General features: G+C 40.2%; 1 protein-coding gene across 1 annotated transcript; it reads left to right on the top strand.

Annotated features, from left to right (window-relative positions):
* The first annotated feature begins 76,334 nt into the window (after nucleotides 1-76,334).
* Nucleotides 76,335-142,822, top strand: FLRT2 (fibronectin leucine rich transmembrane protein 2). Its single transcript, XM_067532277.1, has 2 exons — nucleotides 76,335-76,942; nucleotides 135,090-142,822. The coding sequence occupies exon 2, from the start codon at nucleotides 135,514-135,516 to the stop codon at nucleotides 137,497-137,499; it is 1,986 nt and encodes a 661-aa protein (XP_067388378.1). The 5' UTR covers nucleotides 76,335-76,942; nucleotides 135,090-135,513; the 3' UTR covers nucleotides 137,500-142,822.
* Nucleotides 142,823-144,179: the final 1,357 nt, after the last annotated feature.

Here is a 144,179-nt window from a genome sequence, read left to right as displayed (position 1 = left end):
GGACTATGTGGAAACTGAGTTAAAGAAAGTAAAAGACGAATTCCCTTCAGCCCTGGTAGGACTAAATAGACTTTGGACCTGATCTATTGCCCTTATAAGTTAATAAAATGATCTTCTTTACCTTCAAAGGGTATTGAATCAGGCCCTCCATGCAAGTGGAAGAAGCATGAAAATAGGCAAGTGTTGTGGAGACACAAAGCCTGATAATCATTTATGCTAAGTCCCTTTTACATTGTCAGAGAAGTGCAAACCTGAATCTTATTTTCACTAAAGCCCTTTTCAGCTCTGTGGCTGTACAGCTTTAGTGTAAATGAGAATCAAGTACACATTTGTTAAAACAACTGATTCCAATGAGTTGTGATATACAATCAGTGAAGTGTGGGCCACAGAATGTTCAGAGGTTTGCTCTGGATAGGCACCTACAATATTGGATTCTTTTCTGAGACAATCAAAAAATCTTGGATTTTAAAAAAACAAAAACAAAACGACAACCCACCAACCAAACAAGCCTGCTAGGCTAGAAATCTCACAAAAATGGATTTCTTACAAGGTGTCTAGTAATTCCTGCTTCTAACCAGGCCAAAAGTGCCATTCTAGCAGTAACTTAGCATTGGTGCTTCTCTGGCTACAACCAGGGAATTCAGAGGTAGTTGCAAATGAAAAGTAATATTTTACAGATAAAGTTATACTCATTTTTTGCAATCATCAGTAAAAGTTTGAGATGTTATTCCAAATTATTTACCAGATAATTTCCATGAATAATTTTCCATCTGTAGATTGTTTGTGAGAATGTTATTGAGAGTATTCAGTTTAAAAAAAAAAAAAGTTGTAGATATGACATTCTCTTCTTTGATTGGATGTTGTAACCATTAAAATAATATTTTTGTGTAATATTCTCATAAGTGATTTTTTTAATTTGCTTTCCTTTGATTATCCAATATTAATTTCAAATTCATTATTTCTATATACAGTCTTGTTTTGTATATACAAACTTGTTTTCTAGAATATTTGCAGCAAGTAAACACAAAAGCTATATGTACTTTAACTGGAAGAGCAAAGAGATAAAATAAGTGTCAAAATAAGGTAACACATACACCAAAGAACTGCCTGAATTCAGAGACAATCTTCCAACAGTGTCTCTCTCCTGCTGACAAAGGGCTGTCCACACTGAGGCTTAGGTTGGTCTAACTTACATTGCTCAAAGGGGTGGCTTATTCACACCTTAGTGTGACATCAATTATAAGTGGTAATGTAGACTTTGCCTTAATGCTTGGTCTCTCTGCTGCAACCATCAACCACCATGCCAAGTAGTGCCAGTTTTGATGGTGATTTTAAATAACCTGGTTACTAGGAATGGAATTCAGACCACCAGCTAATTTCACAGAGGTCACAGAGGAGTCATCAGCTAGTGATAACTTGCATTGACAAAATATGATATACTCAAATCAATGACCTAGAAATGAAAACTTCTGCAAATTACTATTCCTCTAAGCCACCTAGTCAATCCTCCATTGAATCTTCTATAACATCTTGCAGATTGAGATAACTTTGTTAGCAGTTCTGAGCAACTTCTCACCTACCACTTACTCATCCCTGTTCTGTGCTGGATGCAAAATTGATGTGTGACATTCTTTGGTAGTTTCTGCCCCCACTCAGCCTACAGAACTTCTGTTTGAAGTGCAGAGGCTTGAGGAACTACAAAAATATCCAACTAGTTCTTGGCGAAGAAACTTTATTAGATGAGCAGGACCTAAACAGGTACATCCCGAACTCTTCCCTGCTTTGGACTGTATACAAATATACAGTCTGGTTGTAAAATGCAAACAGAACAGAATGGTGATATTTCACAAGTATAAATGGTTATGTGAGGTGCAAGGCAGTGATGAATCAGGTTCATGCAGGGCAGGCTTTCAATACTTACGGGGGCCAATTTTCTTTCCAAAATGAGAGGTAATTTATGAGATCTAAACTTAGGCTTTTGTTTTGGAAAATCTTGGACATACATCAAAGGAGGAAGTAATGAGTCCTTCATCCCATTTACTACAATGGCACAACATACGTTGAACTGATAACATCAGTGCTACTAATTTTTTAGTTGAAGATGACTCCATTTACATTTTAATAGTAATCTTAAAGGGGTAAAAAATCCCTTAGGAAAGAGTTGGGGGGAGGGGAGAGATAGTATTTGCTTTATTGTTCTAGGCAGACATGATGGAGGCTCTAAGCAATTACAGTTCTAAGACACTGCTATCATCAACCAAGAAAGGTTCATTGGAGCCTTAAGTATTGTATTACTTCAAGACCATCATCTATAAACATAAAATTTAGGATAAAAAAAGAAAATTCATAGTTGGAAACATGTATCATGAGTATAGAGCCGTCTACATAAATATATACCCCCATTAAATAATCACATCCGTTTTCATTCCAGGTGTACAAGATTGTTGTGATACTGGCATAGCTTTAAAAAGCAAAACCATGGATGAGATTGTGAATGAAGTCCCCTTCCCAGTCAGACTGCTTGTGTGAGTAAATGCTCCCCAAGGCGAGTAAGGAGTTCACAGTCTGGCTCTCCAAGATGTTCCTAGTCATCTGTGTTTTTCATTCATGGGGGTTACCATCACAAACAAGGTTTTCATCATTTCAAAATCAATCCACAGTGACTTTTAAAAGCTTCCCTTTATTTGTTTCACTATCTTTTATAATTCTGAGTGAATGCAACTCTAGAGGAAAGCACAGTTTGATGTCCAATTGCTGTAATTCTCTGTTTGCTTATGGAATGAGTCTAGCAAGGGCTGATTGAAGAAAAAGAAAAGGTTTTGTGGAGAAAAGTATTTTTTATACAGGAAATTTCAAAATAAAAAATGAATAGGAAAAGTATTTTGTTTACATTTAAATAAAACATTGTCAGTTTACTTCAATTCAGGTTTCTGAAAACTTAAATGAAACATTTTTATTCCACTTTAAGCAAAACAAAAAATGTTTGATTCATTTTTTCTTCATATGTGTCACTTCAAAATCCCAAAGAAAAACTAAAAAAAGATGTAAAGAAAAGTTTTCCAACCAGCTCAGGCAGCAACAACATATATATATATATATATATATATATATATATATATATATATATATATATATATTTACTAGTTCCTACTAATGTGCCTCTACCCTGCCTCAGGGTGAAAACAAAATACATTCTCATGACCCACTCAGTTCTTAGCTTCAATCATAGGATTGCCAAAAAAGGCTCTACTTCATGCCAATTCTCCTGTAGGCTAGGAATATCTAACAAGGTATGCAAAACTGACATGCACAGGTGTGGTCACAACTGATGTTCAGTTGTGGTTAAATTTATTGTTTCTGACCCAAAATACAGTAAGAAAAAAAAGTTTCCAACCCTCAGAAATTTCTACTGACCAGTTGTGACAATGACACCTACCCACTCACTAGGAACTGAATTTAAAGCCACACATTAATTTCACACACATTGGGCCACCAAATATCCACCAGATGGTAATGATGTTCAGTCACTGCTGATACGGGCTGGATTTCATCTCATAATTTACAGGCAGAGCATTCTGCAACTCATCACAAATCCCCAGAGCTGTTTTGTAGCCCAGTATTAATTTCCTGTTGCCTTTGACCAACTCCTCAAGCCCTTCAAGGACTGTACATAATTTAAGTGAAATGACTCATCACTTATCACTGCATTTTCTTGAATTAATGTTGTCTGTCTTTTTTTTAAGTTATTCCCGCTTTTGACGTTAAATTTATTTGAATTATTTGTAATATTGGATCAGTGGTTCACACTGACTATTTTGCTGAAAATCTTCTGCCTATCCCTAATTTCTATTGACCTATGGCATATATAAAAATGACTTCTGTTGCACAATTGGCACAGCTTTGGGGATTTATGTGTGCTTTCTGACTTGCTCTTTAATCCGATCAGGCATGTGCAAACTGGTACTGTGATGGTCTTAAAACTCTTATAGTATTAGATATTATTTGAATTTTACTGAGAACCAAAGCTTGTTCACATCATGCTGGCTGTAGGTCTCTGTTGGATTGCCTTTTCTATTTAACGTTATCTAAAATTTGTTTTTCTTTTTTTTTTCCTTTATCCGCACTGTTTGATTCTTTACTTTAGTTCAGTGGTTCTCAACCCAGGGGTACGCGTATCCCTGGGGGTACACAGACATCTTCCAGAGGGTACATCAAATACTCATTTAGATATTTGCCTGGTTTTACAACAGGACATATAAAAAGCAGTAGTGAAGTCAGTACAAACTAAAATTTCATATAGACAATGACTCGTTTATACTGCTTTATATACTATACACTGAAATTTAAGTATTCTATATATATATTCCAATTGATTTATTTTAGAATTACATGGTAAAAATGAGAAAGTAAGCAATTTTCTTACTTATATATTATAGTAATATATTCTATGACATTTGTATTTTTATGTCTGATTTTGTAAGCAAGTGGAGTAAAACTTGGGGGTAGGCAAGACAAATCAGTCTCTTGAAAGGGGTACAGTAGTCTGGAAAGGTTGAGAGCCACTGCTTTGGCTCATTCACCAGGCATGGTGTTAAATTTCTCATTTACACTAACAAAGTAACACATCCTTTGAATTCATGAAAATGAAATTCAGGAATGTACACTGGGGTGGAATGATGCTCTTGTGGTTAAGATACAAGACTAGGAGTCTTAAATTCTATCCCTGGCTATCACACAGACTTTCTCCATGATCTTAAACAATTCATTTATGACACATTCTGAAAAGTGTCAAGCTCTTCCAATGACATACCAGCCACTCTTAACTCCCATTAAAGTCCACATGAGTTCAGTGCAGTCATGATGTCAAAGTATTAGACCTAACATCCCTTTTGTGCTGTTGTTTCCCCACATCTGCAAAATGGAGATGGTAATTTCAGTCTCTCAACGGTGACGTGAAATTCAACATCTAATTCATTAATGAGTGTAAACCACTTTGAACGAGTTGTATGGAAGGTTCGATATACATCCAAAATATCATTGTTATAGCATTGTCAGAGTCCTCTAATTGTGGTTGGAACTAGGCCACTTCCTATCCCACCAAGATCCTTAGAATTTGGAGTTCCATAGTGCTACCTGGTACCTCCAACTGACTACTAAAGACTGAGTGACCAGCCAGCATTCCCATTTTGGAGGTGATAAGGATCCAGGAGTAAATGGAAGAGGGCATCAATGGAAAGTGTTGGGGGGAGGCATCAAAGGAAAGTGTGTGAAAATAGGGAGAAGGCATCTGAGAGGGCAGGTGGATGGCCGGTGAAGGTTATATTGGGAACAGCTGTGGTCCTGTGGACTGAGTACCAGGCCAGGACATAGGAAAGGTATGTTCTATTCCTCATTCTCCTATTGGCTTGTCGGATGACCTTGGACAGTGTCTCAGTTTTAGTTATACAGTTTGTAAAATGGGACGAATAATGTTTCCTCACCTTTATAAAATTACCTTTAGGTATGTCACAATTCCCTAGCATGAAATATCCACCCTCGTTTATGGAACAGACACACCATGCTAGTGATGGACACAGATTCAGTGTTAATAATCACCAAAGAACTCCCTTCATTTGTCCCATGGTCTACAGATGAAAAGTTCTATAAATGTAAAATATCTTTTTAAAATCAAAATTTGTAGAGAAGACTTGGATTCCAATCCCTGTGAAACATGTTGTAAATGAATCCAGCCCTGCAGAGGATTGCAGAGCCCTAATGAAAATAGTCAGAGGAACAATAGTCTAACGCTATATTATTCTTATGTGTGGGATTTAGTGTGACTAAGCTACATCTACTGGTTAGTAAGCCTCTTCTCTTTTAATCTCTTTGAAAGATACAGACAGAGACATGAGTCACTAACACTTGTGCATTGCTTAAATGTCTGCTGAAATGCTTGTAAGCTCCAGGCAATTCTGTCAAATAGTTTGTGCTTATCAATCACTTAATGATAAAGAACAAAATGGCAATGCTTAAATTTCCATCTATGTAAAAAAAATTAATAAGCAAAAGATCTGAGGAAAATGGGTCATAATTTCAATACTTAATGTTAAATTTTAGCTGGGAACATAAAAGCAAAACATTGACATTCACTGAAATCGATTTCTCTGGCTTTGTCTAATATGTTATAAAATTAATTACAAAGGGGAAGGCTCTAGAAATGGGAGGGTACCAAAGAAGGAATTTGAGGCTGTTGTTGCAAAACTGAAAAAGACTGAGAATAACTTGAGCCCTAGTCAATATTATTTGTATTAGAGTAGCAGCCAGCCAAATTCAGGACCCCATGGTGCTAAACACTGTTCAAATGCAAGATTGGATACAGTTCCTGCACTGACGGGCTTATATTTTAAGATAGGACAACTAGATGGGACGTAGAAAAAACTGATAATATTTAGAGCAGGGAAGGTCAGAGACAGAGATTAAAACATCAAAAGTCACACAGGAAGTCTGTACCAGAGCTGGGAATTGAGTGAGAATTGGAAAGTAGTGATTCTAAAGAGGATTTAGGTGTCATACCGGACAAGCAATTCAACAGGAGTTCATGTGTGCTTCTGTGGCAAAAACAACTAATGCAATGTATAGGAGGTAGAGAGGTGATTTTGCCTCTGTATACAACATTTGTGAGACAAGTACTGGAATACTGTATCCATTTCTGTATCCACATTTTAAAAAGGATTTTCAAAAATTGGAGAGGATGCAGAAAAGAGCCTCAAAAACCACTTGAGGCCTTGAGAAAATGCCTTAAAGTGAGAGACATAAAAAGCTTAATGACTTTAGTTAATCCAAAATGATTTAGAGGTGGTTTTATTACAGTGTCTGAGTATCTTCACAGAGAGAAAATACCAGGTAGTAACAAACTCTTCGTCTAGGGGAGACAGGCATAAAGAAACAATGGAAGTTAAAGAGAGAAATTCAAGGAAGGCACGATTTTTTAACAATGAGGGTGAGTAACCACTAGAACATGCTTCCAAAGGAAGTGGTGGATTATCCATCTCTTGTTATTTTCAAATAAAGACTGGATACCTTTCTGGAAGATATCATTTTGTGAAACACAAGTTATTGGGTCCAATACAAAAGTAACTGGAAGAAATTATATGGCATGAGGAGGTCTGAGAGGAAGATTTAATGGTCACTTCTGGCCTTAAAAATCTATTAATTCCCCATATACCAGTGCAAGGCATTAACCACAAGACCAGTCCTACAAAACAACAACAGTTGGGAGATCACAGTAAATGATGCATACTATTCAACCCTCACTCAACCATCTCACATAGAGAGGTCTATGCTCTCTCAATCCTTTCCTTAGCTTGCTTCTAACTTTCCTTCCTTCTCCAGCTGTGTTAGGAGACCTTATTATGCTGGAGGATGTATGGGAACTAAGGCAGTCTTCCTTTCAATGATATTCCCATAAATCTGACAGAATTCTAGAAAGAGAAAATGATCATGAACAAAGATGACATTAGGAATGTCTTACTTGGAAAATATGTGCAGGAATAAGGTCACATGGTTTGGCCTGTAGTTCATCCATACTGACGTCTCCAAAACTGAAAACCATCCAGTTCATCATCCAGTATGCAGGGAGACAGGGACTAGAATATAAGACAAGGAACTAGTTGAGGGGCCTTCCTGTAATCTTTGTCCAGGCTCCCAAAACCTCCATTTCCTTTTTTTTCCAGTTCAAGACCCTTAAGGAATAGAACATGGACTAACTGAGAGACAAAGAGGTTTAATCTGATGCTGTTGTTGTCTCTTATTGTTTAAGGTGTCTTACTACTTATTTTCTGGCCTTGAAATGCACCACAAAATGTGCTTGTTTGGCAGAATACCATTAACATGTTAATTTAATTCATGAAAACTATGTTATAATAGAGTCTTAATCAAAGGCAATATATAATTAACACTATGTATAATTAACCTGTGGAACTCACCGTCACACAATATTACTGAAGCACACTTTCTAGTACATCCTTGAAAAGGATTACATGTTTACTGGTATAGAACAGCTCCCATGGCTACCCTGTTAGTATAAAATTGCAAGGCTTGTCACTAATTGGGCTTCAGAACATGAACTGAGATCAGGAAAAATATCTTGCCATGATGAAGAATTGCATAATTAAGTGCATTATAGAAGCAGGAGTGGGAGGGTGTTAAGCTTATTTTAATGTTTCTAGCACTGTCCCTAGTAGGAAATATGGTGCCATGATTGATTGTTCCACTAAGACAATTCTTACACTCCTAAAAAAAATTATGGAGCTCATTCTGGCAAAGAGATGGATCATGATCACTTGTAACGTGATCTGGAAGAAAATCTGATGTGAAATGAATGATTATAAGGTGTTAATAATAATAATTCACTATTATAGGGCCTTTCAGACTTTCTAGTTTAGTGCTAATTTTACACAGATAATTTATTAATATTACATGAAATATTAATTGACATAATAAACAATGTAATTGTATAGTCATCATAAAAAGGATGTTATAATTCTAAAAATGTGTGTCCCAGAAACCCCTACTCACCACCTGAGCATCAATTTCTGGCTGCACCTGGGAGTTAGCTCTGCCACTTGGAAACTCTCTTCTTGCTCCTCAGGAGCTGCAGCACCTCTTTGTGGCTTACCGCTCTGGTCAAGTCACAATAGTCCTCCCCTTCCTGGGTAATAAAGTCTCTCCGGACCAGCTATCTGGCTGGTGTCTCCAATGCTCTTTTGCCACTTCCCAGTGGCTGGTAGGGAAACCCAGACCCATTTTCTGCTCTGGGTTCCATCCCATGGACCCTATAACAAGCAGCCAAGGACTGCACAGTCCTACAGCTTACTGCTGTTTCCCTGGGTGTCTTCCTACCTAATCCCATCAGGTTTCCTTCCCCTTCCACAACTACTCTGGGGTTGACCCTTCTTGTAGGGCTTGAACTCCAGGGCTTATTCTCCCTCTTGGGCTTCCACCTCCCCTCTTCTCTGTTCCCAGAAAGTGACTGCAACCCCCTTTCTGCTACCAGCTCCCTGATTTTATAGAAGCACCATCTGTTTCTGCACAGATGAGCTTGCCTTACACAGGACTTCTCTCAGCCTAAATATCCCCCAGTTTGCAGCAGAATAGCTTAATTGGCCCATCTGTCCTACATTAACCCCTTCAAGGTGAGTGTGGGAAGCACAGCCCATCGCAATGTGCAACATGCTTTCATGAACAATGGGATATTCTGCATAGTGCTAACTTGGTCAGTGCCATTAACTGACATGATTCTTCAGCTTATGTCCCATAGGTCATCTTTTTGCTCTTTATTTAGAATTGTGGGTAGGAATCACTTTGTTGCTTATGTGGTAATTGCATGTTTCCTAGAGATTTTTTTGCTTGTTTGTTTTTAAAGTTGCTTTTAATTTGTGTGAATATGATGCCCGTTAAATAGAAGGACTATTAGCAATGGCTTGGACCAGGAATAATACAGACAGGTCCTGTACGGACTATCTTCCCCATCTTTGGTTCTGCCAATGCACCTTGGTCCTTCCAATCAACAGAACAACCCTGCAATTTAGATACTATGTCTCTTTCAAACAAAGATTGCCAGACACACAGTGTATTATCTATTTGTTCTTGGTCACTGTTTTCTAGTGACTCCACTGATATTCAAGCAAAGTACACAGACTTAACATATCTATTTAGGAACACAGGATTTCCCATTCCACTAAACTACTGAGTCCCGCACTCTATCTCTGATAGTAATGCAATGTTATATGGGAAACGGGCAAAAAGATTCCATTCTGATATCTGAAATGATCAGCTGATGCTATGAAGCATGAAAATTGATGAGCTTTGTTTTAGACATATAAAACTGCAAATTTTATTATTGATCACAGAATTATCTTGGTACAAGATATCCAATTACAATATAATTTGTATAGTAAACTTAAAAAAAAGACTATGGGATATGCAGCTTTGTTTAGTCAAAACACATCTGTTTCTGCCCTGTTGTTTGAGACACTCCATCTTTTGTATAATTTCTGAAGTTGCCCAATGAGAGAGGCAGGGCTGCCTAAGAGACCTCTTTAATCACAATTACATGAGCAGTTACATATGTTCTTCTAGTATAAGTGTGATATTGATGATAATAATAATTAGCATACTTATAAAGAGTTCTTCACGGTCATTAATTAGTGCTGGTCAAACAATGGAAATCCCATTCTCTTTGGAACAAAAAGGAGAAATCTCAGAATTTTTCTTGAAATGTTCCAAAATATTTTGTTTTGATTTTATCATTTCAACTATAATATATTAATATAATATAAATAAGTAAAAATATTTCAGTTCTTGGACTATAATATAAAAATCTAAATCAAACGTTTTAACTTTATCAGAACAAATTGATTAGGTAATTTCTTGTCAAAAATATTGATGACATCAACGCATTCAAGTGAAACTTTTTTATTTTGTAGATTCAGCATTTTCCAACAGAAAAACTTTTCATCAGCAAATTTTAGACCAGCTCCATAATTAATCCTCAAAACACTCTCCTGCAGTAGACCAATGAGAATTATTAACCTAATGTTTCAGACTGAGAAAATGAATACTGAGGGGGGACCTGATAAAAATCTTTAAATATGTTCAGGGCTGTTATAAAGAGGATAGTGATCAATTGTTTTCCCTGGCCACTTAAGGTAGGACAAAAAGGAATGAGTTTAATCTGCAGCCAGAGAGATTTACGTTAGATATTAGGAAAATGTTTCTAACTATAAGGGTAAATAAGTTCTGGAATAGAACTTCCAAGGTTGGTTGTGGAATCCCCGTCACTGGAGGTTTTTAAAAACAGGTTGGACAAAACACATGTCTTGCATGATCTATGTTTACTATGCCCAGACACACAGTGTAGAGGGCTGGACTTGTCCATTCCAGCCCTACACTTCTGTGTTTCTATGAAGTAGAGCAATGAAATAATTTGCCCAAGGACCCAGAACAAACTAAACTCAGGGTAGAGTTTTAGATTCCCAGTCATGTCCTTAGATGACGAGCCAAATTCTAATCCTAATTACAGCACTGTAAAATCCAGAGTATCTCCACTGACTTTAGTGAAGGCAACCGATTTACACTCATGTAATGGAGAACAATTTGGCTCGCTGCCTCTAATACCACCTCTGGTCTTGCCAAATAAGGAGTGTCTACACTGCAGTGGGGTGTGAGCTTCCCAGCTGGGAAGACACATTCATGTTAGCAGGGATTGAGCATTCTGCTAAAAATAAAAATTGCAACTCAGGCTGTCAAGCGTAGGGGGTACTTGAGAGCCTGTGCTCCAGTCTGAGCCATAATATCCATCTACTGATATTTTTAGCACAATAATTCAAGCCCCGCCAGCGATTCCTGAACCCCCTCCAGCACAAATCTTTCTACTCGGCTGTAAGGCTCTCTCCGAGCTACTGTGTAGAAATATCTATAAATGCCACCCTGGTTTTAGAATCAGGCACCTCTATTAACACAGAACCTCTGAATACCTTGCTGGAGTATTGGTTCTGAAAGATTCTGAACTATTGGCTGACTTATCAACAATATATTCTATAGTACTGTGGGTTTTTGTTTGTTTGTTTGCTTTATTTTAATGTTTCCTCTCTAAAATCAAATACTGACCAAGCCAGGCTCTTAGCTTGGGATTTGAAACCTGACAAGATCACAGGTTAAGAGAGTAGACTTGGTTTAATCACTCATCTGTGGGGAGGAGAACAGTACTCTTTATAACGGCTCAGAGTAACACAATACAGTTTGGGAAAGAAATTAAAGACAAATATAATGTTGAATTAAAGCAAAAGGAAGATCTTAAATAGATAGAATGTAGCACACTGTGGAAGACTTTTCTATTCCTAAAACAAGTTCCATGGGTTCTCTAATCATCAGGCATAGCCAGAGGCTCAGTTTTATGTCTCACTGGAAAGACCATACCTTTATAACAATATTGCTTTCCCTAGCATTAGGCTGGGGCGCTGATTCACTTCTGACTCAGAAGGAAGAGCACTACCTCTTGAATCACTCATGCCACTCCCTGTAGTGCTTTGTTTTTCCCTGGAGATCTCCCACTCAGTTACTAACTAAGTCCAACCCCACTTTGCTGATTCGATAGAATGAGATCATAGCCTGCCAGGATATGGAATAGAGAGGCATGTGCTGGGATGAGCTAGGTGATTTCCAAGCCCAGAGACTCATTCAATCCCTGGCCTCCAATGTGCATACGGTCTAAAAAGACAAAAGGTGGCATAAAAGGATACAATGTGTGCACGCACACACAGAGAGTGATCAGGGTGACAAGAAATACCTCTTTTAGCTGCAGAGATGATTATTGCTGTCAAAGGATTATAATTTTTATGCCAACATATACAGGGCTAGATTTATGAGCTGATTTATGGCCCATTTGTACCATTCAGGTGACATTAAAGGGCCAGAACCCACTTGTAAATGACCAGCAGAGAATTCTCCTGTCAAAGGATAAATTCTTGGTGGCCCATCTGTGGTACGGCTGGAACTTGCATTTCCCTCCCCGCTCTTCTTGTTACCTTAGAGGGCATGTCAGGAGTAGGGAGAATCTCCACCCTAGCAATCCTTAGGGACAATAAACCAATGGCAGAATTTAAAGCTACCTGGTAGCTGATTTAAACTGTGTTGGGATTAGGAATGGCCCAGAGACTCACAGAGTTAGATTTGGCTCTGTGATGATCCCCCACCAGGCCATCCTAAGCAAAATTCAGATCAGGAGAAAATCAGCTGATTAAACTACTCTCCTTCTATTTTCCCATCACTATTCATCCCTCCTCAATCAATCTCCAGCATCAGTTCTACGGTATGCCTGCCCACCCCACTCAACATTTGATCCCTTCACTTCAGGTTAACCAAATTTTCTCCTAAAATAAAGACAAACTAAATAAGCGGATGACTTAGTTCATTTTATGTTGCCCTTAAAGGATGAGTGAGCATTCATGAGGGCATTTGAAACTGCATGAAATAGAACAAAGCTTGTTAGTCAAGAGATAGGTATAAAGAATTGTAAATTAAAACAAAACCTCCAACAGAGAACTTCAAAATAGCCCGACTGGCTGAGGAAAGAATACAATTTGTATTATGTAAGCTGGAAATCACAAACTAAATATTAAAACATCTTTAAATGTTGCATTTCATCTATGAGTCAGCATTATATTTTTTAATGAATAAGCAACCATTGAAAAATGTCTCAAACAATACACAGAAAACAAAGAAGCTCCTTTTAGAAAAGGAAGATTAAATCCTGCCAATGGCTCCCCAGTGCCATCAAACTATCCCTCCAGTTTTGTTTAATAATCAATAACATGGTGAATAATTTACACCACTGCAACCAGACGCTGCCATAACTTTATCTGTAGTCCTTAGTGAGCAGAGTATGATACATGGTCTTTTTTTACTGTTTGCCCTAACTGATTGCCTTTAATTCACATTGATCTTCCTGAACACACTGTGTAAATCTGTCCCTTACAAGCAGAGAGAAAATGAAACAGCTATTAAAGATGACCACAGAGAAAATTAAGCAGTTTAGCTTAATCTATCTAATCCAATGACACTCACACGCTTTCAGTCAAACTGTTTCAGCCCCTGCTGCATTAAATACAAAAAGTCTGGGGATAGTCACCCAAACCACTCTGTAAGAATTAGGCATGACGAAAGACTCTGAACAACCCCTCTGAACATATGGAAATTAAGATCCTATCACTGCAATGGCCTAAAAGAACCTCCAAATCTGAAACTGATTCCCATTCCCACACTCAGAATGTTGAGAAGTGTGCTTCCTGATCTGAATCCAAATGTTCTTATTGTTCATTTATAGTAAAAATCACCCTGTGGGTTTCTATCTTCATGGGTCTCTCTTTCAATGGCTTCTATCTTACATTGGCTCAGTTTACAAGTTAAAAGAAGGACTCTTCTGACAAACTCCATGTGTATTCTGGTCTCTTACATGATCACTAACAGTAAAAATTCCATAATTCCCTTCAATCTAAGGATTTCAAAGCACTTCACAGGCTAATGAATTGAACATCACCCCATCCCAATGAGACAGATAAGCATTATTAAACATATTTTAGAGACAGATAAACAATGGCACAAAGAGGTTAAATGATTTTGCTGCAAACTAGTGTCCTGGATTCCACTCCTCTGTTCTTATTACACTTCTTTGAGCCACAGCTAACCTTTGAGGTCTTTGCATTTCTAATAAAGGAGAGGGCTAATTCAATGCAGAGTCAGGTTAGTTTTCACAGGCCTTCTATTTTGATTCTAGTTCTTATTGCCCCTGCATGGACACATCAGAACATTTCAGAGACTCATGGATATGAGAACTGAAAGGGACCTCATGGGACAGCTAAATGATAGACTCAGAGACTTTAAGGCCAAAAGTGACGATTGTGATAATCTAGTCTGATCTCCTGCACATCACTGGCTGAAAAACCTCACCCACCCACTCCTCTAATAAACCCATAACCTCTGGCTGAGTTACTTAAATCCTCAAGTTACAGAGAATCCACTATTTACTCTAGTTAAAACCAGTAAGTAATCTGTGCCCCATGCTGCAGAGGAAGGTAAACCCCACCCCCACGATCTCTGCCAACCTGACCTGGTGGAATCCACTATTTACTCTAGTTAAAACCAGTAAGTAATCTGTGCCCCATGCTGCAGAGGAAGGTAAACCCCACCCCCACGATCTCTGCCAACCTGACCCAACCCCAAATAGGGTGATTAGTTAGACCCTGTGCATGTTGGCAAGACCCATCAGCCAGACACCAGGGAAAGAATTCTCTGTAGTAACTCAGAACCCTCCCCATATAGTGCCCTGTCTCCAGACTTTGGGGATATTTTTTATTAGCAGTCATACATGGGCCACATGCCACTGTAGGCAATCTCATTATACCATCCCTTCCATAAATTTATCAAATTCTGTCTTGAGTCCATTTAGGCTTTTCGCCCCCCCTGTTCGCCTTCAAAGGCTGTTCCAGAACTGTACAACATACCATAGAGTTAAGGAGAGATCCAGTATCAGGACATCGTGTTAGAAGCTCTGGACTTACACACTAATCATTCTGACAGCTTGCGTGAAGTTATGTGTATGATGTTAAGAAACAAACTCTTGAAAACATGGAATTGCCTGATTAATTAAATTTGTACTTTTAATAATGCAGAGAGAAAAGTTTAATCTGCATCAACTCAAGGAGCATACTGCTTCAGCACAAAGGCCAAGGTAATACTTTGGGTATAAAAATATCTATCATCTGTAACATTGATAACAAGATGAATACTGCCATGGACTGATTTGCATTAATAACACAAACATTTAATACAGCAGCACTACATGTATACAGCTGAGTTTAAGCTCATTATACAGTTTTGTGGTATACAGCATATAAATTCTCTATACACAACTGTAAGAGTAAACCATGTATTCATTTTCCCTGAAACTGGTAGTGTAGTAAAATAGTTCACACTATCTGTGGAATGTAGTGTAATTGCAGACCCTTGGGAAAAGAGGTATGGTTGTTGTACATGTGTTCTGTGTCTGATCTAATGTACTGCACCTATTAAATAGAAAAGACTATTAAAATATATTAAACCATATTAAATTACTAAAAAACTAATTTTCTCGCTAGCTAAATCTTGGCATAGGGGAAGGCTGGATGGTTCAGCAGACTGATAATGGGATATGACGTCTTTCTCCTCTAGAATTCTGTCCAAATTTTATAGTGACCGAAAATCATTACCATAGGATGGATGGTTGGTGTATCTCAGGGACCTTGGGAGTGCACAGAGTTTTACAGGGATCCCCTTTCTTCAGATGTATGCATATTACATTTGCAAAGGGGGGTACTTGAGGTCTGCCAAGAGTCCACTGATCATCATAATCTTTGCAAATGTATGTACAGATGTTAAAGGAATTGAAATGATAATGAAAATTATGTTGTTAAGGTATGTGAATTAAGGCAGGTCACCAGAAGGTAGTAAACATGCTCCTCTCAGGTAAGAGGGAAGATACATTTATCTCTCTCTGGTTGGTCATGTGTGTACTGTGTATTGTCTGCTTCACAGCGGAGGCCCACCCACAGTCCACGCTGAATATTAATCAAGAGACTGTGAAATTGACAAGAGGCACAAAGGGGAAAAAAAACCAAACCAGCAGGTGGCATTGTTTGTGAATAAGACAATGTTTGGGGCAGCGGGGAGGGGGCAGGTATAACTAGGGGAACATGAAGATAACTTGGATCTTTTCCACAGAGGCAGCAAACTGACAACGTGGCTTGGCTCATGAACGGAAGATCACAGCCAAGCCTGGCTGTAATATGCTGGAAGAATTTGGGGTGAGCTTTGTCCTATAAGATATAACAGTAACTCCTTAAGTAAGTCTATGTTCTAGAATGTGTTACATTTTTATTTCATATGTAACCATTTGTTTCCAATATTTCTACTTGCTAGCACTTGAATCTCTATACTTTGTTAAATAAACTTTTACCTGTTTTCACTAAGAGCTATGTGTTACGTGAAACAGTGATTTGAGATAGAAGGGGTAATCTGGGGTGTGTTGTACTTTGGGAGCAGTGAATCTGTGAGTGTCCAGTGGAACAGAGGTTGCAGACTCCAGGGAAACACTCAGAGATTGCAGTGTTCCTATTGCTAATCTGCAGAGAGTCAGCGCAACCTGTGTGAGCTGAGAAGGGAGTGATTGTGTTGCCTGTGGCCAATGTGTTTGGCGACGTGACCGATGGCAGGCACAGACAAGACTCACTCATGCTAAAGGCAAGTGTTAGTCAGTTGCCTCACAACCCTGGTTACCCCTGGGAAGCATCACAGTTGACACCTAAATGAAATGAGATCCTGAGGGGTTGATTCAGTCCCTAAAGAAGAGGGATGAAATCCTCAATCGATGAGAGTTTTGCCATTGACTTCCATAGAGCCAGGATTTCACACCAGGTTTCCAGATCACAGAAAGCACTATTTCAGCAGAGTGAGCAAGGGATGAATGGGCAGGGAGAGTGAATTATCCTTTCATGCCTAAAGCAACTCCTTTGTCTCAGGCAGCATGGAGATGTCTGTGCTGCAGCCTATGCTGGACTGTGTTTGCCCTATACATCAGGAAAGAACTCTGCTGTCAATCTGATTTTTTTTCACCTGCACTGAGAGTATCCTTTAAAAAGGGTTCCTAAGTGTGTGGTGTGGTATTTTCCCCTCAAAATCCATGTCTCTACTAGAGCTGGTCACATTATATTCAAAGAGGGTTTTTTTTTTGTCAGTTGTCACATTCATTAATCACAAATAGTTTCTGACATTATTCAACTGGCTTGGAGTCTCTGCCATCCTGAACAATGACAGAGATGAGAACAGACCGGATTTTTAGATCATCATGATCTACTAATACCACACACATAGCCTCGACATGTTCAAGAATATGAATGTCTTTTCTACAGCTTCTGTGTTATGTTTGGTTTATGCCATTGAATATTTCATGGCATTCATGATTATTGGTTAACAAAGCCAAGAATAACATTGTAAGGCTATTCTAACTGAGAAAAATAGCTTGAAAACATAATCAGAACTGTTGAATTGTTTGGAACAAACAAAAGATGTCATGTAAAGGGGGGTAGGAAAATCAACTGACTAATTGAAAGTTCAATAAATTTGTTCCTGAGGTTTTTTTGTTTTGTTTTTCCCCCTTCTCTGTGTATACTGAAAGTCAACATTTTCAGTATACAAACCAGGCCAGTTATGGAGACTGAAAGTTCTTCAGGCTACCTAATGCCTAAAAGACTCATGACATGCAAGGTGATTCCCAAACAAAGCTCTCCTTTCTCTGATGGATATCATTCACATGAAACAGCCTTATCTGGCACACCTAATTCCATTCCCAGTAGCTTGTAGCCTTCTTAACCTTCTGATGTTTATATGTATGTGCCCCTAAAAGTCAACTCTCTTCTGCTCTCTGAATCTAGTACAAGAAACTGTCAGATACATTTATCTCTGTTGCTCTGATTGCCCCACAATCTACCCTACTCATAAAGAAAAGTCAGCAAGCTTAGTTATACTAGTAGAGCACAGGTCTATCTATTCCCATTCAAACTTACTGAATTTGATGACTTTTTAAAGCCATGCTCTTCTTTATAAAGATTAAGTCATCCAATCAAGAAATAGATACCACATCACATGACCCAATTCTGAGCTCAAATTCAAACAGCTGTCACTGAAACACAATTAGGCCTGACTCCCACTTAGTGGGATAAACATCTAGTGATTGTTATCAAAAGGTTTCTCCACATTCTAGAACAAAACTAGCAAACAAGAATGAACATTTAGCTCACCCACAACTCTTTTCCAGTTCTTCCCTGAATTTGAGTAAACTGCTTTCTCATCATGCTGTGTACACACACTTTGGACTCATGCTACTAGATCTTTAAGGAAGGCTTGGAGGAGAGGCTTCTTCAAGCTTCTGAACTCCTCTGGTATCTGCACACTGTACAAAGTCCCCAGTGATCTGAAACAAATTAGCCTCTGGAATGTTTTTGTTTTCAGAGATGTGCTCAGAAATGACAATATCTGCCACACATCTGGAAAAAGTGTGTGTAGATTAAGGGAAGCGGGTGGGAAAGCCTTGGGAAAATAAAACATGAAAAGGAGCAGATTGGGTGAGAAAAGTAGTTTAACAATTGTGAAAGGTGAAAAGGGGACCACAAGAAAGATAAAACCTGCAAAGATATTTCCAAGAGTAACATTTTCTTCTGGGGTTTGCAGATTCTTGGCTTGACACAGTATCACTCTCCAAGATAGTGGATCAAAAGTCAGACTGATTTGGGGTTTCATAAGAAACTGAAATTGAAGCTGGGTGGGAGGTGAAACAGGTTCCTAGAAATTTTACCAAATATTGTTAAAGAAGTGTGCTTTGCTTTCAATCACTTATAAAATTAAGACACCCAGTGATATTCTGTCCTGTGTCTCTAAAAGCTGCAGCACAGAACTCACAACCCAAGAAGAGTGGGGTGCTAAGATGTTTTATGGCCCTTGCCTCCTGCACTATTATGAGGGCTGGAATGATCACCAGTGTATCTTACACAACTCTGGTAGCTAAGTTATGACAACCTTCCCAGCCTGCTCTATAGGTTTCTGCACTGCCCAGATCCTCCACAGCATTGCCTGCTACAGCCCTGTCTCTCACATGACCCTCTTAGCCTTATGCCCATGCTGGACACACTTCCTACACTTGTGTCTGTCTCTTCAGTACTTGTACTGGGCTAATCCCTCCCTAGCTGGAGTTGATTCTCCAAGAGGCCATTTACTTTGTTCCAGAGCCTTTTTTCACTGTAAAGAAGCCAGATCTGGGTCCGGATCTCACCTGCTGCTCTCACTAAGACCCTGATCCTGCAACTGAGTCTACATGGGCCAGCATCTGTGCCCACATGGAACTGGTTTCACATCTAGGACCTGCATGAATTCGACTATAACTAGAGCTGGGCAAAAGTTTTCAGTCAAATAGTTTATTCACAAAAAAATGCACTTTCACTCGACCTAAAACAATTTGCCAATTTGTTTGGGCTGGGGAAAGGTTTTACAGGCCAGTTTCAGATAACTGTATGTGTTCCTTATAACCTTTAGGCCAGTGGTTTAGATACTTACCTAGGATGTAGGAGATGCGCTTTTGAAGCCCTTCTCTGTAACAGGGACTTGAATTCAGATTTCCTCTCTCTTTGGTAAGCAGTCAAACCACAAGGCTATAGAATATTCTTATCTCAGTCTTTCCTGTTGAAGCTGTTCCACTTCATAAAAATACTTAAAAATTCATTGGGCCGAAGAGAGAGTGAGTGAGACTAACTCTATTGTCACCTAAGAGATAGAAAATATGGATTCAAATGTTATCTCTGCCTGATTCAGAGGAAGGATTGGAATCCATATCTCCAACCTCCCGGATGCCTAAATCATCAGACTACAGAGTGGCTATCACTCTTGCTTCTCCAATGAATATTTATGTATTTATACAACGTGGAACAGCTTCAGCAGACAGTTTGAGAGCAGAATAGCCTGGTGGATATAAAACCTCCACTGGTAGGGGGAGGCTCTGAGTTTAAGTCCCTGCTCTAGTGAACATTGAAATATTTATACAACAGCTTCAACAGGAACAACTGAGAACAACCCTCTCCAGAATACCCTACAGTTTGGATGCATACCAAAGACAAGGGAGGTCTGAATTTAAGTTCCTGGTCCAGACTCAGTATTCAAACATGAGCCTCCCCAAGAAAACGCCTTCACCAATTGGTTAAAAATTTCACGGGAGACCTACCCTTGTAGTTTTCTGAACCTGGCCAGATTTTGCTGACAAATTGAGAACTGAATGTTTTGTTTTCAGTTTGCTGAATGATTTTTTTCAGCTCTACTATATTTTCTATATATCCAAAGAACAGTGAGATAGAGAGAGAGAGTGAGCAGCAAGGCAAGCTTTCCCTACACTGCAGTGGGAAGGAAAAAGTATGCTAACATATAAATACCACAAGACAACAAAAATCTGGTAGGTCAAATTATTAAGACTCATAAAAATCAGGGAATTAGTCCCATTATTTACTAATATATAGATTTTATTCTAATTTAAGTAAACAACCAGATCAATAAAAAACATTGAATGGAAGGCAAAGGTTGAAAAAACCCAGCTTTATTCTATAATAATTATGTCAGACATGTTTTCAATACATGAAAACAATCTAAACCTGGCACTAAGTTTTAGGTATATTCTCAAAAAGAAATCCATCAGTTCTATGGAATAATCAAATCCATGATTAAGAGAACATTTAGATGCAGGGAGCTAACACAATGTGCCTTTTCTCCACTCTCACTGAGGAGATTTAAGGTGGATCAAAACAAGGACAGCAAAATTCTGACCCCATTTAACTCAAAGGCAAAACTCCCATTGATTTCAACCAGAATTTCACCTGCAATTCATAGATCCACAAACTCATAGATATTAAAGTTAGAATGGATGAGTAGATCATTCAGTCTGACCTCTTGCATAACATAGGCCATAGAATTTTACATAGTTACCCCTGCATTGACTCCAATAGCTTGCATTTGACAAAAGCAGATCTTTTAGAAAGGCATCCAGCCATGATTTGAAAACATCAAGAGATGGATAATCCACCACTTCCCTTAATAGTTTGTTCCAATGGTTTAGCACTCTCACTGTTAAAAATGTGCCTTACTTCACTATGAAATTGTATGTCTTTAAATTCCAGCCAATAGTTATTATTATGCTGTTCTCTGCTAGATTAAAGAGCCCTTTAGTGCCCTATATTATCTCCCCAGGAACATATTTATTCATTTGGCTAGAGTGCAAGGAAGACACTGACTCTACACACTAGAATCAGGGCACTTATCTGCAGTGTGGGGGACCCAGCATCAAATCCCTGCCACAATGAGTGTTTAATTATTTATATAAAGTTGAACAACGCCATCAGGATAGACTCACCCCAGAATACTCACTGGTTATAACACTCACTAAGATGTGGGTTCAAGTTGCTGCTCTAACTCAGGCAGAGCAGGGATTTGAACCTACAGGTCTTACATCCCACCTGAATGGTCTAACCTACCAGGCTGTTCTCACTCTGGCAGCTTCTTTGAAAATCAGGGTTTCAGTTGCTCGGGTATGGGCTACCCATGCAGCTGACCTGACTGAGGTGCCTAGCTCCAGGACACAGTTCATAGCTGAAAACCCTGAGCAGAGAGAGGTGCCTACCTCTTGAGCTATTAGTCAGGAACCTGGAGGACCAGATCAATGGGATTGAGGGGCCTAAATGCTTTTGAGGATCTTGGCCTAGGCACCAACCTTTTCCTCTACATTTCACTCCAGGCTCGTGAATGCAGCTCCCTGCTTTTGGAGGATCCATTCCTGTGGCACCTCTCTCCCCATGCATTGTCTGGGGAACCTCGGTACCTAAATCAGGGCTGAGGAGCCTGCTAAGCAGCAAGGGACCTAGGGGCTAGATGCTGCCACAGTGAGCGTAGGAATACCTAAATGACCTATGTGGATCAGAGCCTCGCTTGCTAACTGGACCATGTGGTTTCCCTTAGAAGTTCTTTGTTATAATAATTAATTGTAATGTTCTTGGATAAGCATGTCTTTTTTTCCTTTGGAGGATCTTGTATCTCTTTCTAAGGTTACCACAGGTTACCTCTTACTGTGGATGGCTCATGAACTGCCCATTCAGGGAGGCTAGCCCCTGGCCCCACCCCTTCCACCCAAAGCCACGCCCCTTCCACTCCCTCTCTTGTCAGAGCCCCATCCCGAGCGGCCCAAGCACCAGCCAAGCCAGCCAGGTGGCCCCACTGCTGGAATGCCAGCCCGGTCTGCCCCAGCACTAGTGCAGACCCAACCTAGCCCCGGGCTGGCCAGTCCACCTCAGCCCCCGGAGCATCACCAGCCTCCAGAGAGCCACCGGCCCAAGTACCTCTGCCCCCAGAGTGCTGCTGGCTCTGGAGCTGGAGTGGCTGCAGGCCCATCCTGCCCCAGCGGCATAGCACCAACCCATTCCGTCCCTGTGCTGGCTGGTCTGCCCCAGCTGGGTGGCCAATTGTACCCCAGCTCCGACCGCTTCAGCAGTCTGGCCAAGACTGACACCACCTCCAAACCCATGCGATGCAGCAGATGAGGGCGTAGCATGGGTGGGCCCATGCCTTACTGTCAGGGAAGGCTAAGCCTTCCCTGGCCTTATATACCCGTCATCTATGTCTCTTACCAGTGCTTACCATAACATGTCTTTGGTTGTAATAAGCATTCTTAGTACAAAACCCAGAACATAGAATTTGGAATCAGTAGAATAACTTCCCTGGATTCTTGATCAGAGATAAGTAATTCATAATGAACAACATGCAATTTCACACTTTATTATGATACATTAACAGAAAATATGAGGTATAGATTTCAGATATAACTTCATACTGACTAAGATGCAAAAGACAGGAATGCCTCCAAGCTTGTAGCTTTCAAAATTAATTTTAGTTTAGAGATTTGTGTTGCTGTGGAGAGCAAGAGTGTGTTTGTCATTAAGCAGGTGCAATGGCTGATGGCCCATCTAGTTCTGTCATTAATCAATACACGAGCGTTTGAAAAGCCTCTCTTAAGAAACATGACTTAGAGTATGTGACAGATACTTCCAGACAATTGCTTTGTATTCACCTTGTTAACTCATCAAATCATGTCATTATTCACATAAACATTTGTTGAAGATCAGACAAGAACATACCAGAACTGCAAAATGTCTGGAGGTTGCTCAACTCTTAGATTTGCTTCTTACTTTCATATTCAAGCCATTTTTTTCTTCTAATTATATATCTATTCAGGAAGGCTTCAGGTGAAATTTAAGTTCATTACCATCCTTCATCTAGTAAGTAATCCTTTTGTATTACAGAAACAAACATGGGTTTAATTAACGTTATTTTCTGAGATGAGTCCTTTTGATTTCACTTGAAAACAAGGAATTGCCTTTTAGAGTAGAGAGCAAGAATAATTAAGCATGGTTCAGTTAGCTAGTCAGAGTGATTGTCTCAGAGCAGCGAAAATGCAACTCCGGAGGGGTGGGGGAGAGAGAGCCAGGAAGGAAAGGGGCTTAAAGCTGCTTTTGACTTGTCCAATCCTGGGCCATCCAGGGGCTAAGTGTATTCCATAGAGGAAGTCAGAGCAACCTGAAGGCTGCTGTAGTTTGCACCATATGTTGAAAGCCCCTATGGGCCAAGGTGGCAGCTGGCAAGCAGCATGGCATAGGGATGCTTGACGACACCCCTTTTTCCCCTGGCCACAACCCTTACCCCAGCCACAGGCAGAGAGATCATCATGTAGGATATGCTGTTCAGGCTCAGTTCATCACAATGTTGACCTGCACTACAGTATCCTTCTCCGGCTAGCTACTCCAGTTGTGTGGCAGTATAGCCCAGGTTTTAGGTCAACATATTTACAGGTATATGGTACAAAAGAAAAGACAATTCTTGGTGCTAAGATACTTCCTTAGTGTTTATAGATGGAGAATGAGAGTTTAATATATAATATAATACCATGTTTGCGTAGCTTTATTAAGGTTTGTTGTCCACATTACCCATTGATATGTTTCTACCCTGACCTAGAGTGACCATCATTACAGGTGAGAAAATCATTCATTTAAACCTTGGCCTTTTTGTTGGAACTACCAATAAGAGACCCTACTCGTGCCAAATGGCTATTTGATTTTGTGTGGAGACAATTCATGTAGGATGTGGACTGAGGACTCTAACTCATTGCACATGGACTGCTATGCAGCCATCAGATAAGGACTTTTAGGCATTGCTAACCGAGGCTGAATCTGAGCTGGCAGCCTAGACTTGAAAGTACCTGTATCTTCTAAGGCCTTGTCTACACTAGCACTTATGCGAGCAAAACTTTTGTTGCTCAGGGGTGTGAAAAAAACACCACTTGAGCCACATACGTTTTGCCGGCATAAGCGCTTGGATAGCCACTTTATGTCGACGGGACGGAGTACTAATGTAGACAAGGCCTTAGTCATGTAGTGCTTCCCAAAATCCCATTCCAACCTGAAGGAAATATTCAATCCATTTTATCAGAAAACAAACCATATCTCTTTCTCACAAATTATGTTAATCTTTGTAAAATAATAAAAAAAAGATAACATGAAAATGTCAGTGTTTTAAAAATGTATTGCTTCATAGAGAGATTTCATACGCTACATTCCTCATTGCTATTAGGTGATTAGTAAGAACATCTGCCTGTGATCTTTTAATATTGGCCCAAAGGATTATCATTAAATTCTTGTCTCAAGAGCCTACCTTGTACTTTTATAAACTGTTTTACTTCAAACAAGAGCATCAAGTAAATATTTCTGGTTAATCTCCTTTCTGTTTTGTCTTCCCATTCATTCTACTATAGACAAGTACAAAGGATGATTCATTCCATTCTCTTGCTGAACATGCACTAGCATGGTATATGCCTGTAGCTGATTTCAATTCTCTTTAAACTTTGGTATTAGTTACAGGCACAGCAGCTTTTGGAATGAAGTTGTTAATTTATCCTGTATGTTTGATAATGGGGTCCAGATCCTCAGTCCAACTCCATCCCCTTCCCACTCTTCAAGAGGTGTAGATGGAACAGAGATCTATCATACAGAACCAGCTGAAGATTTCCCTTTATGGAGGAATGCCTAAATGGTATAAGGCTAGTGTAGCCAGATGATCTATGCCATTTTTCTTGCCCTGGTATACTAGGCATGCTGAGAGCATTGGACCAGTGCAATAGCGACATAGGACCATTATAGATACAAATTAGAGCAGCCCTGAGGCTGTTCTAGCTTACTCCAGGGGCTGAATCAGCCTGCAGCTACTCCCAAGTTTAGTGGGTGGTGAGAATGAAAAGGTGGCAATAAACCTTTTATTAAAGCCAGTTGGAGACGAAGAATTCCACTTTACAAAGACTTGAAATTTCAAAATGGATTTTGGTTCTGCTGCAGAATGAAACTGAACCTTTCACTAAATTGAATTGTATCAAATCTTCTATTTTCAAATAAAAAATGTCAGGTTTCCAATTTCTCTCTCTTTCTCACTCACGCCGTCATATAAGAAGTGCTCTGGACCTCACAGAGCCCTGGATTGAAGAAACCTTCTCAGTGAGAAGTTTGTCAGAATTGATACATCTCCACAAAATGTTTCATCTTTGACAAAACAACATATTTTGACAAAAACACACTTCATCAAAAATATTCCAGCTAGTTCTACCATGTAAGTCCCCCATCCATAGATGTGCCAAATGCAGCTCCAGCACATATAAAAATTGTACACTGGGTAACTCCATTGCCTTCAAGCGAGTTTCTTCTAATTTAAATCAATGTCCAGCAGAACAGAATCAGGCTTTCCTGTTTCTAGAATCTTGAAATTCAGAAGTGCTGAATCCCATTGAAATCAACAGAAGTAGCATGTGCTCAGTGCCTTTGAAAATCAGGCTATAACACTTCAGGGTATAAGTGGGATTATTAGTTATCTATGAATAGCAATTCTTGCTCCCGTGCGCAGGACAAAGCTAAGGTCTGGTCTACACTACAGACCTATATTGGTATAACTATGTCGTTCAGAGGTGTGAAAAAACCACATCCCTGAGCGATGTAGTTATACTGCCCTAACCCCATGTATAGACAGCTCTAGGTCAGCAGGAGAGCTTCTCCCGCTGACATAACTACCCCCTCTCATGGAGATGGATTAATTACACCAATCGAAAAGCTCTATCTCACCAGCATAGAGCGTCTTCATTAAAGTGCTACAGTGGAGCAGCTGCATTGCATGTGCCGATGCAGTGTTTTAAGTGTAGACTTGCCCTAATTTCCAAATCAAGGGTCAGAAAGAAATTTTCTGCTGGAGCACAACAGCAGAGATCCTGAAACTTTCACCTTCTTCTAAGCACTGAGTGGACATCAATCATAAGCATTAAAGTGGGCATAAAATGCACTAACTATGCAATCAATGTCCTTTGATTTCAGGATTCACAGGAGGCAATTGAGAAATCCCAGTCCTGTCTATCATCTCCTACAGTTATGTTTCAAGGCCTCTGTATCTTCTCTTTGCTGAGGAAATACAGCCCCTGCCCGTTCATATGAAATTAAAAGCAAAATTCAGACTTCTTCCTTTGAGGAAGAAAGCTCAAGTACAAATGTTCCTGACGATCATCTCCTTAAAGCTAAGTTTATTTGAACAGCTGTGTATCAAAGTTTAAAAGAATTAACAGGGTCTTCTCTTGTGAGCAATGAGCCATTTTAAAGAACAAGTCCCAAAATGTCATAACATTTCATATTTAATCTACACAAGTACAGATGAACTACTGGGCTAAAGGGGGAAAGTGTTTTGTGATGTTTTCAACCTTTCTTGTTAGACTGAACAATTGCACTCACAGTGGCTTTTTCTACCCTATGAATTTTTTTGATAATAAATTCCCACTGGGTGCAGCTTTACTGTAACCCAGGCACATCTGAGCTTTCTCTACAGTTTTCATTGCCACTACCACCAGTAGAACTGCACTCATTTAGAAATAAAGGTCCAAAAACTTCTAATGCAAATTAGGCCACTGGTAATGTTAAGAAACATTTATCTCCCAGTACTGCTACAGGTGATATTGTTTGAGATCACCCCTCAAGATTATAGGTGGGGCTTTGAGAATGTATTTCACATTTACCTTTAAAATTAATGGGACATTCTCACGGGTGTTAAGGTCTAACAGAAGAACAGTTTGGTTGCATTTTGGTTTCAAAATGCTTTGCGCATCCTAATTGTCTGGCCTGCCTACAAGACCAAAACAAACAGTAGTAGTGTAGTACATCACATATCTGCAATCACAGATATAACTACAACGGTAATTTTAAAAACAAAATAGGATGAGGTATATTATTTAAGCTACACTGAATGTTCATAGAGGGGAGCAAGCCCCACTGCTATATTGGATCCCCACACATCTCTATTGTATCTTAACTAAACCTATAACACACTTCATTTGGTTTAGGGTTTCAAGTTCATTTTGAAGGCCCACTTTGCATTGTACTAGTAGAGCTAATCCAATTTTTTTTCCCCATGCAAATGTTCATTTTTGTCTAAATGTCCCACAGACATTGTGAAAACTGAAATATTTTGGCCAAAAATGGGAAGTGTAATGCCTCATCACTTCTCATCGGGTGTTCAACAACCATGACCTCAGAACACACTCTAGACTTTTAGTTTACAAAGCGGTGGTAATCCCAATTCTCCTCTATGGCTGCGAGACATAGGTGACCTATAGAAAACACCTGAAAAACCTGGAACACCAGAACCAGCACTTTCTCTGGAAGATCCTCAACATAAAGTCAGAGGATCACCGCACTAATGTCAGTGTCATCATGGAGACCAACATCTTCAGTGTGGAGGTCCTGATTATCCTGCACCAACTGAGGTGAAGTGGGCACTGTGTGTGCATGCCTGATGCATGCCTACGAAAACACTCTCAAGACAAATATCAAGAGATGTGGCATCACTTTCACACAGTGGGAGACAGTGGCCCAAGACAGGCTAAATGGCAAAGGCTTGTCAGAGAAGGAACGACCACTTTTGAGGAAAATCGCCTTGCCCTGGTCACAGAAAAACACCAGAAAGGAAAGGACACACAACTGTCATGCAGCAATCGTGGCCCAACCCTGCCTCCAACACCACCTGCAACGTCTGCCAAGTCTGTGGCACAAGGATCAGACACCTCAGTCACCAGAGGATCCATATAAAATAAAACTCATGAAAGAGATGATTCTCGACCACCGAGGGATGCCTCATGGGAGTTGAAGTTTGTTCCTTGTGTCCCCATTCTCTTCTATGAGCTAGGATCGCCAACTGCACAACATCTGTCATAATGAATCATAGTTTTTCTTTTTTGGTGAAGGCAAATTGTGCAACAGCCTGTCCCTGATCCTGGTGCCTTATGGGAGATGTAGTCCATCTGGAGTTCCTGGCTCATAGAAAAGAATAAGGATATGAGAAGCAAACTAAAATTCTCAGGATGAATCACAGTTTAAATTTTTGTGGCTGAAATCTTTTAACAAGAAAATAAAATTTTCAATGGAAAGGAGATGGTGTTTATGGGAAAAATAATCATTTTGTTAAAAACCCAGTTTTCCATCAAAACTGATTTTCAATAGAATTTTTTGGATCAGTCCTAGTACCAGCTTTTCTTGCTGTCCATAGATCTTATTAACTTGCAGACTGGAACTGTATCATGTGAAACCATTTTGTTTCTCCCTCAATATGCACATCTCCCAAAAGTTGGACATATACTGCCCTTCATAGGGAGCTCATTCAGTAAGAAGATCCCTTTCAACTTACTTCATTCCATAGAGTTGCTGCCAACAAACCACATGCCTCAGATAAGATGGCAGAGATTCCAGCTGACTGAGTATGTCATCTTTAGTGTCTGGTTAATAACTGTTTGTACTGTTTTGAAGTGCTGAAAGCTTAAATTCATGGACTTCATAGAAACACTGATTCTAGGGCCTTGTCTACACTAGCACTTATGCTGGCAGGGGTGACATAAGTTTTGTCGGTATAAGCACTTGTGTGGACAGTGTTATGTCAGCAGGAGATGCTGTCCTGCCAACATAGCTACCACCGCTTCTTTAGGTGGTTTTATTATGTTGGCGAGAAAGCTCTCACCGTTGACATAACATGGCTACACGAATGCCTAGGTGTGTTTTTTCCACATCCCTCAGTGACAAAAGTTTTGCCTGCATAAGTGCTACTGTAGACAAGACCTTAAGTGTTACAGCTGTTCTCATGTTGAGTGTAGACTGAGGCCAGGTCTATAGTACAAACTTATATCAGTATAACAATGTCACTCAGGGGTATGAAAAATCCACCTCGCTGTGTAACGCAGTTATACCAACCTAACACACAGTGTAGATAGTGCTATGTTGTTGGGAGAGCTTCTCTCATCGACATAGCTACCGCCTCTCAGGGATGTGGATCAACTATGCTGATGGGAGAAGCTCTCCTTCTAGCATAGTAGAGTCTTGACTAAAATACTCCAGCTGTGCCACTGCAGCGCCGTACATGTACACCAACCTATTCACTTTCACCAACAGAAGTTGGTCCAATAAAAGATATTGCCTCACCCACCTTGTTGTGCTAAAAGGGGAGAGAGTAACTTTATGGTAGAAACAAGATAGAAAAAAATTGTTCTTCAGATAAGATTTGAAAAAAAGATGGAGAGTTAATGAGGTAGAGTACTTCAGAGAGGTTTTTCCAGATTATAGAATCACCAGAGGAGGAAGTTATGGTATTAATAATGGCAATATTGCCAACCTCAAAAGTTCAAAAATCATGAGACAGCTCCCCCCTCTAAATCATGAGTGGCTTAAAGAAATAAAAGAGATTTAAATACTAATTACACACACACACACACATATAGTGGTGTCAATAAATGGAAGTCAAATGAAAAGAACTCTATATGTATTGTCTTCTTTTCATAGGACTTCAAGTAATTAAGCCTTTAAAAATACACTGCGGTCCCATTTTCATGCTTTTTTCTCTAACCACAAGGGCTAGAAACATACTTTTTCTCTAAAATTAAAATTGAAATTATCGCATATTCACATGACTCCAGGAAGAGGGGCTTTAAGAACATCAACTATTATCATGAGACTTGTTTTAAATCTTGAGCACCACCACAATGCAGTTTGGTACACAAATAAGTTTGGTATGTGGAGGGAAGTGAGGATAGAGAGAGATGGGGCCTACAAAATAGGCCGGCAGGAAGATATGATTTAAAAACAATGAATGGAATAAAACAAATTACTTGAACCTGAAGTGCATGGAATAGTGAAGAATTAATCTTGTTAAGAACATCTTCACAGCTTTCCTGATCTTACTCACAATGCACTTATGTCAATCGCAAGAGGTGATAAACTTGTTTTATTGTCCTTCAGAGGTGCTATTGTGTCCAATTAGTTTGGTGCTAATATATTCTCTAATTAGCTGTGAAGTGCACATCATAGTTAATTACTCTATACACCACTATAGAGGCTGGAAATAATTAAGATTGTTTTCATTATTCAACTGGCCTAGAAGAAGTGCATGCATTTCAAGACCTAATCCTGAAAAGATTTTTTCGTATGCTTGAAATGAGCTAGATATGAACTTTTGCAAATGCCTCAGTATGTTGTAAGGAATATAGGAGTCCATGAAAAGTATGCCTATTCCTTGACAGAAGAAAGTATATATAGAAAAATGCTGTGTGACTGTATGACTAATAAAATAATCTGATAATAATTAATGACTATGTAGGACTGACAACTGTGTATAGCACTGAAGTCAATGGGAAGTGCAGATGCACAGAACCTTTGAAAATCAAGCCAATAGGGCTTTACGTGTTCAAATTTGCTCAGTAATGAAAATTCAGTAACTGATTTTCATTCATTCATTCAAAAAAAAATACATACAGTGGGATCTGAACATGAGATTGTCCTTATTAGGCAAGAATCCTGTCTTAAGCATTCAACCCAAAGTATCCTCAAACTTGGCCAGAGTCATATTTACACTGATGTCCCTTTATGCCACTCTGGTAGTGTAAATGGGCCTTAAAGGGGCCTGGCATAGTAGTTTAAGTGACCCTTAGTGGAAATGAGAATCTGGAGTTAGAACAAATTCCGCTCCACCTCCCTTAAACAACTGATTATGTTGATCTCAAGTAGATCTCTTGAGTAGATGCTTAAGATGTGTTTCACTACATTTATTTTAAGCATTTATTAAAATATATGACAAAAGTTAAAAACATTCTAAGTGAAAAGTTGTTTCAAAATGAAAAATTAGAATGTTTGTTCTAAAAATGGGATGGTTTTCTTCCAAAACAAAATACCGGTGAAATCAATTCAATTTTGCAAATCATTTTGATTTCAATGGAACCACATGCTCCAATGCTCCATTGAAATTTCTCCGACCAACTCTATTAGTTCTTGCAGGAATTTCTCTCTGCATCTCCACACAGAATTCAGACTGCTTCTGTGCCAGAGCAATTAAAAGACAGAAGGGGAGATGAAAGAGAGAATTAGAAATACACCATTTCTTCATCAGACATTTCAAATTGATTCTTCAGATCTTAACATCTCTGGTGGTTCAAGAAGACATGGGATTTGTTTACACACAGCACTACTAGGAAAATGCTTGCTTCAGCTTACCTGCACAAATAAAACAAAACTAATATCACATTGGATGCTAGTGATTTAGCAAATCTGAAATAATCCTTTCTCCTTTGAAGCTATGTGTGAGAGTATGCAGAACCCTTGGAGTACCACCTGGGAGCTGGGATACCACTGAGCCCTCTGTCTGACCAGCTTAGGCTCACTCTCACTCTCTGATGCTATGACAGGCCACAAACCCCTGGCAGGTATTGCCCTTACACCCATCTTAGTTCAATGAATGCTTTCCAGCCACTTGCATCAGGAACCAGAAATACAGAAACTCCAGCTGGCTCCTCAGCCCAGGACTACACCACCAACCCTGGTCAAAAAAGCCTGACCAGTGGAGATTATTATCCAGTCTGCCCTTCTCTCAGAGTGTAAAGACTATACACCAGCTTTTGTTACTGAGCAATTTGTCTAAACACTTCACTCAAGCATACACTGGTTAAGATAAAACATTAAACAAGTTTTAACTACAGGAAAAAAGATTTTGAGTAATTATAAATGGCAAATATAAAGAGATGAAAAGAACTTATCAAATGAAACAAATATAAGATTGCAGTCTAAAGCCTTGTCCACACTAGAGTACTTTGTTGAAAAAAGCTGACTTTTTAAAACAAAACAGTGATGGTGTACACACCGCTGGTGCACACTGCTGGTGCACACACCCCTCCACTGACAAAACTGTCCTGTTTTTTTGACAAAATAAAATAAAACCACCTTGACAAGATGTGTAAAGCTTTTTTGCCTAACTTCAATCGAAAAAGCATCAGTGTAGACACCACTGTTTGGTTATGTCGCAGTAAACAGGCCTCTGGAAGTGTCCCACAATACCCATCCTGACTGCTCTAGACATGAATTTGAACTCAGTTGCTCTGCAGCCACCTATCCCTCCCCCTTTAAAATGCTGGGAATTTTTGCAATTCCACTTCCTGCTCGGTCAGTGTGGAGAGCCCACATGTCATCTTCCCAGCTGACCACAGCAACTCCACGCACCAAACACTCTCACACTTGAAGCACACTGGAGTTTCTGGACCTGATCAGCATTTGGGGAGAGTCGGCTGTGCAGTCCCAGCTCCACTCCAGCTGAAGGAACTTTGATACCTTCAGCCAGATTTCTCGTGCCATGGTGGAGAAGGGCTATGAGCAGGACATGCTGAAGGGCCAAACAAAAATCAAGGAGTGGCAGCAGAGCTACCAGAAGGTCAAGGAGGCAAACTGTCACTCTGATGCAGAGCCAAAGAGCTGCTGCTTCTATAAAGAGCTAGAAGCAATCCTCCTCAGCAACTCCATATCTACCCCCAAGACACCCATGGATATCTCCACGATCCTGTGACCACCAGAATCAACCTCGATGAAGAAGTCTCTCAACAAGGAGGTGGAGTTGGAGGACGACCCAGAGCCAGGGACAAGTTTGTTTGAAAAGCACTATTTGTTTGAATAGCTGTGTTTCCATGTGCTTTCCCATTCCTTTGCATGGCTAGGCAGTGCAGCTGAGAAGCACATTAGTGCACACCAAAATTTCAGAGGTATCCTCCGGTAAGATCTCTAGGAAACTTTCCTGTAGGTACTCTCCAATTCTCTGTCTCAGACTCCTTGGCAGAGTATCTCTGTTCTGTCCCCCGTTGTAGGACATTTTCCTGTGTCAGTCAGCAATCACTTGTGTGGGGATCAAAGCAGCACACAGGTGGGTAACATAGGGACCTGGTTTGATGCTGTTCGCATGGAGGAGATGCATCCTAGCACCCCTGGTAACTTTCAAGAGTGAGATATCACCTTCTATGGCCCCTGCCTGTGGAGAATGGTAGCACAATTTGAATTTTTTTCCCTATTTACCTGCATTTATGTCCAAAGCAACCAGCCACCCAGAACTTCAATTCAGTTGGAGGATCCATCCCACTACCACTGGCAAAACTCACCGTTACCAAGCTGATCACAGAGATGTGCTCTGCCCAGGATACTGTGAGAAAGAGGTGTGTTTAACAGTCATTCGTTTATAGTGTTAGGGCACCCACAATAATGCATCTGTTCATTCTTTCTTGTGCCTTCACAGATATGACCTTCACCGCTAAAACCCCTACACCAGCAAACCACCTCCGGATGATAACAAAGTGACCCTGGAGAAGGAGATGTTCCAGGAACTCCTCCAGTCCCATGAGGTGGCCAAAAGAGAAAAAAGGGCATGGAGACAGTCGCAATCCAAAAGTCAGAAGATGGAGAGACAGGAAAGGAAGAACAACCAGGAGCAGGTCATGAGCGAATAATTAAGGACATGGAGGAGCCGATGGACCTGCTGAAGACAATAGTGTCATTTCAGACAGAGTTCATGCGTGCTCGCCCCCCTCCTTGCAGCTACTACAGAACTGATTTCCCTGCACTCGCCAAACTCCCCCCTCACATTCCTACCAAACTCCCGGCCCGTCTCACTACCCCTTATGACACTCCACCCCTTCAAACAGCTACTAGAACGACAGCCGGACTTACACCCGTCTTTCATAGTTCACACTGGCTCCCACTGTTTTTCCCCTCCAGCCCTGTGTTTGTTTTGTGTTGTGAACTGTTTTGTGTGTAATAAAGGCAAACTCTGAGAACAATAAGCACTCTTTATTTCTGTGTTGCAAATGGTACTTTCACCTGCCACTGGTACACAGCTCAAGCTGGATAGTGGTTGTAGAATGGCAGAGTGCTGTTCACAAAAACTCCTTAAGGGCTCTTATTCTCAAAATGGGCCCTCAATGCCTCCCTGATCCATATGAACCCCCATTGTATCCCCTTGAATACCCCTAGCATCTGGCTGTTCATATGCAGGTTCAAGACAAACTTTTTGCCCTTAGCTTCATATAAATTATGGACCACACAGCAGGTGGCTATAACCACAGGAATATTGTCCTCATTAAGTACAGCCTGCCATAAAGGCATCTCCAGCATGCCTTTAACCTGACAAATGCAAATTCAACAATCATTCGACACATGCTCAGCCTGTTATTGAAGCACTTCTTGCTGCTATCCAGGTTGCCCGTGTAAGGGTTCATGAGCCATAGCATTAGTGGGTAGGCTGGGTCTCCCAGGATCGCTATGGGCATCTCAACATCCCCTATTGGAATCTTTTGGTCTGGAAAGTCCCCACTTATGGCTTCCTATACAGGCCAGTGTTCCTGAAGACACGAGCGTCATGCACTTTTCCTGACCAATCCACACTGTTGTCAGTGAAATGCACATGGTGATCCAAAGCACGTGCAGTACCATAAAGTACCCCTTTCTACTGACGTACTCCATTGCGAGATGGTCTAGGGCCAAAATTGGGACAGGAGTGCTGTCTATCACCCTGCCACAGTTAGGGAATCCCATCACTACTAAGCCATCCACTATATCACGAACATTGCCCAGGGTCACAGTCCTTCTCAACAGAATGCTATTTAAAGCTCTGCACACTTGAGATAACACAACTTCAACAGTGGACTTCCCGACTCCAAACTGACTAGCGATCCACTGATTAGCAGTCTGGCGTTGCCATTTTCCACACAGCGATTGCCACACACTTCTCCACTGACACTGCAGCTCTCATTCAGGTGTCCTTTCACTGCAGGGCAGAAGCAAGCTCATCACAGAGTTTCATGAATGTGGCTTTACGCATTCGAAAGTTTTGCAGCCACTGCTTGTCATCCCAGACCTGCATAATGATGCAATCCCACTACTCAGTGCTTGTCTCATCCACCTAAAAGCAGTAATTCACCGTGTGCAGATGCTCCATGAATGAAAACAGTAATGCGGTGCTGTTTGCATGTCACAGAACAGGTCAGGGACCTTGGATTCCTGTTCCAATTTGGAGCTCATGATATACTGTGCAACCGGCTGTGACATGTTCAGAGTACTGACAGAAACAGTAGAGAACAATGCAGGGTCCATACTCTCTGATAGAGATGGCAGGCACACAGGAAATGGAGGGCCATTGAAAAATGATGCAAAATGTAGCTGGGAACCCAATGAATGATAGGATGGAAATCAATGCATCTTGGGATGTTGAGCTAGTACCCATGCTGCACTGCATTCCTCTCCTCTTCCCACAATTCCTAGCAGCAAAAGGTGGCAAGTTGCACAATGGGATAGCTGTCCACAGTGCACTGCTCTCACTGTCGATACTAGAGCACCAAGTGTGGATGCACTTTGGCGGCACAATGAGTGCTGTGTGGACTGGTGTGAGCGCTGCAGGGGATTAGCTATGGGTGGACCTGGGTGGGCCCATCCGATGAAAGCAGGCCCATCTGATCTGTTGCTTCTGCTGCCGACGCTCTGCTTAAGCTACCCTGGAGCGTCAGGCAGTTTTCGGTCAGTTGCTACCCATACTTCCTGCTTCTTATCATGTGGCCAGAAGCAGGAAGTTTGGGAAGCGATCAGCGGAGAATCACTAAGCTGCCGAAAGCTCCAATTTCCAAGGTAACTGGAGCGTCCCGCAGCTTAGTTTCTTGGCCCAGTCGCTTCCCGAACTTCCTGCTTCTTGTCACGTGCCCAGAAGCAGGAAGTGGCCCAGGCTTACCCACATCAATCAGAGGCCCTGCCAGAAAACCACTTCTGGCTATGCCCTTGGAGCGCTGTAATTACAGAGCTTTTTGATCACCTATGTAACTACTGTCGACAAACCTTTCTAATACAGAAAAGGCCTAAGTTCTACACACTACCGAAATTTGAATGAACAATGTCTCACCCTTGTTAGCTGGTACAAGCAGTTCCTTAAATGCAGGCTAGACAGCCTTGTTCCCTAGCTGGGACTCCCCTCCCCCCTTTCAAAATCCTTTTGTCTTCCAGACAACTCTTCAGGTGTTCAGTTGAATGGGAATGGAGCCAAGTGATGAAGTCATGCTCCTCCTTTTATAGTCTGTTTCAGCTTGCTAGAACAGTCCATGCATGTGACGAGGTGGCTGCTTCCTATTGGTCAAGCAACCCCATTACGAATGTGCTTTCTACAGTGAAGTCTTCACTGTAAACAATTCCTGTTAATGGAATCTGTTCTTGAACGGGTGAGAGATAGCCATTAATGCTGTCTGGCCACTCCAGTGCTGTGCCTGAAAGGCTGTTTGTGGGAGCTTCCCACCTTGCAACATGTTCTAGCAGCATTTACAACAATATTTTATAACTTCACATACTACAGTAGCACATACAATCCAACAGGATACTAGTATTCAGCAGATCAAGACTTTTAAAATAATACTAAACAAGACATACTTTGTATGGACCATATCGTAATTATATGACACTGGTGAATACGGAGTTTCTGGGGTGTTGTTCTCAGACACAGAGTATCACACTATGACAAATGAGATTTACCTGTCCAGTAAAATATTCTTTCCATTTAAATTCCTATTTTTTGCTTAATCTGACTTTTATTTCATGTTTTGCCAGCAGTATTAAATCAAAAAGAAAGTTAAACCTGAAACAAGCTATGCCTCTCTGCTTGCAGTTTGAACTTCCATCACTAACACAATAAAATGTCATCTACGGAATGTTCATCCTAAAACAATTACAGTGTTAGAGCACACTATCTTTCTATTTTCTATTCATTCTGTTTATTTGATTTTTCTACAGAGGATTATTCCAAATTGTGGAAATTTTCCCAAAAAACTTTAAAAAAAATGTCAGCAGGTTCATTATAAACAGTTTATATCTCTTCAATGTTTATTAAAATTGCACAAAAGGAATGATTAGGCTGTAAAAATGTCCAAAAATTAATTTTGTTTATCTCTATAGTGACCTCTTTTTTATTGTATTGTATTTTATTTTTGTTGGTTTGTTTGTTTTGCTTGTTTCCCCCCCCTAAAAAGCTGATTACACTTCTGCATGCACAATGGTGCTTACACAAACAAGTACAACACACTGTGTATGTATTGTCAGCTGCATACATGGGTGACAATTTACCACTTGCACAGGTTAATTTTTAAAATAGGTGGAAACTTTAATGTACAAACTCACCTAAACATTTTGGGTGTAGCTCTCATGTCTCTAATATATACCACACTCTTTCCATTAGCTACAAAAAAAAGTTTTCTCTTGTAATTTAAACTTTATTTTTTAAATGTGATTCAGTATTGAAAAACAAATGTGCTCCCACTTTAAGGTCCCTTTACACTGCCAGAGCTGTGTAAAATGGCCTTTGTGTAAACCAAATCAAGTCAAATCAAATCCATGTTTGTTCTTCCACACCTAATAATATTAAAAAAAAAAAAAAAAAAAAAAAAAAAAAAAGCTTAATTAGAAGGGAAAAAAGTCTGCAAACTTTAACCAGTTTTGCAAATCCAAAACAATAGGTTCACAGAACTTCACAATTCAAACCTTTGCCTTTCAAGCATCACAAACATTCATGAACTTTCAGTTTCCTCTAAGTTTCTATGATTGTTGCTGCCCATTCAGGAAAGGAAACTGAGTGCAAAGTGATCATCTCAATGGCAAAACAATTTTTTTTACTCAATAGCTCAAGTCACAACCTAAATCAATGGCAATAGCTAATAGATATAAACTTTGGGTAGTAGTTTATTATAACACAGTGCTTAGAATGAAGTGCTGACTTTTTCCCTACCAGAAAATCAAAGAGTTAATTTCCTGTTATAATCTGTGACAACTATGCAAGAGATCAGATAACTAGATTCACTGATCATTCTAACACCCTTTAACCCTCATAAATGGAACATCCAAAGGACTGTCCCATTATCACAGTTGTTGGGGGTAGGGAGAAGGGGAAAAGTTACTTAAAAAACAAACCACAATATTTCTTAATGCTTGTTTCCGTCTGTGAGGCTCAAACAAGTCATCCTGTGACCCTCCATATCCCACAGTCCTTTGTGAGATTTGTGTTGAGAGACAGGCTATGTCATGAATGGCTGGGGATGGCGCTGCTAATTAAAGGGGTTTGTAGCAGATGGGGAACTGAACGGGCTGTGTAGTTGAGGCCTTTAGGGTGTGGGTGAATGCAGATGGGGGAGGGGCATAGAATATTGCAAACACAATTTAGTTCAGTATTTTTATACACATGGATTAAAAATTAATTTAGAAACCAAGAGTCCAAACCTGATCCCATGGAAATCAACATTAAAACACCCACTGAATTTCATGGGAGCAGGATAAGCTCTTAAATTATTGACTACTACTGCTAATGGCATGTGTTTTTAGTCTAGGTGTCTAGTTTCTCCAGGGTTTGTAGAAAGGTTCATACTCTTTCCTTATCTCAAACACTGAGTAAACTCAGATAGACCCAGATGGAATTTGTACTGAACCAGGACCAGTTTGACTAATCATGGCTATACATCATTCCCATGATGCTTTGTGTTATTCTAGCATGCAGCATAGCACAAGATAGCACATGTTTAACCTATGATCTCCCAGCTGCCTGATGCAAGCTGAGTCTGTTTTGACCTTGCTCGGTCATCATTTCCTCTCTATAGCAGTTACAGAAGGATATCTATTCCTAAGCAAATAGCAGTGGCCCTGACCTCTTCTTTAGTCACCCTCCAGTCTGCCCACTTGCAGGATGCATCTCTGTATTTTTACAGCTTGTCACGGTTCCTTGAATTAAATTTGGTGATAGTGACATAAACCAGGCTAATACTAACTGAGAGCATCCTAATATAATAAACTCCAGGATAGTAACACAGCTTCTTATATTATTTTCAGGAGAGAGGAATCCTGGTATGTTATTCACTGTCTTTCTCCTTTTTTCCTTTTTTTTTTTTTTGGTTGAGATCTTGGTTAGATAATTGTCTCCCCAGCTAGTGTAATTCAGGGTAGCTCCATTGCAATGGTGAGAGCAATGCTGACTTACACCATCTGAAGATCAAATAATAAAATTATAACAATAATTTGGTGGCAATTTCATAGGAGCAAAACAAGAGCTGTGGAATTTGTGTCTCTGCTAGAGACTAGGAAAGCAGGAAAAAATATGCATCCAGAAGGTACAGGAGTTATTGTGATTAGAAACAATGCTCTAGCTGGTGATTGTGGGTGGGGAAAGCTGAGTAAGCCACAGCATGGCAAACTTTGGGACTAAAGTAAACAATCACAGATAATAATAATGGGGCACTCAGTGACCTTCAGAAAGCTTATAAAAAAACAAACATTAAGATTCATGAAAATGTGTCCCTTTTCTTTGAGCAGCTTTACCTTTTAGACTGTTTGATTTTATTTTAATTGTCTTATCTACCTATCTCACTAATGTCTGTATTTGTTTAATGCCCATCCTAGAAGTATATTGGTGCCTGTAATGAATGCCTGTAAAGTATAGTGCCTGTAATGAGTGTAGGTTTATACGAATATAGCCTTCAGGGCCTGTGCAGTCTGTGCCTTTCCATCTAAACATGGGGAAGCCCTCAGCTCCCAAAAGATAATGACAAGGTAGAGCAGGACAAATGATACAGGACAGTCCAGGCAGGTGTTCAGTGTCTCCTGTGAAGTTCTGAATGTCTTCAACTCCCCCTATGGTAAAAATTTGCAGGGTAGAGCCCAGAATCAGCTTTAGCTCTTCCTGATTTTGGGGGCATGGGTTGTTGGCAGACAAAATATCAATTTATCTCCCTATTTTAGGGCTTTCTACAGTGTCTAACACTGTTGTAACTGTCTCAAGCTCTGCCCCTCCCCACCTCGTAACTTCCACCAAAATCCCTGGAGCCACTTGATGTTTCACAGAGAGACTTCCACAGATTCAGTAAAAGGACAGCATGATGATGCCACTTTGACTTTTCTCGTCATCTTATATTCTTACTAGTCACTCATGGTTGGTGTTTGTTCTCCTTTCATCCCCTCCACACCTAAAAGCAAGGAGGTTTTGGCCCTCTAATAGCAATGACATGAGATTCATATTTTTGGAGTGATGAGTATTTTTGCTATTTTCCTTTCAAACTCTGCTTCTGAATATTGCTGAGACTCAGTGACTTCAAACAGAGCCTGTTCATGTGAATCATATTTGAAGATAATTATAAATGGCCTTTCCAATTTCATTTGAACCATATATTTGGATGAAGAAAAGTGATTCTTTGATTAAAAAAGAAATTGAAATCCAGTTAGATTACACTTTAATATATATATCAAAGCAAATTCCACAGTACATACATCCCCGTTACTCATTGCTACGGGATATAGTTTAGCAGTGGGGGCAGAAGACTGGCAATCAGGGCACCTGGGTTGTATTTTGAGCTCTGTACTGATACCATCGCTGAACTTGGGAAAGTCACTTAACCTTTCAATGCTCCAGTCACCCCTTTGGACAAAGAGTGTAATAATCCATACATCAAGAGGGGATTATGGAAGCCAGGTTTTGGCTGGCCTTTCCAAGGGCATGCCAGGGAAGTGGAGAATGTAGTGTCTCTTCTCCCCAGCACCATACCCTGTAGAGGTGTCAGGCACAATTGCTTTATTTGTTCTCTCCAGAGCACAGAGGCTGCTTTTAGCTTGTGCCTTTGTAACTGCAAAACACCCCAATGTGGGCAGGAAGGAAGCAGACCATGATCCATCATATGCCACATTAACCCATGGAGCGTGCCAGTTGCAGAAAGGAGTGCTTGCTTGCATCAGCCTGAAGGATACTTCTGTGAGTGTGTTCCTCCTGAACTTTGGGACACCCTGTAAATCCCTGAGCCCTCACTGAGGATGGGAGGCTCTGAACAACCCCCTCAGTGAAGGCCTATGCCTTAATGATATGATCTGGCTCTTAATTAGTCAATAGGACTGATTCTTATTTACACTAAGGCCCACTGCACTGCTTAAATACCCCCACTGCAAGGCCCCTTTACACTGGCAGAGCAAAGACACATTAAGGTACATCTACACTGCAATAAAAGACCTGCAGCACAGTCTGAGCCAGCTGCCTTGGGCTCACGGGGCTTGGGCCACAAGGGCTAAAAACTGCAGAGTAGATGTTCAGGCTTCGGCTGGCATCTGGACTCTGAGACCCTGTGAGGTGGGAGAGCCTCTGAACCCAGGACCAAGCAGTTCCATGGCTATATTTAGCCCCACAGCCCAAGCCCTAGCCAACCGATGAAGACTCTGAGTTTTGGTGCCTCAGCTTTTATTGCAGTGTAGACGTACCTTTAATGTAAATGAGAAGCAGGCCTATTGTTTGCAAAGTGCTTTGAGAGGAGGCTTGCTTTATAAGTGGAAAGTATTAGTATCTTTCAACTCACTGTCAAATGAAAGTCTTTTCAGCACTTAGCCCTTTTGGCTGTGTGGAAATGTTTGGCCAGAATCAATTGACACTTAGGCAGAGTGAGTTGACAAAAGTGTCTGACAATGTTATTCAAATTAATCTCCCTACTGGTCATACGAACCTGCAAGGGAGTGTTGGAATGGACGCTACACTGCCCCAAGGCTCTCTAACTTGTTTTCACGCTACAAGTAGTTGGTGTATAAACTCCAGGTAATGAGAGGCACTGTGCATGGGGATGGGTACAATTAGTGAGGATAAGATTAAGGAAAGGAAAGTTTAGGATAAATATAATAAAATACTTTTTAGTGGCAAAGTTTAACAAGCTGTGGATCAGCCTCCCAAGGGAAGTGGTGGAAGTCCCATCACATTAAACATTTGAACCAACACTGGACAAAGCATTAGAACTTTTACTGCATAGAACAATCTTGCTAAAGATCCAGTCGGTCTTTTGCATCTCAGATTTATATGGCCCAAATCCAAATTCCTTGCTCAGTCATTAATGAAGATCTTAAAGTAGGTGGGAATTTTTCTGAGTAAGGAATTGAGGATTAGTCCTTAGGATTCTATATGATTTGCTTACCCTGAGATTCAGTTGATGTCTCCAAAGTTTGGGTTTGATGACTTAGTACTACTGGTGTGCTGAGACCATTTCCTGGTCAATATTGTCTCATTATTTCTTTCTACTTCCCCATCGTTTTTATCCATTTTGTTGTCTCTTGTCTTAGACTTAGGTTGTAAGCTCCTTAGGCAGGCACTGTCTCTTTGTTCTGTGTTTGTACAGCAGCTAGCACAATGAGATCCTGGCCCAGGAGGAGAGCTCTTAGGCACTATGGTAATAATAACAATAAAAATAATAGTAGTGAAGTATTGCAGAAACATTCAAGTGATTTATCAAAAGCCCTAGTGAAGTTAAGGGTGAGTGAAAACTATCAAAATCTGATTACATAAGACTTCTGCATCTGATTTACCAAAAGTGAGACAGCAACCACCAGTTTTATGTTGCTATCAGTGACCAATTGGTTTGGGAAGTGATAAGTACTTCAGTTACAGTAAAAGCCCCATATGTAGTTCTCCCCTTCCTCCCCTCCCCCCATAGCTAAACTACAACACAGTAGACTGAGGGAATGCTCATGGAAATCAGAAGCACTGAGGTGCTGATTCTCTTCTCACTGACACCAGTGTAAATGAGCATTAACTCCAGTAAAGTCAATGAAGTTACAATAGTATCAAAGCAGCGTGAGAGAAGAGCCAGGCCCAGAATTATAGCTAAGTGTAACATCAGTGTGACACTATTTTTAATCCTCGCCTTAAAGAAAACCTGATATGTATAATTTGGTTTGCTGCAGAAAAAAAGAACTTGGATGTCTGGAAAAGACTGTAAATCTGAAAGTTGAAAACAGGAAGCAAGGTAGCTGAAACACCAGAGTGGAATGTTTCACACATTCCTGTTAACTAAACATATTTTACATTGCTTATAGAAAGATATACAGCACCCGGCAGACTACATGGCTGTAAATTGTTAGAAGAGTTCTCTAGAAAACTCTAAAAGGGTAGCTGGGGTGCCTTATTTTATAGTGTCACCGGGACCCTAAGATTGAACTATCGACAAAAATTCAGCCATGTCATCTCATTAATAATCAATGGGACTTCTTGTTTCAGTTTCATGGGCCCAGTGCACCCAACTGTTAAAACTTCTGTCACCAAAGGCATGACTATTAGGCACATCACATAAATTCTCTCTCCCCCTCTGTTTACCGAGTACGATCAGCATATTTTTTCCAGCATTGCATCAATATTCAAAAGGGTAAAAAGGTCAACATAAAGAAGAATGAGCAAACACTTCCTTGAAGATATAGTAAGAATAAAGATGTTTTCCCTTGAAGAAATATTAAGTGCCTGGTTCTGCTCTTGCATCCTTTGAGTAAAGAGATAGAAACATGCTTCTCTACAGAGAGAGGAGTGTGACTGAGATGTGTAGGTGAAGGTAGATAATCAGTGTGTCCAGTTATTAGAGAAAGCAAGGGAAGAAAGATGTGAAACACAGCAGTGGGGATAAAAGACTGGTTTTTATTTCCTGCCTTCAATCATCTTACATGGGTCAATGTGGCAGAAGATTAATACCATGATCACACAGCAGGTGTCAGTAGCCACTGTCTCCAATCTTCCCTTTCCATCTTTTTTTAAAACAACCAAACAACCAAAATGATATCAGCTAAAGCCAATGCAGTCAACTTAATACCATCAATTAATAGGGATACCATTGGCTGAAGGTCAGGCTACCTGAATCCTCAACAGATGGGAGGAGGGCATTTACTGAACATCAATCAATCAATCAATCAACTATTTTATAATCTCTCAACTTCAGTGGCTTTCTGATCACACAATCACGTCTTGCTCACAAGACGGTTCTTTCTGCAGTGGTGCAGCATCACGTGGTAAAAGGCTTTAGGCCTGATCCTGCTCTCAAGCCAGTTTTACACAAGTTGTAACTCAATCTACTGCCATGGAGTTAATCCTGTTTTACACCTATTTTGAGGTCAGAATCAGGCCTTTGGCAAGTAAAATATGGGCTGGTTCAACAGCAATAAAGAAGCTGAAATCTGCTAAAAGACACACAAGAAAAAACATGAAGAAAATTATTGGAACTTGACCCATCTGTGAATGGCAACGACTTTCAATTACTAATCACCTGGACCAGACTCAAATTATAATACAGTTTAGTAAATTTGATCTTCATGATGCACATACTCCTGGTCTTCACAATACTCCTTTGAAGTAGATCAGAATAATTGCACCCATTTTAGAGACGGGGAAACTGAAGCAGAGGTGAAACGACCTGTGCATGTTATGTCATGCTAGAGTCACAGATGGATTTGAACACTGATGTCCCCCCTGTCCAATCTATGATTAATGTCTCTTACTGATAGGCAGGTAGGAAGTACAAATCTATTTAATGTCTCTATCTGACCTTTATATCAAACCCAGCACTGTCATATCTGAGGACTTCAGAAGAGACACCTTGCAGAATAAGAACAAAATAAGGACAGTCCGTTTCTGTTCTGTCCTTAAGGAAATAGCTAGGGGTATCTGAACAAGTAGGATATTTGATTCCTAACCTGTCTTTGTTTAAATGTGATGTTCAAACTCCATCTGACCACACACACTCTTACCATGAAAGTCTTCCTCTTCCACAGAAGGGATCTCAGAGATTAGTCTCTGTTACTTTCTGAGTTTGGCAACAGTAACACCATCAGCACTTCTACTAGCCCAAGAGTTCAGAGTCATTTTCTAGATACTGTTTTTGCCACAGTGAAATTTCCAGCTGATTTTTTCCTCTTAACACTTACTCTTTATCTTAAGAGCTTTACAAGCAAGTAGGTTCATAAGCTGGAAAGGGAACATTCACAAGAGCTCAGTGTGAGACGAAGAACTTAGTACACTTCCAGTAACACTTGCTCGATGAAATGGTTAAATAATCTCCGGATGTTGGGTAAGAAGGAATTTTTCACCCTGGCCATATTAGCAATGAGTTTGGGCCTCTGAATCATTCAATGGGGTGCATTAGCACAATTAGGAAGATCCAATGGACATGGGTCACATGATCAGTTACCTGTGTGCGCACTGGTGGACTTTGGCCAGGCCTGTCATCTTCTACTTTGATCCTCATATCAGTTATAATAATGCAGAGAGATGTGTATCTTGTAACTCTAACCCCTTAATTAGTCATTGTTCATGAGCTTTCATATGACTTAACTTTATTATTAATTCATTCTTATAAAACCTAGGAGCCCTAGTCATGTCATGGTCCAGGACCCCTGTTTACTTGGTGCTGAACACACACATGTTGGGGAACAGTGAATTTCAGGTTTGTAATCATGATTGGTTTAAATCAAGAAACAACTCTACTTTCACCCTAAAATACAGTGATTTATAAAGGAGGCTAGGACATCTCCAGTCAGGAAATCAAAACAACACCAGACAAACAGGAAAACAGACAAAAAGCTCAAGCCGTGATTACTGAATATTGCATAGCCAACTGAATGCTTCTACAAAGAATTTGTGAACAGCCCCAGGCTCAAATCTGTATGTGAAAACTATTCTTTAACACATTCCAAATAACAGATTTTATAAAACCTGTAGCAGAAACAGGGCATCCTAATTATGGACAAATCTGCAGCTGCTCCCTGCATCAGGCTGCCTATACACAGGCCAGCCTATTTCAGTCTCCTGCTAGGATCCCCCTTTGTCCCTTTGCAAGCAGTGCCAAGGAAGCAAGGAAGGATGCTTAGAAGGCCAACCACTGCACAGAGAATATACAGCACTCCATAAAGAGCACACCAGGGATATACTCTTCTGGAACACTGGCGAGCTATGCAATAGGGCTGCCTGCTGTATTTCCTCTGACTGCTTCTATCAGGATGCAGGATCTGTCTGCTGTGAAAAAAGCCAGTTCTTGGCCCCCAAAATATGTAGATCCCACATGAATCTTGGAGCTCTATGGCCCCATGTGCACAGAAGCTCTGTGCTTAGCCTGTGCTCTGGAGTCTGTGGTTGTTTACCATTATCTGAAAATCCACTAGGTGTAGCTACCCCGACAATTTCCTCTAAGCGCCACCACAGGGCAGAGTTCCAGTGGAAATGTATTATAACTTCCATGTGTTTCCTCTTGCAGCTCCATATACTCCTTCCCAGTCTCACGTACAACCCGCATAGGAATTTCCAGATCTATGGCGTGCCCTTTGTGGGGTCAACTGAAGGATATTGCTGCAGAAGAGGCTGACATACTATTCCAGGAGGGGAAGGAGGTCCACACATTGATTTCAAGGGCACAATTTCAGCTTAGGTTAAGGCTGATCTCTGGGAAATGCTGCTTTAGCTAAAGACTGTTTCCTGATCCTGGGAGAATCATAATCCAGCAGCATACTCTGCTTGTCATTAACCCAGTGTGCTGGATCCTATTAGAAACAAGTGACTGATTTGGGAAGATAAATTGTTGATGCCTCTATTTATGTCTGTGGTCCATTGCCAAGAACACTGCAGTAGGGCCTGATTGGCTTTGGCATTTTGTTTTTAAAGAGGCACAGATGAGGTACTAAGCTATGAAAAATTGCTACTGTACAAAAGATGAGCCTTCCCTAAGGATCTGAACAGGCTCAGTAACGTGTGGCATGTCTCTTTCCTCAGGACCACATTCTGGCTTGTAAGCCCATATAGGCTGTTAGAGAGGGGTGGAGGTGGGTATGCACAGCATGCTGGGAATGCACACAGCAGTGAACTCTGCAGACGTTATTTACAGGATGTCGAGTGGGTTTTCCCTATACTGGCTGACTGTTGCAGAAGGGGCCAGAGTCTTGCTCTTACCACCAGCTTCCCCTTCTGGGTTTCTACCAATTCCCTCAGATGAAGTCACGCTACTAGGGAGTTAAAGACAGGGGAGTGGAGTGCATCAGAGGAGCAAAGCTCTATGGGGACTGCCTCCTTGAGATTCTGATAGCTTTGGGGGTAATCTGGGGCCAGTCCCCTGTTTATATCCTCAGCACCCTACAGATGGAAGAAGCACGGAGGAGTAAGTAGCACCCACAGATACTGATCTCCAGGAGATTTCAGTGTCATTGAGGGCAGACCCTGTGAATCCAATAGAACAATGTGAGGGAATCTCTGTGAAGGGAATCTCATGGAGATTTCCTCCCCTAAACAACTTCCATGGGTTTTCTAATGAGAGAAGACAATCCACTCCCTAGTGATTAGATCTGGGGGCACAGGAAAAATGCACTCAGTTCCTGACTCCACCATTGAATGGCTTTGATCTTGAGCAAGTCACTTATCTCTCTGCTTCAGTTTACCTATTTATAAATGGGAATATTAAATATCCAACTCTCTAGCGTTCCATGAAATTTGTGGATGACAAGTGCCATAAAAGTGCAAAATAGTATTATGCTTGCTGATTATTTATTCACATTTTGTAACATTCAAAGAAGATTTGTTTCCTTGAAAAGTAAAAACACAATCAAATGAATCTGACTCAGAGACCTGTCAGTGACCAATGATCTAAGTAGCATCATAACATTAAGAATAACTGTGCTTAATGCAGTGATTAGGAGGAGATAAGCTATTCATGAATCTGTCAAAGAGGTTGCAGCCTGAGTTGTTCACTGATGTATTCATACACCATTTATATCTGATTTTACTCTGCATTAAATACCTTTATGTGCTATTTTTAATTCTTGTTGGCAGACAGAACCACTCTCTCAAATGTCATATGCTTCCAAAGACAAATATAGACATGGATCCATTTAGATTCTGGACAAATGTATGGTATTAAAATTTAAAGCAATACATACTAGGGACAGATTCTGTTCTCATTTTACACTGCTCCAAATCTGGAGTATTTCCACTGACTTCAGCAGAGATAAATCTAGATTTACAGCTGTGTGAAAGAGTTTGGCTCTGTGGATTTATGCAATATATAGTTTTCCTCACCCCAAACTCATGAATCCTTTCTATAAGAGGACAGACATACACTTTGCTCAGTATTCTGCCAGATAAAGGGGTGAGATTAAATCAATGTATAAACATCTCAGGCCAGATTTTCAAAAATACTTAGGTACCCAAAATTGCAAAAGTGCTTAAAACGTTTAGCTGCTTTTGAAAATCCCACTAAGTGCTTATCTGCATCTTTAGCCACCTTAATACCTTTGAAAACCTGGTCCCAAGTAAAATCTCTACAGGATCCCAAACTATAAGCAAATCATACAGATCTGACATATACAGGCAAATGCATCCATAGTATAGTTTCAGTAAGCTTGCAATGGGGATTTGGTTAATGTTGCACACTTTACATCGTATACTTCCACAAATGAGAAATCTGCATCATTCATTAGTGTATGTGAACTTCTTGGATATGAGGGAAATGGAAGAAACACACGCCTAATTTACCCATGCAAAGGCTTTTAATGCTTCTACAAAGAAGAAAACAAATTAGTACACTCTAAAACTATTTGTCTGTAAATTACATGGTATTGGCAACAATTAAATACAGGTGTACAAGTCTGCCACTCCCACAGATCCACCTCCACACCAATAGCTATACATTTTGGCAAAAATAAAGATGGTAACAGAGGGATACAAGCCTAAGTCTTCATAAGTGATCTCCATTCTTGGTTGCCTCATCTTTGGGATGCTTGGATTTAAACTGCTGGCTGTCCAAAGCTGGACATGCAGAAATGGAAGCACACAATATTAAAAGCCACTCTTGAGAATTTAGCCCACAGTATCCAAAGAAAAGTGAGCAAGTGTGAAAGGGCAGTGACTGAAACAGCAAACTGTGGGCTGAGGAAGCTGTTCCTGGCTCAGGATTCTCATGACAGAGAATACAGGCCAGACCCATTTTCTCTTATATTTTTATTTGGGAAACTGGAGAGATGAATATCTGACTCGAGAGTGTGTATTGAGGAAACCCAGAACCACCCAGAGATATTCTGCAGCTTTTATTATGCTAATTCTAATTCTTAATAAGCTACTGCCCTTAAACATCCTGTAAAAAGAAGAGATGAGAGATATGAAAGGAGGAGAAAGAAGGAAAGGAAAACGAACCTCTGTAGGTATAATCAGCTAAACCTTAGTCTTGCAAGAGGAGGGTCTATATGGGACACATTTTTATATTAGCTTTAACACTGACACCAAGATATCACAGTAACTGTTGTTGCATTAATACATAAATAGATGATGTTTGTATATGAGACAAGGGCCTTGCCTTGGATTTCATTTTTCAATACCAATAAATCTATACTTCTCAACCCAGGGGCAAGGTTCTGTGCCATTGGTTCCTGCATATAGCATGTGTCAGAACTCCGGGTTTGCTGAGTCAGTCTCATTTAAAATAAAGGAACATTCACTCACATGAACTGGGCATCAGCAATTTATCTAATTAGGCTGGAGTTGGTTTTGGGGACGAGGCAGATAGAACATCCCCCAAATGATGTTCTTTCCTTCCATTTTCAAACCGAATGTGACCAGTATGATAAATACCCATTGTCACTTTAGGATCAAGTTTTCCGAGCTCCTCCTCAAACCAATTAACGTCTCAAGTCTCAGCACTGGATTTTCTTTGCTTTCTTTTTAGGAACCACCTTCAAAACAAAAGCATTTCTTGTTTTCCTGCAACCATTTTTAGTAATGGGTGGGGACAGAGGAAAATGGCAATGGTAGCGAGATGGGGTATTTAGTTATTTGGGACTTACAGTATAATAGGATCAATGAGGTGTGAATGGATTAGAATTGTGGCCATCAGTTCGGTGTAATTTGTTGATTTCTGTGCTTTCATTACTGGAAGGGTCACTCAGTACATGGGATGGGCAACCCTAATGTGTTTTTAAAACCAAAATAAATAAATTTAGATACTACTTTTCTTAGGGAAATGCATAAGGCCAAATACGGAAGTGAGTCTGAGGCTTTATCTTAGACTAGGGTTAAAAGTATATTGTTAGATCATGTTAGATTGTGATAGATAAAATTAGCTAATTAATACCTTCTAAAATTCTAGTCAAGACAAAAAAGCCTTCTACACTAGAAGGGGTCTAGCTATACCAACAAACCCTCAGTGTAGATGCAGCTTATACTTGCAAGAGTTATTTTCCCCATATAGTTTATACCATTCCCTCAATGAAATAAGCTTTAACAGCAAAAGTACTGTTTTGCTAGTATAACTGTCTATACGCTGTAAAATAGATAAATAATAATCACACTACTTAGTGACATTACTAAACCACCAAAGTCTCTAGTGTAAACCTAGCCAAAGAAAGTTGTACGTAAGACATACTAAGATGATTGAATTAAAGCCTATGGAGAAGTCTAGCCTTTACTGGACCTTATGCTAAAGTACAACCTGCTTTGTCTTGACTAGAATTTTAGAAAGTGTTAAGAGGATCGAGCTAGATAACATGGTCTAACAACACACTCTTAAATCATTGTCTATATAAAGCCTTTGGCCTTTTTTACGCAGGAAAGTATTTGGGGGGTTTGGTATAACCTGAGGTGTGAATTAAACCAATATAGTTATAAAATATCAAACAAGTTATAAAACATCAAATAAGGAAGAACAATGGACATATTTAAGACATGCTTTTAAGATGCCACCAGCTCTATGTAAAGAGTTAATATGGGTACCTCCTGGAAAAAGAAAAGGAAGGTGACCTACAGAATGTTACACAGAACAGAGAAAGAAGCCATATCATCAACATAACACTCAGAAGCCAGAACAAACCAGCACAAGACTGAAATAAATAGCCGAGACTGGTGGAAAGCCTGAGCACCTGAGAGTGTGGGAGGATAAAGAAAGAAAGACAGTGATATAACTATGTCCATACTGGGGAGGAGGGATCTGGACTGCTATAACTATACCTGTAAAATTAAAGCAGCACAATGTTTGTGTGTAAAGAAGGATGGTCTGGTCGTTAAGGCATTGACCTAGAACATGGGAGACTTGGGTTCAAGTTATAGCTCTGTCATGGACTTCCTGTGTGTGATCTTGGACAAGTCACTTGGCCTCTTTATGCCTCATTTCCTCATCTGTAAAACTGGCCTAGACTTGAGGTGGCTGCAGTCTAGGTACCAAAATTAGCAGAAGTTGACCCTCCCTGACATTGGCATTGAAAACAAGAGATAGTAATGATGAAATGTGTATGTAGAAAAGACCTTATTTAGACTCTCTTAGACTGATCTACTTACTTATTAGATTCACACCCATTCATCAGCATGCAACTTCCAGGTCCCTTCTTACGCATCACTGTGCATTTGGTCCAGTGAATCTAGTTAAGTGTAAGGGAGTCTATAGAGATATAAATTGATGTAACTTATTCTGAGGGCCCAGAAGTATAGCAAGAAAAGCAACTAAATGTTAGGAGGTGGATATTAAAGAAGGCCACCCCCACTTTACCTAATATACTTCTTATGCTTTCTTCCAGCCCCACATCATGTAAATTACACCAATTTACAGTCCTTTTCACTGACTCTGGTGAGTAAATAGGTCTAAGGGCGTCTAACTGAGCATAAAAGAATTTAAATTACACTACTTTACACATCACTTCTGAATTGGGCTCTTAGGTTTTAAACAAAACCAGGGGTATAAAAATGATCTTTGGGGTGGAGGAGAATATTAAGTGTGTGTACCAGCTTGTTATATTCATATTGGTTTTGCATCACCAAGTGCCATTATTTCTGTACTCCATCAAACCAACCAACCAAAACTCTCTTGCTTGTTGATTTGAAATATTGAACTAAAATGGAGATGTACATGTAATTATTTTTGGGGTGGGAGGGGTATGGGGGAGAGCTCAAAAAGCCAGAAAAATAAAATGTGATTGAAAAAAAAATGTGTCTCTATCCTGTCTGTCATCTGAGAATCAAAACTAAGGGATTTAAAAAAATACCCCAAAAAACTTACATTATCTTCTGATGTGGCACACATTGAAACTTTGGCTAATCTACATCTGATTCACTGTCAACTAAATGGGATATGTATTTAAGCAAATTGTTGATTAAGTTAGTAGCAAAGGTACCAGATTATAAATAGCTCCTTAGAGCCAGTAAACAACTATTTAGAAACAATGGAATCTGTTTATTATCAGATGACTTACTCCTAAGGTCAATTATTGTTGCAAACATTTAATTAAATGGGGATGTAAATTTCATGAACCCACTGGAGGAGAGGGGGAAGGGGAAGAAAGCTGCTCCATACAAAGATACGGTGAACAACAGAACTGCTTTACCATCATTCTAGATGAAATTTAATTAGTCCTTTGAAAGTCTTGTTTTTAGAAGATATAAAGTCCCTTGTCCATCTTCCTTCAGAATATCTCCATTAATTTTAAAACATACGAGAAATAGATTTATCAGAGTGGGATAAAATTGAGACATTGTTTTTTAAGCATGGAAAAGTGAGGCCTATATTTTGATTGGCTGTGATATTTGGCACCTTTTTTTTTTTTTTTTTTTTTTTGTGGTTAGGAAGATTGTGGGGTTCTGAGGGAACCAGGTTTTTAATCATATAAATCTGTCATTTAACAGGGATGTGCCCCACAATTTTAGCATCAGATTCTATCCTCTGGAGAAAGGGGATGGGCATCACTCTGTGATTCCATCCCTGTTAATTACTGAATTAGGTGCCAAGTGTTAAATAATGAATCCAAACCATTCAAAGGGACACTTACCAGAACAAATGAGTTTGTCATCTGAATGGACTGTGTTCATGTCTGAAAAACATTGTTTCATGTTTTTAAAAAGGCCTCAAAATAATGACAATCCTTAGCATGTGTAAGGATTACATATTAGAGCCCATGTTCCTTGCAGAGATTTTGTTTCAGTTTTAATGTAATTCATTCTTAGACATTACAATTATGCACCATTTTCACCCTGGCAGCACCATAGTACATGCCTTGGAAAAATCAAAATCCTCGCTTTTATGCTTGTCTTGAAATCCTTTTGCTGAAACCCTGCCTGATATTATGAACTATATACTGGAACAGATCCTCCACTCCTTACTCAGGCAAAACTCCCAGTCAAATAAATTCAATTATATTTCCAATGCAGTCTAAATATGCCCTTAATTCAGACCAGTCCAATAATATTAAAGGGCTCATAGTTAAAAGTAGCTATGGGACGTAGGCTTCAGGGATTTCAGCCCCAAAGAGGTGGAATAAGCTATCCGTATCTTTGAAACATGGGTAGTCCGTACATGTTTGATCTATAAAAGTTACATACTACCTTTGATCCCTGCACAGAAAGAACACTCTCTGACATCAATGGGACTGTGGGGATGATAGTGATATTAACGCCACAGCACATTCACCTGTCTTGTTTAAAATCTATTAATCTATCTGGCCCTATATATATATTAAAGGCCAGAAAGGACCATTAGGATAATCGAGTCTGATCTCCTGCTTAAGAGACCAGAGAATAAAATGTGCAGAGCTCTGCTGCAGGCTCACACAGGAAGTGGGGGAGGGAGCAAACCCCTTTGCTACCTGAACAAAGGCATGGCACAACAAGAGCACTGGCACCTGGAGAAAGACTGCCCTTTCCCAGGATGCAAAGTAACTCCCAGGAGGCTGGGATTGAGGGTGAAGAGGCAGGGTTAGGCTCTTCCACTTGCTCATAGAGCTAGTTAAATAATAATCACATAGGGGAACCCACGTTACGCCATGGAAAGGGATGGTGAAGAATCCTGACTTCTGCTGTGTGCTCCAGAACGGGCGAAGACAAAATCCCCCATAGAGTTTCCTTTCCTACCTCAGCCCAAGCATCAGTTCCTTAAGGTCGTAACCTGAAGTGCAGCCCTCTCGCAGGGAAGATCCCCGGCCCCCCCCCCCCCCCTCCCCAGCTTCACAAAAAGCAGAGAGTCACTTGAAACAGAACCTTGTGCATTGAAATGACTGAAACCTGACAGTCTGCTTCTCCATACAGGGAGTTTTACTCTATCTGAGGGGGTTTCACTTTACAGGATCTCTTACTCCTTGGACTTACTTCATTGTCTTATAAGTGTGAACTGCATTAAGTGCTAGTTTATCTTTAATTAAACAAACAAATTAAATGAAGGTAAAACCTTGTTTATGGTTTTCCAATTCTTCTCTTTCTTCTTGTTAGAAATTAAAGGCGACATTGTTTTAAGAGGTCAAAAAGTAATTGCAGTAATCTATGAAGCTGTATGAGTCTCCCAGGTAAATATGCACAGGAAACTCATTTAAGCAACCTTAGTGATAATTAGCCCATTTTCCCTACTAACACAGCAAGGAGTTGTTTATGCAGTGTAGAAAATTTATCTTATTTACCCAATGGGCCATTACTCTTCATTGTGTAAATATATATCTAGTCACATAGTAACATTAGCCTTTCTACATACTATACCTTTTTTACTCATATATTTTGTAATTCTATATGTTCATCAGATGCAATTCACTATATCTACGACAAATAATGTGTACTATTAATATTACTGCAATCCCCCTGAAAGGTGTATAAACCATTCAGTACTGACACAATTAACAACCTGTGGTTAGGTCGGCTGAGGATATAGTATGTAAACATCAGTGACTTATTCAAAATATAACTTTATGCTTTCCAATGCCAACATCTTTGCCATGTTAAGCTCAGTTTATATGAGGATCTGAAAAATAATGTCACCATCAACCACCAACCATAAAACCCTTTTCTTGGGTGGAAGAGGATACCCCACACCCACTTTCTATATCAGGTATTGCTGGGACTGTGGATGAACTAGATCTTATCATTCATGCAGGTCTGCAGAATTAAAAAAAAAAACACAAAAAAACACACAAAAAAAACCCCACAACTTTGACCAGCTCTGGTAAGAAACCGCAGCTTTATTACACCCATGTAAGCGGGCAATTCCAGCTTTTGAGTGGCTGACATCATTATTTGATAAGAAACTGGCTAATACAATACTATCAGAAACCAAACATCGGGGAAACCCTGAGCTGGTCATTGGAGTGATGTAATTTTATGACCTGATAGCTGAGGCCTTGCCAGGAAACCTGAGGTTTTCGGTGTTTCAATACAGAGAGGCATTTATTGCTAGCCCCGGTGGCTTGTGAGATATCAGATCAATGAGAGTTATTCCTATGCAGCAGGACTAAAAAACTCCATGAATATTTACTTTCAGAGTTTCCAACTAATCATTCACATGTGGGCAGGTCAGGAAGGGAGGGTATTTCTCTCCTGAGGATGACAGGGTTTCTGTCCACTGAATATGTAGATCTCCAGTGATGCACCCTAGGACCAGACTCCTCATGGACTCGGTGCCTATACACCACCATCTCCAGGCTCCTGCTAGCCTCCATGAGAGCACCGGTGCTACGCCACCTTCCAGCACCCCCGAAACTCACTCTCAGAGGTTAGGATAAGGCAGTTTATACAGGAGCAGAGGAATCCCCTTAAGTTAAAACTGCAATGGTAAGTGCTAACATAGACTGAATGGGAGAAATGCTGTTGCAAGTGGATCCCTCCATGGGGCACAATCCCCACTGAGCACTCATGGAGTGCTTTCTGTTGGGCTGGTGTGGGGAAGGGAAGGAACATGCCAGGGAGCCAGCACTCTTTCCTTTTGTGCCCCAACTCTTGTTTGCCCAGATCCAGTGTTCTGGGCATTTCTCCACTCCTCCCTGGGCTATGGAGTGCAGAGGAGCGTCTGACCTTTCATAAACAAGCTCCTGATTCTACAGATCTTGCTCATTCTGGTTGCATTAGAATGGCAGAGGGACTGTATTATTTATATGTGTTGAAGCTGGCAGTGTGTATTAAGATCTCATGAGTGTGTTCAAGGGGCTTGTAAATGCGCATGTCGGTGAGTGTCTGTGCTGGAACGGAAGAAAGAGAAAGATTATTTTCATGAACTCCCGCTTTACAAAAGGAGGTGATAAAACAACCTTGGCTTGCATTTGAACTCTGAAAAGTAATGGGTTTGTCCTCTTGTTTCATGGTTTAGTACAGAGATCCTCAAACTGTGAGGCACACCCCCCAGCGGGGTGCAGACAAATGTGAGGGGAGGCACAGCAGGGCCCAAGCTAGCTCCCATGGAGGGCAGGGAGGGAGCACCACCCCTCCCCACTTTGCTTCGAGCTCTGCTCTGGCCCTGCCCCCCAGATGTGGCTCCAGCTTCAGCTCCTGGCCCTGCCCCTGACCCCCGACAGTGGTTCCTGGCTTGGCCCCTGACCCTGCTCCCAGTCTCAGCCCAGCTCCCGGCTGCGGCCTCAGCTCTGACTGTGGCCCTGCTCCCAGCTCCAGCTGGTGGGGACACGGAAGGGGTGGGGGGCATGGAAGGGGTAAGGGGAGGCACAACCTAAAAATTTGGGGACCGCTGGTTTAATAAGGGCTTCTCAAAGCAAAATAATGAAAGACTACTAATAAAACAATGCACAAGTACAAAATGAACATGACTCAGACTATAAAGTCAGAAGAGACCTTTATGATCCATGAAACAGCTTCCTTTCCTCCTTCTCTCCAACCCCCAATGCATTCTGGTTTTCATACCTTTGAGTTTCCTTTCAAGTTCCCTTTCTTATACTTCCTCTTAAGGATGTGTGAATCATTTTCATTTACTTCTTGCACCTTTTCTTTTCCTTGGGAATATTTACCCTATTAATATTACTTACAGAGCACTTTGAAGGGTGCTTCACAGACTTATGATGGAGGTGGGGTTCAGCCCCTCTATACATCTCTACATCACAAAGGGGCCAGAAAGCCACCAGATTCCTCCTACTGGGTATTTCTTCATCATAGTAGGGAACTTCAGTAGCCATACCCCTTGCAACCTTCAGGGTAGATGGTGTACCAGGGACAGGAAGTGGCATGGCCAGAATGCACTGCACTCCAGCAATTTATTTTGGGCAGATCAAGTCTTGCAGTGAGAACCAGCCAGGCACAGAGATGCTCTGAAATTATGGGGGAGGCTGGATCAGGGAACCACCAATGGCTTTCCGCCCTCTCCTAAATTCAACAGCTACTAGGCACAGCTGATGATTAAGCCTATGGGCCTTATCATCTTATGTTCTATGTTTAGAAACAACAGTGCAGCTGATAATGCACAAAGGGAAATTTTAAAGGGAAGAGAGGACACAGATAAAAGAAGAAAACGTGATTTCTTAGACCAAGGCATGTGTTTAGCCGCTCTTCATTCTGTTGCACCTGGAGGCTATCCTCTGCACCCCAGCAAGGTGAGAACAGCGTGAATACAAAAGCTTATCTGGCATCATTTTATGCTCACTTTGCACAGGTGTCAATGACCACTCAAGGTGGAGAAGAGAAGAGAACTGGGCCTTATTCTCTCCCTTGATTGTTTGCTTTGTAGTCTATATCAACATGGTTTTTAGACATGTAACCCTGTTCTATGACATCAGTTATACGAAGCCAGTTAGTGTACATAGCTGGGTATGGGATTAGGAGTGGAGGAACGGGCAGCAGAAAGGAGAATGGGGAGAAGAGATGAGGATCCAGAAGAGAAAAGAAGGTGGCATGATGAGACACCCAGGGGCAGAATATGATCATTTGGAGCAATGAGTAAATCAAAGGGCAAAGCTAAAACTAATAATAAGGCCGAGAGTTAATCCAACAGCAGAGATGACTCAAATACCAGGCTCAGTTACCCGAGCAGCAGCAATGGAGCAGTTGACCCATTGGCAGCAAGGAGGTGAGAGCTTGTAAGGGGAATCAAATGGAAGCAAAGAAGAGTCAATCAAGGAGCTTGAATGGATGAAAGCACTGACCAAGCAAGTTAAATGGCAGCAACAAGCAGGCAGTGAATGGGCTGGATGAAAAACTGGCAAATTTCAAGCCATGGCAGTATAAATGCTGTGCATGAGGATGGCTGAAGCCAAAGTGCTAGCTGTGGCACAAAGGGCAGGAGGTAATGAAGATCCTCCCAGCTTGTGCGGTTGGAACTGGGGGCTCTTATTCCCTGCCCCGGCAGTACTCAGGGGGCTGGTCCCATTCCCATAGAATGACTTTGTTCCTAGTGGGAAAGTAGGGGACTGATCAATGGATCTAATTCACTCACCCACTCATGCTGAAGTTGAAAGCAGCAGCTCCCTGCTCTTATATACAACATACGACATAACATGGCGCTATCTTCTTATTGGCTTTGTAACTCTGCAGCAAGCTGGGCTGAAATTCTAGGATGAGATCCCTTCAAGTCTGAAGAAGAACGGCACCACATTCTATAGCAGGCAGCCCAGGACTGATGGGAAAAGACTAACATAGAACTTGGCTGGCATTTTCCATCCCCAAAGTGCTGTACACGCATTAACCAAGAAGTCCTCACAACACCCCTGTGAATCACCATGCCTCCAAAAGGCACCTCAAGATAAAAATTGCACATAAAAAAAAAAAAAAGAACAAGGCTGCCAATGCATATTCATTCTCCACCCTCCACTGAGGTGGGAGAAGAAGCAGAGTGTAGGTGGTGGAAGAATCTCCTTGCTCTCCACCTTCTCCCTTATCTGGCATATGGCATAAACAATAGAGGGGGCTGTCGAGGATGCTATAGCTAAGGGGCCATATGGCTAATTCTTCCAATTAGAAAACTGATTTGAACCAATATTAGACTATTTAAGGGTACTTACTTTGTACGCAACTGTGATATACCCTCTGCCACCTGTACAGCCCAGAGCCATTAAACCTGGAACACATCCTGTGAAGCAATATTTCAGCCAGGGCAAAGGATCTCAGGGTGTGTTTTTGAGGCACTAAACCTTTCCCTTACCTAAGGCCTTGTCTGCATTAACACTTCTGCTAGCAAAACTTCTATCATGCCGCTGTGTGAGAAAAACACCTCCCTGAGCAACAAATTTTGCTGGCATAAGTGCTTGTGTAGCCATGTTATCTCGACAGGAAAAAGCTCTCCCACAGACATAAAAACCACCTAAATGAAGGACAGTAACTCTGCTGGTGGGACAGCATGTTCCGCTGACATTGCACTGTCCACACAAATGCTTACGCTAGCCAAATGTATGTTGCTAAGCGGGGTGGTTTTTTTCACACCCCTGAGCAACAAAAGTTTTGTCAGCATAAGTGTAAGTGTAGACGAGGCCTTACTCGCTAAGATATACAGAGGCAGCCTTGGCTTCCTATTGTAGAAACTAGGTGGAGTGGACAGAGTTCAAGTACTTCTTTCCATTTCTAGGATTTTCCAAGTGTCAGCTCCTTCCTGCAGGAAAACCTGGCACCTGACAGACACCCTGTATCCGTGTACTCAGGGCTCTTTCTGCTAGCAGCGTTAGAAATACACAGACAAAATATATGTGTAACAAGGAATAAACGGAGCAAAAGATTCATTTGGGTAACAGAATACTGTACTAACATCTGCAGTTCAAAAGTCATCTCTTGACCATATCCTGTCCTAGGCCAACAAAAATCTGTACATGCATCTTTTCTTGATACTTTGCATGTATCAAACTGAAGTAAGGAGGGTCACAGCTTGTAGCTGGACCAACGGCAAGCAGGCCTAAGGGTCAGAGCCAGGATCAGCCATAAAAAGCAGGGGTGGAACAAGGTAAAAGTAGGGCTGTGAGCTAGGCTGCAGCAAGATTAGGAACAAGACTGGAGTAGGCAGAGAAGCCCAACACCACAATCAAGCGGCACAAAGCTCCAGGCTATCAAACAGCACTGAGCAGATTGAAGTGCTGTTTCTCCTCTGAGGCTTATATACAAAAAAAAAAAAAAAAAAAAAACACCACCACCACCTGGAAACTTTTTGAAAAATGACTTTTGTTTCCCTGGACACTTATCTCCACAACCCTTAGCTCAAATGACTCCATATTTGGGTCACTAATCCCACCCTCCCTGATGCACATTAAAAAAGAGTCACCAGACAGCTCCTGGTTTGTGGATTGACTAGAGCCTCACACATGTGGCTTAATTGGACTCTGGTTCAGTGATGACTCATCACCTTGCAGCAAAGAGGAAAAAATGGCAACACTGATAGCAGGTGTTGCTTTCTGCTTGTTTGGATAGAAAACGAAAACCAGTGGCAGCTGGGGAGTGTGGGTGGGTGAAGTGCTAGTTGAGAGGAAACTGGTGGCCAACAAAATTGGAGAAAGGATAGAAAAGAGAAAAACTAATGTGTGGTGTTTTATTAAATTGATGCTAGGAATAGGTAAAACCTTGAGAGACTTAAAGAATTTAATCTCCATTGCTTTTTGAAGACACGGTTGGAAGGCCACAGTCTATAAGTAGCTATATGGGAAGAAAATACTAGAAGGTTCTTTAGTCTTCCAAAAGATTAAAAAAAAAAAAAAAGAGACATGACAGGTTGAAATGGCTGGAATGTGAAGCTAGACAAATTTGAACTGGAAATAAGGCACATTTTTTAACACTGAGGACAATTAACCAGTGGAACAGTTTACCAAAGGATCAGATGTCTTTCTAAAAGACATTCTGTAGCTCAATTACAGGTTAATGAATTTAGTGCAAGGATTACAGGTTGAAATGTTATCACCCGGGTTATGCTGAAGAGCAAATTATATGATTGATAATAGTCCTTTTGGGCAATAAAATCTAGTAAACTTGTTTGTACTGGTTCTTATTTTATCCAAACATTTGCCCATAATTCAAAATAGACTGAAACCAAAGCTTTTGCAAAGTACGAAAAATATCTAGCTAAGTTGATAAACATTACTTCACTTTTGTAATTGCCTGTGCTTTCCTTGATGCCATGTAGAAGTGCCCCAAATACCATGAGAAAGCTCAATCCCACATAGCAATAGGAGAAGAATAAATAATAATTGAGCATGAAAGAAAACTTGTTCTGGTCAAATTTCTAGCTAAATACTTCAGTCCTAAGGGGTCTGTAACCTTCTAGCTGGAGAGACATCAGAATATTGTGGCGTTCCTCTGAACCCAAACGATGCTCTCCTCCTTTGTAAAACATTCTGAGATCTACTGATGTAAAGTACTAGAGAGGAGCTAAGTATTATTAGAACAAAGTAAAATTCCAAGGATTTTTAAGTCTGCCTGAATGACTTACACCAAATTTGCTTAAGTCTATAAGGCATTTAAGATTATATCCTCAGAGTGTGTAAATGAGCCTAAATCCACTGATTCCAGTTTACACCATCTAAAGGTTCTGGGCCATGCAATTTAGAATGGTTGGCCCCCCTCCATTTTGTGTTCTACCTGATGATCTCAAACTGCCTTGTAATAAGGCTCAGAATACTCCCGTGAAATAAATCAGCAGTATTATTCCCATTTTATAGATAAGGACTCCAAAGATTAAGGGTCTGCTCTCAAAGAAGTAAATGGCAAAACCCACATTGACTTCACTGGGATGCATGGATTTACTATTAGTGTTACAGTAGCCTTCAACTGCTCCATTATGCTAGGTGCTGTTCAAACACATGTTAAAAGATCCTCTGCCCCATAATGCTTTCCATCTAAATTAAGAGAAGACATGGCAAGTGCTGTAACAGACACTTGGGAGGAGAGAAGAGGAAGGGGAAGGGAGGACAAGTGTTACATTGCTATGAACACCTAGTTACATTTACCATCTATGTGACAATTAGCAGATTTCAAGATGAAATATTTATAATTAACCATAAGTAATCCAGAATTATAAATTCTAAAAATAAACCAGAATCAGAAATGATATCAGTAGTCCTTAATTCCTTACTGACCCTAACCATCAGTTGACAATTTATCATAGGCATCAGAGTAGAAGTGGGTTTTGAGGAAGGATTTTGAAGAAATTTTGACTTTGCAGAGAGGATGATTCATATGTAAAGGGCAGCATGGGGGAAGAAATGTGAAGGTATTTGTGTGATCTGGGATCTCATGATTCTGACTTATGTTGCTTAAAATTTCCTCCCTTCTTTTGGCAGATTGAATTAGCAGATTGGTCATGTAGATAAACATCAGTGTTATTAGTATAAACAAGTATATTTTAATAAATTTGCAAAATTAAAATATTAAAGAGCATCACCAACATTTCTGGCTTGGAACAGCTAGAAGGTTACAAACAATGTTGATAACAGGCCAGGAAAATTAAAGGCAGAGAAAGCAGAAAGCAGTTAGCGATCAGTAATGGATGATTTAGGAACAGTAAATAATTAGGAGAATGCAGACAAATGCAGAAAGACATATAGCACATTCAAATGCTAACAGATGACAGGCAGTTCAGTGCAGACAAAAGAAATGTAATTATGACTTTGACGAGCCTCTGTGACACAAGACTACTTTTTGTTCACAATAAAACATGAGTAAGGAAATAGATTTTTAAAAAATGTGGGGAGGCAAGTCATTCATTAATGATACACAATGATGAGAAAAAGAAGGAAGAAAGGCAAATCAATACATCTAATGAGTCCTAATAGCCCTCTGGTGTGTGTGATTGCACGTGCCTCACAAAATATGAGCATTTAGAAAAATAATGGAAAACAAAAGAGAACTCCTCCATGTCCCATTAAATACAAGATGCCTTGCTGGCTACTCAAGTAGAATAACATCATCAGTTTCTTTGACTTCTGTTTCTTGATCCTTAGCTCTCTTTTTAAAAAAAGATAATCAAGAATCAGTTAGCCAGGTGCTTTATAGATTTTGTGTACATTCCTCTTAAATTTCAGATACTGGCTATTGTCAGAAATAGCAGAATACTGTCCTAGGGTACCAAAGCTCTGATCCATGACAGCAAAAGCTATGTGCTCTCCTGGCATAAATGAGCACAGCTTCATTGACTTAAATAGAGTTTCACGTTCTTACACCAGTAGAGAAATTTTCACCATGTATCTGCACTCACAGATGTATAACTCCATAGGAAAGGTAATTTCTAAATTAACAGGAAACAACGGTAATGTCCTAAGGATACCCCTTCTAAATTCCTGATTAGGACTTTGAAACAATTAAAGAAGAAACTTTCCCAGAGAATCCATCCCAGTGTCTGCTGGGACAGGATTTTGAGGACCTGATTCAGTAATCACCTACCCTAATCAAGAGTAAATAAAGTCAAGTCAATGGAGTTCCATCAATGTAAAATCTGTGTAAGGAAGAGCAAAAGCCAGCGAGTTTAGGTAGTGCTGTGTAAAAGCTCATATAGTGCAGGCATGATTTAAACAGTCCATGATTTATGGATCTTATTTATGATCCTCAGTGCCTTGAACTGAGATCTCCTGCAATTTAAAACATAATAGCATCTTCAGATAATTCTCATTATACTGAACTGTCTAATGATGAAATATTTGTGGATATAATTGATTAATAATATGAAGATTTTCATCTTGGGGTGCTGGATTACCAAAGTCAAGGTGTCCATGTTCAACATAGGTGAAGGAATAGAAAGTCCTGAAAGCAGTAGTGAAGCAGAGTACTTGGATTTGCATACTGTCTGGCTACTGAAAAATAATTGAGAATCAGGGACAGATTATGCACCATGATAACAGAAATACCTGGGACAGAGATAACAGCAGAACTGTAAGTCCAAATATTTACAACTCACATTTCCATAATTGGCTTTAAAATAATAAGATATTAAAAATAATATTGTCTGGGTTCTTTTTACTTGCCTTCTGGGATTTGAGCCTCTAGAGTTCTCATTTTTAAGCTGTTCTGAGCAGAGGTCTAGAAACTTACTACTTTAAAAATGAAAGCTGGGATTCTCATGTAATCAGCTGACCCCAGAAACTAGGGCTTTAACACAAACATCAAATATCATGAGATTCATGATAAAATTGTGAGAGAGAGCACCACTACATCTTAGAGCTCTGAGACTATTCAATTTGAGTGTAAAGTATAGTCATAAAATAAATTAAACCTTTCCCTTTCTTCCTCTCATCATTTTGCCTCTCTCAAAGTCCCCAATAAACTATTCAATACTCAAGCTGCTCAGTTTTCTTCAGGAACGACTTCATTGCCTCCTCCTGACCCTAAAAAAAAAAAAAAAAGAACAGTTATAAGTTCTTAGCATTCTTTCTGCCTAAGACAAAGAAAGGAAGAACATTTTATGATTCAAGTGAAAAGCTCAACTAATCCTGAGGGTATACTTCTGACTGTTCCTAATAATTATTCTGCTTGCGACACAAATGTGTATGTAATGTTTGACTACATGAGCCCATAGCTCAGTGCTAATAGCAGTGATAGCCACCAAATAAGCAGCACTAACTGAAGATAAAGCCAAAACTCACAGATATTTAAGGAAGACTCCTTCTGAGTTAAAGGCAAGAAATCAGATTGAAATAAGAACGGTCTTTCATTGGTCAAGGTGATGGGAAATAATAATGGTATGTGATCCTTGCAAACAATTAAAAGTGCTACCTATATGGAGAACTGGTTTCTTTAAATATAATGATTCTCTCTCTATCACACACTGAACAAATGTATAAAATGTAAAACTGGAACAGGCTGTTTTCCAGAGACTTGTGGGTTTGAGAACTGCAGAGACTGAGAGAAGAAGAAACAAGAGAGACAAAATTATCATTTTCTAATGCCTACCCTAAGCTTAATTAAGCTCACTCTAAGCTTGCAGTCCTGGTAAGCTTTTGTAAATGAGTTTGCTCAACAGACAGATTCTCTCAGTATCCCAAAGGCGGAATAAAATACAGCCTCTTTCCCACTCCTTCTAAAGAATGGGAATAGCATTATGAGAAATGTGACTCATGTCAATGACAAAATATTCTTCATAATATCAACACAAGTAGTCTCATACCTTTCAGCAGTTTATTTCCACTTCCATATAGTACTCACACCTCATTAAACTACATCCCTTCCATCTTTCTGCCATCAGGGAATATTTTCCTGAATGGGTGATGAATGTTTCACTGGTTCAGTAGAACTAGTCAGAGTTCTAACCTCGTTCATTCTATCAACAGTTCCCCTAAGTCTAAAATGCAAAATCTTCCTGGCTATAAAGAGGCCATTAAAGTGGCATAAACTCTCCTTTACCAGATCTTGAAAACAAGCATGGGATTGAGAGAAATGAAACCAGTGCATCAGCCAGGTTCTTTGTTTTAAGGCGGATTGAAAAGGTGTTGACTACTGTGATATCCCTCATTGTCCACAAATCTGTAACATGGGTGCTTTATACTGCTGAGGAGCTAAACAAATTGTTTCACGAGACATTTTCATTACCTTAGAATCCTCTCAAAGACCTGAAAATTTAGTGTCAATTTATCAGGATGCCAAATAGATACCATCTGCTTGGTAATTCTGCTTGCTTTTTAGCTTTTCTTTCAGGTGATCAGTCTGCAGCAGACTGACATGCTTTTCTGCCCTCAAGTAAAAGAAATTGGAACAGGGACCTTCTGGAGAAGGAGCATATTGTGATTCTTGTTTATTTATCTCTGTGCTCTGCTGTTGTAGTGGCATCATCTCAGAAGGGAAAGATTCTTGATCTGTGCTCTTTGATGGTCAAGTTGTTTTCTTTATGCTTTCTTGTTAAAGAAACTGATATTGGGCCTGATTTTCTTTTTTACCCATCTGTTTTGCAGTAACATTTTTCTTTAAAAAAAAAAAAAGCATAAATATAAAACATCCACCATCTTCACAAAATGTCATCTGTGTTCTGTCATAAATAGGCAGTGTCCCAGAAAAGACTCCTGCTGAATGGATTTCAACATGACAGTTATATTTCTCCCTCTTCAGACACTGCTACATAAGGTTAATTATCTCTGGCACTGAATACTGGTTTGACACTAGCTAGTGGAAAGATCTCAATAACTCAGAAATTTCTCAAAATTTATGGAACGAACCCTGCTTGTCTTATGTCAGTAGTTCCATGGAAGTCAATGAGATTATTCACATGAGTAATGCTAGCAGGACAGGGCTCTATACTGTATCTATAACATAAAGTTGATGGTACCACTTCGAAGAAGATGTGTCAATACATTGCCCCAACTAAATTAACTGCAGAAGACATTTAAAACACACACACAAAAAACCCAAAACCTAAACTGGGCCTTTAATAGCAAGTAGGCTACAGAAGATATTTTTTTTTAAGTTAAACATTTAACAACTCTCAGCATCTGATAGGCTTGGGGAAACTATTCTAGCTTCCGAGTTTCAAAATAGAACATTAACTATTATTTAAGGCATTTAAAAATGTATACTATGAATTTATTCTTGTGGAACCCACAGTCCTCTGTCTCTTCTGATTTCCTGCAGCACATGTTCTGCCCTCAAAATGGAGTCTTTCTTTGTTGCTGACATTCCCAAGACAAATACGTTTCTTCCTGTGTTGATATCTCAGCTCATAGAGAGGAATCTCCCACTCAGTTTCCTCCCTGGGAGAAAATGGGAATTAATCCTTTAATGTGCAGATAAAGCCTTTTCCTTTTACTTACACTAGTATAAATCATACATTACTCCATTGATGTCAATGGAGTGTAAAACTGGTGTAAGCAAGAGTTTTCATTAGAATCCCTGGTGTTTGATCAACAGTCATTTTGCTTTAGACTATCCATTACTGCTAAAATGTTCTGGTGCTAGGGGATAGTTCTGTTTCTTTGTTATTTCAGGATTTTTATATGATTCGGTATGGTACTCCTCTTCAATAATTGGCTGGGGGTTTTCAGGAGCCTAAGGGAGTTAGGTGCCCAAATTCCACTGAATGTCAATGAGATTTGGGTGCCTACCTCCACTGACAATCTCAGCCCTTCTTGTAATTGTATTATCTGAATCTTCAGAAGGTGATTCCTGAGTCACACTGGTCCAAAATATTTTAAAAGGACAATGAACATTCAAAATATCCCAGGCCACTAAGAGCTCAGTGTATCATGTGATTTTTTCCCAACCTTATAGAGGAATCAAAATCATTATTCCTCAGTTCTAGCAGTACAGCTTCTATCAATGCTTGTATCACAGTTACAACATTTGACTCATAAGCAGAGATATATGTACTTTCAAAAGGGATTGAACTTTTCTCTTTTGCTTTGTTTATTGAGCTGAAAGCATAATGGATCCTGTTAAATCATTTGGAATGGCCCTTTCATAACGGTAGACCCCTTGAAAATATTAAAGGTCATTGAGACCTGCTGAAAACGGCCTGAATGAAACAGAATTGAAGGAAGGAATTCTGCTTATGGAATCTATGAATAAGCAAGTAAAAATTAATCTGATTTTTAATCAGAAAATTAGAATCAATATGCTTTTGAGATCATTTGGGAAGTAGGGCAGATGGCTTTGATTAAAAGCTGATGTTGTTTCTAGATCTATATTGATTGTCTGTCTTCCAGCCCTTCTCCCCTTAAAGTGAAAGAGAAGAGATGAAAGCATAAGAGATCACATAATAACATAATGAATTTGGTGGAGTGACTTTTATTGTAGTTCACTTTTTCAGTTCTATACACTGCCAGTAGAGTGTGTCTCTGATAGGCGTGTGGAGGATGGCTTTGTGAATGGATACAGATTGCATCAAAGTGCAGAGATGGACAGCTTCCATAGTCAATTCAATGGCTGACTTTAATAGATAAAAGAACTTCTATGCTTTTATTAAGAACCTGTTTCAGCAAAACCACAGTGACCATTTTTCAGCTTGGAGAAAGGGCTTTCCTTACAGTTCCAACTTCCAACATGCTATGCAGTGAAGTAACAACTAAGCTCTCTTTTTCTCTCTCATCTCAGTTATGGCCATATGTTTATCTTGTCCTTAATCAGTGTTCCATTTTCACTTGAGATGTTGGGCACATAAATAACTGCAGAAGCAATTCACATGCCTGTTGATTCTTAGCCAACATCTTGTCCCCACAAGCCAGTTATTTAAGATAACTAAGTGAGCTGAATTTCAGGGGCAAATTAGTGGCCAAAACTGAACCTGTGATTATTTGCATCCACTATCTGTTGCACAAAAATGGACACCAGTGACTGGCAATTTCTCTATGGGTTTTTCCTTACTACAGGCCTCTTAACCACCATTAGCTGACGTGAAGCTGACCACAGTTTGTCCTGAGCTAAACTGGGCACAAAGTTATGGTCATCATCATGTTAGCTAATAGTGGGTAACGGGCCTGTGATCAAACACAGATTCATAGAATCATAGGGTTAGAAGGAACCACAAGGGTCATTTAGTCTAACCTCCTGCCAAGACGCAGGATTTGTTGTGTCTAAACCATCCAAGTCAGATGGCTGTCCAGCGTCTTTTTGAAATAACATTTTGTTTTGGAGTCTAGTTTTATCTGTTTGTCTGGGTTCCTGTCTAATTTCTAACATGTCTCTCATCACATACTATCTAGATATATCTATTCTGACTTCAACAGTCTTTGACAAGGTGTCTGCAACAATTACCAATACATTAAATTAAATTAAATACATACAGAAATAAAAGCAAATACTTTCAGGAGACTTCGAGCTCAGAATGACTTTGCCCAGCTTTTTTCCTGGTTTTATTGGAAGGGCGAGACAGAACAAAGAAGCTGCAAACAGAAAACCTTGAAATACCCTCCTCGTGTGCCTAGGCTATGGCTACACTAGAACTTACAACGCTGTAGCACTGCTAGGGCAGAATCTCCAGGAGAGAGCTCTCCCATCACCTTAATTACTCCAGCCCCTGCGAGCGGTGGGAGGAGCCCTCCCCCCCGGGCATAGCGCTATCCACACTGGTGCTTAGGTCGGTGTAATTTACGTCGCTCAGAGGGGTGGGCCTATTCATATCCCAGAGTGACATAACTTATACTGAATTAAGATGTAGTGTGTAGAATGCCTTAGGCCTTGTCTACACTAGCACTTAAGCCAGCAAAACTTTTGTCGCTCAGGGATGTGAAAAAACCAGACTCCTGAGCAACATAAGTTTTGCCAGCATAAGCGCTAGTGTGGACAGTGTTATGTCAGTGGGAGATGCTCTCCCGCTAACATAACTACCACCGCTCATTTTTTTTTGGTTTTATTAGCGGTTTTATTATGTCGGCGGGAGAGCTCTTTCCCATCAACATAGCGCGGCTACACAAGCACTCTTACAGTATGTTTTAAGTGTAGACTAGCCCACACAATAGAAAATCCACAAAATTCCCCAGATGCCTGTATCTCTTGGAAAGAGATGGTGAGGAATGGTCCAAAGGCAATTCACAGACAGAGGCTATGTACACACTGTCAGCGGCAAGTCAGATTGATTTTTCCAGATCAGTTGAGCGGCAGTGAAGACACGCTAAATCGATCTGGAAGTCGATCTATGAAAACCTCCTCCAAAAAAGCATAGCGTTGCGTTGACGGGAACGTATTTCCTGTCAGTGCAGCGCAATGGAGACGGCATGCTAAAGGGAAGTAACGAAGTCGACAGGAGTTACGCAAGCTACTCTGCATAGCTTGCGTAACTCCTGTCAACTGCCGATGAATTTTGCCAGCAGCATAGACCTGCCCACAGTTTGTCATGATTTTTACAAAAGCTTACTGCAACAACCCCCTGAAGGAAAGAAAGGAGGATATCTGCTACAGCAAAGCTGTGAAGTAAAGTGCAGCACCCTAAGGCATTGTGCACACTATTACCTAGTGATTTCTATGTCAGCCTCCTTAGTCAAATATTGCAGATAACTATGGGTTGGGTAAGTAAGAAGGAAAGAAAGAAAGAAAAGCCTCCAAAATAGATACATTTTATATTTGGAAATTGTGTGGCCCTATCCTGCAATAGTCAGCAGTAGTTTGCCATTTGCAGGCCCAATACCAGATCCTTGGTTACATAAAACACTAAAGTTCAGAACACAAATGGTACTTTTACATTATTTCACTCTAAAATTAAGAGCTCAGAGAAAACCTGGTAACCCAATGCAGACAACAGTTATCACTCAATAATTGTCCTGTTCTGTTCATTCCCTCTGAGGCATCCAGCACTGGCCACTGTTGGAAGAAAGCTACTGAATTGGATGGACCATTGATCTGACCCAGTATGGCCATTGTTATTTTCTTAATTGTTTTATTAATTTGCAGATGAACAGCTTTATGCTTTCATCCTGTCCCAGAATTCAAAATACAACAAATTAAATACATACATGATTAAAAAATGATTTAAAAATATAGTGGCTGTCACTACACAGATTTTTCTTCTTGCAGGTATCTGGGGAAATTACTGAATTAATTTCTTTTTCTTTTTTCTAACCATTATTTTCTCTTTCTTTTTCACCTTCTAAAAACCCTTTCCCTTCCAAACCACAGTGATAAAAACCAAAAATGTTCCTAAGTAAGCATCACCTATTTTATTTGCCAGAAATTGGTGAACAACTAACTATAGTCACAATTTCCCATTCTGTCTCCTGTGAATTTTGGGCCTTATCCAAAACCCATTGAAGAAAATGAGTAGACTTCAACAGATTTTCCACCAGGCTCTGTAGCAGAGTGGCAGTAAGCCTGCAAGTGACTCACCAGTTTGCAAGCTTCCACGGGGCAAGGGCCAAATTGGGGAGATACTTAATTAAGGACTGGGTGCTTAACCAGTTAATAAGGAGATTCTGTATGTCACCTAGGCACTATTAAAGAAGCCCAGGATCTCAGAGTAGTGAGACCTTTCTCCCCAACCTTTCACCTGTGCTTGGGAAAAGCCTTTTGGGGATGGGACATGAAGGTGCATGAGATATTGTAAATGAAATACACTGTGATGAACATACTAAGAGTGTGTGAAGAATGTTTGTAAAGAGAAATCCAGAGTGAGGAAGGGCTTTCTGTGGCAGGCTCTTATTTACTTGAATCAAGAGAAATATCTCTAGCTCCCTTTACCCTTTCTTCTACTGATAATGTACAAATGTCACTGTAATGCCATGTCTGCAAAATAAGCTGTTTTGTTTTGTTTTTTATGTTACTGTGTTTCATTCTCTCTTAAAAGTAATCACATTAGCCAGCTTTTAGTATGGATCACTGGCACATCACCCTAGGCTAGCCCCAATTATGCTCACAGATAATTTAAGAAGTATATGCTTCTGTGTTCTCCTTTCAGTTGATTTCCTTTACAACCATATAAGGCAGTTGGTTTAAAAATAATGCTTCATCAATTTTAGAAAAAAGACATTGTTTAAGGTCTAAGCAATCAGACTATAACCAAGATTAATAATTCAAAGGAGGGAATAAATAAATAAACCTAAATGAGGTGGGGGGAGGTTTCAAAAGCTAGTAGGTTAGTACTGGTCAGCTATTCCACAATGTGTTCTTGAATGTTGATATTTCCTGTGTTCCTCCAAGTCGCCTAACCCTGTGCTATGCTGCCACCTTGGCAAAGCAAAGAGACTTACATGCAATTCCACAACAGCATTGTGCTTGTCCTGCTTTGTAAAGCTTCTCTGGACAATTGAGGTGTGATTTTTTGAGTTTAGAAAGCTTCCTGTTTGTACATAAGAGGGAGGATGGAAATGATAATCATGTTTGTGAGACTTGACTCATCCGGCACAATCACTCTGCTTATGCCATGGGTTTTTTATAACTGTATCAGGAATATGTGGTGTATTTTAGAAGGTCTTTCAAGAAGGCTTGTTTGATTTTGTGTTTAAATCAAAGTTAAAGAGATAGGGGAAATATACTTGATCCATCCTTTGGCAAGTACGTCATGATTTCCTTCTGTGTTTTTGTCCAGTCTAGTTTTGAAGGCTTAATGAAAAGAAAAAAACAGATTAGATGCATTGACCTGAGTATCTGTTTGGCGTTCTGGAACGCACCTTCTTACAGCATCTTACCATTTTTAATTGATGGGTTTCGTTCAATTGATGTTGGCTTTTTAGAGGGGAACACGACAATTATTGGAAAGTTGGGTTTAAAATGCACATTACAAATCTGTAGCGCGTTGATAATGCCTCTGTGTGTGTGTTTCTTTCTTTCTCTTTTTCTTCAATGTTTAAAGCTTTACAAAGCAGCGGAAGTGTCTCAGAGCAGGATAGACCCTGGTGGGATTTAGTTTTGAAAGGTTCTTCCTCCTCCCCCGCTCCCCCCCACACACACATTTGATTGCATTTGTGGCTTACACAAGACTTATCTCTCATTTAAAAATGCCCTTTTCTCCCCCGAAGGAAACACATGCTCAAGTTTAATGGTGGTAAAGCTTTCCTTTGAATACTGGCGAAGGGCGTGTGTGAGAGAGACTTTCACTCTTCCTGTGGGTATTTTTGTTTGTTCCTGTCCAAGCTACTCTAAATAACCCTTCAAAAGGTGAAGCCAGCGGTTTGAATGGAGTAATATGTCCAAGTACGTACTTTCAGCTCCATCACGCTCCTGGATGGAGAAAGTGCCAGAAGTGGGATAGAGAAATAGCAAAGGGTAAGGGAGGACGGGGAACGACTTGTCTGAAGTTTTGCAGGCTAGATGCGATACCTCTCCCAAGCCAGGGACAAAAGATGGGATCCCAGAGGATCCATTAAGTTCCTAAACACAGAGAAGAAATGTTTGGCTTCCAAGTTAGAACGGTCTCCCCCGAGTTACTGCCCTGTTCATTTAAAGCAAGCTAAGAATAGAAACTGACACGCTATAAAAAGACGGAGAAGCCCAGCATCTTCGCGTGCTGACCTTCGGTAGGCAACCCCAGATGGGCTGGGGCTTCCCGGTGACCCCTGCGACAGCTCTGCCGTGAGGCTGCAAAGGGTTACGCCGCGGACTTGCTGGCTAGACCCGGTGTGAGGAAGAACATTAGGTGCGCTGCGAGCCACACGTTTGAAAGCTGTCACACTCACTTAGGAGTTCTGCAGCTCTGCTTGTCACCAGTGAGTAATGATCACACGTCGATAAGATCGCTCAGCCTTGTTGAGCTGGAAGCGCTGGGGGCAGGGGGAAGAACAATATCAGGAGGGGGAAAAAAAAGGCGTTTTAGCCACTTCAGCCGTGGGCTCGTCCGTGCCAGCCAGTGGGGTGTCAGGGTCCAATGACCGGCTGGACAGGACCTTGAGAGGAAGCTGGGGGGATGGCGACCATCGCCAGTTATGAGGGACGAGAAGGGGGTAAGGGATCCTTAAAACAACACCATGCAGAAAGCCCAGCTCTTCTGCAAGCTTCTCTCCTTTCAACCTTCCTGGCCCGGGGGGGTTTGGGTGAGATCCCCTCGGAGGAACCTCCGCAACAGCAGGTAACATCTGGACTGGGAGGACTGTGTGGTCGATTCCTCTCGCTCTCTCTCTGACCCGAGCTTGGGATGGGGGAGCCAGACACCCGTGACTCTAGGCGAACTCTGTGTGCCCACAGGTCAGAGCGGCCAGCCCCACCGTTGCTACATAAAGCAGCTCTCACCAAGTCAGGCTGTGGTGAGAGAGGCTCTATCGCCCGCCTGGGAGGAGGAAGAGGGGAAATAGTGCAGCAAACCTCCCTTCTTGCAATCAGTCCTCCTAATAGCTTTTTTTTAAAAAAAGCCGTTTGTAGGGGTTTGCACGGAGAAAAATGTCTCTCACCTTGTACCAGTGAACCAGTACAACTAACTTTAAATAATTACCTTTAAAAGCCCCCTTTTCCTCCCTTCCCCCAAACAGGGGCCCTAGCCCTTTAAAAAGACTCAGCCCCGAGCTTTGAAAGACTCCGTTCATTCTCCTCCGGAATGTTGAGGTCCGATTTAACCCCTTAGGGCTGGCGCTACTTTGATTTCCCGGAGCGAGCCTGCAGCTGCACGCAGAGAGGAGGTTTGATGGCAGCCCTTCTCTTCATTAGTGATTATTTCCACCCTGCCTTCGGCCATGAGCTATGCCAGCTCTGTGCTACAGCTTGTTCTGATTTGCAAGGACTCCCTTCCGAGCCCGCTGCACAAGCGACCTAGCCAGGCTGTGTGATCAGAATCCGATTAATCCCTGTGGGACTCCGGAGAAGACACCTGCCACCCCATGTGCCGAAAAGGTAATCAAGCCGCTGGGGGCGTGTGCCATCACGCGGCCAACTCCTTTCACCTCCCCCAGTCCCTACCGCAGGGTAGGATATTCTAGCCGCCCCGTCGGGCTCCCCCCTCACTCGCTGCACCCGTGTAGATAAATGTGTCATCTGGAAGCAAGATCAAGGTCAGGGGCGGTAACTGGCGGCTTCTACTGTGGACGCAGAAATAAAGCGTAGGTGGCGGGGCAGTGCACTGAGCTGGTTCCCAAGCCAGGCTTGGCTGTTGCATGCGCTGGTAGAAGTTCCTGGCAAGATGGCCCAGGCTGGCTGCCCGTCGCCCACGATTGCCCCTTGGCACTCTTCTCAGCGCGCTTCTTCAATACGACTTGTCTAGGCTGCGGGCTATTTCAGTGTGCTGTCAGTGTGGTCTTTCTTTATCTACCTCTAAGGGCACTGCAACGTGGGAAATAGAAGGGAAAGTCACAGCGGTGGTGCGGTGTGTGTGTGTGTGTGTGTGTGTGTGTGTGTGTATAAAAGGGAGAGGCACAGACTAATACACACACGTTCATTTTCTCAACACTGGCCATCTCTATTTATTGAATCAAATGCGGTATCCCCCATCAAGTGGGATTCGCTCTTCTCTTGAAAAGGGGGAATAATTTAGATCCAGAAGGAATGTAGAAACCTACCTCAAATGGCTCCGCTTTTGAACTACAGATGAACAGAAAATTTCAAGTTCAACATGCAGCCAAGAAGCAATGAATAAATAAATCCCGAGGCACTTCAGTTGCCTTTCCTGACTAATAGACACATGGGTTTGATCACATTCACCTATTCGCCTCCCCTCTCCCCCCAGTAATTTAAAACACAGTCTATGTCCTGCATTCCCAGGTACCCCTTCCCCCTCCGCTCCACCGCGCCGCCTTTGGAAAGTCTATATTGTAACTTGCTCTTCAAAATTAAATAACACAGCGTTTATCTGCACTTGTTAGAACATGTCAGGCACTTACTACTGAACGGTTCCTTCTTTTTCCCCACTGAAAGAAATGCAGACAATCCGGAACATGGGGGGGGGGGGGGGAGAGAAAAAAAAAAGAAAAAAACCTTAAGGGATTCCTGGCTCCGGCAAGACACCAGTACGGGGTTTATATGTGTGGCAAGACATAGGTGGCCATAAAATACATCCTCAGGTTTCTCCAGCCGGTTTAAAGTCTAGGTGACTGATCACAGGAATCAGGCAGAGTATTGAAAAAGATCCGTTTCTTCCCCCAAGGACACGGTTTTATTTTTTGTTGTTATTTCCCAGATAAAAATTCGGGGTGGGGTGGGGAGAAGAGAGAGAGAGAGAGAGAGGTGCAGTGAAATAACGCCATGTTGGTGTAGAGGGTTATGATAATTATTTTGGGCACCTTTCATTTTGGTTCACTTGCTCCAGGCGTTTCTTGGATTTCAAACGCTCCCAGTTGCTATTTGCCAACAGCCCCCACCTCCCGACGGGAGAAAGTAACGTTCCCAGATCAGTCGGTGGCTTATTCCTAAAGGGAGTTAGGGAGGTTGGGAGAACCCATTCCTTATGCAAAAAGAGCCTCGGCTAGGTTGCCAGTCTTCCCTTCTTTTGCACAGCTATTTGGCGAGCAGGCTGCAAGGAGAGAGCCCCTCTTGGCAATGAAAACAACTAAGCACACACATCAGCTCGGATCTAACCTGGAACGTGGGGGTAGTAACACTGCTAGGACGCTTCACAATGGCCAGTCAGTATGTTTCACCTAGCCACTAATCTGACGGATCCGTGCGGAGCAGACACCGCTTGCAAAACTGTTTCCAGCAGGGGATGGGTTAAAAAAAAACCAACCCAGCGCCTGACTTTGCCTCTTGGAAAGCTTTAGTTTGCAGCCCTGCGCTGCCTTCCAAGCATTCTTTAAACTAGAAATGTGGGAGGGACTCCAGGAGAGGGGGAGAGAGAGATGGCTATCAACTGAATTCATTACTGTAAACATCTCCCTGGGGTGTCAGGCAGGGAGGGGGAGAAAAGAGAGAGAGAGAGAGGGAAAAAAAAGCACGACTTACATTAGCGGGGCATAGTCAGATCTGTGGCATCATTACTGCTAAGATCAGCCTGCAACCTCAGCTGAAAGCAAGCACAGGACTGGGAGAGAGAGACAGACACACGCACAACACTCACACATCTGTGTCCGGCGCCTTCTGAGACTTCTCGGGTCCTGGGTCTCGGTGCCTCCTCTCCTCATGTGATCCTCTCATCTGCAGCGGAGAAAACTACGAGGCTTGATCCGGTTCCCTCTGCTCCTTCCTTCCTTTATTATTTGTTTTAATTTAATTTCCTTGGTTTTTTTCTTTCTTTCTTTTCTTTTTTTTTAGGGACAGGGGGAGGGAAGGGGGAGAAGCGAGGAGAGAAAGTGCGCTGGGGATGCCAGCGCCCTGGGCTGCGCGTTGGAGGAGGAGGTGGAGGAGAAAGGGGGAGGACGATGCCGCTGCCTCCTAAGGGAGGAAGGAGAGAGAAGGGGAACGGATCGCTCCGGAGAGGAGGCACAGGCAAGCGCCAGCCTGCGGGGAAGCGGAGCCTACAGGGCGGGCTTAGGCTCCGGCAGCTTTTCGCCCGCCCCGCATTGGATACTGCAAAAGGCGACCGGCACCGCCACCACCAAGGAGAAGCGCCATCAGCTGCAGCAAAAGTTTTGGTGTGGGGGGCAAAAGGCGCAGAGGGGGATTATGATCGGTGCCGGAGAAGGACTCCCAGCCCTGCCAGGTACAGATGGGATTTCATTTCTCCCTTTTCCTTCCCACTAATTCCAGTTCCCTAGCAGTTTGCAGCTCCCTCCTCCCCCGCTCCCCCCCCCCCATTTCCCTCCGACTCAATAGAAGGAGGTAAAGTTAATGATCCAGGATCAGATTCTATACTAGAAATAACACCGTCCATCTCCTTAGCGTGTGTGTGTGTGTGTGTGTGTGTGTGTGTGTGTGTGAGAGAGAGAGAGAGAGAGAGAGAGAGAGACCCACATACACAGATTTATGAATGGTATGTGACAAGTGTCTGGAGAGCTGCTCGGTTATTTTACACCAGTTAGTGAATTTCAGTGTAAGTTTCATGGCTCTGGTGTGTTTCAAGCAGGGTATGTTTTAAATAGATCTCAAAGCTTTCATCCCCATCATCGCAAATCATTTTACTGACCATAGATTGTCCGCTACCATTTTAACATCCATACAAAAGACAACTCCCTCCCCCCGCACGTATATGCACCCCAACCTCTCCATGATAGAGAAACAAGGCTCCAGCTTTAAAAGCAAACACCTGGAAAGACGAACCCCTGACTTATAATCTCGAGGGGGTGGGAGTGGTATTTGATATTTTTTTCCGTGGGGGGAGAAGGTCGGGAGGGATCTTTTGGGAAACTGGAACTTTAGCAGACGAGCCAGGCTCGGAAGAGACGGCAGATTGCTCGCTGCTGACAAAATCCAAAAGGAAACAGACAAGGGGAGAAAAGGGAACTAACTGTACAAGCATCAGAATTCATCAGATTCCTATCTATAGCGACATGAACAGGGGTGGGTGGATGAGTGAGAGCAAGAGAGAAAATTGCATCAAGTCTTCCAAATAGATAGCAGCCTCTAATGTAAATAGTCAAATCATGGTGATTTAAAAACAAAACCAAAAACTTTCCAGCGTCTGAGGATAAAAACAAAAACAAAACGTCAGCTGCAAAATAAGGGAGAAGCTATGTTATCTACCTTCCCTTCGGAGTGGGAATCAGTCAACAGGAGCTTTTAATTAATTGTAATGGAGGAAACCTGTTTTAAGGCTTATAGTAAACTCATAAAGTCAAAGGCACAAATCCCTGTAAATGCCTATGCAGTGTGTGGAAGGTGCTGATTAGATTTCTTCAGATGCTGCTTTTTGTCATGCAGAACCCCTGCTAAACAGAAAAGGGGGAGAGGTTGGTTGCATTTTCTGGGAAGCCGGAATGATACTAAGAGAGGCAGAGCTCTTGCTCTCACACACGCAGGCTTTTATTTACTGCACCGAACTTCTCAGAGCTTGCAAACTATTAAAATCTAATAGATCTCAAGCTTGATCTAACACGTGGAGCCAAATCCTACAGTCTTTACTCAGAGAAAACAAAAACAACCAAAACCCTACAAACCTCCCATTCGCCTTGTTCATGGCTTCCTTGACTGACGTGATTTTTACCCAAAGGCACCTTTTATTCAATCATGGATTCAGAGGAAAGTCACTGAAAAGGCTGTATATATCTATATGGAAATGAAAGTGTGTGTAGCAGGAACACTAGCCTTTTGTCATTTTTCCAAATTAATTTAAGGGTACTGTGCCAAAAAATCTTTTTCTCTGTCTCATTGAAATAAAGAGTCAAGGTGTGCATTGCTATCATTGGGGCATGGCTCTGCATCACCAAACAAGATACAACAGATGCATCTAAAAACCACTAGTACTAAGTTTAAAAAGGGACTTGTATAAGAAAGTAAATAAATAAAATACTGATTTATTCCAGGTTGATGTTGCTCTTGAAAAGGATACTAAAGGGAATCCAGAATAAAGCACTGCAAAACATCTCTGCAACTAACCCCTGCTACAGGGTTATGATGGGACATTGCATATGCACCTTGAACTTCTCCATTTGTAGCAGATTAGACATTTAAATTGCTGTTCTCCATCCTGACTCAGTAGCTAGGCAGTTAAAAGAATGATGGTGCAGACCAGAAATTGTGTAAATGAAGCAATTCCAATCTCTGTGTTAATGTACTGCTTGCAAAATAATCTGTGATCAGAACACTAGACACAGTTTTCAAAAGTCCAAGACTGTAACAAAGAGGAATTGTGTTGGAATGCACATGGTATTCTAAAAAGATTCCCTCCTGACACAAACACATACACCCTATATTTCCTATGATGATATTTTATCCGGTTTTGCCTCTGTCTGGATCTAATCTGAGCCACTGTTACAAGTCACATTTATATCCTGGCCTATTGGACAGTTTGATTTAGGATTTAAGGCATATCTCCCTAAAGCAACCCTACACCTCCCAGTTGGAATCTGCATTACATGGGCTATGGTTTCAATCCAGAATCAAGAATGTGCTAGTTCTGAATTGCTTAAAATGGCAGATCTCCAAAGTGTAAGATCTTATCAAGTTTGACTTTTCCATCCCTTTTAACAGAAGAAAAAGGGAAACTGAGTTTTACAAACTCAAACATAAGCAGGAGTGCAAATATGCAACAATATCAGGCTTTCCCTGTACTGCACTTTCTGTTTAACAGGCTAGAAAGAGGGTACCTTTAGGATAATATTGTTTCTGTGAAAGGTGGGGGCTTTTCTTCTTAATCATTTTTGTTACCTCTGTTGTTCTTTAATCTCAAAATGAGTTCATTTTTCACTAGATTACTTTCATATAACTTTGTGGTTTCTACCACACAGATTCAAATTCAGTCCATTAGTGACCTCTATCTGTGAGAAGTGTAGGATCACTGGTGTATGTGTATTTTTTTCTCTCTTTTCTTCTCTAAAGTAGATTGAAAACTCAGTATATGAATTGTTTTTCTTTTTGATGCCTAGAAGTCACCAAACTTTCTTACACTTTTCCAAAGTAATGTCCACTGTTGGTAATGTAATTTAACAACTATTTCAACAAACAAACAAAACAAACCCAACTCCAAATAAGTAACAGTAATTTAAAGAACAAGAGACATCTAAATAGCTATTCCAGAGACCATTGAGAATATGTTCAGTGTTAAAAAATAAATAAATCAAGTACTGTCCAGTGCCAATAAAGAAAGCAGTGCAATTCATCTGATGTTTTAATACTTACTCCAAAGCCTGCTGATTTTAAGTGAAATTTTATTGCCCCAGAGTGCTTACATAACAACTGAAACTTGAGACAAATACTCAGACCAGATATACTGTAGGGTAGGACTTTATAGTATCAGGGTATTTTTTAAAAGAAAAAAAAATCCAGCTGTGTCTATATTATGAATACATGTCAGAGATCAAGGAAAAAGGGGTCTTTATAAACAGATGGTCTCTTTTAGGGAATTATTAAACACAGCTTCTCAATACTAATTTGTCTCTTTCTTGTATCCACATTCATATTTCATGTTTTTCTTAATTATTGTTAACAGCAATTGAGGATTTAGATTAGCACATTTCTTAGGTGGGTGGATGCCATTGTTTGACATGTTCCAGATTATGTTTGGTGCGTTAATGCCTGGTAATATGGTAGTTTTAGGTGTTTTGTTTTTTCTTCTCCCTCCCCTTATGCAGTCTTCACGCAGGAGCTATTCTGTGGTTTTTAAAATTTAATTATTATCTAAAAAAATTAAAAGAGCTCATATTTGCACTAGAAATATACAGATTTGCAGTTACTTCTAGAAAATATTTGTGTTCTTTATTTAAAGGGAGCAGAAAGATACAACAGTAAAGTTACTATTTTAAAGAAGGCTAAATTAGTATATTGAAGACACTAGGTTTATTTCCCCTCTAGCAATGTTTGACCTAGTCCTTTCAATTAACTGACAAAGAAAAATGACCACTAACATAATTATTAAACCCTATTCCTTTTTAGAGCTGTTTATCAAAACAAGACACACACAAAAAACCCCAAAACAAAACACCACTACACCTATGAAAATATTTTAAACAAAAAATATTCTCCCTTAAACCTAATATATCCTAGTTGCATCAAACAGTAAAATCTTGTATTAATACAATAAAGTTTGTTATTTTCAATTGATGGAAAAGTTGTTGGAACCTTCATGTTCCTTCTCTTTTTTTACTTGTGATTTACGCAACTAACTGCCTTTATTTTCCTCCTTCTGACATGCCCTTTTGAAGTGAATCAAAATTAAACACCAGCAACCTTTTCAAACAAATCCATCATGCTATGGTCAGGATTCCAGAAAATTTAATGATGCATAAAGACTTCTGTAAACATCTTTTTTTAAAAAGAAAAAGACATCTTGTGCTTGTACTTCTGCTGCTTAAAGGTCTTCGGTATATTTTGCTTCAAATTGGAACCATGTTATTAATGTGTTTGAAAAGAAACCTTCTTTAACTTAGTTTAATGTGAGGATGTGTTTATATAAGTGTGCAGACCTTGTGGTTCATTCAAGAGAACAGTGTCATTGAAATTGATCCTGCAGACCTTGTTCAGGAAAAACACCCATGGACTTCAAGGCATGCAGGATCAGCCTATGTGTACGGCTCAATCCTGAAAGGTGCTGAGCATCCTTCAGCTCCCGTTGAAGTTCATGCATGGGTTCATACAAAGCAAAGGGTGCTCTGCATCTCGCAGGAGCTGATTAGCACTTTGCAGGATCTGGTCCTTACAGAGCAGGAGTACCAAAAGGTCACAGAAAATATTCTGACATGGCTTTCAAGTCAAAAGGCCACCTTCATAATTATTAATCACTGGCCAGCTATTCAACTGATAAATTAATATAGTAATTCTCCGTGACAGTTATGGGTTAAAGACCACAGTCACAGAAATTAAAAGAAAAAGAATAATTTTGAAATATATTTGGTTGATAACCTTGAAATGACCATGATAATCTAGAGTCTGATCCTACAAGTCCTTACTTATGTGGGGCCCAATCCTGAGTAAGAGTTAAGCAGGAGAGGATCCTTTGTTCCTTTTATCATTCCTCTTCCAAACATGATATCATTTTAGAACTATTTGGAATGAAGAAGCAATAAGGTATGTTTGTGGGAGTAGGGGTGTTGATTTCTCCTCTGTTTAAAAGGCTGTTGCGTTTTATGGACAATTTAATTGGGATTCTCTAAAAATAAAACAAACCACAGACTGACAGACATCCAATCAATTGCCATTTGAAAACCTGATGGCGCTGAATGAAGTAAGCCAACAGCCCTGTTATGCACTTTTTGCTCAGGCAAGATTCTCATTAACATCAATGAATTTGAGTGGGAAGTGCAGGATTAGGCCACATGATTTTAAAATACCTCCCTCTCCCCCCAGAAAATTGCTCATAAAGCTATTTTGACTCTACTCACAGTGATTTCTGCCTACAGCAATACCTGTGCAAGCTGGTGCTAGGCACCTTTCCCACTGTAGCTATTATTAACTGTAGACAAATATTACATGATACATTAAAGCCAGAAAATGTCAGATCCCTGAATGGAAAGCATTATCAGCACCTTATCAGGGCTGAAGTAGGATCATACTGTAAAATGGTGTCATTCCCTACTGAAGTTGGCCGCTCATGTCACTGCTTAATCAAAAAAAAAAAAAAACAATAGGGAAAGTTAGAGCAAAGAGAATGTTTCACTTCTTAACCAAAGGCACATTTAGTCACACAAATAGTTCTTAGTTATTTGAATAGTTCCATAGAAGTAAATGAGACTTCTCTCAGGCATAAGGGTTACTTGTGTGGGATACAGAATTGGTTGCACATGTTCTAGTATTTGATATAGATATGCATGATATGGATACATAGACCCCAATTCTCAGGGTCATAGATTGCTAAATTGTGGTCCAGTTGCAATCATAGAGTAAAATGGCCCTGCGTTGAAAATTACAAACGTTTCCCTCACTTTAACTCTCCTGTACTTTCTTCACAAAGAAGAAAAGCAAATTGCAGTAACAGTTAAAGCACAACAATACAGAAAAGGAATGATAGATAGTTAGATAGACGCCAACCAAATATATTTATGTTCCACTGTTATTAGCCCCATAATAGATATAATATATATATATAAATTCAAGAATGTCTCTCCTGAACCAAAAATCTCTCATGGTTGAGTAAAGTTACTGTCAGTTAAAAAAAGTCAGAAATAGATTTGGTAAGTAAAAATGCAACCCCAACAATCTGAGGCAACATAATTTAGAAACATTTGTTTCTTTACTGGAGGTTTCTGAACCGTGCACCCAAGTCTTCTTGATGGTGAGTGCTCTCAACTCGCGTTCATATTAGGTGGATTGGGCCTCAGTTCAGCTCTATGAACATACAATCTGGATTTATGTGCCTTACTTTTGATGATTGGTTTGGTGGACTGCAGAAAATGATACAGAGAACTGCTGAACAAAACTCTATGGATGAAAAATGATGTCGCGATTAATTTCTTTGACTGTGGGCCCAATCCTGCTACCCTTACATAGGCAAGTTGGTTTTATATTGGGATAGCTAAAGCAGTACAATTCCCCTAGTATGGCTGCAGTTATACCAATATAAATGTGCCCACACAGGCAGGGGAGTAACCTATTCTGGTTCAAGGCACATTTATACTGATATAACTGTCCACACTACATGTTATACAAGTATTTCAGTGAAATACCACATCCCTAACCAACAGACCAGGCCTTAGGATTGCAAAGATCTCTCTGGGTTATTTTTTTCACTGGTAATCTGGATGTAGTGACCTATTTTGTGTACAAAATATTGTTAATTATAGACCTGGAGTATCTGTAAAAGTGGGAATATTTGTCAGCAGTATTTTAGCATCTCATCGTAATTTTGCTTCTAGCTGGGAGTTGAGGCATCCCTGAGTGTGAGCGCTAGTTGCACCACCATTGAAAGGTTTCTGCAGGGCTAAAGTACGCCAGTTTGTGTGACTGACTTCCTGATGAGATAATTACATAGGGCCAAATCCAGTTTGCCTTGTTTTCATGAGCATTCCCCTTGAAAAAAATGGCTGAGCTGGACTTGGCCAATGATAGCTTTCGGTCTTATCCCTTATCCTTAACCAGGCTTCAGGCGTATTTACAAGCTCCATCAAGCTGAATTTTCTTTCTTAAATCATATCAGTTGAAAAAGTTAATGATTGCTTTATAATAAATAATAAACATAGAAAGAAATGACTTAGGCTGTGTAAAAGCAGTACCTCAAATGTTTGCCCTGGATCACACAGTTAGAAGACTCCAACCAAATATATTAATGTTCCACATACACATTGCATTTCTCTTTACTGATTTACTACTGTTAGCCTCTGTATTAGTCACTGAATCATAAAAGATAGAGATGGAGAAGACCTCTTAGGTCATCTTGTCTAGCTCAGAATTGTCCTCTGTAAATCATCCAGTCTTGTTTTAAATGTCTCAAATGTCACCTGAAACATTTTCGCCTCTCAAGTGCTCATAGAAAATGTGCTTCACGTTTTTTCATTTATGTACGATTATGCATTTGAAATGGTTTATTGTCCAGCATACATTTCAGCACCTTTAAAATGAAATGAGCAAAGTCCAGTCTAGAAACAGAATTATCTAATGCTGAAGATAGGTATACAGTGTACCACTGCATGAACTTACCAGCTCACCTAAATGAATAAATGAATAAATAAATAAAAGCCCTTTCCAACTGTATCATTTAACTCTTTGTATCAAATTGGTATATACACAACAGTGACCTCTGAAATATCTGGCTCTGGCTCTATGCCATAGTGCTTAATGAAGAGGCTTTTGTTTTGTTTTTTAAGTTCAGCAGGAAACAATAAAATGCATTCTGCCAGTAGCCGACTTTTTTTGTTTGAAAAATAACTTTCACCTTTTGATGAAATTAATTTCATCTTGCTTTAGCAGTGATGTATAACACAATAACAGTCTTTACTCAGAGAGAAAAGTGTCTATTATAGCTTTGAAAATAGTTAAGCAATAAAGGAACACAAAGGATATCTCTCTTTGTCGAATTTGTATTCTGAATGCTGTGAACAGTGCTGGGTCTCCCATCACCACCTACAGATGGCTTTCATAATCTCTGTAGCAACCAGCTGACCTACTGTTGCTTTAATTGCTTTATCCATGAACTGTTTTAACAAAATCTTCCATGTATATGATACTGTATATTCAAAATTATATATAGGGAAGAAAGAAAATTCTTTAAGATAATTTGAATCATAAAGGCTCATTTGGCAAGTTAATTTCCTTCTGATTTTGGAGACTAATTAGTTCACACCTTCCACAGAACTGTTTTTTGGACTAGGTTACATAGGAATTAGTGTAATCACAAAATTTAGAGATGGAAAAGATGCATTCAGTTTTCTCTATTCTACTTTCTGCCCTATTTTGCTGTCACAGTCAATACAGGATTTCTCCGAATAATAGTACTTTGTCCAGTACAGTATTAAATGATTCACAAAGTTGGGTTACTACCATTTCCTTTGGAAGACAATGAGTCTGAATCTCCTCCCTAATCAACCAATGTCACAGTGGTATATTTCCATTGAAATCTAATTATATTATGTAGACGTAAAACCAGTGTAACAGAGTAGAGAATCAGGCGCTCTAGAAACCTAAATGCTAACAAGATAATTGTTTTCATTTCAAACTAGGATAATATGATCAATATCCTTTTAACTTGATATTGAGCATCAAATACAGTTTGAGGGTACACATTCTGTTATCATAGCTCAGCTCTACCCTCAGATCTGCACAGTGGACCTTTATAAATCTGGAATAAATGAGGTGTTAGAGTGGCTGCCAGCAGCCCTGGAAATAAAACTGTTATCTGCCTAGATTCTCTTTTCCTGCAAAAATTTCTTATCAGCAGATCCACACATCCTACATGTTTTGGTTGGGGATTTACAGATAAAGGGGCAGTTTGATTAAAAGTAGATGGATTGGGCATAAGCATAAGTAGGTCATGTGCTACCCACTGAAACTGCTAGATCTTGAACTACTGTAAGTTTCAGCAGCCACCCTAAAGATAAGGAGATGTCTGATTGGAATTTTTTGGTATGAGTTCTTTGCCTTTCATTTGTCCAAAGTTGGAAGTGTATAAATCAGTTTGTAGGGGCAATGATGACTCTGAAATTTACAACTACTCATCTCTCTGTGACATTGATGGAAACTGTATTGGATCAAATACATTGGAATTCTAATTATGAGTTTCTGTTATCCAGAACTTCCCTTAGGCTATCAATATCTCATATGAAATCACATTTTACAAGCTGCAGGATGATGTACTGACCAAGAGAAGATGTCCCACACCCTAACCCACTCATTGAAGACAGATGATCCTCTGTGAATATTAATAAGAGAACAAACATAACTGAATTTAATAAAATATCAGTCTCAGTTCATAGGCTACTTTGTGTAAATCTGGTAAGGAAATAATCAGGAATCTTAAGGATGTATGCAAATACTATATATAGGTTTGGGTTGACTGATGACCATACTTGGCAGGAGAGTATCTTTATTAACCCATCTCATGCCAAGCAGAAAGAGAACTTATTGTGTCCTGGAAGTGAACAAATGGTAGTCTTAGCAGCCCTCACTATTAAAGAAGTGCAGTTGACATTCACTTGCACTAACTGGGTGAATGTATTGAGTTATGTTTGTATTTAGATAGTAACACTCTCTCTCATTTTACATGGCACAGTCTGAGACAGGATTTTGGAAGTATTTAGTTACTTGTATAGAGACAACCAACCAGAAAGGATCTGTTGAATAAAGTTGCCAGTTCTTTAGGCTAATTAGAACACATAATTGGGTTTTGTAAAACCAAGATTTTTACAAAAGCTAAGATAAACACAAATCATTCATTTTTTTATTTAAAATTCCAATGAGACAAGCTTTTTATTTGGATTTAAATATTGCCCGTGTTGTGTTTGTAATTCAAACACTGCTGCATTGTGCCTGTATAGAATGAGAGCCAGAAGGGGAAAGTGACTCGAAAATGACCAGGCAAAACAGGATGAAAGTGAGTAATCTGTGATGACTGGCTAAACTGTGTGAAATGCAAAGGGAAACAACCAGCTTTCAAAGCAACAAGTACATCTGATTTTCTTAATGGTCACAATTTTAATCATCTAAGGTGTTGCTAATCACCCATTCCCTCATCCCCGAAAAAAGAAAATAAAAGAAAAAAGGAGGGAGTCAGGAGAGAAGAAAAGGTCTGTGAGAATCCCCCAAATCATTCTCTTGAGGAATGAGCACAGTATCAGGTTCTATTAACTTCAGAAATGACTCTTTACCATGTTAGTGGGTTATTCTCTGTCTCCACCCCAATCCTATTCCACCTCCTCATTTTCCCTTCCTAGGCATGCTTACTTGAGTGCTGTCTGTAGTATCTGGAACACAGGGGGTTGATGGCAGAGAAGCAATTAATCCCAACTTTTCCTTACAAATGTGGGAGATCTGTGTACAGAAAGTTCACCTCACACATGTGGATCAAAGGGGCATGATATAGCTTGTGCTAATTAAAGAAATATGTTATTTAAAATATATCATATATAACTTGACAGCATTTCTTGTAAATTAATTTCAGAGTCCTGATGATTTGGGATATGTCACCTACTTTTCTAGAGCCAGGTAAATTTCTATTGGCATTAAACCTCTCATTTGACATAGAAAAGAGTTCCATTTAAATCAGAATAAAGCTGGAGATAGTATGAATATGATTAATATGATGCTGTAATTTGCAGTTATTGCTTCTTTTTTATAAATAAATTGCTAAGGGAAGTTATCATCATTCACTTAAACATATAGTATTGTCATGTTACTCCCTGTTTCATGCTGTCCTGTTGATTAAATCCCCGGTAGGTCAAACGTTGATCACATTCTACAAGGATGTTATGAGCTTTTTGTACCTCTGCTATCCCCCAGCTGAAGTGACATAGAACCTGACACTGAATTCTAAACACAGTGAAATGATGAAAAGTGGTGCATACAATGGATTAAATTTATGTGTACGGATCTCTTTCCTATGCAGTCCAAATTCCCCCTTATGTCAATGCCAGCTATAGGTACCTAGGGAGAAAGGGACAGACCCTTCAGGAGTAAGGATATCCTATTGATGTATGTACCTGTTGTGAGTATGAATTTGTGTGTTCTCCAGGGACTGTCAGTAGTATCTAGAACAATATGTATGTGTACTTGGTGCCAAGCAATCTTGCAAAAAGTCTAGCACCAGGATCCAGTTACTACAGCCCTAAAAGAGGTAGGGGAAAAAAGCCAGTGGAAAGGTGGCACTGTGTGGGTTAATGCACTAGCCCTTCATACTGTGAGATATAGATTCCAATATGATATAAACTACAAATGAAATGAGTTTGGCTGGTGTCAGCCAAGCCTCTAGTGGGTATTTTCCCACATGGGAAAACCACCTTACAAATTAGAAACATTGAACAGTTCAGGACAGGTTTGCAACTGAGTTGCATTGACAGTGCCTCAGGAAACCTGTGTACTTGGCCATACTATGCCTAATTTGTTATTATTTGTCTCCCATTTTCATGGCACTAAAATTTTGCCTAGAGTAGTTTTTAAAAATCTTTTCATGGGTTTGTAAAAACCCTGCATTATGGCAGATTTTCAGAAGTCTTCTATTCTACGTTCCATAAAACCAGGCATGAGTAAAAAATAGAACAATATAAAATGTCTATAATGTTTCTGTTCATACGTTTTCCTGTAGCTTAAGAATGGTATCAGAACTGAATCTTATGTCCAGTTCTGGTTCCTTAACTACAAGACCATCCTTCCTTCATCAGTGAGGTATATTTGTAGTGGGGAGGAAATTTATTCTGGAAGCTTCTACTGCCCTTATGTCTGCCCTTTTTGTCCTTTAAATAAAGACTTTAGACTTAAGGGTTGTGAATACAGCATCATTCTTTCACATTAAACACAATGGTGAATAGTATTATCTGTCTGTTTTGTGAAGGCTTAAACCCTTTTCCTGTTCTAAAGGCCATGTACTCAAGCAGATACTAGGACTTTTGAACCAGAAAACATTTAAGATCAATTTTATAGCATTGTTCTAATCATTTGCTCTGGGTAACTTGCAGGCTGCAGACGGAAATGTAGAATTTAGTTATTTAATTTACTGAGGGATCTATTTATCCTTGAATTCATGTTTCTCATATCAGTTTTATAGCAATCGCTAGATTCTTTACAAGTAATGCATTTTTGTGACATTTTTCAGACTCTCCTCCGTTGCTGTGTCTAATGAGTCGTGCCTCTCAGGTGCATCTGATCAGCATGGGCATATAATAAGCCTTTGAAAAATTTACCGGTCTAACCTTCATCTCCTTGTGTCAGAAGACTGCAGGCATAATGGTTTTATCGATGCAGCTCTCGACATTTGGCACTTGCATTAAATTTTAACTGATCGGTTTTAGTGAATTAAATACTTTCTCTTCCCATAGGAACACTACTGGGAGGGGGGAAAGATAGTAGTTGTCCTTTACTGATTTGCTACTTCCTTTTAGTTCAATTAAGACTGTAGGTGTCTGTATTCTGATACTGGAGTTGGCTAATTGAGATATTAACCATGTGAGCAACTTGCTGTTATGGCACTAAAGATAATCCATCTGTCAATAACATTCAAGAGCAATGCTGTTATTTTGCCAGAGAATATTTAACTTTAGAATTTAGGGCAGGACTTGTATCGCTGTCGTGAAACAACAGTGGGAAGCAAAGCATGGGTGGCTTTGTTAACTGTCAGCTGAAGAGTGGGCTTAGTAGATAAAAACTGGTTGGTCATTGCCATCACAGACACAAATGATATCTAAGGTGCAGTTAACGTAAGACAGTGAATATTAGGACATTTTGATTCAATATTGTTCATATAAAAACTACTATAGTGTTTTGCTGTCACGGTTAAAATCATTATAGCTATATTAGGCAAGTCCTATTCTATTCTATTCTATTCTATTCTATTTTATTCTATTCTATATAGATTCTTATATCTTATTCATCACTGTAGTATCCTGATGCCACTTTGTAAAATTGCCGTGCCTGGACCCTCAGAGTAGAATACTGTAGTATTTTTTATGGGCCGAAAGGAAATTTTTTTCATCCAGAGGATTATTAATATATGCAATGGGAGATCTATGGACATAGGCAGAGTTTTAAGGTCAAGAATCTCTTCCTTGCGCTTGCAATTTAGGGTGCAACTTAGTACCCACAATTATTTGTGAGAGCAATGGATAATATTCAGGCAACCTAGTGACCTAATGATAGAGTGATTAGTTAGACATCAAATTACATCTGTAATTATTAGTGCTCCAATTTTTTGGTAGGGAATCCCTACTGTTAGTCGTTTTAAAACTAGAATGTACAGTATCTTTCTCTCTCTCTCTACTCATCCCAAATTCAGAGCACCTCCTGACTATCAAAATCATTGCATTTATAACCATAAATGTACTGGTCTTCCTGATTACATATGAGAGATTTGCTTACATGGACCTGTGTTTTTTATCTATCCCAACATTTCTCATGTGTGAGAGCTGCACCAGAAAGGAAAATCCAGGATCACTTATAGATCTATGGATAAAGCTGGCTTAATGTACACTGTTAAGAAGAGCTCTGGATTGATCTGGCAAGAGGCAAATCTTTTTTTCTTAGCTCTAAAAATCTAATTCACTGGTTTGCTTGCAGTTAATTCCATGCTTTGCAGGCAATTTCCACCAATATGCTTTGCCTCAGAGTGTGAGTTTTTATGTGTATATGTGTGTGAGCGCCTGTATACATTTGCTTGATGGAACAAGCAATTTTTTCCATATGCACTGCAACATAGAGAATGCAATGGTATGTATTAAATACTTTTTTCATTATCTCATAATACCTGCCTGACACAGATGAGAATTGTTCTCTCAATATAATCTAAATTCTATGAAACTTTGGGTCCCAATAAGGGCAAAAAAACCCATAAAGGCAGACATGAAGGAAGAGGAATGAAAACCAGAGTTTTGCTAGAGGGAACCACACCCAGAATAGTCTTTTATTTACACTGATGTAAATCTAGATTAATTCCAACAAAGCTAGTGCAATTACTTCCAATTCACACAGCTATAATTGCGGGGAGATTCTGGCCCCTAATTCCGCATCTTTACTACAAGAACAGATAAAAAGGAGCTTAGGGATCTCATCTCTGTTGATAGTGGATATTTATCTACAGCAAAAAAATATTGTATAATACAGAAAAATTAGTAGTCTGTCTCCAGGAGAGACCCAGCGCTACGGAAGATCAGGACTGCAGTGCAGTGGCAGAGCTGTGTGAAAGCCCTGAGCTGGAATAGGAGATGCTGATGGAAATATTGTGAGGAATAGAGGAATAGGAAGAAAGGTGACAGGAGAGATGCTTATATGTGCCATACATTAAACCAATCAACATGCATGCAGATGCCTGTGATCACGCAACGCATCGATCACTTGCAAACTTTATTTATACATAGGACCTACACTTAATTTTGTTTTTATTTACTTATTCCGTGGTAATTTTTAAAATTCAGTGGTAGAGTGACCAATGTTTTAAAATGCAGAGATGTAGTCAGGAGCATGTGTGCTAATAATGGATCATGTTATAATTGGGGTCTTACAAGGGTATACAGGGGACATATGGCAAAAGGATCCTCCTTTATCCCTTGCGTGGGAAATGGGCAGTCCTGTGCTCAGGGAAGAGAAGAGGAACTGCTTCCTCCATGAACTTCAATGGGGGCTGAGCAGAAGCAAGGACATAGCCCTGTGACCCATCCCATTCCCCTCTGCTGCAGTGGGTCACAGAGCAGTCCGGGAACACAAGGATAGCAAGATGCACAAAGCCTAAGTTAACCAAGGTGCTCAGTTCCTTCCTGAAGCATGATACTTTCGTGAGCTTCCCTTGGGGCAAAGTAGTTGAGCATCACGACCAGCACAGGACTGGACTGTACCTTAAAGAAACGATCCAGCCTAGAATATTCATTTCAACAAAACTAATTTAAGATAATGCTAATACTGATACACAAACCAGGCAGAGAAAGGCCTTAACAAACATCTTAGGCTGTGTACAGGGCCTATATATTTGAGCACATAGACTATAGGCCCTTGTTATCTGATATTCAGGTTTGAGATAGAGTCTGAAAATTTTAAAGACTCAAAAAATATGAATGGATGTCATTCTTATTGCTAAATGAAGGCAGAGACTGCATACCCTTTGTGTACCGAATTCTCACTGAACTCAGGGAAATTATACATAGATTTCTTTCAGGATCAGGCTCTGAATCAGTAGGCTTAGTCCAGGTTACACACAGATGTGATTTTTGTTTTTAACATTATTGCTAGAGAGGGACAAACTTTGTGTGTGCGTGTGCACATGTATGCGTGTGTGTGTGTGTGGGTAAAATGACTTTTCAACCCAAGGACATTTTTTCATGGACACTTTCATAATTCTTGAAATTAAAAAATGGAAACGAAAACCCCAAATTTTTCTGATTTTTTTTTTTTTAATCAAAAACTGAAAATTTTGACCAAAACCAGATTTTTGAAAACTGATTTTTTTTTTCAAGAGTTGGATTTTAATTAAAAAAGAAAAATATTCTGGCAATTTTTTTCTATATTTACTTTTCAAAATAATTGACTTTTTTTTTTTTTTTTTTTTTTTGAGCAGCACTCAAACATCTTGACTATTTCAGCTCAGTAATAGGTTCAGTTTCTAAAGGAGCTTCTAGGTACCACCTGATGTGTGGTGGTTCTGCCATTGGAGCACTTGGGATGCTGCCTCACACAGGAAAATGAGAAAATATAACACAAATAAAATAAATCTACCCAGTGCAGGCACCATTCAGAGCTGGTAATTTAACAGAATTACTCTTCCTCAGGAAGAGTCTGTGTCTGGGAAACTGCTGTTTCACTGCTCTAGAGTTTTTAGTGCACAAGCAAAAAAGAGAGCTGGTGGCATATGGAGCAGGACTTCATGTAACACACCAGCAGCCACAGCAAAGAACTAGGGAGACCTTAAAACAGGAATAATAATAATGATAATAATAATAAACCTCAACGCTTATATAGCACTTTGCATCGTGAAAGCGCTTTATCAGCATAAACTAATTGGTGGAGCTAGAATGAGTATTCAATGTCTTTAAAGTTGCCACTGCTGTTTTGTCAAGGCCAGATTCCGTTCGCAGCTATATTAGAGTAATTCCATTGATTGCAGTGTGTGTAGACTGCTATATGTGAGAATTTAATCCAGATGAATTGAGTTTGCTTATGCCAGGAACTGAATTCATGTCCAGAAGCCTGAACTGAATTTGCTTACACCAGGGACTGAATTTATTTCCCCTAAGTCTTGAGAATCGTGCACTTACACTGATTTTTCAGAGCCACAAGAAGAAAGAATTATCTGCCTACAACTGAGTCCTAATCCTGCAGGATGCTGAGCACCTTCAACTCCAGTTAAAGTCAATAGGTTTTGAACATGTTAAGCAGCTCACAGGATCAGGCCCCTTTGATGAATTTTAAATTGCAGCAACCACACATGATTTGCAATTATCTTTATCATGTACAAAAGGTAACATTAAACAAAATGGTGCCAGGTTCCCCCTGAGATAGATCTCACGGGAAAGTATTTGTTAAGTATATGCTAAGGTGCAAAACTAAGCCTGTTTGAAATGGGGAGAAACCACTACATTTCCCCTGCTAAAAATCTAGGTTCCTCATAAAAATGCCAATTTGCTTTTTTACTGTATTGACATTACTGACACTGTCCACAAAATAACTGGCAAATAATAAGAGTCATAAGAAGAGACAGCAGGCTGGCAGACATACAATGTGAATTAAAGCACAGACTGATCTCCCTGGATGAATGTTGATCTGCATTATTAAATGAAACAGTGCTAAAATATAGACTATCAAAAACGTTTTCCTTCCAGAAACATGGGAGGAATTGAAATGTATTTTCAAAGAATAATCCTTTTTATGTTCCTACAAGCTTTTTTGTTGTTTGTTTGAAGCATAAATTACAGTGCTAGCCTTTTCCTAACCTAAAACTTACAGCATGGCCAAGTGACCGGACAGGAGAAGAACCACAGACAATTTCCCAAATGAATATTAAAGTGTTCCTCTGAGGGTTTTTGCCATCTGATGCACCTAAAACTCAATGCACTGGTGCATCCTCTCTAGTAGTTATATCAGTGTTGGATATTCCATCTCTAAAAGTAATACCTGTAGATATTACATTGCAGTATTTGCCATTGCCTTACTGAGACAGTAATTTCACAAATGGCATAAAAATATAGCAGACAGTTTCTGATTTATTTCTTAGTAAATCAAGTAATTAGAGTATGTCTGAGTGCACTCAGGAGAAGTGGATGTTCCAATGACCATTCCCAACTAACGTGATATTAGCATGAACACTTTGTAATTTACACACGTTAGGCCAGATCCTTAGCTGGTGTACATTGGCATACTTCTATTGGCTTTTTGGAGCTATGTTGATTTACACCAGTGCAGGATCTGGCCCTATGAATGTATGACTTGTCAGCTGCAAACTCCTAGATTATTCGGGGTTGAAGAGAAAAGCATATATCACTAGCTAGATAATTTCCCTTAGATTTATTGTAAAGTCATGAATTTGACCTATGGCTTTACCATCATGAGTAGAGCTGGTTGAAAATTTTGTGAAAGAATATATTTCTGTTGGAAAATGCCATTTTGTCAAAACCAAAATTTCCCATAGGAATGTATCAATTTTGAAACAAAATTTGAAAAAAAAAAAAGTGCTTTGATAAGGACAATTTCAGAATGGAACATTTTGATTTTTCATTCTGAAATTACTTTTTATTTAATATTCCTTTTCTTGTTAAAGTCAAAATACAATTAAATATTTCAATTTCATGGAAAATTTCAAAATGATTTGATTTTGTTAAGATTTGGAATGAATACAACTTTTGAAACTGTGGAATTTCCTGTGAAATGGAATTTCCAGTTCCTGCACAGCACAGATCTTGCATTAAAATTAAATATAACATTTGGTCATTTTCAGTAATTAGTGTCTGTCTGCCTGGGCACTTATATGACCACCAGAACTATAGTATTTAAATGTGAGCTTTTAATTCATTCTTTAACACAAATGACGACAGTCTGTGTTTCTGGAATCAAAGGCCCTGGGTGAAATAATGGCCACATTGGGTATGTTTACGGAGCCCACAGAAGTGACCCTCCCAGCCTGTGTCAAAAGATTTGGGTGAGCATGGCTTGTGCTAACATTCTAAAAATAGCCATATAGACTGAGCTTCCCCTCCCTAGGCTTCAAAGTCCAAGCTCTAGCCAGAGCTGCAATTTCAAAGCACTGTTTTTTAATACATTAATTTGAGCCCCGCAAGCCCGAGTTTATCGACCGTTGCTGGGAGGCTCACTGCTGTGGGCTGTGTAGACAGACCCAGTAAGGTCAATGGAAAAATTCCAATGGACTTCAATGGGGTCAGGATTTCACACCCTGAGTTCTTATCCTGTGTGTGGTATGGCTGACTATGACTTCTATCAGGAATTATAAAATGAGAGGCACTTTTACTTTGTCTTCTCAGCTGTGAAAATTGTAAAACCCCTCTGACTCGATTATTCTCCCAATTTTAACTGTGACCTTGTCACCTCCTACATAATTCATGAAATGCACTAAAAATCTAAGAACTAAGCACCAGCAACGTTTGAATACTTTATTTTATTAGCAATTTATTATAAAGGCTAAGGCACTGAGTTCTTTATGTTTTTTCTTATATGCAAAAAGAGCATTCATCTGAAAATCTGTCTGCTTTGTAACTTGTAAGATTGTAAGTCCACTGCAAAGTTCCACAAGCTGTCTAACAAGGGGCACATTATTCACTTCTTGATACCCATTATATTAATGGCACACATATACATGCTGAGAAGAGAACATACTCCAGAGTCAGAATGAAAAAAAAATATCAAAGGTACATGTAATTTTGATTGATGTACAATGTTACTGTACATTTTCCAGAGGGTCAATGCTGGATTTTTCTTAGCAACTGTCAACATACCATAAGTAACAATAATTTAGAACTTGAAGGATCTTGGCCAAGAGTTTCACAAACAGGTGTCTAAAGTTAGGCTCCTAAGCACATATTTCACCATAGATAAGCCCTGATTAAGCATGTAAGTCATCCCCTTGAAATCACCAGGACCCTATATAATGTGATTTTCAAAAGCATTAGATCTCCAGAAGATCCCATTGAAATGAAAGGGAGCTGCTGAGTAATCAGAAGCTTTGAAAATCAAGACTTTTTTCACTACAGTAACTCTGTCTTCCTTCCTTTGCAATCGTTTGTAACTAAGCAGAATATCTGGATAACTTTCCTAATGGTAAGATCTGTGTAACAGTCTCCAAAGGGAACTGGTGGAAGCCCCATTGCTGCACTCAATTAAGTCTAGACTTGAAAAGGCACTAGCGAACAGTGTTGGAAACAAGGCTGGAATGGCAGGGGCTGGGGTAGTTGGCATACCAAATCTAATTTCCATGATTTTAGGATAAAATGATTAAATCTAGGTTGGTCGTTTGGCATAACAGTAATGAAGTCCCCAGGATAGAACATTTTCACAGGATTCAGATCCCTGCTTTGAAAAACCATGCCTGAACTTCATCATCTTTGTCTTCAATGATAGTTAGGTATGAGTAATTGAAAGAATAATGAGAACCTTTGGCATTTATGTAGTCCTTTGGCATAGTTTTTTTCTACAAACCCCAACTGATATGATCTGTTATGTATATATTCCAAATCCAATATCAATGGGTTCAAACATCCCATCTTTATGAGCACCCAATCTCCTATTCATTTTGATGGGGAAAGATACATGCAAGTGATGGGATGATTGTACTCCTGTTGTAGATATGCCAAATCCAACATTATTAGATTGCCATGCAGAATAGCATAGCAATACATTTATGGGGAAGTGTGGTGGTCTTTTTTTAATCAAGATCTGCACCTGTCCCCATCTACACTTTCTCTCATAGAACTTAAATGCAACAAATCATTGTAAAACAGATCTTATTGCAACAGTAATGCCTCACTGACAAAAACTGTTACACTAAATATAATATGTGGTGGTATATATTGTACTTGCATACTCTAGGTGGCATTAATAACATCAATATTTATATAGTCATAAACTTAGCTTGTACCATAGTGTCATTTATATAGTATTATATTTCTCACAAATACTCTTCCTGTCAAATTCATTTCTGACTCTTTGAAAGTAAATGTACAGTAGTACAAAATCCTATGTGTGGAGTTTCTGGTTCTTTTTAATGTTCTACTTATAAAAGTAATGACCTTTATATAACCACGTACAACTTTATGCAGTGCCTTCAAACCAAGCAGTTCTTTAAGACTCTTAATAGCAGTAACATTATCTTAGTAATGTAAGCACTGTAGTTGTCCAGTTATAATGTCAATGGTGCTATCAAAAATGTATGGGGAAATATGCCTATCAGTATTACCAATTCTTTTATTATTGGTTTAGAAACATATGTGTTAAATTAAAAAAAAAGTCACTATAAGAGTTTTGAAATACTTGTGGGTATTTGGAGGAAATAAAAGCAACTCAGTGGAACTGCTATAAAAGCAAAGGCGTATAATTAGAAGAATATGATTAGTATTATCATAAAAGTATAAGGGCATCAAGGAATCAGCATCATAGAACAATCATAGAATCGTAGGAGAGTAGGTTTAGAAGCAACTTCAGGAGGTCATCTAGTCCAACCCCCTGTTCAAAGCAGGACCAACCCCAACTAAATAATCCCAGCCTGGGCTTTGTCAAGCCAGGCCTTAAACATCTCTAAAGATGGACATTCCACAACCTCTCTAGGTAACTCATTCCAGTGCTTCATCACCCTCCTAGTGAAAAAGTTTTTTCTTAATATCCAACCTTCCCCACTGCAACTTGAGGCCATTGCTCCTTGTTCTGTCATCTGCCACCACTGAGAACAGTCTAGCTCCATAATCGGTCCCTAGGCTATAGCAGTGAATGGGATTCTTCTGTCCTAAGTGCAGGACTCTGCATTTGTCATTGTTGAACCTCTTATTTCTTTTGGCCCAATCCTCTAGTTTGTCTAGGTCACTCAGTATCCTATCTCTACCCGCCAGCATATCGACCATTCCCCCTGCTTAGTGTCATCAGTGAATTTGCTGTGGGTGCAATCCACCCCATCCTCCAGATCATTAATGAAGATGTTGAACAAAACCGGCCCCATGACCAATCCCTAGGCACTCTGCTTGATACCGGCTGCCAACTAGATATTGAGCCATTGATCACTACCCGTTGAGCCTGATGATACAGCCAGATTTGTCTACTTTATAGTCCATTCATCCGACCCATATCTCTTTAACTTGCTGAAAAGAATACTGTGAGGGATCGTATCAAAAGTTTTGCTAAAGTCAAGGTATATCACGTCCACTGTTTTCCCCACATTCAGGTCGAGCAGCAACTGATTTGTATATGTTGTTCTAAAACATTATGGGGAGAGCCTGAGAGATTTGGAGCCTGTAAATGGTAATTTTTATAAAATGACTAAGTTAAAAAAAAAAAGAAGTAAAACAAGAAAGAGTGAAAAAGTTATGTTAGAGGAGAACCTACATTGCTCTGTGGCTACATGAAGAAGGAAGATATAGCTGTCCTGGTAGATTTCAGTTTCTGGTGATGGAACAGTAATGCAATAACTTCACAATATATTTGTTTGGTTGGTTGGTTATTTTAAAATTTGCTAGAATATAGGAGAGAATATATTTGCATGAATCTTACAAAGCAAACAAAACTTATCAAAGCTCTTCTGGGTGAGATACAGCAATTGTGTACACTCTTATCATACTCTTTGGTGCAAATAGCTGGAAATGATGTCTGGCTTTCTCCTCAGATTTTATTTATAGTTTTCTTGATTCTATTTTATTTTTATACTGTCAGTTTCATTCCATTTAATAAGCTGATGTTATGATGGAACTATTTAATGGATTATAGTACTGGTACATTTTAAATCAAGCTACTGGCCTAAAGTTTATATAGTAGTCACAGAAGTGCTTATCACACACTGTAACATCATATTGAAAATACATCAGAAGTGGAGAGACATTTAAACTTAAATTCACTTAAATGGATTGTACTCTAGTGGTTACGCCATGGGACAGGTATTGAGACAACTCGGGTAAAGTCCTGGCTCCACTGAAGTCAATGAGAGTTTTGCCATTTACTTCAAGTAGCTAGGATTTCACCCTTGGTTTTTATTTCTGGCTCTGCCACTGACTCATTGAGTTTACTTGGACAAGTCATTTAACCTTTTGCTATCTCTCTTAATCCTTCTATGAACAAGGACAACAGTAAACTACCTCAAAAGGGTATTGTGGGGCCTAATTGATTCATGTTTGTAAAGTGCTTTGAGATGTTTGGATTAGTGATGCTGTGAGTGTTCTATCATCAATTGTCATTTATAAACATATGGTTCTACAAGTTGCCACAAAATTTAATTCAGTGATAGAAAGATAAAGCTTCTATTAATCTTACAGTTTATGAGGAAGTCTATGGGTCAAATAATGGCTTGGTTTACATTTCAAGCACCCACATTGACTTTAGATATGGTGAAAAATTTACAAGGTTAGGAATGTTTAGTTTTAGAAAGGAGTTTAATAAGGGGGGACGTAATAGAGTCATATAAAATAATGAATGGTCTAGAGATCATAAATTCGGTATTTCAATTTACCCTTTTTCATTATACAAGAACAAAGGACAATCAAATGAACAAAAGGCAATAAACTTTTAAAATACTTTTTGCACAATGGGGAATTAAGCTGTGGAACTCACTGCCACAAGATAGTATTGAAACCAAGACCTTATGATTCAAAGAAAGGATCAGGTATATTTATGGATAATGAGATTTTCCACAGTTACAATAGGTAGGATAAAAATTGCAAAGTGCTCTCTCTCTCTCTCTCATTTTTTCCCAAATTCGTGAAGGTAAACATACAGTACTACAAAGTCATATATGAGATGTATGTGTATATATATCAGGGGTGGCCAAACTTACTGACTCTCTGAGCCTCATACAACAATCTTCAGAAGTTTGAGAGCTGCAGTGGACCTGCCAGGCCTTAGGGTTTTAGCCCTGTGGCAGGGCTTGGAGTTTCTGCCCCGCGGGGCCTGCCTGCCAGGGCTCAGGGCTACTACCCCACGGGGCATGTCTGCTGAAGCCCAGGCAGGCCTCCCATGGGGCAGAAGTCCCGAGACCACCCCTTCCTGCCGTGCTGAAGCCTCAGCAGGTGCGCCTCATGGAGCAGAAGACCTGAGCCCTGGCAGGTGCCTCCCGTGGGGCAGAAGTCCTGAGCCCCACCACCCTGCCACAGGACTGAAGCCCCAAACTCTCCACCCTGATCTGGTAGGCAGATAATGAGGGGGTGTAGAGGGCTCTGCGAGCAGCACTTTAACTGTAAAAGAGCCACATGTGGTTCCCGAGACACAGTTTGGTCACCCCTGATATATAACCTCAGGAATAACTAACTGCTCTGGAGTTAAGAATAAATTTTCCCTATGGATAACTTTTATACCTAATATTCCATTAGAGGTTTCTTGCACCTTCCACAAAGCAGTGAAGGATACTGGACTAGATAGACCACTGTTCTGAACCAGCATGCTACAATTTTTATTCCTATACTCCAGCATTACTCCATGTATCTCATGACTCATAGACTTTAAGGTCAGAAGGGACCAATATGATCATCTAGTCTGATCTGTACAACACAGGCCACAGAACGTCACCCACCCACACCTGTAATAGACCCCTGACCTAGAACAGAGTTAGTAAACTCTCACATCATGGTTTAAAGACTTTAAGGTACAGAGAATCCACCAGCAAGTGAGCCGTGCCCCATGCTACAGAGGAAGGTGAAAAAACCCCAGAGTCTTTGCCAGTCTGCCCTGGGGAAAAATTCCTTCCCGACCCCAAATATGTTGATCAGTTAAATCCTGAGCATGTGGGCAAGACTCACCAGCCAGACACCCAAGAAAGAATTCTCTGTAATGACTCAGAACCCACCACATCTAACATCTCTTCACAGGCCATTGGCATATCTGCCACCAATAGTCAAAGATCAGTCAATTGCCAAACTAGGCTGTCCCATGATACCACCCCCTCCATAAATTTAAACTTCCTGATGGCCAGTTTATATCCATTAGTTTTTGTGTCCACATTGGTGCTGAACTTAAATAATTCCTCTCCCTCCCTGATATTTATCCCTCTGATGTATTTATAGAGAGCAATCATATCTCCCCTCAACCTTCTTTTGGTTAGGCTAAACAAGCCAAGCTCTTTGAGTCTCTTCTTATAAGGTAGGTTTTCCATTTCACGGATCATCCTAGTAGCCCTTCTCTGCATCTTTTCCAGTTTGAATTTGTCTTTCTTAGACATGGAGGACCAGAACCTTACACAGTATTCAAGATGAGGTTTCCCCAATGCCTTGTATAACGGTACTAACACCTCCCTATCTCTACTGGAAATACCTCGTATGATTCATTCAAGAACCGCATTAGCTTTTTTCACAGTCACATCACATTGGCAGCTCATAGTCATCCTGTGATCAACCAATACACCCAGGTCCTTCTCCTCCTGTCACTTCCAACTGAGGAGTCCCCAGCTTATAGCAGAAATTCTTGTTATTAGTCCCTAAATACATGACCTTGCACTTTCCACTATTACATTTCATCCTATTCCTATTACTCCAGTTTACAAGGTCATCCAGATCTTCCTGTATGATATCCTAATCCCTTCTCTGTATTGGCTATACCTCCCAACTTTGTGTCATCCGCAAACTTTATTAGTACATACTCACTTTTTGTGCCAAAGTCAGTAATAAAAAGGTTAAATAAGATTGGTCCCAAGACCAATCCCCGAGGAACTCCACTAGTAACCTCCATCTAGCCTGACAGTTCACCTTTCAGTATGACCCATTGTAGTCTCCCCTTTAACCAGTTCCTTATCCACCTTTCAATTTTCATATTAATCCCCATCTTTTCCAATTTAACTAATAATTCCTCATGTTGTACCATATCAAATGCCCTACTGAAATCTAGGTAAATTAGATCCACTGCATTCTCTTTGTCTAAAAAATCTGTTATCTTCTCAAAAAAGGAGATCAGATTGGTCTGGCATGATCTACTTTTTGTAAAGCCATGTGGTATTTTATTCCAATTATTGTTAACCTCGATGTCCTTAACTACTTTCTCTTTCAAAATTTTTTCCAAGAACTTGAATACTACTGAAGTCAAACTAACAGGCCTGTAGTTACACGGATCACTTTCCCCCTTTCTTAAAAATAGGAACTATGTTAGCAATTCTCCAGTCATACGGTACAGCCCCTGAGTTTACACATTCATTAAAAATCCTTGCTAATAGGCTTGCAATTTTATGTACTAGTTCCTTTAATATTCTTGGATGGAGATTATCCACTCCCTCCAACCCCTCTGATTTAGTCCAATTAAGGTGTTTGAGTTTGGCTTCTACCTTGGATGTGGTAATTTCTACCTCCATATCCTCATTCCCATTAGCCACCCTACCACTATCCCCAAGTTCAACATTAGCCTCATTAAAAACGGAGGCAAAGTATTTGTTTAAATATTCAGCCATGCCTAGATTTTCCTTAACCTCAGTGCTTAGTGGTCCCACTTCTTCTTTCTTTGTTTTCTTCCTATGTATATAACTATAGAACCTTTTACTATTGTTTTTAATTCCTTTTGCAAGGTCCAACTCTACTTGGCTTTTGGCCTTTCTCACTTTATCTCTACATGTTTTGACCTCCAAGAGGTAGCTTTCCTTGCTGATGCCTCCCATCTCCACTCCTTGTAGGCTTTCTGCTTTCTCTTAATCACCTGTCTGAGATGCTTACTCATCCAGCTTGGTCTACACCTCTTGCCTATGATTTTTTTCCCCTTGCTTAGGATGCAGGCTTCAGATAGTTCCTGCAATTTTGACTGGAAGTAATTCCAAGCCTCCTCCACCTTTAGATCCATGAGTTCTTCAGTCCAGTCCACTTCCCCAACTAATTCCCTTAATTTTTTAAAGTTAGCCATTTAGAAGTAAAAGACCCTAGTCACAGATCTATTTTTGTTTTTCCTTCCATTTAGTTTGAACTGAATTAGCTCATGGTCGCTCAAACCCAGGTTGTCCCCTACAACCAGTTCTTCTATGAGGTACTCACTACTCACCAATACCAAATCAAAAATGGCATCTCCTCTTGCTAGTATTAGATTTTTGTACCCAGGGGCTGAAACTTGGCAACTGCATTTTAAAACTTTATATTAGCTTCTTTTTCATATATTTTTAGCATTAATCCTCTCATTCGGTCTAATACCATGTAGCCTTTTCCAGTGTCTACTTATCAGGTTTAGCATAGATTAAAGCTCCTTTATTTGAGCTGCTCTTTTGTATTACATGCAGTTATCTCTTGCTGAGATGATTATATATATATAATGCTATATACACTAGTCCTTTCATGTTTGAATTTTGACCAGAGTTGTGCCAATAGTATAGTGTTCCCTCCTTTTCACCTGCTTTCATCAATTCTGAAGCAATGGTAGCAAAATGATAGTCATTTTTACCTATGGCATTAGTCACTGTTTCCAAGATAACGTCAAGTTATTTTATTGTGGTATACAGTAGTGAAAAGGTACTGTAGTTTTACCAGCTACTCTTATACCTAGTAAATATCTAAATCAGTGACAGACATTACAGCCAACCGAGTCTCTGACAGACACACAATCTCAGAGTAGAGATTATGGGAGGATTATGATGCTGCTCCATCACTTATAAAGTGGTGCTATCCTTAATGTTTTTCATGTTATAAGCATGACATAAACATGAGCAAATTGAAACAATGCCATTGTGAGTGGGTAATTACTGCTATTCCAGTTTTACAGATGGGGAAACTGAAGAACAGAAAAGTTTGTATGACCTTTGCCGAGTTACTTCATAGAAGCGTAGATTTATGGATTAAAAGGCCAGAAGGAAGCACTGTTATAATCTAGTCTGTCCTGCTGTATAACACAGGCCACAGGACTTTCCTGGATTAATTCCTGTTTGAACTGGGAAAAAACCTTTTAGACAAACTTCCAATCTTGATTTAAGAATTGGCAGTGATGGAGAATCCACCACAACCCTTGATAAATTGTTCCAGTGGTTAATCATCCTCACTGCTAAAAATTGCACCTTATTTCCGGGCTGAACAAGTCAGTGTCAAAACCAGGACTAAAACTCAGGCCATGATGACTCTCAGGTCTGTGCTGTGACCAATAGACTACACAGCAAGACATGTGTGATTAGCTGGTTATTTTCTGCTGAGAATCCATTTAACGCTAGTTACACTCTCCTCAATTCTTGGTTCCAGCTCTGATGCATGCAGGGAGGCAATGTCCGTTTCTCCTCTCTCCCTCTCATGGACCTTCCTTTTTGGTTTTAAGTGTTGGAATGAAGAGGGTAATGATCCTCTTCAGCCCATGAACTCAGGGTTGGCTCATGTGTTTTAGAAAAAACAAAGGGAGCCATACTGAAAGCACTGGGCTTCATGAGAGCTAGGTTGTAAACTCTTATGAACAGGGACTGTGTCTCCTTACAGACATAGATAGCTCCCAGCACATTGTAGATGCTATTGTACTCCTACTTTAACTTTTTCAATGAATAATAATAATAAAGCTGTCCACAGGGCCCTAAAGGCTTTCTTTTAGTAGAGCAACAAGTTGAGTATCACTGATCAACACGCTATAGTAACCTGGAGATTTCTTTGGTAATGACTATGTTGGAGGTCACCAAACATAATAGCACTATATGCAGCAGGGCACACACTTGGTAAAAGCCAGTCCCAAATCCCTCTTCACCACTTGAAAAGCTTCTTTTCACCTGATTCTTTCTCATGTTTACACACAACTGAACAGAAATAGAGACTACTTTTTGGGAGAAGAATTGACCCTGTTGGGTGGGTTGTGGAACTTGGTGGGAGAAAGAAAAGGGAGTTTTGGAGATGATGACTTAGAGAAATGCCAAATCCTGTACCCACCTACTAAGTGGTCCTAGAGCCAACCCTGATGATAACCCAATAGTAAAAGTGCTCATCTTCATCTTTCCACTACCGAACATGTGTGCTGGATTCTTCCCTCCCTTGCAATGATGTAAATCAAGAGTAACTCCAATAATGTCAAAGGAGTTACAAGAACATACAACTAGTGTGAGAGCAGAATCAGACAAAAGGGATCAATGTTTTGTGTTGAATCACACCCCATGCTATTTTTCTGAGCCCAGTGACGTTGAGGGAGGTGTGATGCTACATAGATTTTGCCCCAGGGTATTCACAAGGGCTTACAATTCTTTTTCTCAGGGAAACTCCTATTGAATTAGTTCAGTGGGGGTTTAGTATGAGCAAGGATTGCAGGACTTAGCCTCACAGAAACAGTAGTATCACAAAATATTTTTAATTTCTTTGGCAATTAAGGGTGATGGTAAGCAGTAGCAGCATATGTATTGTATAATAGTACAGTATCTACATTAATAGCCACCACATAACAGTTGAAAAGCACTCCTTTTTCTCTCTGGGTACATTGTGCATTAGTAAAGGTTCAAGAACAGAAGGTGACTGGCTTTCATAGAGAATCATACTGTTATAGTAAGTCTCTCCTGTGCCATAGCTTCTGGCACTGTAACCCACCATACCTACATAAATTGCTGATAGATGTGCTGTAGTATAAACTTTATGTCCTTAACCCCTTTTCTATTGGAGCCCTGGCTAAGTTTGTGTCTAATATAAAAGTGAATGCAAAAGGCTTTAAGAGGGGAGGAAGGTACCTGGTTAGTAGTCGAAATCAGCAACAGAATAAATGCATAGATTTCAATACTACAGGGCAATGCCTGATTGTCCTCTCACACTGAGCACATTAGTGCAATTACCCTTTATCTACGCTGAGGTAAGTGAAAGGAGAATCAGATGTCATGTATTTAAAAATCAGTTTCTTCTTCACTACCTGCCAGTTACTCAGCTCAGGATCAGCATTTCCTTCAACAGCAGCTGAACTTACAACCCCCATGTAATACAGGGAGTACCAGCTAATGCACTGTTCAGCTGTTCTACGGCAAACCTTTCCCACCTTCACTATTGCAATGCCCTTTTCAATGGTGCCTTCAGATGCCATTTTTTCCTACTTATCTAATGTTCTTATATGTTATCCACCACCATGGTATACAACAAAGCTTTTCTTCACCACCCTCTGTGTTCAGACCACTCTACTGACTTTTGAGTCATAAAATAAAATACCTACCTGCATGTATGATTGAATGCAAAGCACAAAGAGGGTTAGAGAGGAGCCATAATGATGGTTTATGATAAGAGCAAGCTGGAGGTTACTGAGTCTCATTACCGAAGTTTGGGATAAACTAATGAATCTCAATATGGCTAAATGATGAGGGGAAAACAAGGTGTGAGAAACTGCTTGAATAAATATAGAATGGTGCTATAAGCTGGCGAAGCAAGAAAAAAAGGAGAATAAAAAGAAAACAAAACAGGATCAGCCACTCGGAGCCTCTGCTTTCCAGAGACAACTCATCAATGGGTCACAGAAAATCAGATAACAAATGTCAAAATATAGCACAAAAGTATTCCTCATATCCCCTTTCTTGATATACAGAGAATATATATATATATATATATTCTTGACTCACAGAGAATAACGTTCTCCCACACAGGCTCCCCCTTCCTTCTCCTGGACAAGCTACTTATGCCCCTTTCCTGGAGCACCTGTGTGAACCTAAATTGCTATTAACTCCTCATTTGCCAGGGACATGGTAGGGCCCTCACATCTGTCCGAGATGTATAAAAGTTTGGGAACACGCATCACAAAGTGTATAGTCAGACTGAGAAACTCACACCCATATTAGGGATGCCCTCTTTTAACCTACACTTCTCTATACCCTCCAAATAGTTGCTTTTCCTGTTATAACTCTTGTACTCCTATAAATTGTACCATCTTAGACTCCATTAGCTTTAGTTTGGCTTTAGCTACATTCAAAGGTGATTATGTGTAAAGTGATATAAATTAGATTATCTACCCCTCCTTCCCCATATAGATTTCCATTATACTCAATTTGAGCCGAATTTATCCCTAGTTTAATCTCCCTAAAACTCTTCTCGGTAGGTAGGAAGTCTCAGTTGACATACGTTACAAGATGTTGGATTAGGGGGGGGGAAGGTAAAAGATGATGCAAGATATATCAAATTAGACTGCCTGAGACTCATTTAAATGTTCCTTTGAATTTATCTCATTTTCTTTCAAAGCTGATTTACTGTGAAGAAAGGAATTCAGCTGGTGATAACAGGAATAAAGCAAATGTAAAAATATCGAATGACTGTTGCAGAGTAGAACTGTATTTAATGTACAGTCAGCTGTAATTAGATCTTGTCTGTTTCACCATATTATTTTTCATTTTGTTTGCCAGAAAAAAAGCTGATTCCTGATACAAGAGTAATAGTCTGTGTATTTCATATTCCCTTTGCTCAAACAGGGACAGATAAATTACAGTCAAATTAGGCAATTATGCATTGGTGTAACACAGGATGGAGATGTAAGGTCATCACCTCAGCTCAGCCCAGGTAAATACCACCAGGTCTTCCATTCTGCGTGATCGCAAACGGGCTCTGAAGCTACTTTGAGGGTGCGGGGGAGGGGTCTTGTGCTAGGCTGCCAGCTTTCTTCAGCTCCTAAGGTCTCAGTATGTGTCACTACTAGACACTCTCTTTTAAACAGGCTTTGTTTTTTAATTTTGGGGAGTCATGGGCTATTGGAATCTCAGAAGAATGTTCCTTTGCCAACAACAAACTGGTTCCAGTGGATTTTCATTAGCACTGAATCTGTCCCTTGATCACAATTCCAGTAACCATATTGCTTCTGATGTGTTGTTACTGGTTGGCACCATCTTCACAGTTCTCACCTAAATTATATGGGGAATAAGCTTTTAGCCACATGGCTCCCAATTTTGCTAATAGAGATCATGCAGCTAAATTCCTGTGCATAATGAAGAAATCTTAGTCTTTGTTTTTCTGGTTTTCTCATGAAGAATTATGATGATAGATTTTTTTCTGAAACTTTATTAAGAAAAGAAAAAAAAAAAAAGACCAGTAAATAGATTAACGTTTTAAGTACCGAAGAAGAAAGTGTATTGCGGTACCTGCACACTAGTTTGTATTTAGCCCCTTGTCATCTTCCTGAATAAGAAAGTTTTATTTTATTTATTCCTTTGTGAGGTGTAGTGATTACAATGCTGTTAAAAAGAGCCAGAATGACTGCCCTGCAAAACAAAAGCCTCTATTTTTCCATAGAAGAGGTACAAACCCCCCACATCCACATCTTGTTCCACCATATGCCTCAACCTTTACCCCCAGAGGGACCATTTTTAGGAATGAGTGGGTAATTCAGACTTCCTGCCTATTCAATTTTTGGCTTCACAAGGGACCAGTTACTGCAAATGGGGATTGTGATTTTGTGCTGTGTACACCTGTCCAATAAGAACTGTGCTGAGATCCACCTACTTATTTCATACAGGGCATTGAATTGCCATCAGATTGTAATGACATTTGGATGGTTAGTGTTAATCTGAACTGGAATAGAACCAATAAAGCAAAGGTTAAGGGAACTATAATTCTATTTCCAATCCCTTTAGTCAGCTAATCCCCCACAATTTTATTATTCTAATATCACAGCTGCATCTTATTTTCTTATCAGATCTAAAGCTCCATTTTAGACACTTAAAGAATGAATCTAAGAATGAATCAAGAGAGGAGCAATTATTATTACTACTACATTATGATAATTTCCCTCTTTTTTGACAAAATCAATACATTCCCCCCAAAACATTTCAATTTTGTCAAATCAATATTTTCAAGTGGCAAATTTCTGATCAGCTGTAGTACAGAGATTTCTAGCAGAAATTACTGGAAGCTATGAGTACTCAGCACCTCTGAAAATATAGTCCCCATTTTTCTGTCTCAATTTACCTGTCTCCAAAAGGCAATGATAATGTTTACCCATCTTACAGAAGTTTTGTGATGATTAGTTATCAATGATAACATTTTTTATATAAAATGCAATATAAATCTGAGTACTGCTATAATATATACATTGCTGAACAGCTCGAAGCCTGAAAAACCTTCTGACTTCACTCAAGGTCTTATTGCTAGAGCTCTAACTTTCATTAATTTTGGCATTCATTCTGGAGATCAGAAACATCTTATTTTCCTAACACAGTCACAGGCTCTAAATGGCAGAAATAATGATTTGGCATTTAGAAAGTGCTAAAGCATTAGCATTGTTATAATTATATGACTGGAAATTAGGAACTTTATTAAAATCTTCAGACACTTTCCTTTGGGATACATGCACAATATTATTTGCCTCTAACTAATTGTTAAGCAGAATTAAGGATTTTGCTTTTCCATCTCAGAATTCTACTCTTGGTAACAACACAGTGATTATAGGGGGAGCTGATTGTTCTTAGCCCTATATTTAGGTTGCCTGACAATTTCCATTATAAAAATTTCTTGTGACCTTTTCTTTCCGTAGTTCTCTTACCTCCATTTCTTTTTCAGAAGACCTTGCTATTAACAGAGGGGGTAGCCCTATCCAAAGTGCCTTTTCTGTGTCCCATGAAATTCCTTTCAGATTTAGTTGAGTTATACAGTGTTAAAAATTGTCATGTTCCTTGTCTCTCTTGTGTCTCTGGAAAATTTTGTCAGAATGTCAAAATCAGTGAACATTCCGGGGTCAAGACCAGGCAAATAATGCTGCCAAAGCAGAGGCAGTAGCAGCAGCAACAGCAGTTTCTGCACTGAAAACACCTGTGAGCTTCCAGAGCAGCAATGTTAGGAGGAGGTGGGAGAGCCAGGATTCACCCACCCACAATCTCTCCTCCTTCTTCCTCCAGACCGGTGTGTACCCCAAGTGTCCCATCCCACCCAGCGGGTACCACATGGTGAAGGAACTCCTCTGACTTTGAGGGAGAGGGAAGAGAAAGAAACAAGGTGGGCTCCCCTTGCCCATAATTTTCCCTCCCTAAACCTGGTGTAACACCGACAGATCCTGGTCGTCGTTAACTGGGATCAGACCTGGGACCTCTGGACGTTAATGCATAAACCTTTACTGCAGGAGCTAAAAAATATAGCAGTCTTTTAGCGAAGGCTGTAGCAGGCTCATCAATCTCTAGCTGGTCTACATGCTGCTAGAGGGGGACATTGTGCCACACTGAGCAGGCATGGGTTACACTGGCATATAACCCCAACTTCCCACCCTTCCCTTCCCTTGCCCTGGGGACACCAAATGGGGCAAGAGATTTTCTAACTCCAAAGTTGGGGACAGATTGCTGAGGTAGGTTCCCCCGAGAAACTCCATGGCCCCAGCAGCCCATCCTCCCATCTGGGGCATAAGCCCCCCACCACCTAAGGTGAGGAAGACAGAAAACCAGGACCTGACCACCTTCATTCAGTGCACAGATTGGACACACAAGATTGCATGGGCAACCAACCAGACATTTTTCATTTCCCGACTTTTACAACCTAAATAATGTTCTTTTAACGTAGGTTTTTGTATGTAATATACTTTGTATGATACAAGTATAAGGCTAGGTCCTCTTTTATAATCCAGCCTTACTCTGGTGGCACAAATGGGTTGAAAATGGGCTGAATCTTCCCAACTACTAATTGCTCCACCACCAACCTGGCCACAGAAGAGCGGGGCATGCTGGGGTTGGGGAAGGCAGTGCCAGAGAGCAGCAGTGCTTCAGCTAGTCTTAGATGGTAGATGGACAGTGGGATGCTGTTACCAGCTGGCTGAGTTTACAGCAGGCCTGAGGTTCCTCTAAATTATGCTTGGCCGATTGCTGCCTTAAAGAAATGCGGTAGTAAATAAATCTATAGTGCCAGCCAGAGAATCAGAAGCCTGCAACCAGCTCCTTTGTGCACTCTGGATATGCCCAGTGGAGACTAAGCTCTGAATCTGATCCATCATCCTTAAAACTATGTCTTCCATGAAAGCTTCCTACACTGGCTTTCTCTCTTCCTTTCTATGATACTTTTCTTTTTCTAGGCACATTTCTTTTTTCCCTGGTTTGCATATTTCTGTGGTGGTCTGTTAATCTTTGTCATGCGAGGCAGTCTATTTGTGTGCATTTAATCTTTTACCATATGGGCTGTTTATACTATATTTTTTTTCCCTTTAGTTTTGAGTCCTGTGAGGATCTTTAATTCCTGAGTTCCAGGACTCCCCTCTCATACCCTTTCACCAACATATTGTAGCCTAAATCTCATCATCAGTATCTTCTGCTTATTTTACTCTGCCCACTGCTCTGGTGCCTGGGATGCTGAAAAACAGACATTAGAACATTAGGGGGAAAAAGCAACATCTTAAAAAAGCATCTGATTAAAATCAGTAGGTCAAGAGATTCTGTGCCCATTCAGCTCCCAGCAGGTGGGTGTCTGTAGGATATTATAGTTCAGAGTAGTTTGAAGTTAGTCTGAATTTAATGAACTGGCTTAGCCACACATCTGGGTTTTCATAGATTTTCTAATTTTCATTGTTCTTAATTCTCCCTTTCTTGTTTTCCTATTTGGACTATAGCTTCATTAGTTATAAAATGCTTGAAAGATGGAAAGCCCTGTACCATTTCTGTAAGTGCTAAGTATTGTTATTATCTGCTTTGTGGAGAATGTGGTTGTCCTTACATTCATTTATTTAGTACAGAGGATCTTTTTTAGGGAAATGGGGGGTATTTTCTATGCCCTTATCCTGCCATCTTGGAGAAATATCTACCTGCTAAAGGAAACAGTTCACAACCCTAAGGGGAGCTTAGTTAAAGCTAATAGAGGCTTTCAGTCTCTTTAATGTTCAAAAGAAGGAAAAGACTTAGAAATGCTGTTTTGAACCATTGTGAATCAAAGAAGTATCCCATTTCCAGCCACATAGAGTTATTTCTCTCAGAAAAACAGGGTACCACTTTGATTTGTACCAGTCACAGGGAGGGAGAGAGCAATAACCACCTCCCATTGAAATCAGTGAGTGTCTTTATAGGGACAATATTTGGCTTTTTGTTAAGGGTTGGGGGAGAAGTGCAGAAAATGGTTGGGGACAATGAGGGAAGGGACAGATGGAAACGTGGAAAAAACTGTGGACTTCATGTGGAGGACACAGGATCACGCAGGGGGACAAGGGATTATTCAGATCATTTATTTCTGTGACTTTTGGGGTCTTCCTCATGGCTTTGCTATTAACAGTGATTTATTATTTTGGAGAAGAAAAGAACATTCAAATTCTTTGTTTAGAAAATGGAACTGACTATATATTTTTAAAAAATGACATTGACTTTGAAAAAGGATTCAAGGACAAAAAAAGAAGAAAAAAACCCAGAAGCAGGTTAAAATTTGGGCTGACGAACACTGAGGAATCCACTTTAACATGCAGTCCTGTTTTAGCCTCACTTCACACTAAATCAAACCATGTCTGTTAGATTTTATACAGTGTGTGATGGCACACTGCATCACTAGCTGAAACTGCAGGCTAAATTTTCATTTTGAACAGTGAATTAAACACTTAAGTATCCTGAGTAACTGACGGAGCCCGTTATCTTGTTTTGTTATTCAAGTCTTTAAGAATCTCTTGATGCAGCAGTAATTGCCTGCCAGAATCAACTGACTTTATGGAACCAAAGTTTTAGATGTTTTCTTCAAAATATTGTTCTCAAGTCTATTATTCCTAAAATCATTTAGATCAGTCCTAGAAAGTTGGAGAAAATTACCTTTTTGTTTGGTTTCTAATGTTTCAAAAGTGATCTGTTACAGTTGTATCTCCTTGCTATTTTATGGCAGTGACACAGCTTTATTAACTGTGTTTTCAAGAACTCCATTGTTCACAATATAATTATTGCATAGGCTGCTGGGTTATATACTATGAATTATAAAATGGACTGGGGAAATCAAGTGATGTGACTGGCCTCCTGTGCTGTTAACAGAATGTAACAACATGAGTGGGAAACTAGGATCCAATGCTGAAATCCTAATGAACATGAGCAATCCTTACTAATACAGATAGTCTCATTTCTTCGGTGGGTTTGCCCAGGTGCATTAAGATTCTTTCAGGAACAGGTCTTAGGTGGCATCCTATACATGGAGGTCAAGTTGTAAGGGAAACACTCAACAAGGTACTTCAAAAATAAAACAAAGGAGGCATACTGCTCCAACTGAAATTGATGAGAATTTTTTCCATTTACTTTAATGGGAGCAGCATAGGACTCAAAGCCATGAGAGCTTCAAACCTGGCCTCAGAGGAAGGAATCCATGACTACCACCTTGTATTGGCACACAATAATAATTTTATTTATAAAGCTTCTCCCTCTACCCACTCCACTCATCTTCTGAGACACTTTGGATGCAGCAGAAATTCTTCAAAGCCAAGCACAAGTAAAAACAAAATGAAATAAATAATAAGAAAATCTGATATCTTTTAAAAGCTAAACAATTAAATATCCACCATGAACAACAAATCAATAAGCATTTGCTTTATACTTTAATAACACTTAGTTTCTGGAAGCATTTAGGACTTGAGTCTAATCTAAATTATTCAAAAGTTACCATATACCACTGTAACTGAGATCAGAATTTGTTCCTTAGTTTTCAGCCTTATGCCTCACAACCGGAACTGTGTCAACAGCTTCAGAAAGAATAATAAATTCTTCTTCATGCATCTTAGACGGTTTTAGAATTGAGCCTGACACGAACTTTTTATAAGGTTCTAAAAAGTATATGGATGCTCTTTTTCCCCATTATTTTTTTCCCTTTTTGATCTACCTCTTTACTTCCGGAGTCTAGACACAATTATAAATGAAAATGCCAAAATATTGTGGGTCAAGTTTTCTGCTGGTGTTAGTCAGTGCACAATGAATTTTCCTACCTACACCAACTGGGAATTTGGTCCTGTGGGCAGAGATGAATGAAAACTGACAAGAAATTTCCGTGGATGTTCATTTAAATTTTCTCATAAAATCACTCTGGATGCATTCACACTCTTTTCTTCTTGATTTCTATGAATATTTGTGTGACTGAATTTTGCAAAAGCTTTTGGAATGTGAATTTCAAGCTTTAATGTAAAGTTTAATTTCAAATTTTCTTTCCCTGAACATTTGCACCAGGTATCTGATCATACAAATTGAATTAGGGAACAGAAACTCTTCCACATGACTAATATGACCAATCACAACTAAGCAAAACAGCTTAGCAGAGTCATATGTTTAGTAACATATAATTCATAGAAGATGTAATAGAATAACTTTGAATGATGAATACTTTTTAGAAAATCATATGTTGAATTATGAGTGTTCCATGAACAGAAGAGGAGCAATTTGTTAATAAGCTATCACAGTTTATTTGTTCAGTTCTCGTGGTAAGGAAGACTGTTGTTTTGATATTTCTGGCTATACTGGAATCAGGAAGTCCTAGAGATCGTAAAACAAACTTTTTTCTTGACACAAGATTTCCAGCCAATTTTTTTAGTTTCAAGAGACTGGAACAAGATTTGGAAAGTTATCTGAACATCTGAATTAATCTCAAATCGTGACATCCTGGCATTACTTACAGTGCACACAAGGAATGCTGTTACTAGAGTAAAATGTCTGCCTGTTGAGTGTACTGATACATGTTATAATATCTCCAGTTTCTGGCTGCACTTAAAGTCTGGCTGCAATAAGGACTAGGAACTTTGGCTCAGATCCTCAAACATTTAGGTGCCGAACTCCCATTGGTTTCAATGGTCATTAGGTGTCTAAATACCTTTAAGCATCTAGGCCTCTGATATAATCCATGTGAGCTCAACATCCAAAACCTAAGCTTTCCAACCACTGCCCATATTGTCACAGTATGAGGAATTTCTCTGTTTGGCTTTGGTTTCACAATTGCACTCAAAATCCCACAGATACAGATTTCCTCTGCATGCCAGAGATGGGACAGGTGCAAATTTTCAATGTTTCAATGTGGTTTTCTCTCACACTGTCAGAGAGAATAAGGTGAAACCAGTATGATCACTCTAATGACAGGTACTTAAAACAAAGATGCAGTCAGACAGACACTGACTCTCGGAGGTGTGTGTATGTGTGCACAGTTCCATCACACAATACAGTAATTTCCAAGCTGTCTTAACCACAGCTCAGGGGAAGTTGTGCACTCATTTCACTGTAACCTCGTAAATCACACAGTCCATTTTCATGCTTTCAATAAACAGAAGAATTTCTGCAAGCACTTTCATTAAATTGAATCCCCCACTGCGGCTCCAATCCTCTGCCCTACACTTGCATTGAATGACTCTGTCTGAGGTTGGTACTAGAGACTGAAGGAAGAAAAGCAACAAAACTGGAGCACTCCCAGCTCAGGCCATTAAGAACCAAGTTTTGAAAGGGGACAATTCAGTAGAGAGGAAATCTGGTTTAGTTGATTTAACATGGGACTAGGAGACTTTTAATCCTAGTTCTGCTAGTGATTCATTTTGTGACCTCGAGCTAGTCCCTTTAATGATCTGGGGCAGATTTTGTGCTGTGCCTCTGAGAAGCACAGCAAAACCTGAGCGGGGCAAAGGGCTCATTCAGCCACTTTTTGAGCCCTCCTGATTATGGGCTGCTCCAAGGCCTGAAAAAAGCATCCAGTCTAGAGGCATCACAACTGGAGCTGCCTATGGGTAGCCCTACTCAGAACAACTGTAGAATGTGTCACTGCTGCCTCACCCTCTTACAATCTCTAGCCCTGCACACAGTACAATCTATATCCTGGGATTTACAGAAGAGGAGCTTACTGCGTAGCCAAGTCTGTCTTCCAGTTCTCCCTGAGGAGGCTCTGGGGGTTTTATAGCCCTATATACTGCCACAGAATTGTGTATGGTTGTTGTAGTGGGCCCTACAATCATGCTCTCTGTTCACAACAACACAATCAGCTTCTCTGCCTGTAAAATTAGGGTAATAACCTCACACCATGGTTGTGTGAGAAATAGTTAACTTTTAGGACGAGTATCCCACTGAAGCCCAGGGCTTTTTCCCCAGCAGGAGAATGGAAAGGCCAGTTGGGATTCACTGCAGGAAAGAGTTATCACCCATCAACTCCGCACTAATATAGCACCCCTTAGTGGCTCCTAACCACAAAGGGAATTAATCAATCCTCTGCTGACAGCCATCTAGGTATAAACATTGTAGAGGAAGTATCTTAGTGCTGCAACTCCAAATACTGAGCCCATGAATCCTGAACTTGTGCATACAGATGGGCATTTACTTAGATAAATCTGTCAACTTCATGTTAAATCTCAAGCCATTTCCTGTGAATGCCTGTGTAGTAGGGGGCATCTGAATATTTTAGGGGGGTTCAATTTAGGCTCCCAATTTTGATAATTCAACCTCAAGAAGGGAGAGAAAAGTGAAGAAATTCACCAGAAAACAAAAGAGCTCTCTTTGGGTGATCATACTGACATAAGCCTGGTCCTTTTCAATGTGGGCTTTCTAGCCAGCAAAGGATACTTTATCTTGTTTGTTTTCATCATCCTTGTAGTGAAATATCTGGGACAGGCTGCCCAGGTAGTTTAATGGGGATGTTGTTTTCCGGTGCTTGGCTTCATTTTACCTTCTATTGTGCTTGGGAGGATAGAGTTTTCATAAATATTCCAGTGAGGAGCCAAGTGGGATGACTGGATTGATCAGTCACATTTACTGAAGGCAGGTCTACACTAGAAGCACTACATTGGTACAGATGCACCGATGCAGCTTCGTCACTGTAGTGCGTCTGGTGAAGATTCTGTATGCAGACAGGAGAGCATTGGTATAATTACTTCACCTCTGCAAGAGGTAGAAGCTATGTTGGCAGGAAAGCATCTTCCATCAACATAGCTCTGGTGTGGACAGCACATAGCTCACTGTAACTTGCATCTTTTTCACACCCCATGAGTGATGTAAATTAGATTGATTTAAGCGGTAGTGTAGATCTGCCCTTAATGTTCACATTGAGCTTAAGTAACATTTCACTGGTCTTATGGACAATTACAATATCTTCCTTGAAGTGTTGCCAATCCTCATTTTATTGTGAATCTTGTGATATTTGGCACTTTTATTAAAGCTCCAACTCCTGGGGTCATGTGATTAGGGGAGAATTTCAGCTTTTTATGTTTTTAATTAAAAAAATATTTTTCTAGCCCTCATGGTTGCAGATAAACGTAAACCCTATTATTTACTATTTGCATTATGTAGCTAGAGGCTCCAAACAGGATTGGACCACACTGTGCTTAACACTGTTAGGGCTTGTCTACACATACAGCACTGCAGCAGTGTAACTGCACAGATGCAGCTGCGCCACTGCAGCGCGTCAGATGAAGACGCTTTATGCCGACTGGAGAGAACTCTCCTGTAATTATCATAAAGTCACCTCTGTGAGAGGCAGGAGCTAAGTCGGTGGGAGACGCTCTCCTGCCAACATAGCACTGTCCACGCTGGGGTGCTTAGCTCGGTGTAACTTATGCCACTCAGGGGGGTGAATAAACCACCTCCCTGAGTGACAGACTTTATGCCAACATAAACTGTAGTATAGACATAGCCTAAGAGACAGTTTTACTGCCCTGCCTGAAGAGCCAGTTGCAATATAAATAGACAAGACTGACAATAGGTAGAAGGGGAAAGAGAGAGAAACTGACTGACGAAGGTCACACACCAGGTCAGTGGCAAAACAGAAAAGAGAATTCAGGTCTCTATCCACTAAACAAAATTGTCCCTCAGAAAGTGAAATAAATACTTAAATAACATAATGCCACTTAGAGCTCTCTGGTGTTCAGAGGGAATGTGCTGCTTGCACTGTACCTTAGGAGGATGCAGGATGTGCTATTCTTTGAGTCCAGTCATCTCCTTCCACTGCTTACGCCCACTTGATGGTGACTTCTACCCCAGCAACTATCAGACGAAAGCCATCATTACAATCAATAGAATATGGAGGCTGAAATTGTGTCTTCTCTCTGAGGAGGAGGTGTTAAAAAGAAGCGTTCCTCCTGCCTCCCGCCCCACCCCCTTTGTGTATCTGCACAGAGGGATAACCACAATCTGCCCCAAAATTACTTGCTCAGTATCACATAAAGAGTCAGTTGTAGAGCCAGCAAGAGAAGTTTGATCTTCTGATTCTCAGTCTCCTCATTAGATAACAACACTAGCCCATATACTGTGCTTTTTATCAATAGATCTCAACATTCTTTATAAAGAAGGTAAGTATTACTAACCCCATTTTATAAGTAGGGAAACTGAGGCACAGAGACGCAAAGTGACTCACCTAAAGTTACCCAGCAGAGCAGTGGCCGAGCCAAGAATGGAGCCCCCATTTTGTGAGTCCCAGTCCAGTGCCCTATCCACTACAGCATCCTGCCTTCATGCTCTACTTCTACTTCTGAAACCACTGTCTCATTTTTCGCCTCAAATGACCTCAAATGACCAGTTCTAATGACTTTTGATTGGACACTACTGTAATGACATCAAATTGAATATTGGATCAGTGGGAGCAGGACTGTGCCTCATCTTTTTTTCCTCCTTATCCTTCCAATTCCTCTAAATTTTGGTTTGGCAAAATAATCAAAGTTAGAGAGAATTAACATTTTCTCTAGCCTTTCTCTGCACAAGAAGCCATGTGCCAGAACAATGGTTTCAGAGCCCACAGTTTAGTCACAGATGAGACTCCTTTAAGAAATCTAAGCTCAGGGGAAGTGAGGGAGTGATTTTTATTTCAAAAGGTTCCATCCTTTAAGAATCTTCCCATAGTTGAAAAATGAAAGACAGAAGCTACCCATTCATTGGCAGAAATTCTATACAGTGATGGATCCAGTGATTCCTCTCTCCAAAGTTTGGGAAGGAAACTGAAGGAAAAGGCACCATCCCTCCCCCAAGTTGGAAAGTGAATTGGGGGGTTGAGGAAGAGTTTAATGCTGCTTCAGCGAAGATTAGAGAGACTGAAAATTATAGATGTGTTCAAACCCAAACCCCAAATTCAAAGTCTTCTGAACTTCAAGAGAGTTCAGACCCATCCTAAACTTCATGGCGTAGGTTCTTTTCTTTTAAAAGGGTCATTGAAGACATGAGTCCAGACCATGATAATTAGTTTCAGTTCCTCCTGTGGTCACTACTTCATTCTACAAGGTTTCCAGTCCACCAAAGCTAAACTGAGAAGTAGCTGTTTATGAAATCGGAACTCAAAGTAGCACTAGTAAGCATTTGTAATATCATTGCTTCACCATTTTATTTTTATTTTTTCTTCAGAAACTCATGGCCTTAGAAACTACTAGTAAACTCTCCCTTAATGGGAATGTTTCCCCATCCCCAAATGTATTCTTTATTTGAACAATTTTGGGGTTTTCTTTTGTTTTTGCTTTTTGATCTATGTTCATTAACAGTTACCTGAATATTATTCAGAATTCAAGCTGTAACAGTTCGCTGTGATACATCAGATAAGTCATATGCTTGTCCTTGACTGGAAAAATCTGCAAGTGTAACGCACTGGTCAGTTTGTGTTATGTTTGCACCACTGTGCCCAATCCACAGAGGATATGGTCTGTCACAGCCCTCAACTAAAGGGCCTGCTTTGTTAACTGAAACTGTAGATCTTTACCATATTAGCTTTGGAGGTTCCTATGTTCAGTCCTTGGTTTTGATCAAAATAGCAGACATTGCACATGAACATCACATGTGAAAATTTGTGCCTTGTGAATTTAAAATTCACTTTCTATGGATACATGCACAAGCTACTCTAAAATTAGCTTTCCTCATAGAAGTAAAACTCTATCACTCAAATGTTCATGGAAAGGGATTCCATGAAGGCGGTTAGCTCAGCCAAAGGAATTCATTAAAACACAGAGTGATTATCCACTGAAAATATTTGATGCACCTACATCTAGGGGAAAAAAAACTATTTGATTCTTTCCCAATATAATCCCTCAGTGGATGATTTGAGCAAAATTAATTTTTTAAAAAATGTTTAAAATATTTGCATTCAATATGAAAACAGGTTTTTTCCCTCTTGGTTACAAGATGGTTTTCTGCTTCAGTGGCACATAGGAGAGCAAAATCTCCCCAAAGGCTTGAAAGCCTTGAACATAATTGCTGCAAGGTTGGGTTAGTTTTAGCTTGTGTTTGGATAGAGCATGTGGCAGTATCTCTCAGGAAGCATAGAATTAGGAAATACAGTTCATTTTAATTCAGCAAGTAAGGAAAGGAGTTTTTATAATAATATTGTACAGTAAACAAACCCGGTTGTACCGGACAGGGCTGATTCAAGTTCTTTGGAGTCAGGAAATTTGTTACTCTGTTGAACGCTTGCAATTGTTTATTTTTTTTCCTTTGTTATTTTACAACTACCCTCTGAGCTGAGTGCAGATACAAATGAGTCCAGATAAAACAGAAATGGAACTTCTGATGTGTGTGTGTGTGTGCGCGCTTGTGTGTGAGAGAGAGAGGGCAAAATCCTCTTAGGGTCTCTACCAAGTCAATGTGGGGGGGGGGGGGGGGAACTCTCAAACCCAAACATGGCAATCAGTTAGACCCTAAGCATGTGAGTGAGACCCACCAGTGAGACACCTGGGAAAGAATTCTCTGTAGTATCTCAGAGCCCTTCCCATGTAGTGTCCCATCTCCGGCTACTGGACATGTTTGCTAATAGCAGTAATGGATGGGCCATATGCTATTTCAGGCAATCTCATCATACCGTCCCCTTCATAAACTTATCAAGCTTGATCTTGAAATAAGCTAGGTTTTTTACTCCACTACTCCCCTTGACAGGCTGTTCCAGAACTTCTCTTCCCTGATGGTTAGAAAGCTTTGTCTAAACTTAAGCCTAAATTTATTGCTGGCCAGTTTATATCCATTTGTTCCTGTGCCAACAATGGCCCTTAAATTTACTCCTCTCCCTCTCAGTGTTTATCCGTCTGATGTATTTATAGAGAGCAATCATTCCTCCCCTCAGCCTTTGTTTAGTTAAGCTAAACCAGCCAACTCCTTAAGTATCCTCTCATAGGGTAGGTTCTCCATTCCTCTGATCATCCTAGTAGCCCTTCTCTGCACCTGTTCCAGTTTGAATTCATCTTTCCTAAACATGGGAGACCAGAACTGCACACAATGTTCCAGATGGGGTCACACTCCAGACTTTGTCTCCTGAAAGACACAGCACAGAAGGAGTAGTCCAGAGAAAGTGGAGGGGTAAAGGTGGCTTTACACCACGTCTGCATTGCATGGATTCCAGGCTGCTGTTGGGGACAAAACAGTGCCTAGTGTAATCTACAGCAGTATTGGTAGCTGTTCTAATTTACAGATGACTTTCCAAGGTTGCCTGTGGACTGCACTGCAGCCAGGCATCTCCATAGGGCTATGCTTACGCTCTTCCACCTCCAGTGTGCACCCTCCCACTTCTGGCCACAATTTACCATGCACCCTATCGCAGGGCTTGCAAGGGGAGTGGAAGCATAGGGTTGCTTACATCAGCCTTGTGCTGTTCTTGTGCTGGAGGAATTCTGACTTGGCTTGTTTACAAACTCTTATTTGCCACTGGAGTGGTGTATAGGGACTGGGCAGAGACCAGAACTGGGCAGGGTTGGAAGTAGAAGTGATAAAATATCATGGACCTGAGTCTGGTCTATTGGTTTTACACCAATATACTTCCCTTGGCTACAATGGAGTTGTTCCTGATTTACACCAGTGTAAGATCAGAATCAAGTCTCATGAGTGCAAGCTACACAATTTGGATGTAGAACTGGATTCACTCCATACTTTCCCCCAGCTTGGGGTGCCCAGATCTAAGGACTATACCTATTTTCTGGTCCAACCAGAAGAAAGAAGTGTAAGAAATCCCTCACGAAAGCTTCTTATGAGATTACCATCCCCATTTGATGGCTCTGAGAGGTCCACAGGAGCAGCCAGAACTTGTGACCTTTTTATTATGATTAATATATTGCCCACAGTATGCTGCGTGCTTTACGGATAGGCAGGAAGGCATGTATTATATTCACAGCAGATACTATTCTGAGGCCAGAAGGATCTCTTCAACTTCACCACCCCCTATTTTCTCCTACACTGCACAATGGTCTCGCTCCTTGGCATGTCAGGTTTTTTGGTGTGGTGTCTACCCACCTTTATTAAGGGCTTGGATCCATGGATGTCTAGTGCTATATAAGCACAAAATACTAATTATTATTATGATTCCCTAAAATAATCGCTGTAGTGGAAAATAACACAGGGCAGAACTTTTGCAGCCAGTCCATTTGCCTGGAATGCTTTGGTACATGCAGACTGCAACTCACTCTTGAGCAGAAAGCCAACATAAGCCCTACACACCACTTAACTCCCACTTAAAAGCTACTAAGAGAGTGCAAGTGATGAAGAGGCCTCTCACTGACCCTCTGCATGTGCTGAATCCCTCCATGGTGAAGCGCAGAGCAGTCCCACTCGCTAGGTGCTTTTTGCAGCACTGTGCTGCTGCTGGAAGGGGCCATTTGGGGACCAACAGCAATTTTGATCTCACTAATGCAACCAAACACAGCTTCCTAAGGTGGGGAGAGAAGTTGAAAAACAAAGATGAATTGCTTTCTATGCTCTCTTCTGTCTCTGTCAGGATTCATTCAATAGAAGACTGTGAGTTTTAGAGGCGAGATGAGCCTAGGAGGGCTTCTTAGCAAGCTGTTTCAGTATTGTTACTGGGCAAACATAAGGATAGTTTAAAAGCCTAGAACTGAATAGCAAGGGCTAATGTTGCTGTTAGATGCCTATGTGTAAACAAGCATGGAGAGCAGAGACTTTTCTAACGCTTAATGCAGCTGGCAGCCTACGTCGAGGCTGCAATTGTGTGACGGGGATTGCCGCATGTACAGACAGACCTACACTAGCTTTAATCTAGCTAGCTTGGGTACCCATAGCAGTAAAGCTACAGCAGCTGTACATGGCTACGCAGGACCCTGGATACGTACTCAGGCAGCTAGCTCATGCTGAAAACTGTGCTGCCACAGCTTCAATGCTCTTGATACCTGAGCTCGCTAAATTAGAGTTAATTTGGGTGTGTCTACATGTGCTGCACTCACATCTCCAAAGGCAGCATAGACGTGCACACAGGGATCATTAGATATGTACCTATTGTTGCCATATCCTCTCTGCTATACTCATTTCCAAAAACTCATCTTACTGTACTGCCTACAAAATTCTAAACTAGATTTAATGGCATGGAGAACGTTCTGGAGGGAACAAACTTGTACTGGCCTTTTGTACTTTCCTCTTCTGATTTTATGATGTGTACTGCTATTATTTGTACTTGTAGCTGAGATCAGGGCCCCACTGTGTAAGTACTGTACATACACATAATAAGAGACCGTTCCTGCCCAAAGAACTTACCATAGACAAGACAAACAAAAGCTGGGGGAAAAGAAGTGACCTTTTGACCAATGGAGAACTGAGGCACAGAGAAATTAAAGACCAGATCTGTGAAGGCATCTAGGCACCTAATGTCCATACAAATCAGGGGGAATTAGGAGATGTTGATTCAGTTCCTAGTTCTGCCACAGATTTTCTTTGTGACTTTGGGCAAGAAACAAAGGGCCAGATTTGTAAAGGTCCGGAGTACCCAGCAAGTGCTTTAAGCACAAGACCTTCCTTCACCTCTGTTTTATTTGATTCTATCATTCCTTGAATCTACATATTTAAGGGGCACAGCTCTGGCCACGAATCCTGTACAGAGGAGGTAGGACACAGTGTTGAAAATGGGTAACAACATACAAAGTAAATTTAGTCTCTCTCATGGCATTTTGGGACTTTGATGAAATGGAAAATCGCTGAGACAGATGAAAAAACAGAAGGGAAAAAAATACAATACCAACAAAATTTAACTGTAACTTTTTTTCCCCAAGCTAAATAAATAATAACTTTTACCAATAAAAAGTTACCAGTAGCTCTATAAGAAACCTCTTTAAACAAGTGAATATTCATCAATATTTCTAAACTTATTCACTTCAATTGTCTCTTTGGTGTTTCCTTACCACAAACATTCCAGTGAATGTCACTGCTGGTAGGAAAGTCTACAGAAACAGTAGGTTTTAAGAGAATGCCATGGAATGTGTGAAACACTAGTGAGTCTATAAAATGGGGTTGAAACTGAGAGTTTTTATTTATGATTTGCATTGTGGTAACATCTAGGAGCCCCAGTTGTAGAGCAGTACAGATTGGCGCTGTACGGTTGTTCCTAGAACAGTGAAAGTATTGCACTTTTCACCATGCGGGTGTGAAGAATTATTGTAGAGTCACTGGGAAAACATTGCAAAACCAAACGATTTCTAGCCACTGCTGGTGCTGAGCTGTTATACAGCTGATGAATAATTCAGTTACTCAGAGGCTAGTAGGGGTTGCAAAGACTTAACTGTACAATCTTCATCTATCTTTTTAATACCTTTCCCCTTTTCAGCTAACAGATTATCTGATTATAATGTTGGTTTTTTAAAAAAATCCTCAATTTCTTTCTTTCAAGTGCATCACTTTGACCTTTTCCAGAGGCTGTGTCACGTACAGTAGGATTTAGGCTTTACCTGGGGAACACCTTCTCTTCAGTGGGCCCATAAATCTTTAGAGTATCAGTGGTGGTTTCCTCTCAGTTAGGGTGCAGGAAATATTAATCTTGCTTTATAACTCCTCAGCAGCGTTTATAGAATGGTGCTGAAAGATGGGAAGGAGTTGTGTGCAGTGGCGTACCAAGAAAGATGGGGGGACCAGGCCCTTGTGTGCCATCCTGCAGGGGGTGGCGAGGGGGCGCCGGGCCATCCCTTCACGACACGCAGGGGAAGGAGGGTCACCAGCCCCTCTAGCACCCCCTGCCCTCTGCATGTCATGAAGGGCCGGCCTGGCACCCCCCCCAGGGCAAGGGATGAGGCAGCCCCTTTCGAGCTGGCACCAAGCTGCGGGGCTGGAGCAGTAGGTAAGTGTGGGGAACCGGGCTGGCCCTTCACGATGGGCAGAAGGGTGCAGGAGGCTGAGGGGTGGCTGCTCCCACTCCCATGCTCCCACCCACGTGTCGTGAAGGGACGGCCCGGCCCCTCCCCCTTCAGGCTGGGGGGTGAGGCCACCCCTTTCGAGCCGGAGCTGTACTGCAGGACTGGAGCACGAGAGGCGAGCACAGCACGGCGGGTAAGTGCGGGATGGACCAGATCCAAGCCTGCATTTTTGCCCCCCCAAGTCTCATGCCCCTCTGCAGGTACAGACCCTCCCTCCCCGGAGCAACTGGGGGGCAGTGCCAGGACCCCTCCTGCCCTGCAGGGGGTGAGAGGGCACCAGAGGCGGGGGGTGAAAAAGTAGGCTTGGCCCCTGGGCACCAGAGACCCACGGTATGCCACTGGCTGTGTGCCAAGCAATATTAAAGGGGGAAGGAGTGGGCTCCATTTGACTGGGATGGTAGTATATATGTGTAGCTAGTGCTTACAGCTTTATTCATATCAAGGTATCCTAGAGCAGTGTGTCTCAGCCTTGCAGGGACCGGCTTGCTGCCTTCCTAAACTGTGTCAGGGAGAACTCAGGGACTGGAGCCGGTTCACGGACCGGTTGTTAAGAAACACTGCCCTAGAGGCTGGAGGATTGTTGGAGTAAGTCCTTTGCTCCCATGCCATAGGGAAGATAAGAAAGTGATAGCCACACTCATTTGCCTGAGACCCGAAGTGAATGATGCCCTCACCTATGCTAATGTGACACTGTGCAGAATTTCATCAGTGATGTAGCACCATGCAACACATTCAGGGCTGGTCTACACTTACGTGGAGATTCGTCGGCAGTCGACGGGAGTTATGCAAGCTACTCAGAGCAGTTTGCGTAACTCAAGACGACTGCTCTGCTTCCCTTCTGCACGCTGTCTACACTGTGTTCCCGTCGACGCAGCGCTACGCTACTTGAAGTGGTAGTTTATCAGCGTCGACTTCCTGATCGATTGAGTGAGTCTACACTGACCGCTCAATCGATCCAGAACAATCGATCTGGCGGCAGCGAATTTGCCGCCGTCAGTGTAGACTCAGCCTTAAAATGTGTCAAGATGTTGCCTCCACAGAAGCAATGTTTAGTTGCTTAAGTCTCTAAAAGCAGCTTTTTCAAATTATCCACAGATTTTTTGCCAGGCTGCCTACGTATCGCTAGATAAAAGCAAACTGTTTGCTTCACTGTGTAGAATAATTTATAGGTAGAGACCAATTTGCTTGCAAAGAAACAGCAGGTTGCCTTCCTTTTTCTCAGTACAAAATTCATTATGCTAAATGCAGTGCAGAACATTTTTTTTAGAGAGGGGGATTCTTTTAATTAATTTGGTGTTATTAGTTTTACCAAACAGTCATGCCAAGTTTTTGTCACAGAAAGATCTAAGCTCTTTGGAGAAGGATCAAGAAAGTGAACAAAGGGACTCACTTTTCCTCTATTGCCACGCAATTAGAGCTAGCCAGAAGATGAAAATTACATTTTGCCACAGCTCTTGAGGCTTCTGAATTTGTTGTTGTTCCACATTGGAATGAAAACAAAACCTTTTGAACATTTCCATGAAATGGAATTGTATCAAAATATCCATTTTCAAATAAAAAAATACAAGTTTTTTTATTTCTCTCTCTTTCTTTCTGGTCAGAAGTAACTAGAGAGCCCTGGAGCTGAGAAAACATCCCATGCAAAACTTTGTTAAAATATATATGTCCCTGTGAAACATTTCAGTTCAACAAAACAGTGTATTTCAATGAAAATACAATTCACTGAAAATATTCAACCAGTTCTACATGTCAGCTTCATTTTTTCTCCAACTCCGACTTCCATGCACTCTCAGTCCAGACTCTGAGATCCATCATCACACCCTTTAATAGTCTAATTCTCAGTTTCAGCTGAGTGGAAAATATCAGGCAAGAAGCTAAGGTGAGACCTATCAAACCCATTTTATCTATGATGGAAACCAGATATGAAATCAGATTTTCTGAGGTGAAAGATTTGAGCAGTAAATCACCAACTTAATCTTCTCACCACACACACATTTATAAAGTTTCAAACTGTAGAGGGTTAAAGGGACAAAATGTCTGACAAACTTCACCTTGGGGAAAGACTAATAGAGACACCAACTGATCTGTTGAGTAGTATTATCCTACGAGATGTGGATCTCCATTTAATATCAGTCCTGGGGGTGATCATCTGTTTCTTTCTGCATGCTGGATTGAAAATAGAATGGAGGTGACCATCTGGCGTAGGACTGGCAGAGGGAGCAGCACACAGAAGTTTTATAGTGAAAATACAGATATTTCCTTATACAAGTGTGTTTGAGCCATCACAGACTTGGGGCTACCACTGAAGTCCATGCAGAAGCTTCAGCTAGAGCAAAACATGGCAACCCAGTCTGACAGTCAAGCACATTACACCTGTGCTCAATATGCTACATTGGCTTCATATCTGCTTGTAAGTGCAATTAAAGATGTGGGTTTTAATTTGAAAAGTGCTCCATGGTCTGTGTCCTCACTGTATCTCTTCTCTGCTTTGACAATTGAGATCAGCTGAGGTAGGTCCTGTTGACAGTCCCTAGATCTGAATTCTGGGGACTACAGGAAGGAACTTCTTGGCACCAGATTTTCAGATTTAGAACTCACTCCCCTCATGGCTGTTCTAGGGCCTGAGACTGTTGATCTTAAAGGCATGGTGCAAGGTTTGTTTGTATATCCAGGCATTTATTTGAGAGTGGGTAAGATCTGAAGAAGATCTAAAAGATAAATTGGAATGGACAATAAATCAATGTCCATTAACGCTGCTTATTGTAGATCATATGTTGTGCCTTCAATATTTAATGATATTTTTACTATGTAAAAATGTCGAGTCTGGTCCAGTGGACTTCTATTTTTTAAATTCAAAGAGTGTGTGTGTGTTTGAGAGACAGACAGAGACAGAGTGTCAATAGGAAGTGTGGCACTGCATAGTGTCTGCAGGATTTGTGTCAACTTTGCACTTCCCATTTCATCTAACTCTTTATAGCACAGCTCCTGCTCCTCCTTCACCCCTGCTCAAGAGGTGTAATGACCAATGGAACCATGTTGCTATGGATTCACTGCTCCTTTCTATTGTCTTACTGTCATTTTCTACCTCTTGGAGAAAAGAGGAAACCCTGATGTATCTGGTCTCCATCAGGAATGCAAGCCACTTGCACAGGGTCCCCAAATCCAGCATCTTCCCACTCCCCACACACATAACCTCCAAACACACAGAGAGCCAGACACCCAAACTACAAAGTGGATCTATATTGTTTTTTTTGTTTTGTTTTTACAGGAAATGCTCTCCTTGAGATGGATGATGGGGTAGAATAAATAAATAGAAGCAAAATTATACACATTCATATAAATTAACAGTAGAAAGATTAATTTTATTGATCAAATGTATCATCTATGGAACAGGTCAGAAAATGGGTTTTCTGTCCCATGAACATTTTTTAGAATAAACCAAAAAAATCACTCCTCCTTCCTCTCCCCCTTCTCCTCCCCCACATCAAAACTTTCTGCAAAATGGAAGTACAACAACAGCAAAAAAAAATGTTGGGTCAATCAAAATGTTTCATTTCAATAAATCCCCCCTAAAAATTCTTCCGTTTTAACCCCCCCCCTTTTTTTTTTAAAATATAGAATAAAATAAATTTAAAAATAAAGTTATTTCAAAATGAAAAATCAAAATAAGATGTTTTGACATTTTTTGACGCTTGTTTCCCATTTTTTTAAAAAACAAAAGTTCATTGACATCAATATCATTTCGTGAAAAAATAAAGTTTTTTTGAAACAGCTTTTTCCAATGGATAACTGTTTCAACAAAAATTTTCTGTGTAGCTCTCATGGTCCATCATGTGGCTTACACCTGATTACCTGACGAAGAGCAATCCTTCTAACATTCTCTGATATTTTTGCTACAAATCAGTAAGAAGAAAGGGGAAAACAAGAGGGAGGGGAAATAAAATAATCATAGATGTGTTTTATTTTGTTTTGTTTTTGTTTTGGTGGGAAAAAAAAGTTTGCTGTTGTAATAGGTCCCCCTAGTGGCAACTATAAAAAGAGCTGATGTGGGTTGCTGTCAAATGGCAACTTCAAGGAATCTGATCATGGCCTGAATTTCAAAAGATAAAGCTCTTGTCAATGATAATATCATGTGTGTTTTTTTTAAATGAAGGGATTTGTGAAGATTATGTCCTTATAAGAAACTTCTCTTTTTTAACTTATTTGTATGGCTATAATTGGATGGAGATAAAAGGAGTTGGGGGAAGGAAAACAAGTCTTTACTTGAACTATAGAAAGCTGCTATGTCTGAAGTCTCCTTAAATATGTTTTATCATTATCACCATTTCTTAAGCTGTCTCGAAAAAATATGCTAATGTGTCAACAGCAATGCCAACCCAAATCCATTTAAATTTCCTCCAGCAGGGTGTTTGTGAGAAAAATTGTCAGTGCTGGTTGGCAAGGCAGAAATGTCCTGATCAATTAAACAGGTGTGAAAAAAGGGAGACGTGAGGGCAGAAGTATCTACTTAAATATGCTGAGTCATTTTGATAACAGCCTCAGTATTGCTATGGGGTTCATTACCTTGCTTGCAGAAAATATGCCTCCATGGACTTCACTGTGTCTATTGTAGCTACAAGGAGATGCCTTATGTTTTCCTTTCCCCAGCAGATGGTCATGATGATCTAGAAAGAAATGTCTCCTTTAGGGGAGATCAAGGGTGAAACATCTTTCCACTCCTACCTTTCCCCTCCTCTCACATACATTTACAGAGAGACAGAGAGAAACTATCCATGGGTACACGTGATTAGGCTTATTACAAAAGCACATTGGTTCTTTGAGAATGTTGCAATTTACATTCTGATCCATGCCTTTGATGCACAGATCTTATGCCATGAATTTTCCAATTCCAGTTTCAAAACCAAATAACTCATACGGAAAGACATGTAATAAATCATCATCTTAGGCTCTTAATCAATTTAGCAGAACATAATGTTCATTCATTTGTAGATGTGCATTGAGAATGAGTATATACTGGATTTATATAGACAGAGGGCTGTATCATGTATTATTCCATAATTATCTTCTATTATCAGCTGATATAAAAACTGTTCCAAGCTGCTGTAACATAGACTATTTTAGGCTCCAAAGAAATGTAATTAGCTTTTTTCCTTGTTGTTTTTCAGTTCTGTATGTAATAGTCTTATACTTACTGTACATGATAAAGATGTGGGGTGAGATCATGACTTGATTATGACCTTATTCTGCTAGGACAGAATAGATGTAATCAGAATAGATTTATGCAGAATAGGATTGATTCACTTATAATAGTGCTAATCAAAGGTGGATTTATCATCTAATTTTTTGTTGTTGCTGCATTTTCACTTATAATGTGCAAGGTACAGATACAGGGCAGGTTTAGGAAAATGTAAGCATCTCCAGCCAAATTGGTGCTGGGTGATTGGATTATTGGACAAGGATTTAGAATTTCTTGGTTCTCTTAGAGATTCCTTGAAGGTTTGGGTAAGTTATTTAGGACCTGATCCTGTACTACTGAAGAAGAAATAGTAGTAGTTAGAGCATTGTGATAGCACCTAGGAGCCCGACTCATGGACTGGGTCCCTATTGTGCTAGGCTCTTTACAAACACAGAACAAAGAGACAGTCCTTGTCCCAAGGAATTTACAACCTAAGTACAAGACTAGAGATAACAGGTGAATGCAGATACATGGGGGAGCACAAGGAAACAAAGAGACAATACTGGGCAGCATGACAGGTGTGGTCTCTGCACACCAGATGCTTAACTGTTGTCAAGTTGGGTTTTTTGTTAGTTATCTCAGCAAAAGAGAGTTTTAAGAAGGGATTTGAAGGAGAATAATAAGATAGCTTTGAGGGTGTTTAAGGGGAGCTCCTCCTAAGAAGCTAGGGTGACCAGATGTCCCGATTTTATAGGGATGGTCCTGATATTCAGGGCTTTTTCTTACATAGGCGCCTGTTACCTCCCACACACGGTCCTGATTTTTCACACTTGCTATCTGGTCACCATACAAAAAGCGAATGGGAGCTTTGCCATTGACCTCAGTGACTGCTGAATCAGCCCCTTAAGCTGCAATTTTCAAACATGGGTGCATAAAATGGATATATATGTGTTCTTATTTATGCTGAACCTATTCATTTATCCCTATTATTTGACCCTTTGTATCTTCTGAACATTTATTATTTCTACTGCACAAGGGTCTGAAATATGCTGGGCATTTTCCAGAGTGGAAGACACAGTCCCTGCCCTGCGGAATTTACAATCTAAAAAGACAAATATAAAAGGCTGTGGAGGTGGGGGAAGGGATACAGCAGTGATCAGGGTGATGGTGGTCACATATGTTTATTTTGTGGTTGATGGTTCTATTTTAAGTTAAACACACTAGTGCCTCTCTCCCCACCCTTCCTCCACAGTTCAATCCAGAAACAAATCTCAGCTTCAGATTCAATGTCTGAGTCTGGCCAACTCCAACCATTTGTAATTCATGAATCTTTTGCCCCCAGATAACGAAACTGGCTAAAATAAAATGCCGAGCTTTGACAATATAAAGTGTCATGATTTTCCTCCTTCCCAATATTTGACTTTCACAAATGAGCTGTTTACTAGCAGATGGTAAGTTATTATTCTTGTAGGCGTCATGAAAGAAGGCGGCCTTTGGGCAGTGGAGGTGGAGAGGGTGGAGATCTGAATGAGGAAATAATAATTGCCTTGCTGACCATAGCACAGAGGTGGGAGAAAATATTAGTATTGGTGTTAGTATTTTATCTGCCTTCAGTGTTGAAAATTAGCCAAAGATCAATTGCTTCAGTTTTTCCTATTTCACTGTATCCCCTGCAGTGTTATTTTGCTTAAGCAAGCAGATTGCCTATTCTTTAACCTGTAAGCCTCAGTTTACAGTTTTCAGCAATCTGAGGCAGAGACCTATTGCACAGCTCCTAGCATAATGGGGCTTCCATTTTGATTGTGGTTTCTGAGTTCTGCTGTAAAATACATATCAAACAATAATAATAACAATTGCAGCATGATACTGATAGAAAATATTTCCCCTAGGATTCCTTTAAACTCCTTCATTTGCACCTTTGTGCTTTTTATTTTCCTCTTTCACACCACAGTCAACACTGAAGTAAAACATCTCTGATTAGATTTCTCTTTGTGCTGTTGTTTAATACGATCAACAGTGGTTACTGACTGAGTGACATACCTATTTTCTGTACTACGAGTTTTATAGTCTCAGTTTATTAACCACCGCTGGCTGGAATTTAGGATCCTGGAATTAATAAAACAGAGTCACTTCCTCAGCAGTTGAGAGGGGAGAAAACACGTTGCAGGAAACTTTTAAAAGATTTATGAAGGCAAAACCTGAGTAACCACAACAAGATATAAACCCAAGAGCACCAGCGTCTTGTACGCGCAGCCAGTGTTCTATTCTTAAGTGACAGCTCAGTCAAAGGTCGTCTAGGTGTATTACCTAATGGGCAGCATTGTGTGTGTCACATCACTTTGCTAGGTAGGAGTTATAATTCCTTTCTTCATGTGCTTCCTCTGTGAAAGTGAAATTCATCCCATTACTCAGGGCCAATACAAGGCCTATGTACCAGTTAAGCTTACTTTGCTGTGACCATGACCTTCCTGCCCCCCTTCTCCCCGTGTGCTTCCTGCAGAGGCAGAAGCTGTGATTGCCTGGCACTCTCTCCAGGTGGGTTCTCCAACATATCCCATGACTGAATTATACCCAATCTCTTTAGCAACTGGAGGAACAACTACAATACAGTGTATTCTCTCCTTTAGACTCCACTGACACACACAGGCTATATCCAATTACAGAATAGGAGTGAGGGAGCCACTGTCATTCTGTATGGTCCCACCATCTCAAAAAAAGCTCTATGAGCCCTTTATCATTTTAAATAGAAGTTGTCCTGACTGATCAGGACAGCATGATCTAGAAGGGAGCTTGGCCATATCAAAGGGGGATAAACTGTCACACTCAGACTCAGGTTAGACTGTAATCCTGTTAGAGTTTCTCTACAGCATCAAATCATCTTACATAATTGAAAAGAAACTGCTCTTGACTGAAATATTCCTGAAAGAGAGTAAAGCGTGGACCAGCAGGTTAGCTAATCTTTCTGTTTCTATAGGAGCACGGCATACAGTAGAGGCATGTGATAAATTTATCATTTGGATGCATAATAATAAGCTATGAGACTATTCCAGTGCTTGGTTTTTAGCTCTGACTGTTTTAGTCCAGGAGATGATACCTGATGAGCCTTCTAAATAACCACAATAATCTTCAAGTACAAAGTTTCCTGTTGTAAGGCTATAATATCTTGATTCCTGAACACGGTTACTAAACTCCCAATTCCTAGTGTTCCCCAGGGCAGCATTTGGGACATACTGTACATTGTACGGCAGTAGCACAGATATGAGCTTTAAGATGCTGTTTTTTCCTGAATTAAATTTCTTGCACTACATTTAGAGATGGATGCCATTGTACTATTTAAAAAGAGACAAAGGTTTTTAAAGAGGAGATCCTTATCTAGCTAGTTTTTTTCTGTGTCCCTCAATACCGTATTATCTAAGTGCCTATTGTAATTGCTCATATTTCTTTTTGAAGAGATATTTTTTCACCTGATGTATTTTACACCAAATTCTGAAAAGTGCCAAGTACTTGCAATTTCAGCTGCGGTCAACAGACTGCATAGATTATCAGAACTTCAGGATTTGGCTCATGAATTTCAGATCACATTAAGCAAGGTGTGGTAGGGTAATGTAATTGAGACGCAGGTATTGAGGCTTAAGTAATAGAGACGCTATAGCTTTAACAGGCAACTCCATCTTGTGCAGTATCTTTCATAGCTACTGTATTCCAAATTACTTTACAGAGTTAAATAATTCAGTCATAAAGCAGAATAATAAGTAATACAAGAGGAAGAGAAATTAAGAAGCACAAGCAGGGGAGGAAAACATATGTTCAAGAACTCATGTATTCTGGGCTAAGAAATTTGATGCAGAATCCACCCACTGTCATAGATTTATTTAGCAGAATCTAAGCTTCATTTTAAATAAAATAAGTGTCTAGCCTTCATGGTTGCAAAGAAAACCCTCCAAATATGAACTGCTATAGTGTTGCATTTCTGAATTTGTGCTGATATAATGAAATAATAACTTTGACAAGTGTGAACTACCTTATTCCTCTCAATGGAATGTTAGTTCTTAAGTCAGTGTGACTGCCAGCATTATTAACCATTTCACTGCTATGGTTTTAGTAGTAATACTCAGATGATCTGCTTATAATCCATTTAGGACAAGTGGTAGATACTTAGGCAGGGTGCACTGGGGCAGAGGAGGATGTACCCGGGACCATGGAGAGATGGGAAAAGAACAGATCAGAAAAGGGGATTAAATGAAAAGAAAAAGCATACAGTGTGATTCATTAATTAGGGCCTAATTCTCTTCCCAGTGATGCCAATGACATAACTCTTTATTGACTTCAAAGGGGCAGAGTTAATTTCCTTTTTTGTTTTGTTTTTTCAGAAGGATAAAATACTTAAGCCATTTCTTAAAATAAAATTTGAGTATTAATATGTTAAATAGACCATGGTGAGACGAGAGACTGAGAATGTAATATGCAAACATAAGGGTCTGATCCAAACCCCACCAAAATCAATAGGACACTTTCCAACACCTCCAAAGGGTTTGGATCGAATCTATGATCAGAATATTTCTGTAGTAATATTAACCTACTGTTTAATAGTACAGCTATTTCCAAAATGCCATACAAGTTATATGCTGTGAATGGAATATTTTTCCACTGATGTTCTTCCCTACTGTAAGCAGGGTCTGAATGAGTCCCCCCTTGCTGAGCGAGGTAGGAGGGGGGCTGTGGGACCAAACTGTATTTACATGAACACACCAACTCTGCACAGGTATCTAGCAGACAGAGCTGTGTTGTCAAAGGGATACCTGTGCAGACCTGGTGTGTTCATGTAAATACTGTTTGGTCCTGCAGCCTCCCCCCAGCTCACTCGGCAGGGGGGAGCTCATTCAGACCCTGCTTACAATATCATGTTATTCAATTTCCTCTTTTTCTTTAACAGGCCTCTCAGATCCCTCATCAAGCTGAAATGAAGACCTTGGAGCCTGAAGAAAGCTGAGTGCACCACTACGTTGCTTCAGAGAAAGGAACTCCTGGTCCAGCCAATCTTTCTCCTGACGACTTTTGGTAGCTTTAAATTGCCTGTTGCCTACCTTCAAAGACACAGCTATTGCTTCTTTCAGCACATATGGAGGAGAGCAGCAAAGTGTGTAACCCTGGCTAATAAGACTGTGTCTTTCCTATGAAGAACAGGAGGCAGGCCAATCATAAAAGGATTATTTCACAGTTAGCCTCCAGGACTTTACCTCTCACCTTATCACTGGACACAAATACAAGCCGATTCCAACGATCTGATTTTTCACTACCTGTGCTTTATCATTGTTTTTATTTCTCTTTCTTTGGTATTTTGTTTCTTTAAGTTCAACATGGGCCTGTGGATGAGAATGTGGCCCAAAGATTGGGCTGCTATCCTGAAATCCTGGCTCATAATTTCCCTGGGGCTCTTCATGCAGGTCTCCAAAACTTTGGCCTGTCCAAGTGTATGCCGCTGTGACCGGAACTTTGTCTACTGTAATGAACGAAGCTTGACCTCAGTGCCTCTTGGGATACCGGAGGGTGTAACCGTACTCTACCTCCACAATAACCAAATTAATAATGCTGGATTCCCTGCAGAGCTGCACAACGTCCAGTCTGTGCACACAGTCTACCTGTACGGCAATCAATTGGATGAATTTCCCATGAACCTGCCCAGGAATGTCAGGGTTCTCCACCTCCAGGAAAACAACATTCAGACCATTTCTCGGGCTGCCCTGGCCCAGCTCTTGAAGCTGGAAGAGCTGCACCTGGATGACAACTCCATCTCTACTGTAGGGGTTGAGGATGGAGCATTTCGGGAAGCTGTCAGCCTCAAGCTTCTGTTCTTGTCTAAGAATCATTTGAGCAGTGTACCAGTTGGACTTCCAGTGGACTTACAAGAATTACGAGTTGATGAAAACCGAATTGCCATAATTTCAGACATGGCCTTCCAGAATCTCACAAGCTTGGAACGTCTTATTTTGGATGGCAATCTCCTTACCAACAAAGGTATAGCTGAGGGCACCTTCAGCCACTTGACCAAGCTCAAGGAATTCTCGATAGTACGGAATTCACTATCCTATCCTCCCCCTGATCTTCCAGGTACACATCTGCTGAGGCTCTACCTGCAGGATAACCAGATAATCCACATACCACTTTCAGCCTTTTCAAACCTCCACAAGCTGGAGCGGCTTGATATTTCCAACAATCAGCTCCGGATGCTGGTGAAAGGGGTCTTTGATAACCTCCACAATCTGAAGCAGCTCACTGCACGGAATAATCCCTGGTTATGTGACTGCAGTATTAAATGGGTCACTGAATGGCTCAAATTTATTCCCTCATCCATCAATGTCCGGGGTTTTATGTGCCAGGGACCAGAACAGGTCCGAGGTATGGCTGTCAGGGAGCTCAATATGAATATGTTGTCATGCCCCACTTCCACTCCTGATCTGCCACTTATCTCCCCAGCCCCTGCTACGACCTTGTCAGCCACACTGGTTCCCACTTCATCAGTTCCAACTCCAAGTAATAAATACAGTCCTCTCACACCCACCACATCCACACTCCCCACTGTGCCTGACAGGGAGGTTGGAGAAAGGGTGACACCTCCCATTTCTGAACGGATCCAACTCTCCATCCATTTTGTGAATGACACTTGCATCCAAGTCAACTGGCTGTCCCTTTTTTCTGTAATGGCATACAAACTCACATGGGTTAAAATGGGCCACAGCCTGGTAGGGGGTATTGTTCAGGAGCGGATAGTAAGTGGTGAGAAGCAACATTTAAGCTTGGTGAATCTTGAACCCAAATCCACCTATCGGATTTGTTTGGTTCCACTGGATGCTTTTAATAATTATCGAGCTGGAGAAGACACTGTCTGTTCAGAAGCCACAACCAAGGCTTCCCACTTAAACAATGGCAGCAACACAGCCTCCAGCCATGAGCAGACAACTTCTCAGAATATGGGCTCCCCCTTTTTGCTGGCAGGCTTGATTGGGGGTGCAGTGATATTTGTGCTCGTGGTCTTGCTCAGCATCTTTTGCTGGCACATGCATAAAAAGGGGCGCTACACCTCTCAGAAGTGGAAATACAACCGGGGCAGGAGGAAAGATGACTACTGCGAGGCGGGGACCAAGAAGGACAACTCCATCTTGGAGATGACGGAAACCAGCTTCCAGATTGTCTCCTTAAATAACGATCAGCTCCTTAAAGGAGATTTCAGACTGCAGCCCATTTATACCCCAAACGGGGGCATTAACTACACAGACTGCCACATCCCCAACAACATGCGATACTGCAACAACAGTGTCTCAGATCTGGAGCACTGTCAGACGTGATAGTGAGCGGAAAGCGAGATGCATAGAACTCTGAGCAAAAACTCTAGGAAAAAAAATCTACACACACAAAAATTACATTTGATAAATGTTACCCAGATGCATTTGTGCATTTGAATACTCTATAATTTATACGGTGTACTATATAATGGGATTTAAAAAAAAGTGCTATCTTTTCTATTTCAAGTTAATTGCAAATGGTTTTGTAACTCTTTGCTTTTTAAATCTTTAAAAAAAATATTGCTGAAGTACTGTACAGGGTTGTACAATAAGAACCCAATGCCATGGCAAAGGATAGAATGACTCATTCTTCAAACATTAACCACTTTGCTGTCGAAGCTGTCTGAAGGATGTAGGTCCCGAGGTAGTCCTGTAGTACAGGACATAAATGTATATTAAAACAGGGTCACTAAGGATGGGCAAAGACAGTTCTGATAAAACGAGTACAACCCTCTTACCCAAAGGCATAACGAACTTTTTCCAAGATTCAGACAAGTTGGAGAACTCTGTTCCCCATTTGTCACTTTCACTTGCCTCTGTATTTTCTGGTTCCATCTAAAAGTGGGAGTTTTGAAGTGCTGCTATAGAGGTTGTTTCAGTGTTTTTATCTGATATGAATGGAAACATGTCAAACACTTTCTGCAAGATTCAGAGTTCCCTCTATTCCTATTCATAAGAGCTAGTCTGAAAAGGGTCTCAAAATATCAGATGTATTTTCATGAGAATTTGTTTCCATTTTCATTAAAATTCAGATATTCTAGACATTTTCTGATCAACTTCAGTGGGAAATGAGGGTGCGCAGCACCTATCCGGTGTCTTATTAGATCACATCACTTTCTGAGACAGCAACTTTTGCAAAGCTAGCATGTTCAGACAAGGACTGAACCTATGAGATGCAGAGTGCCCTCACCCCCTATTGACATCAAATGTCCAAACCCAATAGGATTTGCCATTCCTTAGTGACAATATACCCATTCAGATCACTGAAAGCCTGATCCAAAAATCCAGTGAGGTCAATGGAAAGACTCTCACCAACTTCTATGGATTTTGGATTAGACCCTGATTGATTTAAGGGTTTAAATTAAATTTATTACACAGAATTAGGAAGAAACCACCCGATAAGCAAGAAAGCTCATTATTTTTTTGGTTTTGGGGGGTTTCTCAGACCAAGTCTCTCAGACCAAGTATGAACTGAATTAAATTCAGTGACATAAATCGCTTCAAAATCCAGGGTTTTTTTAGGTGAATGGAGGCACTAAGAATTTGGAGAGCTGAGGGATTTGCGTGGATACTAGTCCATGCTGCCCCTTTTGCTCTCCCTTCTTCAATCCTTAGTCTTTTGGCCACATTTGCAGCAAAGATTTGTGCTTTAAAATAGTTTTTGAGCTTAGATTTTGCTCTCTTCTTCCCTCAACTCCGCAGTTGGAATCACTTCTGCATCCATGAGCTTGACACACACTGGACGGAACATCATGCTTCTGCTAAGATCATGATGTTGCTCTGAAAGTTACATAACATTCCAGCAACTCCACTGACACCTGTGCTTGCCAAAAGCTTTGGTTTGCTTGCCAGCTCGATGGTGGGCTTGGATTCACTTTTATTTTCTAAAACACGTTGGCTCACTCTTTCTCCTGAGACTAGGGAACACACACATGTTCACAGCAAAGAGGAAGATGTTAACATAAATGTCAGTAAGCCCCTCATACAAAAGCTCAGAGGGCTTGTTTTCTACAATGTGTCCAAGGAGGAAGGGAATCAACATGCATGCTTGCTGCAGAGACCGCAGAAGGGTCCAGCAAAAGTTGGTGTCCCTGTAAAAATTGAACAAAATGTTTCTGAAAAACTTGATGTTATATGACAGTGGCTTCTTATGTTGGGAGAGAGAGCTGTGATCCTTTTCCTGGTGAATTTCACTATGCCCATCCCTGCACTCCAGCAGTCATTGAGTGTGCAGCTTCTAAAATGACATGAAAACGTTTCTCTTCTGCACTGAGGAGATTAATCCAATCTTTAATTATAGATGGCAGAGTACAATCATTATCTGAGGAACCACACCCTCCCCACCAACACGTTTTATAATCATATTTTGGAGTTCCATTCTATATTCTGTATATTTGCTATTTTCTCCAGCTATAACTGGTATTTTAGGCAACCTGTGTGGCTACTGTAATAGTAAAGTCACTTCAATTTTGCTGAATAAAAGGCTGCCATCTGATTTCAAATTGTGTAATTTTAGGTAGAAAAGTCTATGCAAAGTGTTTTTTTCTAGTATGTGACCTATTTACTTAAGATAATTGAGAGAAGGCTGGTATTGTTTGTTTGTTTAATATGTTTTAGCTGTCAAGGCCCACAAGACAAGCAGCAAGACACATGCATGTGCACACACCTGTGGCATGAGACATACATTGGAGTTTATTTTAAACTAAGAATCAGTTAATTCATTCTGGGCATGGATATAGGATTTAATTTAACTGAAATAGCTAGTTATTTGTTTGGTTTGAAAAAGCCATCTCATATATTTGATAGTGGTTCCCAATCATTGGTATGTATACCAGTACTGGTACTTCATGCTTCAATGTCTGATACCGTAAGTACGTTTCTCTACATTAATTAGAATCAGCTGTGCTAGGTCTCAGTCTATCAGAGTTATTAGAGCTAGGTGAATTATTCTTACCAAATTACTTCAGTGAGTTTAGCCTATATTTCTAATTGTGAATTATCTATGCACAGATTGATACAATTGTGCTTGCTAGTAAAAATTATTTGATGAATACTCATGTGAATGTGATCCAGATTAAGGGTTGTTCACAAACTATTCAGTTTGACTCCATCTTGGACTATTCCAGGTTTGTAACTAGGTCACCTAAATCACATGGCATTAATTCTGCTCCCTGACTGATGATGGGAACTTTTATAAACAGCAGGAGGAAAATCCAAGAGATTTCAAAGATGGCAGAGTTTGGGCTTCTGATAGCAATCCCTTGTGCAAACACATATTGGCATGGAGTGTTCATTGGACTCATTTGACATGAACTTTATGTCAAAAAAAACCCACCACTTGTTCCAAAGTCCCTGAAAAATCAACTGAAAGAATTAGGGGTACTGTCTAAACAAATTTACTATTTTATTTAAACAAATATTTGGATATATGTTTTGGAAGTATTTTGGTCCCCCTGTTACCAGGCTCCCATCCAGCTGAGCACACTCCAACACACAGCTGAGTTTGGATTATTTCAAATTAGGTTTCACAGTCATACAAACAATTCAAGCTCCATTTTATGATTCTAAGCAGGTGATAGGCACTAGCTGAAGTCTGAGACTGATCAAATGCCTGAAAAGATTGGGAACGTCTCAGCTAAAAATAATTGTTGACAAAGATATTTTTTGTGATTGGAAGTTTAATATTAAATTAATATCACAAGCTTTCATCTTGTACAGAGTATATTCCAAACAGCATCCATTAATGCTGCAGATTATGGGATCTGCCTCAATTAGTGTAAAATCTGCATACTTATACTAGCTAGCATACATCATGGAGAAAAGTTTCAAATGTGTACACACAAAAGCCAAGCAGAACCTCTGAAATGTGCATTTGCTATTCCTGATTTCCACAGATCTCAGTTGTACATGTTCATTAGGGTCTGTGTGCTCAGGGGTTGCACTTGCACATGAATGAAAATCTGACCCATTGTTTACAATAGACTCATACACCTCATGTGCATAAATATAGAATGGATCACTCTGGGGAATAAAAAAGGGGTTGAAATGAAATGATGTAAATTAAATATCATGAAAACATCACAACCGCTGTTATTTGTACTCACTGCATTTATTTTCCAAATACCTTTTTCTTTACAAACTAGTCCCAATTTTCATATATTCTGTCAATGTAACAAATATTCACAGCATGTAGCTTAAAAGCAGAAGCGAACACCTGGTGGTTGCACATCTTTAAGCTGTATGGTTGAGGAGGCCATTAGTGGACTTCTTTATAAGAATATTTATGGTCTGTCCCCGTCCACCCTGCAATTTCCTGCTGGCTGAAAATACATTAGGAGTTTTCCTTGTGGGACAATAAATACATAAAACAAATCTGTTATCAAATATGACAATGAAGTAGCTAATGCTACAGTTCCATTTGCTCCTGGACCAGCTCACGTTTTATTTTTATTTTTTTTTTAAATCATTTTCTCTCTTTATGAGAGTGAGAAAATTTATCTGTGTGGGGAAAGAATACCTAATATTCCAAGCAAAGAAATCCAATTCTTAATATGTTATTGGTGTAGCCTTCAGAGGACTAAATAAGGCACTTTATTAGTGACACGAAATAGCAGTTTCAGTTTCAGCTTTTGACAGTGAAGTGGTTAATTTCCATTGAGTCCTTTGTTTATTGCATTTCTTTGCTCTAACTTATAACAGAGACATTAAAGTTTTACTTTAGAATATGAGAATAATGGTTTTACTCATGACTTACTTATCTTTCCAGCTACATGGAAAAACAAAACAGAAATTAGTGCCAAAAACAAAAGTAACTAGCTCTGAGCCTCATCAAATCCTGTCTGATGCTCACCTTTTTACATAAAAGGATAATTCTAGGAAGATGAAGCTGACATCCTTCCCTAAGATCTACAGGAGAGGTCATTTTGCATCACAGAAGACACTAGGGGATGCTTGTAAAAGATTTATTTGTGAAGTTTTTGCACAAGCATGGTACTGTATTTTCTTTTCAACAAGACAGTTCTTTTTAGTAGCACACCCAGCAACCTAGCACAAAGGGGATGCAGCAAGCATTGACTATACTGGGGACTCTAAAGAAATATGTCCCCTTAGAGTTAAATTCTGATCCTCTCAAATACAGACAAGGCACGGAAGAAATTGTTATGAATACTGGGTCCCAGATATAGTGGCACCAAATATATTAATTGAAAAATAATCATAAAACATTGTTATTAATTGAGACATATGCAAATTTGGTTCTTTTTGTGTTTGGAATACTTTATCTACAACAAGAGAGTACAAGTGTTTTGAAGCCTGCATTATCCATTTTCTCAGACTTGCCATTTTTAACTTCAAAACTCCACCCTACACTATTCAGTACCTTGTTGTAAAGGTAAAGTAAAGACTTCTTAAAAAAAAAAAAAAACACAAAAAACCTACTGTGTTTTTATGAGTAAATGCATTACAATCCAGAAATGAATATCTGATCCAAACAGGAAAATAGGAATGGAGTATAAAAAAGGTCACACTTCCAAATTTTCATTTTTGTCTATTTTTTAAAAAGTGTTTTGCTGTACATCTGCTCTCTCTTTAAATTCTAACCAACTGACTTGTTTGTTTTATCTCTTTTTGTTCAAAGCAATTTTGCCCCTATAATGAGAACTACCTGTTGGTGTCATTTTCTGAAAGATTATCTTAGCTATAGGCACATTTACATCTTGGTATGCATATAGGAACTCACTATACAAGAAGACAAGACTGTAACCTAATGTTTGCATATAGTATGTGCGTGTGTGTGAGTATGTGTAGATACATAAACGCCATGTGTGTATGCGGAGATAATATCCAATCTGTGTGAGAAATTGTAGAGCAGTGGGATAAATGCATTTATCATGCATCTTTGGGTCTCTAACCTGTCTTTATCCATTAATCTATTTTCCAGGAATGAAATATTCTTCCTTTTCCCCTAGTTTCTCTCAGAAAATCACTTCTGGTTGTGACCCAAGAAGATCAAGATTCAGCCACAGGATAGTTGGCAGCTTTTATATACCTAGTTCATAGTATATGTGTATACAGGAGCTTTAGAGAGACAAAGTGGGGGAGATAATATCTTTTATTGGACCATTGTTGGTTAGAGAGACAAACTTTTGAGCCACACAGAGCTCTTCTTCGGGTTTGGGAAATGTACTCCCAGCATCACAGCAAAATGGAATAGATTGTTTAGTAAGCACATATTCTAAAGAATCATTCAACACCTCTGCAGTCATAAGGCAAAAAGAGGGAGTTAGTGGGTTGCAGTGTTATAATGAGCCATAAATCCAATGTCTCTGTTCAGTTCATGATTTTTAGCATCTAGCAAAGTTATAAATTTAAGCTCCCAGGCTCATATTTTGAAAGCTGTGTGCAGGTTTCCTTTGAGAATGAGGACTGAGAGGTCAGATATAGAATGATCACTTTGTGAAAAGTGTTCACTCATAGATTATAGAGTGTTTTTGTCATTTATCATTTTCCTGTGTGAGTTCGGAATGGTTCCTTATAATACATACTAACTAAACAATCTGTTCCACCTTGCATTTTGCTGTCATGCTGGTATTACCTTTCCCAGACCTGAAGAAGATCCTGGAGGGGCTCAAAACCTTGTCTCTCTCACCAATGAAAGTTGGTCCAATAAAAATATTACCTCTACCACCTTGTTTCTTTAATATCCTGGGACTGACATAGCTATAACTACACTGCATATAGAAGCTTTAGACATTTGAGAAGAAAAGATTCCTAACTTCCAGTGATATACCCAGGACCTGCAATATAAAACCTTACAGCTGTGTCATTTTTTACATCTAGAATAATATTTTTTTCAAAAGTCTTTCACTTCACTGAGGAGTTCTTTCTGTAAGCCCTGCACAGTTCAAGTTATAGTATAACGATGTATGTAATTAACATGAACATCTCTGATCACCCCCATGATT

This window comes from Emydura macquarii, unplaced genomic scaffold (assembly GCF_026122565.2).
Source record: "Emydura macquarii macquarii isolate MOO-44397 ecotype Brisbane River unplaced genomic scaffold, CSIRO-AGI_Emac_v2 contig_374, whole genome shotgun sequence".
NCBI lineage: Eukaryota > Metazoa > Chordata > Testudines > Chelidae > Emydura > Emydura macquarii.
The sequence above is the reverse complement of the archived record's forward strand: the minus strand, read 5'-3'. Positions and strand labels throughout refer to the sequence as shown.

What these genes read in the sequence shown, in the direction of transcription:
- FLRT2 (XM_067532277.1), top strand. Translation starts at nt 135,514, where the DNA reads ATGGGCCTGTGGATGAGAATGTGGCCCAAAGATTGGGCTGCTATCCTG.